Genomic DNA, 138,635 nt, shown 5'->3' with positions numbered 1-138,635 from the left:
TCGCTACTTGCATCACAACAACCCCCACGGTAGATTTGCCCACCCCAAACTGGTTCGAGACTGACCGGTAGCTGTCTGGCGTTGCAAGCTTCCAGAGGGCTATGGCCACTCGTTTCTGGACAGTCAGTGCAGCTCGCAACCGGGTGTCATTGCGCTTCAGGGCAGGGGACAGCAACTCACAAAGTTCCAGGAAAGTTCCCTTCTGCATGCGAAAGTTTCGCAGCCACTGGGATTCATCCCAGACCTGCAGCACTATGCGGTCCCACCACTCAGTGCTTGTTTCCCGTGCCCAGAATCGCCGTTCCACGGCATCAACATGACCCATTGCCACCGTGATGTCCTCGGCGCTGGGTCCCGTGCTTTCTGAGAGGTCTGTGCTACTCTCAGACTTCAGGCCATCACCGCGGTGCCGTAGCCTCCTCGCCTGACTTTTCTGCATCTGCCTCAGGGAAAGGTGTATGATAAGCTGCGAGGCGTTGAGAGTGGCCACAACTGCAGCGATGGTCGCAGCGTGCTCCATGCTCGCAGTGCTGTGGCGTCCGCGCTGTCACTGACTAGAAAAGTGCGCGAACTGATTTCCCGCCGGCACTTTCAGGGAGGGAGGGAGGGAGTGATGGACGTATGACGACAGTTACCCAAAAGCATCCTGGACACATTTTGTTACCCAGAAGGCTTTTGCGGCTACACCCAGAATTCCAATGGGCAGAGGGGACTGCGGGAACTGTGGGATAGCTGACCACAGTGCACCGCTTCGAATGTCGACGCTTTCACCGTTAGTGTGGACTCACAAAGTCGAATTACTGTCCTTTGTGTGGACACACACGTTCGACTTTGCAATATCGATTCCAAAAATTCGATGCAAGTAAAATCGAACTACTCTCGTAGTGTAGACAAGGCCTAAGAGTAGACTTCTTTGAAGCTGGCTAGACAGGTCCATCACTCTTTTCCTCTTCTATCCTATTCCATGTCACTTTCAATTGTTGCAGCATCTGTAGAAGAGCCACTTGTGATCTGCAGTCCCAATCTGCTTGAATTGGCCCTGCCTAGAACTGCTTATAATATATGTATATTATAACTGAATTGAAAGGCATGTTGCATTCTTTATTATCTTTATATTACTAATCCTGTATTTTATCAGGTAGTTTCTGAATGGCACCTAAATTAATGTTATTTCAGAAATACTTTCAGACACACGCACGCAATCACATACTGGTGTTGTAAAGAAAAAGCTCATGCCAACCAAACCAAGGAAGTCAGGGGTGTATGATTAAATTCCAGTGCAAATTCTATGCTGATTTAGACGCTGTCCAGTCCTACTGACATAATGAGGTCAACAGGATTTCCCATGATGCAAATGAGTGGAGAATTTGTCTTTATTGTTAACTCAGCCTGTTTTAACAAAATATTATCACTCAAATGGCCCACTAGCTCTATGTTTGGGGAGACTACAGGGCATTGGGAGATCTTTCATAATATTCCAGATGTACTTAATAACGTAGGCTAATCACAATAGAATGAGTTAAATTAAAGGCTTTCAGGTTTAGAATCATAGAACTGGAAGGGACCTCAAAAGGTTATCTAGTCCAGTCCCCTGCACTGATGGCAGAGCTAAGTATTATCTAGACCATACCTGACAAGTGTTTGTCTAACCTGCTCTTAAAAATTTCCGATGATGGAGATTGCACAACTTCCCTAGGCAATTTATTCCCGTGCTTAACCACCCTGACAGTTAGGAAGTTTTTCCTATTGTCCAACCTGAACCACCCTTACTGCCCATTGCTTCTTGTGCTGTCCTCAGAGGTTAAGGAGAACATTTTTTCCCCTTCTTGTAACAACCTTTTATATACTTGAAAACTGTTATCAAGTCTCCTCTCAGTCTTCTCTTCTCCAGACTGAATAAACCCATTGATTAACCCTCTCTCACAGGTCATGTTTTCTAGACTTTTTATCATTTTTGTTGCTCTTCTCTGGACTTTGTCCAATTTGTCCACATCTTTCCTGAAATGTAGCATCCAGAACTGGACACAATACTCCAGCTGAGGCCTAACCAAAGCAGAGTAGAGCGGAAGAATTACTTCTCATGTTTGCTTACAACACTCCTGATAATACATCCCAGAATGATGATTGCTTGTTTGGCAACAGTGTTACATATTTAGCTTGTGATCTACTATGATCCCCAGATCTGTTTCTGCAGTACTCCTTTCTAGGCAGTCATTTCCCATTTTGTATGTGTGCAACTGATTGTTCCTTTCTAAGTGGAGTACTTTGCATTTGTCCTTATTGAACTTCATCCTATTTACTTCAGACCATTTCTCCAGTTTGTCCAGATCATTTTGAATTTTAACCCCATCCCCCAAAGCACTTGCAATCTCTCCCAGCTTGGTATCATCCACAAACTTTATAATGTACTCTCTACGCCATTATCTAAATCATTGATGAAAACATTAAAGAGAACTTTGCATTTATCAACATTGACTTTGATCTGCCATTTTGTTGCCAGTCATCCAGTTTTGTGAGATTCCTTTGTAACTCTTCGAGTCAACTCTGGACTTAACTAACTTGAGTAAGTTTATATTGTCTGCAAATTTTGCCACCTCACTGTTTACCCCTTTTCCATATCATTTATGAATATGTTGACCCGCACTGGTACCTGTACAGATCCCTGGGGGACACCACTATTTACTTTTCTCTGAAAACTGACCATTTATTCCTACCCTTTGTTTCCTATCTTTTAACCGGTTACTGATCCATGAGAGGACCTTCCCTCTTATCCCATGACTGCTTACTTTGCTTAAGAGCCATGGGTGAGGGAACTTGTAAAGGCTTTCTGAAAGTATAAGTATATTATATCCACTGGATCACCCTTGTTCACATGTTTGTGTATTCCCCCCCCCCACTTCCCATTCAAAGAATTCTAATAGATTGGTGAGGCATGATTTCCCTCATGAAAGGGCTGGCCAAAATTCCAGCTTCTGAACTTAGATGAGCAGATCCTTAGTGAGGTGTAGTCATCACTCCCTGTATTGCGCATCAAGGGAATTGCAGAAATATTCTGTCTGTCAGAGACACGTTGTCTCTGGACAATGCTCCCCAGGTGTGCCTCCACACCATTCCTTGCCCCCGGCTGCGAAACAATATACCAGCACTTTAAAGTATATATTACACAAGCACCTGCGCTGCCAAAATAACACTTGGATAAAGCAAGTACAGTAACAGCCTTTTCCCCATAAATGAGTTTAGCAAAGAGCTGTATTGCCTTTGTATAGCTGTTAGAATGAGTCCACATTTCAGGGGCATCTGGCAGCATTTTGTAGCACTTGGAACCCTACAGTGTACTTATATGTGAGAGGAAAATCTATGTTGTTAAAACCAATGAACTGTATATATTATAAAGCTGAATCAGTCACGAGGGATTCTGTATGCTAAGATTTCTGAATTTTGTCTTGTTAGTCGATGAAAAACTGGAAAATGTTGAACTTTCAACCCAGCTTTAAAAGCCCAGTGTATATGGTGATGAGTCAACAAGCAGGACAAAGGTGAGCAATTTAAGGAAGGGAACTCTAACCAATAAGAACAAACTGGAAAATGTCATTTTTTATCTGAACCTATATGAAGTAAACATGGAAAGAGGCTTTCTCTAACAAGCCAGTCAAACGAGAGGATTAATTAGGGGGAGAAAGACAAGCCCTCAAGGATAATGTGTTATTGTTATCGCTTATTATTTTGTGAGTGCCCAAAAATATGCAAGTAAAACAAAATAAACAAACAAATGTAAACCATGGTCCCAGTCCAGAAGAACATAAAATCTAAATTCAGCATGACAATAAAGGAGACTCAGAACTGGACAAAGGTTATAGACCGGTTAATAAGGAGAAGAGAGATGGTAGCATTATCCTGTGGCTACTGTGTGAGATGTATACAAAACTTGATTTTAAAATATTATGAGTCTATGCATTTAATATCCCTCTCCTCCCTCACTTTACACAGGTGTGATGGCAGAAGTGAATCATTTAAGGAAGGATTTGTATGAGGCAAGGGAGATAGTTTGTTCAATAGATTTAGGGAACACATTCCCAGTGCAAGGGGCAGCACGAAAGAAAGCACGGAGACATTTGTCGATGTCAAGGCTGAATCCCCACTCTGTCACTTTGAGTACAGAAGTGGGGGCCCACAAGGATTTTAAAAATTAATACTTGACAGTCCAGGCTTGCATTAAATTCCCAAGGTTACAGCTTTTCTCTGACCTTGGCTTGGTAAACACTGCCACAATCCAGATGCAAAGAAATACCCTTGAACCCAGGAAGGAGCACTTGGGAATTACTCCCTGTGGGGTACCCTCAAGCCCTTTCAGCTCCTCGCCCCTCTCCGGGGAAGAGCTGAGAAAGAAAACAAAGGAAATTAGCTGTTGCTACCAGGTAATCAAACAACATGCACAAACCTCTTAGGACACCAAAAATCCAATCCTGTTCTTATAAAAAGTAAATTTTATTAAAAACAAAAAGGAAGAAAATACATCTGGAACTTAGGCTTTTTTGGCTAGATCTTAAAAGAAACAATTACAAAAATTAAGCATCAAGATAGCTCTCTTGAGGTTCAGCTTAAAGGTTACAAGCAAAACAAAAGCCATCTGGGGTTAGCACAGAGGAGATCCACAAGCCAAAATAAAGAAATAAACCTAATTGCATCTGTTTAAACATGCCCTGTCCAATGATTTCTTCTTCTAGGTATGGAAGATGAATTTTTAGACCTGGTTCAAGCCTTGCACAGCATTCCTGCTTATAGCATTGCTGCTCTGTCTCTCCTTCTCCAGAGAACAACAGGAAAAAGGGAAAGTTTCTTTCCCAATTTTAAAAAGTTCTACCTTCCCATTGGTTCTTTTGGTCAGGTGCCCACTTTTTTTTTTTTTTTTATTAAACTTGGGGACTTTTTAACCCTTTACAGGTAAAGCAAGTAGAGAACAGCTACCAAGAGGGATTTTACAGTTAACTGGCTGTAACACTCTCACTCACTCTCTCTCTCTCTCTTCATTTATCACAGTCGAGGAGGAGATAAAAGAAGCATGGAGGCTGTCATGACTGCTGGAGAAGAGAGGGTGGCAGGAATGCAAAAGGGGACAAGATAAGTGCTGTAGGCAGGGGCTGTGTGGTGTGGGACCATGGACGCTAGGACAAGAAGTTTGAAATTGATATATAGTATGATAGTGAGCTAGAGTAAGATGTCAAAGAGATGGAGGACATGGCTGAATCAATGGATGAGAAAGATGATAATGGCAGCATCATTTTTGGATGGACTAGAGCAGCAAGTTTAGTATATAAATATAAGAAAAGAGATTTTAACTCTCTTTAGTAGAGTATGGGGATGGAGGGGATTAAATCTGTAATACTTTTACATGTTCTAAATAGTTGTTGTTTAGATGGTGATAAGAATAGTGTAAAGGCTTTGAGAGATTATGGAGGCATCCATAGTAGCTATTAGCCTCTCCCTAGTTAGCATTGTGTTGCAATTTAATGTTAAGAGGTAGAAAGAGAGAAAAATCTAATGCTACTTGAAAGTTTAATCCCTTGTGATACTCTAAAATGTCTATTGTGTCATACAAATGTTTGACTTTGTGAATATCTCTAAATAGTAAATATTATATATCATTTCAATCCTTTGCCCTCCTTCTCTGCTCACACTGATGCCAAATCCTGTATTTAAAAAAATTAAAAAAAAAAGTCCCCATCATCTCCAAAAATCCTCCTCTTCCTCCCCATTCTTACTGCACAAACCCTTGTCCAAACCCTGATCATCTCTTTTTTTATATCATTACAATTGTTTCAGCTCCGGCCTTCCTGATTCCTACCTTGTTCCATTCCACTCCTCCCAAAATGCTATTGCAAAACTATCCACCTTGTCTACCACTGTCACCCTGGTTAGCCCCTCTTAAATCACTGTCTAACCAACTCCTTAGTTTTTCCTTCCACACATGCTTTCTTCCAAGCAGCACGATACACCTGAAACTCCTTCTTTCACATAGTCTCTCACACTCTCTCCTTCAGATCCCTGCTCAACATCCACCTATTCTATATGGCCTATGAATTCTAACCTGGTTTTCTAGGACCGGTACCAAAGGGGAAATATACAAAACAAAATAATGGAACTACCAAAAATAGAGGCTTAACATAAGTTCTCTCCTCCCTTCTGCTTTTGCCCTCTGGGTGCCACGTGAATTACTATGGTGATTTATCACTCATGATTTTTATTTCACCTGATAGTTTTAAGTGATGTATCCTGTGGTTTGACCATTGGTGATTTTTTTAAATGCCTGATTCTAACCATTCCTCATGGAGACAAGATTGCATGTAATGATCTCATGACTGTTATGCCATTCTGCTTCTGCTCTAGTTTCTCACCACTGTGAAGAATCTTCCAATCACACTGATCACATAGGCTATGAACTTCTTGTTTTAATGGAAATAACCAAACATGTAATGCCACAATTAATGCAGCTTATCCTGCAATATAATTCCATCTTCTCCCATGCAGTTCTTTCATGGAGATCCATTTCATTGATTAGACTTTATATGAGCAGTATAGTACTCAAAGAAAACACTGTCAAGTAATCCTAGTCTTTATTAGGGGTAGACTCTTTAAAATACCTATATATCATTTAACTCATTTTGCAGACAACACTAAGCACCAACAGAGAAGTGTGTGTGTGTGGGGGGGACAGATGTAGTTCCTTCAGTTCCACTTTAAACCTCTGTTCTGGATGTCTGACACCACAGCTGCATCCATTTCCAAATTATCTCATAGTGATGATAACATTAATTGTCTTTGGGTTAACACTTCAAGCATAGCTTGGGACCAGAAACACAGAGAAAGTTCCCAATAGCCTATGTCTTCTGTCAATACTTTTTCTGTCCTAGATTCTACATTTCTGTAACAGCTGCATTTCTCCCTCATGAAAACAATACCTGCATCCTCTTGAGTTTTCATTTATTTCTCTCTTCCTCATGGGGGAAAGATTTCCTCCCTACTTGGTGCACCAGGCTTCCAGCACTATCTTGATGTATCACTTGCAGTTTCACTAATTCAGACTGACATGCCATCTGCACCATCTATTTAAGGGTCAGCTCAGACATTACTTGTAATTCTGTAACTTCCAGGAGTGCTGCTTGTCCCTACTATGAACCAATCCCTGTGTACTCTGTTGAAGCTGTTGTAATGTTGTAAGGTCCAATTAAAAGCACCTAGGTCTCTGCAGTTTGAGGTGATAGCACGTGTATCAGTGAATTTGATGGGTGTATCTCAAAACTTTAGGTACTTATCCAAAGCTCACTTCTTTTTCTTTGATCCTGACATGGAACTGGAAGTCCCAGGAGTGGAAACTGTCTCACAGCATTTCTACTATATTACGGTATGTCCTGGTCAGAGAATTCCACAGGGATGCCCTTTCACTGTATTCCATTACTTCTGCTTCCAGCCTTGGCCCAAACCAGAGAGGGTAGTGGCACATGAAAATGAGAAAACAAATGTGAGCTGCACTTGTTCAAACTACAGTAAAGGTTTGATCTGAACTCTGAGGAAAGGTGCAGTTCAATTCTTATTACATCCAAACTGGTTTGGCTATCCCTCGTTTTTATGTCGCAAAATTTGTATCAAACAGTTTAAGTTCAGAATTGATTCTCTTTCACAGCAGTTAAATAGTATGAAACTGTCTTCAGCTTCATTTCCTACTGCATAGTTACTGATAACCTACCTAGCTGAGATGTATAGATGATGTTTCCTTATGATTCTAAGGGCCAGATCCTCAACTGCTGCAAACCAATGTTGCACCATTGACTTCAAAGGAAGGGCATCGATTTACACCAGCTGAGCATCTGGCCTTAAGTGTGGTTAAACATGGTTTCGATACAATCTAGTCTGTTGGCTTGTTGTTGAGGATTTAAATGGCATTTTCATTATCTAAAAATTATTATTTTCTCTGCTTTGCAAGATGACTCAAAATCTGACATTGCAGAACATGCCAAAGACACAGAATGAATACTATCCCATTAATGCTCTCCTATAAATGATTATTAACAGTATCGAGGAAAAAGATGAATCACTGGGTGACAGAACATCTTTCTCTTCCTCTCCAATGCTATGTCTACACTACAGACTTGCAGCTGCACGGCTGTACTGCTGCAGCTGCACTATTGTAAGATTCCCATGTAGCCGCTCTATGCTGACAGGAGAGAGCTCTCCTGCTGGCATAATTAAACCACCCCCAACAAGCGGTGGTTGGGGAGAGCGTCTCCTGCTGACATAGCACTGTCCACTCCAGCACTTTTGTCGGTGAAACTTATGTTGGTCAGGGGTGTGGGGGGTTTCCACACTCCTGATGGACAAAAGTGCTAGTGTAGACAAAACCTTAGATTTGCTCAATCCTTCTCTTGCTCTTTCTGCTTCACTTGCTGAATAGGGCTATGGGAAAATTCTCAGTGCAGAAAAACCAATGGAATAAAAGGGTAATGTTTTATTTTTTTTCTTCCTAGAACATGTATATATGTCTCTTTATAAATACTCAGAAGAGATGGTCTGTATATTCCAAACTCAAACTTAAGTCCTTCAGCTTCAAAAATGCAGCCCTTTGTTCAGTGTGGTAGAGTAGCTGCTCCAGCATATACGGAGGTCTCCTGGTTTTCCTTCTTAGGCTTCTTTTAATAGCTGCTTCAGCATATACGACACAAGTCAGTACATCACATGAGACTTCAGTATTGAAAACTCTTGCAATATTTTCCTAAATCCATGAAATTTGGTGTTTTTCTTAAAGCCCTGGTCCCTGGAGTCAGGTGAATGCATGAGAATCTCAGTTCCTGTGGTTTTTTTTTTTTTTTTTTTAGTACATTTCTAACCCTCATGGCAACAAAGAAAAGTTTGAAAAAGTAAAAGGCTAAAAACCCAGAAGGCAAATACAAAGAACCCCAAAATTATTATTTTCTAAAAACTAATTTTTAAACCAGAGTGTGGGGGTGATTATGGATGCTGTGATCCTTGAACAGTTTCTACAGATCCTCCCTCAAAACACTCAAGTATGGGTCAGGACACATCAGCTTGCCACACTGGAGGGGGTGTTAAACTGATAGAATCTATAGGGGCAGTCCTCCCCAGGAAACAGGGATGACCATTTAGGGGGGGTTAGACCAGGGGAGTAGAGCGGGGAACTTGCCCTCAGAAAAGGCCTGGGGAAAAAAAGGAAGAGCCCAGCAGAACCCCCAGTGGGGGCTTGAGCCATCGTGCTACTGGTGTGGGCATCAGGGATATGTAAAAAGAGACTGCTCATACATGCAATGTTGCTGGGCTGAGTTATGTGATTGTGCTGGGACCATTGGACAGGGAAAGAAAAAAACTAAACCACACCGCTAATGGTGGGGAAGAGGAAACTAAGAGGCCTAGTGGACACAGATTTGAGCTGTTTACTAATCCAGCAAAAGCTGACGAAACCCCACTGGATGATTCCAGGAGTGGGGTTAGAACTGGAATGGATCTATGGGGAGAAGTACTATCCTATGGCCCAGCTACCCCGGGAGATCCAAGGAAGGTTTGGGTGGAAAAGGCTTGGGGTAGTAGACAGGTTGCTCATCCTATTGTATTGGGCATAGATTGGATCCCATTCCCATTTAGGATGCAGTATGGAACCAGGGAGCCCAAGCAGTGGAAAATGAAATGCAGGTGGGAGGAAATAAAACTGAGGGGAAGAAGTACCAAAACTGAAAGTAGATGGACTGGCAAACAATGGACTTAGGAAAACAGGCCATCAGGAAGGGAATGAAAGCATTGTCCCCTGAGAAACAGAGAGGAAAGAGAAGATATTTGAGGCAGTGGTAATAAATAGCCCAAGCCTGGTAGCTGGGCTTGAGTGGTCATCAGAACCTCCCCCACCCCACATGGCAGAAACCAAGGAGACAGAGCCCAGACAGTTTGGAGGGGTGGGAGAAACAGGGACCCTGAGCGACCAGGTGGAGGAGAAGAGGCCACAGGCCCCACAAAGTCAATGGTTCAAGAGTAGGGAGGTTAGTCCCCTAGGTTGCCCCCGGGTGTGAGAACCTGTTGGCAGAAACTGTTGTGGTGGTGACCTCCACCCACCAAATGGGATTTCTGTGGGTTAGACCTGCACAAGGGGACCCCAGATGACCATCCTGGGGGTGAGAAGAGACTTAGGTGGAGTAACACCTATGGCAGGGGAGGAAGAGCCCAAAGAAAGAAAGAAATAGGACCACCAGGCAAGAAGGGGTGGTGTGTTATGGAGTGCTGGGAACTAAAAGCTGAGACAGCATTCTGGTCACTTAAACACCAATTAATTCCCCCTAGGGTGACTTGATGGAGCCTAATTAATGTATCAGAATGGGCTGGGGAAGGACTAATGAGCAAATTAGTCTATTAACACAGGAGCTATAAGAAGGCACAGGAAGGCAGTATAATCTCCCAGGGCTAGACTATGAAGGATCTCTGGGAAGAGAGTGTTCTTCCCTCTTTGGCAGAGAACTGAGGAGAAAGTGAAAGTGGAAATAGTTAAGAATGAGTTAAGAATAACCAAAGGTCTCTGAGTCTGTGAAGACAAGCAGGATGTCACCCTGTTGCAAGCCCCATGATTTTGCAGCCATAATATTGGCTTCTTGTGCTTTCACAAGAAGTTCCTGGCAGGTCAGGATTTCTGCATCAGCTGAAAGAGATGTTGCAATTCTGGCTGCAGGGACTAGAGGCTGCTGTTGGGAGCAAGAGGGTAGGCATTAGGCTGTAGTTCTGGCTGCTGCCTGCAAAGAATGCTGCTGCACTTGCTGCCTCCTGTGTAAAGCATGGGAGCAGAAGCCTCTGGGGATAGAGACAGCACTGGGGCGTCAGTTAGTGGGAGCAAGCAGAAGGGGCACATGAACAAAGGGGGGGGGGGTTGGGGAATCCCAGGAGTGTCTGCCCCCTTCCTCTCTGGCCTGCAAGGACTCCTCTTTAGCCCATCTGCACTCTCCCCTGTGTATCCCACTGCTACTGAGCTGCTATATGGAAGGGACATAGCCAGAAGGTGGGAACAAGGGGGACAGTTGGTCAGGGAAGTAACCAAGGGGAGAAAGCTGGGTGAGAGCCAGGGGTAGTGTCTGGGCAGGGATCAGCAGTCACTGTGCCTGGGTGGGTATGAAGGAAACAGGGGGCGATGTTGGGAAGATCCAATGTCCATATTTGGGGGGGGGGGAAGGATGTTGGTTGGCAGGGGAGTGTATCCATAGGTGGGAGCTAAAGCGGGAAATATCCATGTAAGAAGAGAGTGCTGGGGGAAGAGTGGCAGGGGAGAGGGAGTCATTCCTAGAGCTGAATTTGGAAATTTTCAACAAAAAAGGAATAGGGTTTTTTTGTGCGTGAAAAGTTGAAAAAAATGTTCCCATTTATTTTAATCAGCCCTACTAGTGTCCATTGAAGGGAAAGTGCTACAGGCCTAGGGTATAGCTGAGAGAGGAGGGGGATCGAGGAAAGATATTGGGAAAGTATAAGGGAATCCTCTCCCTGCATTTAAATGTGTGTTGTTTTGTACATTTTAGACTGAGTTTTTGAAATACAACCAGAAAAATCAGAAAATAGACCAAAAAATGGGAATTTAAAATAAAAAATAAATCTCATCATTTGTAAGCCAATTTCACGATTGGCCTATGATTTTTGAGTGGGGAGGGGTTGGCAACATTGCTTGTTGCTCTTGCCTGCTGTCCTGAAATTGCTAGTCCTTCACTTTCCTGGACTGTAAAATGCACATAATTGAAATACAAATGCAAGAAGAATGAGAGTGGACCAAATTCTGCCCAGGTGTAGTTCCACTGGCAGTCAAAGAGTTGCACCTGGAATGGATTTGGCTCTGTCTATCTAGATAGAGTGAGAAATTTCCCTGAGTGCTAAATAAGTTTCTCTAAATAAAAGCTGACAATTAATGGTGTTTGGAATTGACACTTTTGAGAAGTGTTTGGAAATAAGCAACTTCAGACCTTAATTCTTCTATAATATGTTCCTGCCTTGGTATTCAGACTATGCAGACTCAAGACCTGTGGCTCTGGATAATGAGCTTCAGACTGTAGCGTCTGACACTATCTTTAGTTATGCTGTCAATCTGTGCAATAAAGTTGTAGCCTTAGAGATGAGTGGAGTGGGAGAAAGAATAGGGGTTTACTAGAGCTGATATTCCTGGCAGAGCAAAAAGGCTTGAAATTACAATTAAAGCTTTGCTATAAATAGCTAACCTTTTTAAAAAATGTGGCACTAACAAGGGAGGTGCCAAACATGAAGAAAGTCATTATTTCTAATTTAGATGCTAAGCTTCTTGAGGGGAGGGTCTGTTACTGGGGTGTCTTGTTGGTTTTGATAACCAGGAAAGTGAGGGCAGCTTTATGTTATGGGACCTTGCAAGGCTGTTGGCATTTGGCTAGTGTGGCTATGAGATATGCAGCAGTGTGGCTGGAGAACTGTGTCAGGAAGGTAAGCAACAGGAAGGGAATTTGGGCAAATGCAAGAGTACTCTTCCCTGCGGTTCTTGCAGCTGGTATGTGGGCACCTTGGGGTGTCTGGCCATGAATGGCTGGTGGGTTTTGGCAGCTGGGAGGAAGTTCAATTAAGAGGAGCTTAGCACTGGAAGTTGCCATAAAGTCAGTGTTTAAGGCCAGAAGGGACCACCAGGTCATCTAAGTCTGACCTGTATATCACAGACCACCACTACCACCCAGTACCCACATAGGTTTTAGAATGGATTTTGGCGATAAGGGGGTGTAGGAATTTGGAAGCTAGAAAGGAGGTCACATCAGGTCATGGGATAGCTTTGGGAGCTACAAGAGCTGTTGGTCTGAGTGGTTGGCATTTCAAGTAGCAGGATAATTTTGGCATTTGGTTGAGGGTATTTGTCACAGGGTAGAGGTCTGAGGATTTGGAGGCTAAGATTGATGTATGTGGCTCTTCCTGAACAAGAAAAGGTTTACTAAAGTGATGATTGGCTGAGCGGTGTTGGGTCAAGCAAAGGGCAGAATGATGAATCTGTTAATGGTGATTCTGTGGCTGCTCTTTTCCTCCTGTGGGGGGTGGGGAAGGATAAGTCTCTGACAGTTAGGAGCATGGTGTTTGGGGCCCTGGAAGGAGCATGGTGTTGAAGAATGTTGGAAGGTGGTATTGGAACACACCAGGTTCTAGAGGCAAAAAAAGTTAGCTGCTAAAGCATGTACGATACTTGCCTCAGCTGTGGTGCACCTGGCACTAGGGACTGACTAATTGAGGTTTGGAAGCCTGTCAGCTGGGGAATCCACAAGAGACCTACAGTTATGCTAGATGTTGGGAAAGCTGGATGGTCTGAAATTGCTGCTTGACAATAGGAGAAGCAGTTGATGTGCAGGTTGATGGTCAGGCTCTTTGTCACTGTGTCTAATTGCAGTGGTGGTACAAGAACCTGCAAACTTCAAGGTTGGCACTTGGTGAAAAAGTCCCACTGACATTGATCCCAAACTACTGAACCTATTTCCTGCTTTGGTTATCCTGAAGTATTTGTTCCCTTTATACCTGAATGTATATTTTGAACATAATTACTCCCAGAAAAATTTCAAAGACACCATGAGGAACACACATGAAAATTCAAGCATCTGCAAACATCTGAGTAGCTCTTCACAGTGGTGAATTATTTATCTAGGTGCCTGAGTACTTATCTGAAAAGCTGTTAACATGCCCGTTGGCTTTTCCTTCTCATGTTGCAATGTTTCTAGGAATGATCACAGGGCCAGTTGTCAAGTACTGTAAGCAGAGGACACATTATTTCATGTAATTTCACTAGATGGAGAAATAAAAGTATTCAGCCAAGTCACTGGTAACCTATATTCATCCTGGAGTGGCAGTGAAGCTTGTACAGTACACCCACGCAGTGTGAGCTGAGGGGGAAAAGATGTGAACGCAGCAATACCTGCTTGTAATACCAACACAAATAGGGACCAAGGAGAGGATGCTGTGGGAATTCCTTGTACTCAGAAGCTGCACATCAGAGTGAGCAGCTCAAGAATCTGTATTTTTTTCCTCACCAAAAAAAATCATTAAAGTCGCTGTTAAGTACTTAATAACATAAAACCGCCCTAATGGGTCAGACCAAGGGTCTATCTAGTGGTAGTCTGTCTCCTGATAGTGGCCAGTGCCAGATGCTTCAGAGGGAATGATCAAAACACGGCAATTTTGAGTGATCCATCCCCTGCTGTCCAGTTCCAGCATCTGGCAGTTGGAGGAGGTTTAGAGATACCCAGAGCATGGGGTTGTGTCCCTGACCATCTTGGCTAATGGCCATTGGCTAATGGACCTATCTGCCATGAACTTAACTAATTCTTTTTTGAACCCAGTTATACTTTTGACTTCACAACATCCTTTGGCAGTGAGTTCCAGAGGCTGACTGTGCATTGTGTGAAATGAGTACCTCCTTGTGTTTGTTTTAAACCTGCTGCCTATCAATTTTGTCAATTGACCCCTAGTTTCTTGTATTATGTGAAGGGGTAAATAACACTTCACTGTTCCTTCTCCATACCATTCATGATTTTATACACCTCTATCATATCCCCCCTTGGTCATCTTTTTTCTAATCTGAACAGTTCCAGTCCTTTTAATCTCTCCTCATATGGAAGCTGTTCCATACCCCTAATCACTTTTGTTGCCCTTCTCTGTACCTTTTCCAATTCTAATATCTTTTTTTGACATGGGGCAACCAGAACTGCCTAGAATATTCAAGGTGTGTGGGTACTATAGGTTTGTATAGTGGCATTTTCTGTTTTATCTATCCATTTCCTAGAATTTCCTAACATTTAATTAGCTTTTTTGACTGCTGCTGCACATTGGGCAGATTGTTTCAGAGAACTTCCATAATGACTCCAAAATCTTTCTTGAATGGTAACAGCTAATTTAGAGTAGCAGCCGTGTTAGTCTGTATCTGCAAAAAGAACAGGAGTACTTGTGGCACCTTAGGTACTAACAAATTTATTAGAGCATAAGCTTTTGTGGGCTACAGCCCACTTCTTCGGATGCATATAGAGTGGAACATATATTGAGGAGATATATATACACACATACAGAGAGCATGAACAGGTGGGAGTTGTCTTACCAACTCTGAGAGGCCAATTAAGTAAGAGAAAAAAACTTTTGAAGTGATAATCAAGCTAGCCCAGTACAGACAGTTTGATAAGTGTGAGAATACTTACAAGGGGAGATAGATTCAATGTTTGTAATGGCTCAGCCATTCCCAGTCCTTATTCAATCCTGAGTTGATTGTATCTAGTTTGCATATCAATTCCAGCTCAGCAGTCTCTTGTTGGAGTCTGTTTTTGAAGTTTTTCTGTTGTAAGTTGGCATTGGGCTTTGTTACAAGGACAGGTTCCTGGGTCAGTGTTTTTGTTCAGTGATGTGTGGTTGCTGGTGAGTATTTGCTTTAGGTTGGGGGGGTTGTCTGTAAGCGAGGACAGGTCTGTCTCCCAAGATCTGTGAGAGTAAAGGATCATCTTTCAGGATAGGTTGTAGATCTCTGATGATGCGCTGGAGCGGTTTTAGTTGGGAGCTGAAGGTGACAGCTAGTGGTGTTCTGTTATTTTTTTTGTTGGGCCTGTCTTGTAGGAGGTGACTTCTGGGTACTCGTCTGGCTCTGTCAATCTGTTTTTTCACTTCAGCAGGTGGGTATTGTAGTTTTAAGAATGCTTGATAGATATCTTGTAGGTGCTTGTCTCTATCTGAGGGATTGGAGTAAATGCGGTTATATCTTAGAACTTGGCTGTAGACAATGGATCGTGTGGTGTGTCCTGGATGGAAGCTGGAGGCATGTAGGTAAGTGTAGCGGTCAGTAGGTTTCCGGTATAGGGTGGTATTTATGTGACCATCGCTTATTAGCACAGTAGTCTGTCCACATATCTATTCAAGTGACATCATCTTAGGACCTAATCACATCAGCCATAACATCAGGGACTCATTCACCTGCACATCTACCAATGTGATATATGCCATCATGTGTCAGCAATGCCCCTCTGCCATGTACATTGGCCAAACCGGACAGTCTCTACGCAAAAGAATTAATGGACACAAATCTGACATCAGGAATCATAATACTGAAAAACCAGTGGGAGAACACTTTAACCTGTCTGGCCATTCAATGACAGACCTGCGGGTGGCTATCTTACATTTGTTAGTCTCTAAGGTGCCACAAGTACTCCTGTTCTTTTAGCTAATTTAGATCCCATCATTCTGTATTTATAGTTGGACTTATTTTTTCCTGATGAACATTACTTTGCACTTATCAACATTGAGTTTCATCTGCCATTTTGTTTTCTAGTCACCCAGTTTAATGAGATCCCTTTGTAACTCTTCACAGTCAATTAAGACCAAAGCACTTTTTATGATCCTGCAAGTTTTGAAATCCTTATTTGTACCTTAATCATTTTGCACTTTGACAATTGTAATTCCTTCTTTAAAATAACATCATGTCGGTTATTTCAGAGTTAAGAAAATTTTAATATTTTAATTTAATTTTAATTTTATTTTATTATTTAAATTTTTTACTTTAAAGATGTATTTTCTGGTAAGGATTGATAATCAGATCCTCAGCTCATGTCAATCAAAACAGCTCCACTAAAATAAATTTACATCACAATATGTACATAATTATGATTGAGGGACTAACTGTAACTGGTCCAAATGCTGCTGCACAAGGGATCAAAGGGGGCATAATAATGTATAAGGACAGACCCTGCTAAACACTGAACTTCTAGGGGAGGCACACTTCTTTTCCAAAACAGAATATCAAGTCTGAAACAGAATTTAGATTTCTGTAGCTCAACCTGGGTTAAATTATAACTAAAATCCATAGGTTACCACTCTCAATTATTCTCCAAGGGCTTCACTCTCTTATTTAAGTTTTCATTTTCTTTCTCGAATGTTAGTGACTTTGAAGTGAATTTTAAATAGATTCTCTCATCTGGTACTCACTATAGTGACTGTGAGATTCTGATATATTGACTGTGCCTCTGACTTCAATGAGACCAGGATTAGGCAATTGCTTCATTAGAGACAGAAGGAGATCCAGTGTCCAATTTCCACAACTTAGAGGTAAGAGTAGCTATCAGTCTCTGTGGACAAATTCTCTGATGTCTATTACTCCTGGGGGAATTCTGCATTGCTGCACGTGTGCAGAATTTGTCCCCTGCAGATTTCTTTGTTTCCCCGCAGAAAAATGAATTCTGATGGGGAAGCAAAGGGAAGCCACAAGAGTGGTCACGTGCCCCTTCCCGGCATCGCAGGCAGGTTGGTTCGGGCACCTGGAGCAGCCGGTAAAGATGTAAATCACTGCTGGGGGTGGGGAGGGCTGGGCAGTTGTGTGTGAGAGACACACTTTGTCCTTCTCACTTGCTATTGCAGCATGCTCATCATGGAGGAGCAGGGCATTGGGGTGTTTCTGAGGAGGTAGGTGTGGAGCAGACACTTTCCCCTCAAGCAGAGCAGAATGTGCCTGCCTGCTTAGTAAATTGTTCCCATTGTCTTTGTGAATTACCTCAGGAGTATAAAACAGGTGTAAAAGTTTTAAGACTCCTTTACATAGCCAGAGTGGTGAAAAGGACAGCATGGCCTTACAAATGCTTGTGATGCTTTATTGATTAGAACTGAAACTAAATTTTTGGATTGAAAAAATTTCCTATCAAACTCTGCTACATGAACTGTTTGCTACTGACTTTTCTGGGGGTGGTCAGCAGCCAGTATAAATTGTGAGTTTGATTCCCAAGCCCTCACTTGCTCTTTCAATTTCTGTGATGTAACACTGAGCATATGGCTGCATATATTTGTTGACTAATAACTAGAAATAAAGGGTCAAACCTAGCTACATTACTAGTAGACAATGGGGCTTGGATTTTCTCCAATGCTCCCCACTCCCATTCTCCATCCATTGTATTGTAGTTTAAATAAATTATCAAAATAATTGAAACCAGCATGATTATATAGCATTATTTTGATAAATAAAATATGCAGAATTTTAAAATATTGTGTGTAGATTTTTTAGGTACAGAATTTTTTTATTTTTTGGCACACAATTCGCCCAGGAGTAGTCTATGCACCATACAACTTCTAAGTCAGTAGGAATGAACAGTGTAAATCAGTAAAGAATTTGGGCCCCAGAACTCTACATATGGGGGAAGGGGGAGATTGCAGGATGATCTCAGGCCCCAAATAGATTAAGTGTTCTCTCAGGGTCCCTCATCTTGTTTAACTGGAGTGAGTGAGCTCTAAAGGAGATCTGTTTGGTGGACACTCCTTCCCCAGCACTGAGACACATTAAGTTCAGGTACCAGTTAATCACCTGAAGAGTTTTTGTGCTCTTGGATATAACTTTCCACTTTCTCTCTCTCTCTCTCACTCACACACACACACACACACACTTTTTTTAAGGTAGTCACAATTCCTTACAAAGACAAATTGGGCTAAATAAATCATTATCAGGTATAGATGGGGAAAGAAAACCATGGGAGGCTGAAAAAAGCAAGAAAGCACTTGGGGTGAGAAATGTTTAGCAGTAGATAGTAGAGTAACTGTACAGTTCAAATGGTGGCAGCCATCTTAAATTTCCATGCACCTAACATTTAGAGTAAGAGAAGCATAATGAAACAAATAACAGGAGTGCAAACTCCAGCATTCATTACTTCCTTAAACTCAAAAGTACCACTTGCATATCATGCATGCTGGAGGGGAAAACAAGAAATAAAAAAGGGAATCCTACTGCAAAAGAAGCTAATTGTGCATTTTGTGAGACTTGGATTTAAATGTCTCCTCTTTGCTATGTTACAGCACGGCCAGGCATATAGATAGAAGGGAGTATGGGTGGGTGTTTGGTTTGTTTGAAATTTTTACTGTAACTGGAAAAACTTTGATATCTGAAAAAGCCAGAAATGATATCAGTTTACATGTTTGTTTTAGGTACTTTTTTGTCATTGTAAGGGAGTGAATCCTTGTTGCTCTGTTAATTTCAACTTGACTTCTTTCATGGAGTACAAAATAATTGGTGTTGGTCTATGCGATTTCAAGAGCTCTAAAGATTTCTGAGAGCTGTAAATAGAAGCATTTTGCCATATTAGGTGAAGAGGAGTTTTAATTCTGTAAATCGATTTATTTAAATAACAGTATAAGAACTCAATCCCGCAAACACTTACACATGTGAGTAATCTTACTTATGAGAGTATTCCCAAGTATTTTCAGGATCAGGGCCTCTGAGTACAGTATTCTTCTGTAAACAACTTGAAATTAACCTTCATGTGAACAATACCCAGTGCTAATTGGATCAAATTATTCAAAATTAATTTGGAATCTGTGGGGTTTTTGTTGCATTATTTGTTTTCACTGTTGCTTTTTGCTGTTTGCATTTCATAATTAATTCCTTTGTTTTAAAAAGTTAAGAAGTATAAAGAATACAGAAATGTGAACTTTAAGCACAAGGATTGCTTCGGATATGTTCCTTGTAAAACCTCTAATCTATTAAACATCATTGGCCTATGCTTAATGATGATTGTATTCATTGTGAGTGGTAGTTAATGACTGATTAGTTGTCTTTACACTTCTTCTGTGTTGGTTTTAATGTATCATCTCTTCTGCACAGATTCTAGTGGACTGTTTGCTGACAGTCTGGGGGGGCTAACATGAAAAGATAGCTTATGGAGGACTAGAGAGCCCAAGATAATCAGTGATAATACTTGGCATTTATATAGCACTTTACATCTTCAGTGTATTGCCAAAACATTAATCTAGTTTCTTAAAACATGCCCATTACCAAATCCTCACAAACCTGTGTGGTAGGTAAAAAAGTATTTTATTGCCACTTTGCACATAGGGGACATGAAACTGAGGTTACATGACTTGGCTAAAGCCACCCTGCAAATCATTGGCATAGCTAGAATTAAAACTCAGGAGTCCTAATTCCCTGTCCCATGTGAAGACTTTCACCTCTAGTTCACCTTTTCAAATTTAACATAGGTCAACACTGTCCAAAAATCTCATAGCTGATTGATGGCTAGTGTGAACTGAGAGAACTAGGTATTCTGATCTCAGGTTATCAGCATGGTCTAAGAACCTGAACAGAATAAAATAGACTTATCTCCTGGCAGATCCTAGCATAACACTGTTCATATCAATATAACCACTATCACAATTTGCAGTTTCAGCAGAGATGCCAATGGCCGAATCAGCATGGAGACAGAACTACCCTCTCATCCTTATAAATTGTTCCTTTAGTAGAAGTTCAGGCACATTGACAATGGAGTCTGTACTACTACCCACTGTGTATACTGTATCTTTTCTATGTACAGAAGACTTCAGTCTTCAGAACTGTCAGTGAGGTACCTTTAAAGAGCTTGGAATTCACTTTAAAAAGAAAAGTATCCTTTGATTACTGAGCACTGCAAGATGCGGTGCTTCCATTCTGAAGTCATTCAGGTGTGTTATTTGTATGGTCACTTGGTGAGATGCAAAGATTTTTGACACTGAGCCACTAAAAGATTTAATAACTATTTCAATGTTTTGGTCAGCTGATGAGCAGAGCCTACTTTGTGGTGGTGCCTTACATTGTCTCATGGACTGCTAACTAGCAGAAGGGGTATTACACAAGAATAATGATAAAAACCAATGCATTGTATTGAGGAGGAGGTGATGAATAGGTTACTGAAAGAATGGTCATTAAGCCTGGATTTATTTAGCATCTATATTAGTGATCTGGAAATAGCAGTAACTATCACGAAAATGAAATGCGTTAACAGAGACATTAGGTAAAATATGTGGAATAAATTACCAAAGGCAGCAAGAAAGTTGTCAGGAGATGATCAAGTACTTGGAAAAAAAAAACTCTGAGGGGCACAATTGGTATCTTTAGAAAACTGACCTACTTGGGTTTCCAAGCTTCCATCTGTTCTTACAGATTTTTTGTTCTCCTAGGGAAAAGTTTAGAAAATGCTCACAGTAGTATACCATTTGTCTGAATCTGTAGAAATTGTGTGCTATGCATATGGTTATTTTCACAGGCGCAGGGTGAAAGGCAAAACCACCCATGTGAAGCTTTAAACCCATTTGCAAAACTTATCCTGGCCATATGGTATGTGTTTGTTTTAAAGCCAGTAGTGTCTACTGTAATAATAGGTTCTGTCCGTGCTAAAATCTAAGGTACACTGTAGACAAGAAAGATATTATTAATGCTCCCTTTATTGATGATGATATTCTAAATCATGCAAATTGCTCAGCATATGTTTTGCGGGATGAAATTTAAAAAAGCAGTCATGGCACTGTTCCTTTTTTTTTGCTGAGGTCTGTCAAAGATTGGTTAATGCATGATGCAACCTCAGATTATTTTAATTCATATTTTCAAAACCTTTTAGTGATTTTTCCACTAACACATTTGTTTACATATTTCTTGTCTCAGTAATGTCCAATGCTAGATATTCTAGAAATTTATTTCCAAATAAACCATATGGGCCTGATTCACCACAGTTTACTCCAATTTTATGCCAATGTAATTCCACTGATCTCAATAGTGTATCAGAGGCATAAAACTTAAATAATGTGGTGGTAACTTAGGCCCTTCACATCTCATCCCAGTCTTAAATACTACTACTTCCTTCTCTTTTCCTGATGACTGATATTTTCATCAAACTTGGTTTAAGTCTTATCCTCCCAGGTCTTCCTATTCTCCCTCACTACCTTCATATTTTCTTCCCCATTCACTTTACTCTGAGCCAATATCTAATTTTCCACCTTTCACCATTGGATGGGAAATTGAACTGGCTGAATTTCGATAACTAGTACCAGTTGCATTAGCAATCTTTTTCCATTTCAGTAGCCTTCAATTCTAAACATGGTCCCCTGGTTCTTCTGCAAAAGCATAAAACTGAGAAACTAGTAACTTAATTGAGTAAACAGCTTCCATGGAAAACAATTCAAGGAAAAACAAGATGATGCTGCAGTTTCTGAGGAGAAAAAATACTACCACTTAAAGGAAAATAAAAAGGCAAGGAGTAAAGAGAAAACTTGCTGTTGTTGAATTCAATAAAATTACTTAGCATGTTTCTCCTATTATGAGGGAATGGTTCTGGTCCTAAATATGTCATTGGGTATAGCAGCCTCTTGCCCCAAATCACTTACTCCTCCCCAGGAGCAGTAAGCACCCTGCATCTGGTCAGACACAGGGAGGAAACTAGACAATAAATGTGTGAGTAGGAGGCAGGGTTTGTAAGGTAGCAAAGCTAGATGCTCATAGGCAGGCAGTAAAGCATCATGATAGGTTGATGGGAGAGTTAATAACCTAGGAGTGTTGGGACAGATACAGTATCAGTTAGACTTAGCAGATGGTTAAGCTGTTGAATCAGTACCTTAGCTTCCACAGTTTGTAAAAGTGGATTCTATGTGTTAGAGTTGCACAACAAGCACCCAGAACTGCCACTATAAAGACCAAATCTGGCCACCAAAGGACATGTCATGACATCAAAAAGATACCAAGTCACCTGAAACTCCCATTGTTATCCTTGTAGGATGTCAAATGGAGAATGCAGGAGGTGGCCAAAAGATCACAGCAGCATTACTGTAGGGTTCCACCAACTATTTCTGACTATAAGCACTATAGCACACAGTGATACATGCTACCAGGTATCCAGGACCCTTGGTTCATCTGGACTACATAACAAGCTTATAAATACCAGTAAATTACAATCCACTCCTAAGGGTGGACAACAGGAACCAGTAATGTGTAGGAACACAATACACAGATATACACAGGGCAGGCTCACAACTCCATGTATCACACAAGTTGGTTATTTAGGTGTGTAATGAAATAAATGCACTTGGTTTATTTAAATCTTGTGTCAAATAGAATCATATAAGTCCTACCCTTGACATAGACCATTGAAGCAGTAAAATTGGGAATAATGCTGTTAGTCTTTCAACAGCAAAAGAAAAGCATTATATAAGGAAAGTTTTGTTGTTTTTTAAGAACTCCACCAAAATCAATGGAAACAAGTGCTGAACATTTCTGAAAATCAGGCACACTTCATCCTCATGAGTAGGCTTTTCAGTGTAAGCAACTATACTAGAACAGAGTCTGGAATCATCCACCTGAAATGAAAGATCAAATCTCAGAAAAGACCATATTACTGTAAATCTAGAACTGTGCAGATTTTTTTCAGTGAAAAATACTGATTCAGCAACACCAAAACATTTCATGAATTCATGTAGGTTTTGCTGAATAGTTTCAGTCAAAAGAAACATTACAAAAATCAAAATATCTTGGTTTAACACCTTTGAAACAAAACATTTATTTTTTTTTAATTTGAAACTACTTTTTATTTAACAATTTCCTTTAATTTTATTTAAAACACCAAATATTAAAAATGCTCAAAATGAAACATTTTGTTTGGCTGGAAACAATTTTTTTTTGTAATTACCAAATACTAAAAAATCCATTATTCACACAGAACTACATAATACTTTCATCCAGTTATCATGCCCTCTACCCCAGTGAGCGTCAGGATGAATCAATAGTTCTCTGTTTTACATGATCAATTTTAAGCTTAAAAATATTCCAGATTCTATACCACCTCTATGTTGATCGTGTTCTAGAGTACTCACATTGTGTTATAAAATGATGTGGCGGAGCCCTCGGGGTTATAAAAGATACTTCCTCTTTCACCTTAAGTGAAGTTTTGTATGGTGCACTGCTTAGAAGACTGTGATTCAATATTTCAGAAAATTTGTTTTAAAAAAAGATAAGTTTTGTTCTGAAACACAATTTTCACTTCAAAATATTTTACATTTATTTACTTACTTTTATGTTGAACATTATTTCATGACATATCAGGAGTAGTGGTAATTGTTATACTACTACTACTGATGTGACATGGTGTGACACTGTAATCAAAACATTTTATTTTTAAGGTGGTTAAGGCGTTTCAATCTGTACTTCATACTGTACTCCTTAACTTATTTCCTAGATCAAAGTGTCTCCTGTTTGTATCATAATGAAACAGTTTGATACTTTGATCTAGGAAATAAATTAAGTACTGTGTTCTAGTTAGAGGAGCAGCTGTTTTCAATATCTGTATTAGCCTGGAATCATTTGTCTATTTACTGTTCACTTTCATTCTACCATTGTACAGTAACTGGAAAAATATTTGGTTTTGTTCTGACTTGGAATGAAAACAAATTTCCTGCAAAATAAAATGTGGAATTTCCTTTCAGCATCTCTGAAAGTAGGGCCTTACGAGTTCAATCTTGCAAGGTGCTAACACCTGTGAGAATTGTTGAAGGCACTCAATCTCACAGGATGTGTTCAGTGCCTTGCGGGAGGGAGTATTTATTAATGGACACTATGCTTTTCATAAAAGCAGGTACAGAATCACTTATTTGCTATACAAAAGGCAGAACAGCCCCTAACTACTACTGTATAGTATTATAGACCTAAGCATAATTCCTTGTCCACTTTACGGGCCCAATCCTGCAAGCCTTACTTGCATTTAACTTGGTACTGCATAACATAGTGGTAAAAAAATTAGAACAAAATAAAATTAACCTGGCACACATTTAAAATGGGGTATGAGGTCTCAATATGTAACTGTAAACAGGGACTCATCATTGAGAGAGTGTTTCCAGTATGGTTCCACAAGGATCAGTTCTTGGCTCTATGCTGTTTAACACTTTTTATCAGAGTTTGAAGAAGACATTAAATCATCACTGATAAAGTTTGCAGTGGCAAATAATGAAGAGGACAGGTCATTGATTCAGAGCAAACTAGATCGCTTAGTAAATTGAGTGCAAGCAAACAATATGTGTTTTAATATGGCTAAATGTATACATCTAGGAACAAAGCATGTAGGCCCAACTTATGGGACTCTATCCTGGGAAGCAGGGACTCTGAAAATAATTTGGGGCTTGTGGTGGATAATCAGTTGAACATGAGCTCCTAGTGTGATGCTGTGGCTAAAAGAGTTAATGCCCTCCTGGGATGCCTAAACAAGGGAATCTTGAGTAGGAATAGAGTGGTTATTTTACCTCTGTATTTGGCACTGGTGTGACTGCTGCAGGAATAGTGTCCAGTTCTGGTGCCCACAATTCAAGAAGGATGTTGATGAATGGGAGAGGAGTCAGAGAAGAGCCAGATGAATGATTAAAGGATTAGAAAACATTCCTTAAGTGATAGACTCAAAGAGTTCACTCTATTTATCCTAACAAAGAAAAGGTTAAAGGGGTGACTTGATTACAGCCTATAAGTATCTACAGCAGGATTGAATATTTTTTAATGGGCTCTTCAGTCTAGCAGAGAAAAGTATAACATGATCCGATGGCTGGAAGCTGAAGCTTGACTAATTCAGTCTGGAAATGAATTTTTTTTTTTTTTACAGAGTAATTACTATTGGAACAATTTACCAAGGGTGGATTCTCCATCACTGACAATTTTTAAATCAAAATTGATGTTTTTCCTAAAAGATATGTCCTAGGAAATATTCTGCAGAAGTTTTATGGTCTGTGTTATACAGGAGGTCAGACTAGATGATCACGATGATCCCTTCTGACCTCATCCTGTGTGTAGTCTTGCTGTAATGAGAGGAATTAGTCACATGACTGATCCTTAATCAAATAGATCTATTCATGTCAACAGGGCTAGTGATGTAAGGCTGGCAGAATCAGGCCCTATAGTAGTACCTGCAGTGCATCAGAATCAAGCCCTATCTGTCAACCTGCAATGAAAACATGGACTCACTCCTTCAACCCTTAGCCATATGAGTAATCATTAACATGCATGTGCAGGATTGGGCCATTTAGTTACTCAAATTCAGACATATCAGCCTTCATCCCAAGAACACCTATTCAAAAGCCTGTTTGGATTTTTGATTAAATACAGTACACGTTCTCAATTTTTTAGAGAGGCTCCTCAGTTAAGCGAAACAGATGTTCTAGGTGAGTATCTCTTTGCCATCAAATATGTCATGTGTACAGTACTTTTGTTATGTATTTCCTAATAATTAATACTGTTTGGTCTGACTAAACCAGACTGAAATAAATGAACAAAAAGAAAACCAGTGTTAATTAAAATAAGACCTTTTACCTCTCCTTGCCCATTATATCCAAAAACATTCCTCCAGTTCAGCTCCCACAATCAGTAGCTGTCCAGGATTAAGAATTCTTGGGTATAGCAGGAATGAGAAAGTGTTCAGAGAACTGAATTGTTATGTTGACTATGCACCAGCACTTGGAATAAGCAGAAGGGACCACAAAGCGAGGTACTCAAAGTAAGGTTGAAGGATTGTGTGACTGGCAGGTATCCCTGAGGTACATCACCTGCCAGGGGTACTCGGGCAGCTTCATCGACCTACTTTCCATATACAAACAAGTCAAATCAGTGATATTTATGACATTGTGTTATTTAATTCATTAAAACAAAATTGCCAAAGGCTTGGTTCTGACCTCACACCTATTAAATGCATTGATCGCAGTGTAGTTTGTCCTGATTTACACAAATATAAGTGGAAGAATCAGGCTACAAGTAAAAATCTCAAATCTGATTTTCTCAATTACCTACTTTCACCAACCATTACTGTGTCACTTGTTACTCATTTCAAGTCTGTCTGTACTTCATTAGGTCACATTTTGGAAAATCACAAATCCAAAATGCACAACTGATTTAGGGGTGGTAAAACAGACAGTTTCAGTTTTCCAAGGCACTAACTAGAGAGGTTATAAAAGGAAGAGCAATGCACATGATGTGGTTTGTTTGGCAGCAGCAATCATGATATCACATGCACTGTCCATGATACTGCCTGACTTGTGTTTTCCAAATCTTGTGAATTAGAGTTTTTATTTTATTTTATTCCTGACATTTTCATATACTGCTTATCAGGTGGCATCTAAATGATTTGTCTGTCTACAATCCTCCAAGAGTAGCAGTAACAACTTCTGAAGGGTGAGATGTCCTTCTCAAAAACTGCCACCTCACAACAACAGGGATGAAAACAAGTGTGAATAGCAATTTCTGAGATAAGCCAAAGAAACCTCCGAAATTGCTTTCTGTTGAGATCAAAGGGGATTCCGGGGCAGTCACTGGAAGATTAGAATTTGCAGAGATTTTCCAATGCAAATGCTTGAATATATATGTTCAAAGCCCACTCTGAAGCGAAGTCGAATCTAACACTAAGTCCCATCCTGCTCTTTTTGGAAGGCAAGGAAGTCAGCACCCAGCAGTCTCCTGTAAGGATCTGCAGCTTCTGGCATATAAAGCTGCCTCTCTGAAGATACCTACTGCAGTAGAGCATGCAGGCACCTGCCATTTCAACAGCCCTTCAATCTCTCAATTTAATCTTTTCAGTGGTGTTTACTGGCCAAGAAGCTCAGATCCTTAAGTGCTGAAGCATAGTAAGACAAGGACATCTTTAGTTCTCTTTTTGGATGTTGTCCTCTGAGCAACTATCTCATCAACTATTGGATTTAATACTGCACTTGCATTTGGTAAGCAGGAGTAGAATGCTCCCTTCACTTTTTCAGTGCAAACTACATGCAAGCATTTGGCCAGGCCTAAAGTGCTATCACCTGTGTTGAATCTAGAAAAATCTTTCAGTGCTCAGTGTCTGGGATCCACTTTTTTTCTTTAGTTAAAACCAGGTCAGTCCTAACCACAGCCTAACATCCAGTGCAGACTTAACTCAGGCTCAACTGCCAGTTTTTTCTCCTTAATACGTTCTGCGTTCATACATCCACATGCCTCCATGCTCCATCAGTGCTACATTCTGATGTAGCCAGTGCTGCCTATCCTGTGGGGCAGATCCCAAAGCAGCTACAGTAAAGAAGTGCAACTAAGGGCAATCACAACACAAACATGATGGTCCTCCAATCCCTTCCTATAAGCCCTCTGATCAGAAGTGGACTACAAGTGGCTCCTGTTAGCCAGGATGGCTTTTTGGGCTCTCCTCACCCTGCCCCCTCCCACCATGCATGACAGAGCTATGGGTGATGGGCAGGGATATTTGCAGGGTTTGGAAACTAAGGGGTCTATCCTAGTGTCTGGAAACTAAGGGGTAGTGAAGCCACCCTACTGGCACCCTTCTGGCCATGTATTGTTTGGGCAGCAGCCAACAGAGTGGGGGTATCTGCTACAGGCAGAATGTTACTGATCGAACAGCTTGGATCTAACTTGGAGAAGAAATGCAGGGCCAAAGGCCAGTGACTGCAGCCCCTGCATGGAGAAGGTATATGGTGTGGCGAGTGCCCCAGCAGGTAGCAGTCTCAGGCTCCAGTGGGGCAGGTTTAAAGAGGAGTGGTGCTTCACACAGATGATGCAGGGAAGGTGTGAGGAAGCCTATCCAAATCCCAATAAGAGGTAAGACAACTGCCTTCCTTTACCAGGGAAACTGAGGCACAGTTAAGTAGTGCAATGGAAGACCCCAGTCAAAAGGAGGGAAGTCGAGGCAGATACAGACTACTGCATAAGATGTGATATCTATTGCTTCACATTCTGGGTCGTGCCCTCAGGATGGGTATTTTGCACTTGGCAGTCAGCTGCTTCCTCAGTTGTAGCCAGACTCAGTGTACTAAGGGCAAATTAAGAGATGGAGGATTTATTGAGGGTTGGACAGTCCCTTCATCAGTGCAACAGGATACTTGAAACGGATGATTAGATGCCAAGAGTCAGACTTAAAACTTGAATCGAATGCAGTGGGTGGCATCAGGTCTGGTACAAAACAAACAAATGAAAGTTGCCTTCAAGTAAGGCCAGCAGGATTTTAGCCTTAAACTCAATCCACCACAGAATTGTCTCTATGGCTTGCTCCTCTCAAGTGTTGAGCACCCTCAGCTCATAGGAACTTCAATGGGAGACAAGGGTTCCCTGGCTGGGATTGAGCTCTAACAGCGTTTGCAGCTCTGGTAGAAAGGATCCCAATCTTACTCCAAAGGAAGTCAGTGGGAATTTTGCTATCAGACTTCGGTGTAAGCAGGAAAAGGTGCCTGTAGCTTTATTGTTGAGGTTTTTAATGTGAATATCTGTCAACATTATCATCAAATCATTTTGAAAAACAACTCTGGCAGGGAGTGAATTTTCTACTATTGGATTTTATTTGTATTCCTTCATAAATGACAGGTCAAAATCTGGCAAACAAAAGCTACCTACATTTCTTAAACTTTGCTTATTTTAATGTTACTTAGTTTCCTAGTAAAATGTATGACTTTTTGTGACTTAACTGGTTTATGGATCCATACTTATGTTGTTACTGTTCATCATTATGGTTTTAATTATTCATGAGCAAGGACTTCAAAATGTGTAAATTCCATTATAATAAAATCATAACCAGCAACATGCAGACCATTTTATACAATTTGAAAACAGTAGTTTCCCAAATTACATAAATTGAACGAACGAGAGTTTTCATTCTTCCCAATGTAACTTATTTCTTCTTGTACAGAAGACATTAGGTTTCCATCATCCCTTTCCCCCCTAGCTTTCAAGTCCACGAGACAGCTCCCTGCTGAAGGTTTCAAGCATAATTTCAGGGGCTGGAGCTCGTTCATGGCTGTTTGAATAGCGCAAATACTTTCTCTGGGTTAGATCCACTACTGTGGCATTTAGCAAAACACAACGTGAATTACCATTTGAAATCACAACTGGCAGGTCCCGAATAGAAGTGTGATTTCTAGGACATTTGGTGCAGATCAGTTTTCTCGGGTTACATCTTTTAGTCTCATGCGACATATCATCACATAAACGAGGTATTTCAATATAGCGATTGACATTCAGCAGAAAACACTTTCTGGGGGATGAGAAGTTCCTATTATAGAATCCAGTGTAACTACGCACGAGAAATAACACGTTCACTAAAATCAGATCGTTGCTATCTTTTTAGCAATGGCACCTCATTTTGTCTCTCATGCTTTTGGGGAGCGGCGAAAGCAGACTGTGTGTCAGAATCGTACATTTGCACATGCATCCTCCCCCCGAATCACGTTCTGGAAAGGAGATGAGGCTGCATTGCAAAGGAAGAAATGTCTCCACTGTGTATTTTCATGCAAAGATGAGACAGTCGGTCGGTGCTATCTCTCGCTCTGTCTCGCTTTCAGTGAAGTAATGGCATGTGCTGCTCTGGGGATTCGGGTCCTGAGGTTCCCCTCCTCCCCCCCGCGAGCAGCTTCGCAAAGAGCTTTTTATAGCACACAGAGCAGATCCAAGCTTGGGGCTTTCTCACTCTCCTCGTCGGCTTCACTTTAGTGGCTGAGTCCGCCTGTCCGTCAGTAAAGGGCAAATTTAGTACGGGTACAATTAACAAGAGATATTAACCCAACCGGTAAAAAACAAGTAAATAAAAAAGCCGCCCCAAATCCTGTGACACAGAGCTCGAAGGGCACCGATCTCGGCTTACAGCGGCAGGGGAGGAAGGACGGGTGCCTACGCTTGCACTGCACGCGGTGTGGTCCAGAGGAATGAATGACTGAATGAATGAACGAACGCGTGAATGGGGAGAGCCGGGAAAAGAATGAATGGGGCCCCGCTGCGTAGCCACACGCCGCCCGCTCGCAATGAATGAACCGCTCGCCCGCCGCTGCGCCTCAGCGCCGCACCGGGGCGCTGTTGCCCTGCAGTGGCGGAGGCGGCGGCTGGAATCCCCCGGCCGCTCACGTGTCCGGGGCTGAGGAGGCCGAGCGCCGCCAACGCTAGATGTCACCTGGAGGCAGCGGTGGCGGAGGCTGCTGCTGTGGCTGGTGGGGGAGGGGGCGAGGGGAGGCTATAAAAGTAACTCTCCGCGGCACGTGCACACTTCAGGGAAACTTCGGAGCCCGGCCGTGGCCGTGAAAGGCGCTGGGGCACCCTGCACCGCGCTGGGCACCTTCCGTCTGAGCCGGGCGGATCCCCGAGGGCTGCAGGCGAGCCCCCTCCTTGTCCCCCCTCCCGCCCCAACGTGGCCCTGGGATGTTGGGATAGTGAGGCTGGGGCGAGGAGGAGCAGCATGAGAGGCAATGGGAGCGGGCTGAACGCCTCCCACCCGCCCGCGGAGCTCAGCCTGGACCGGCCCGCCTGGGTGGCTTCCACTTTGGCCGCCATCCTCATCTTCACCATCGTGGTGGACGTCCTGGGCAACCTGCTGGTCATCCTGTCCGTGTACAGGAATAAGAAGCTGCGGAACGCTGGTAAGGGCGGGGTGGAAGTGCACGGGGGAGGGGGCTTGGCTTGGCGGGAGGGCAGAGGGGGCCTTGCCTTCCTTCTGCACCCCAGCCTCCCCGCTTCATTCAGGCATCGGGCGCTGCTAGCCAACAGCTGTCTCCCGCGCCAACCCGATGGGCACAGAAAGTTGGGACCCCGAGAGGGCTGGTCCTCATTGCCTTGGCGCTGAGGCGTGGGAAGTTTGTAGCAAACGCGATGCCTTAGAACCCGAGCCTCCGGCCAACCCCCTTCTACAGAGCTATTTTTAACCGGCCACAACTGGAGGTTTTCTCGCTGTTGTATCCTGCTTGTTTGTAGATAAAACTGGGGATCGGGGTTTAAAATTCACTGCCAGACCGCGGATACAGTATGTGACAGATGCCCAAAGCGGCGTGTTTCACTGCAAATCAGCGCTCAAGCTCTCTGATGTGTATTTTTAGCAACTGCAACCAAACCGTGGTGCTATTTAAAGCTTTCGTTCAGTAAAAGTGTGAGCCGGTATAAAAACAAACAAACAAGCTGTGTTTTTGCAATGGAATGAAATATGGAGGGAGGGAGGATGCCATGGCATGTAGTAGTATGTGAACCGTCCAGATGTCACGCTGCTGATCTCTACGTTTAATATTATTTAATACATCTCTCTGCATAAAATAACAGGGTTGTGACATCAGACAAAGTCAAAAGGTTCAGTTATGGCTGGTGCATAATTCAGAATAAATGAAGGGACAATGTTGATGAGCATCTCTCTTTGTTCACCAGTTACTTGCTGTTTACTTCTTTTAAAGGCTGAAACCATTTGTCAGAAAACCAGATTTAGGCACGCCTCAGAAAAGTGGATTTTTGACAGGATAGGATCTGTGACGGGCTATTGAGTAAATCCCTCTTAGTTTACTGATTATTGGTCCGACAGACAGGAACTTCTCCTTCAGAGGCGTTCTGCTTTATCACGTCAGACCAGCTGCTGTGCACGTGTACCAAATCTGTGCACTCAAAACCCTTTTGAAACTTTCATTGGAGAAAAAAAAAAGGAATATACGCAGGGAGCTGCGGTGCTAAACAAAACAGGACTGTGTGTTGCTATTTTTTCCACCCCCTAAACTATTATAAAGGATTGGCTCCTATTATTGATGAATGGCCTGCAGAATTTCAGTGTTAACTCCACAGAAGTCAGCTGAGAGATTATTAGACTGACTTGAGACTGGTGTGAGAGAGGAAGCTTGGTTTTGAATCTAGACAACTGCTATGTAACTGTTCTCTGTTTGTATTATAAATCTAACTGACATGGAATAAAAGGTTTCATGGTCACTTTCTAAGTAAGGTAATTAAAATGGTTTATAGTTTTAATTTCAAGGAATGTCAATAAGCATGATTAAAATGAAGGCAAACTGGTTTTCTTATGTAGTTATCGCTGATCTAAAATGTAGATACTGGAGCTTTCTGTCACTTGCCTTGATGTAAATAAAGAGTACTTCCATCAAAACCAAAGGTGGTGTGAGATCAGCATCAGAGTCTAGAATTCCAAGTCAAGCTGAACTTTGTCTTGCCATTTTTTTCTCATGTAGACCTTTCTTTTTATCCTAGGGATTTTTGTTGTTGAAGTAGGTGTATATTTGTAATGGGTCTATGGGTGAGAGTTAATGGATTTAGATAAACCCCAATGTTAATTCACATGCCTCAGTTCTTCTCTTGGGAATCTGAAGTCTCGAGATCCATAGTAACAGAACCACACAAAATATAGTGATGTGTACCCAAGAGTAGAATTGAATCCTTAGACACTTATATCTATATTTGTTCTGCTTTAGCTCTCAGCACATCCCACTCACATTCTCACAAGTGCTCACTTGTCACATTTTTCACTCTCTGCCTTTTTCCTTCTCAGTGGCTATTGAGAACTGCAGCAAATTATAACATAGAGCCAAGGCCAGAGAACGTTCTTGAGATATTGAATTGTATTAGGTTGGGTGGTGGGACAGATACTGCTGCAATTTAACTAAGAAACCGGCTTCATAGCAGGAAATAATTCATATTCTGTTTTAGGATAGAATTTAATAGTAAAACAAAGTAGTTTCCTAGGAGATAGATTAAAACTTCTGTCCTGTAAGAAAAACTTTGAATACTTTGATGAAAGAAAATGTATGGACTTCAGGATCTTGGGAAACACAGAAAATGGTTAACAAACAAATCTTATAATCCTCATACAACTAATTTGTAACTTTGTAGGCCCCACCCAGCGAAAATTTAAGCAGGTGCATAACTTCAAAGATGCGTGTAGCCCCACTGAACATTACATTCAGTTCAGTGGGACCACTCATGAGTAAAGTTATGAATGTGTGTAGGTATTTTCAGGATCCAGGCCTTATATTATTTTGAGCGGGGGAAGGAGGATTTTCTTTAATTTTTTTGCTGTTAAATCAGGATATTTTGGAACAGGCTAAATTTTAAATGTCATACATCTTATTTGTAATTTGTTAATTATAAGGAAAGTTGCAACTATTTGCAGAGCCATAATGAGAAAGAAACTTCTGATTTTGCAGCATCACATATTAATAAGTCATTTGCTGACGCAGTCATTGAGGAAAAAAGGACACAGGCTGAAAATTCCACCTGAAACAGGTCAGGGAGGAGCAGAAGATGCCTCCTGAAGAATATATATTTCAATGAAGATTTCTCTTCCTTCTCTGAAAAAGAGGACAAACTGAACTATGGAATATTTAACATTGTACCAAAACAGGTGGATGTGGTAGGGAAAAATATCTTGCGTCTCCATCTCTCTATTTTATTTATATCTATATCTATAAATAGATACAGATATATATATACACATATTTTTTTGGGAAGATAACTACAGAGTCGATCCGGGGACTTCTTTTATTGCTAAAATTTGCCCTGGGGAATAGTAGAAAACCTAGAAAAACCTTCACAAGAAGTGGTATCACCTGCCTGCCAGTCAGAAGGTTAGTGAGGTACTGTGATGAAAGCAAAGGAGTCAGTATCTCAAAGAAGCTTTGTCTCAGCAAGCGAGGAGTGTCTTATACACCAGACTCCTTCATAGTCACAGACGTGGCTTCAGTAGATGCTCTTCTAGACACAGAAGCCGATGATGCAACTGGTAGGAGCCTCTTTTATTTAATGTACTTGACTGTATGAGTTTCATAGTTCTGACTTATTGTTATAGTGATTTTTATGATCCAACATGCTACTAGGCCAAGTTCAGACGTGGTGCAAGCAGCTGTGACCCAAGTCGCATTGGCTTACATCAGGGCTGAATTTGACTCCTGATGTCTTTTAACTTTGACACAGATTTAATGGGAAACATTCAAGGCATAAGGATTTTGATGTTTTAAGTCTTGACCTGATGTCTAGATAGGTGAAACTTTAGTAAACCATTCACGTGCTTGCTTCTCATTTTTTTATAAATAGGTTCAGTATAAATCATGGAATGTGTTTCATGATTCTTTGTTAATGCTTATAAATTCTTATAATTCTTATCCGCTTATGCTGATAAATTCTTTAAATAAAAGTCCTGAATTGAAAAATTAAAGACACAGATTTTTGCTCTGTTGCTCTGCTCAATGTTGCAAAGTCTAAAGTGACTTAGGCTCTTAAGTGCCTAAGGCCCAGATTCTCAAAGGTATTTAAATTCTGAAATCAGGGGGGGAGTTAGGTGCCTAAATAGCTTTTGAGGCTCTGGGGCTAAATCACTTGTGAATGAGACTTCGACTCCTGAGTCATTTAAGGCCTTTCAGCGCTGAATAGAGCAATGCTTAAATAGTTTAAAAATCTGGGCCAAAGTGACTAGCCTCAGGGAAGGTAAGTGGGGAAATACAGATAGTTTTCACAACATCGCATAATGTTATTACTAAAAAAGCAAAATATTAGAGCACCTCAGTGAATTTAGAAAGCAGGTAACTTAAAGAAGTTTATAAAATGTTATAAGTAAGAATTCATACAATTGACTGTCCTTATGCCTTCCTTGTTCTCCTTGTCAAGAAAACAATGCATCAAGAACAAGGCGATGAAGCAGTTGTAAAAATTAGCTTATCACGTGGTAAGTTAAAAATTATTTCTCCCCTATTAGGACCTCATTCTGCACTCTTTGCATACGCACAAAACAACCATTGTAATCACTGGGAGCTTTTCATACACAAGGACGAGGTTTGGGACCTTATTAGTTAATAAAGGGAGCTGCTTTCAGTCTTATTATCCCTCTTGAGCTTCTTCCTCTTTCCCTTCTAAACTGTATTATTCGGGCCAAGTTCATTGGTTTTAGCATGGCTACTTGGCAGAGCCAGCATAAAGGAGTCATAAAGTGGTCTTAAGAGCCACCCACTGAATTTCTGGGGAGCCTCCACTCTTCACCCTCTTCCACAAGCCAGAAGTGTGACCAGGCCTTTCCTACCCCTAGCCTATTTCTGGCGGTTGGAATGACTCATCCTGGCCATTGATGGCTGTGCACTCAGCTTCTGCTCAGAGATGAATTTGGTCTTTTATACACGTTTGTTCAGTTTTCCAAATCAGCGGTTGAATCTATTACCAGCATGTCTATTACCAACAAACACTATTGTCACTAGCTAGGAGTGCAGAAAAGAGGTTCTGATATTGATACAGCTCCAAAGCCCTGAGACAGCAAGGTAACAGGCTTATTCACATGCTTAAACTTCAGCATGTGCATAACAACCTTCCTGAATCAAGACTCAAGACAGCAGCAAAGAAGGGAGAAGGCAATTTTTGTATTCTAAATTCATTTCTTCACTAAATTGGGTTCAGGGAGCATAGTTTGTAAAGACAGGACCAAGAATGTCACGAGAGCAGTGCATAAGGTTGAGAGCAGCCCCAAATTAAATTTGTATGTTCATTGGGGACATCTAGGAAAAAAATGAAGGAAGATAGCTACTTATGTGAAATGTCTTTTTAAAAAGTCCCTTTAAATAAAAAATAACCTGAAGTATTTTTATTAATATTGTTGTATTTTTAGAATCAGGATCAGTCAGTTGGAATCCTGTATGTGGAGGGCTTACAGAATTGGGCCCTTTAAAAAAATTAAATATGTTGCATAGCAGCATATTAATCTGGTTGCTGAAGAGACTTTAGTTTCAATATTTATATTTATTGGAAATATTATACATGGGGTTTTCAGATGATCAGACTGCAGCTTTCATTCAACCTTTTCATTATGGTAATTGTTCTTGATGATCTGTTTTTTAATGTCAAGACGTTCTTCAACAGAATATTTGTCATTTATCTGCTTACAAAAAGAAACCAAACTTCTTCTGTTGTGAAACATAAAGGAATTATTGTCTTTATTACAGATTTCCCTGGATGACTTTTGCATACCCAGGGAGAAAATGGGTAGCCCAAGAAATGTTTGGATCATCGGAGAGAGAGAACAGCTGTAGAAGACCAAATAATAACACGCGAAATAAGGGTCTGAAGAAAATTGACTGACATATTGATGGCAATGAACATTGGTATTTCAGACTTGAGTTACTTCAGGTAGCAAAAATGGTAAGCCAATTGGGGGTGGAGGGGGAAATGTCTAGCTGAGTTGTTGAACTTGTCCACCTGATGGACAAAATTACAAAGCAAGATGTACAGTTTTGAACAAAACAATTCCTTTAGAGTAGTAAATGGTGATTTTGGTTAATAATTTGTTCAAGCTTAGGGTTCACTTCAGAAACTTGTTGAAGTGGACCTTGTCTTTTCAGTAACCAAAAATGAGGGGTAAGCATTTAAAATTTTTTTTTTTTTTTTTTTTTTAGTTTGTCAAATGATAGTCTTTCCTTACTCTTCCTGACAGTTTTCAATTTTCTGAACTTGCTTACCTTTTTGGCGGCAATGCTTCTTGTCTCTTGCTGTCATGAAACACTGTTTCTGGTTGGAAACACTTTTCTTTGTCTCCTAGATTTTGGTTCACCCCTTTTCTGTTTTCTCTTCAGTTTTTTTTTCTCTTCTTAGTCTGTTGTCTCTAGTCTCTTTTCTCTTCCTCCCCTGTCACCCAGTACTCTGCTACTGTTTCTTTTACTCTTATCTCTTTGCTGTTTTTTCTTCTCCACCACCACTATATACGTTTCTAGATACTAACAACAATTTTAGTTTCTAATGATAGAAATGCTACCAGCAATAGATATCTGATACCAGTAGCATGACTAACAAACCTCTCTTAGACATTGTGGCTTGCTTTCATAGGGGAATAAAAATTCTGCAATGTCAGACCAGGTTTGCGCATCCAGAGTGCAATTTTGCAGTCTGAAAAAACACCTTGTACCCTTTCTGTTGGCAATCTTTTTTTCTTATGCACTTGCTTCAAAACTGCCTGAAATATCACATTAATGTTCCCCTTTTGAGTAATGTGTGCCAACATCTTCTCCAGGAGGACGTGATTAGAAAAGGAATTCTTTTTTGGAATGAGACAAATATGTGGTGTGGTGTGTTTTTTTTTTTTTTTTTAATTATTTTATGGGTCTTTTGTAAACAAATAAACATGTATTTTAATATGTATGTAAATTAATGCTTGAGCCTTTATTATATAAATACTACCAAGAGAGAAATACCCTTCCAGCAGGGTAGCCCTTCCAAAGTCCACCAGCATTGGGGGCAATGATTGAGCTGAATAGGGTTGTAAAGGTGTATCTTTCATGCTGAAATGAGTCTCACCATTCTTTTGACCCATGTCATTTTAAGGATGGAAAATACAATGAAACAAATGAAATAAGAATCCTATGGTATGCCAGAGAACAGATTTGTCAACACTGTGGGTATGCTGCAAACCCCATCTTCCTCTCCTATGTTAGGCTTTTGAGGAGGGTGTGGGTTGGAAAAAATATATTTGGGGCAATCTTTGGTTTATGTTGTGATTTGTAACTTATGGGATGGGTTACTTAGAGCACTGGATGGACACCTTTCGTTGTTCAGTAATAAATAATACAAAAGGTCTAAGTTCAGTATTTTTTTAAAAAGTGCAAAGTCATGTGAATTTCCATTTAAAGGCAGTTTTGCACCAGAAATGTCTTCAACCAACTCACCCCAATAGCTAGAGGACCGAAACAACAACAAAAAAATCATACCTGAATATCACTGCTTCTGATTCCACACTCTTTCAGGCAGGGTTAGCACCTGCTCAGGAACTCTGTTCTTGATTCTTCTGTGCCTATTGCCTTGTCTGGCATACCTTGTAAAGCCACAGTTACAGAAATATGGAGATATGCATTACTTTGTTTGCATACGGCTACCTTCTTTTCCCTCCAGCCCCAAAGATTTCCCATCATCCTCCCTTTCTCGGTCTCCCTCCGCTTCCCCTCTTCAAGTTTCTTCTTCCCCAACACCCATGGCTTGTTTTTCCCCATTGAGACTCTCCTGTTTCCCTCCATAACATACTGAGTATATAGACTCTTTCTAAGGCATGGTCCCTAACCTACACATGATTACAGAGATGTGGCGTTAGTAATTACTTCACACTATGCAGTGCTACAGCTATGTGATTAGATTAGGGACCATTCTCCAAACTCCTGGAGCACTCCTAGCAGTCTTTATAGCGAGTCCTAGGATAGACCTAAAGGACTCAAACCATAGAGATTACAGTTTAGAATACCTCTCACTCATACCCCCGCTCTTCCAGCGAAAACAGGAGATAGAAGCATATGCTCACGATTCCAGTAGGGAGTGTCCTAACAAGGTCAGGAAATTGACCTCTGGTTTGGTAGTTTTCACCAATATAAATAAAGTGAGATATTAAAATGCTGTCACTTTAGAATAAGGGTGTTTCCCCACACTTTGCATGTGTGTAACTAATTAATTGTACATGTTACATGACAGTGGAGAAATAGATCTTCCTCCTGTTGGTTTAGAAGTTGAAGTCTGGGTACTGGGATTCCATCTGATTATAATACTTCAATACTGTAATACTGTGAATCTAACTTCAGGTTCATATGATTGATTTATTAACAATCCGTGTTGATGTTTTAGTAATGCAGTGGTTAATAGGGCATTTAGATGAATCATATTAAAAACTGTAATTAATTTGCAAATTGTTTTTATTTACTGATACATTTATAGGCTGGAAGTGTAATATTTTTGTAACTGTGGGATTCCAGGATGGCTTTTTCTACAGTCAAAACATTACCAACCCATTTTGTTGTTACCATGTGAATGGTTTTAAAGAAACAAAATAAATGTTTTTCCATATTCCAATTGAGCATGGGATGTTCATTAATCTGTTTCTTTAAATGCAAATGATTTTTTTTAAGATCATGAAATTTGAATATTTTTGGCTCTGAGCTAAGTGAAGCTAAAACTGCAAGGCAAGGAGCAGAGTAAACCTCATCTAATCACGAAAATTATGCTGCAAAGCAGGGGAGTGGAGTCTTGTAGTGTGCTTTCCCTGGCACCTGAGCTGTGAAGCCCTCCACATGAAGAAAACCTGTTTGGGGCTCTACCGTTTTGGGAGGTAGTGTGACTGGCGGAAATATCATGGGGCTGGGGAACAGTTTCTCGACACAGCATGCTCCCCTTCAGAACCTGTAGATTTTCCCACAGAAAGCTCAGAAGAAGCTCGTGTTGTTCATTGTAGCATTGAATTCCATTGTTTCTACCTTAAATAGAGGGACCAAAGCAACATGGCTGCTCAGAGATGCCAGTATGTCTAAAAATTATCCTGACAACAAACGGGTAATCTGGATTCTGCTCAGGGGGAGTTGGGAGGGAAAGGGTATGTGCATGATTTCTGAAGAGATTTTGAAGTTATTTGTAACATGAATATTTTAATTCTCAAGGCCTCAACTGGCTTTGAGTTCAGCTAAGCAGCCAGAACCCATTTCTCCCTAAAAAAAAAAAAATTCTGACCCATAACTGGTGCCCCTCCACCTACAGTGATTAGCTTCTTGTGGGGAGGCCCAGTCACCTTCAATTCCCTCCTCACCTGGCATCAGCAACCAGTTTCTCACTTTGATATCTAATTAATCTATCTTCTGCATTCTTTTTCTCCAGTGGAGGGCTGTATGCATGATGTCTGATACTCTGGTCGTCTTTTTCTAGGGATTGGAAAGGTTTGGGGTTCCCCTATTCTTGTTTTATTCTGACTTCTCTCCCTCCCCCCAGTATGTGCCCATCTGCCCAGCTCTGTGTCCCATGAGTATACTGGGAAATAAGTACTCCCTGGGAAATACTTTCTTTACAAATTCCCCCATCCCTCCTCACCAATCCCAGCAAACTCAGGATGAAATCCTGGCTACAGTGAAGTCAATGGGAAAACTGAGTTCAAGATTTCCCATTCAACATTTATATAGGGCAACAATTGGGCTATGAAAGGCAGGAATCCTGATCTGCCATAATCAGGATCCAAATACTTACCAGGCACTGGGGGACCCTGCCATAGCTACCCTTTTTATGCATGAATAGTAACTGCAGTAAGGGACCAAGACATAACATCTTTCTCCCCATCCTGTGTGTGCCCTGGGACCATCTTTAAAAACCTAGAACTGTCCTGGCTAGACTATGACCACCAAGCCAGCTGTGCTCTCTGGTCCCCCTCTTCTCCTTATACAGCTCACAGTGGGGCTCATGTTCAGTGCAGATGCCCAGAGAACTATATAGTTGGGACCAGTACACTTAGTGGAAGTATGTGGCTACATAGGTAGCCGTATGTACTGAATCTGTCTACTAACCCTTCTCCAATCCCTGTATCCTTTGGGGAGTATGTATTGGAAAGTCAGTTGAAATTCCATAGATGTTAGACGAACAAATTATGACTCAGATGTTGATGATTCAGGATTCTCTGTGGGGAGGGGAAAGGTGGCGGGCGGGGAGAAGACCACAGACTATTGCAATACCTCTCTTGTCTAAACATTTCAGTAAATGGATTTTGTGTTCAGTGGACCAAGTTTGCCTGGATCCATGTTGTCTGGATGGATAACATCAATCTGTTCTTGATGTTCTTTGCCCCCCTCTGCCTTCTAGTCAAAAGCAAATGCTCCAGATTATCAAATTTTGCAAATTTATGAGCTGTTTGCATAAAATTGCTGGTCTGAGTGTTTATGTACATTATTTGCATATATGTATTTGTGTCTGCATGTATGTGTGCACACAGAATATATCAGGGATGGGCTCAAGAATGGGTACTGTAGAGCCAACAAGGATAATCTCCAGCTGGCTGGTTAAGCCATTTTCCCATCCTCTGTGCACAGCTTGGATAGGAACAATGGGAGTGGAGCAGGGCCGAGGATGTGTCCCAGTATGTGGTGGTAACTAATGTAAAGCTCATAAGATTCTCGCGCTTGCTGTTTCCTACAAAAAAAATGCAACATTTTAAACATTATTTTTAGCAAATGTGTTAGCATTTCTTTGGTTACTTCCATTATAAGTCTGCCTACCCTTTCAGCTCACTTCTTGATTGCCTTGTCTCTTCCACAGTCAGTGAATCCTACTACTGGGAATCTCTGCAGTGTCTGAAAATAATGTTGACTATAGGTGCTTTGATGGCTGCTGGAACACTTACAGTGACTTTCATTCCTTTCTTTGCACAGAACTTGCATTATTTAAAGATTACCTTTTCTCAGTCCATATAGCATTATATGCGTCTCATATATCCAGTTTTTTCCAGTAGTTTCTGGAAGCTCCTAGGAATTTCTCCTGGTTCTATCTGTTGTACATTTGAAGGCTTTCAATGGATACTTCATAGGTTTAATATGCAAGTATGAAGACAGCTCCCTGATATATCTGGATTCCTGTAGCTTCTTTGACCACTCTCATATTGCAGGATTACTCTTCTCATAGCAAGGTTTAAATTTGCACTGTCTTTCTTAAGTTGCTTTCTGTGTTTAATTGAATAATACTTTTCTCTCTTGTTTTTTTGATGATAGATATTTCAGTTTTCCTCTGAAATCTTGTGGAATTACAAGCTGGTTTTGACAGTGGGTTCTCCTTTAAGGCTCATGTTAAATATTTTCTGAAATTGTTTTATTAGTGTCTGGAATGTTAGGATATTGAAATGTTCTCAGGGTATAGCACACTGCCATTTTAAAAGGGACCGCTATTCTTCCCCGGTAATTTTTCCTTGTAAGCCTCGCTGTAACATAATAAAGACAATCTAGAGATGATTGTCAAATTGAACAGAGCTCTTTGTGTGCTTCTCTGATATAAAGCCTGAAACCTTGAATAATTTTAGTCTCCACAAGCAATGTGAGGCCCTAAAAAAAGATGTTGGACCTGATTAATGTAGGCACATTGGTTGAAGTTAAGGTAATGGTAAGTAAGCTGTGATCAGGGATCTCAGGAAAGGGTGAATTGGCAATCCAATTGCCTATATGCATTTGCTTTCTATTTGGGATATCACCCATTTGTCACAACCCTTTTATATGACTTAATTGTAAGTTTTTGTTTGTGGGTCTCTCTCTTACTTCGCTCAAGCAGTAGCAGTTACAGAACTTGGCTGACACCATGCTGACTAGAATCAGTGTCTGAGCATGTTGCTCTTGTGTTGAGAGAATGTCATAGATTACCAGAAGAGCTCATATTAGATTTGCTTAAATTCAGAACTCTGAATGATCTCTTCCTACCATATTTCCTCATAAAAACTTCTTAATCATCATTCCATGAGGTTCACCTGTCTGTGTATTGAATTGCTGACAATTCCTTGTGATAGGAGAACAATATTTGTGTCTACATCTTTTGCTTACCTTATTTAAAAACATCAATCTTGCTTCCTTTGCAAATTGATCTTCAAATCATTAACTCCTTCATAGCTGTTCTTTCCTGCTATATTCTTAATGGAAATTCAGGAGCTACTGAATACACAAGAGTAACATATGGCAGCCGTTACATCATGAGGTTAAGTTTAAACATGGCTTTTAAATTTTTTTCTTTTTTTGTTAGTGCCTGTATGAAAGGTGCTTTTGAAGTATGTGACTGATCATTTCTTCTATAAACTCTCAGAAATGTGTATGCTTTAGCACAGTGGGCTGTTACTAAAAATAAAGAACTCTCAAACACAAATATCTTAAACATATAAGCACTGCAGGCATTTCATACTTGTTAAATAGCAAAAAATCTGAATTTACAGAGAAAACTTCAAGATTGACATTACACTCCCAATTTAGTTAATTAGTAAGGGCTAAATTGTGGTTTAGATTATATGGCCACATAAAGGACTAAGGCCTAGATCCTCAAAGGTCCAGATCCATTGACTTCAATGGGAGCTAGGTGCCTAAATACCTTGGAGGGTCTGGGCCTAAGTGAACTAGGAATTCTGTTTACATCATTTTGTGATTACCTGGACCTTGGGACTTGATGCCTATATGTAAGTGCACGCCTGCATGCTCCCTTCCTGGAACAGGTGGTCAGGGAATGGGTAAGCGTTGATTCCACCTCAACCCTCACTGGGTAGAGAAGTTGACCTAGCATGAGTAGAGGTGTGGGAGGGAGTAATCATTTAGTGCTGGGATAGGCCAATAGTAAGTTACTACTCCCATGGAACAAGGAGGAAACCAGAGAAGAATTGTGGCTCAGTGGTGTGTCTGAAGAAATACTGGACACTCTTTTCTTAGGTTCTTGTTTTCACACTTGTAAGATTTTGGGTAGATGGGTATGGCGGGTTGCGATGCAACTTTAAATGTACATAAGAACGGCCATACTTGGTCAGACCAAAGATCCATCAAGCCCAGTATCCTGTCCTCTAACAGTGGCCAATGGCAGGTGCCCCAAAGGGAATGAACAGACAGGTTATCATCAAGTGATCCATGCCCTGTCACCCAATCCCAGTTTCTGGCAAACAGAGGCTAGGGACACCATTCCTGCCCATCCTGGCTAATAGCCATTGATGGACTTATCTTCCATGAATCTAGCTAGCTCCCTTTTGAACCATTATAGTATTGGCCTTCACAACACCCTCTGGCAAGGAGTTCCAGAGGTTGACAGTGTGTTGCATGAAAAAAATACTTTCTTGTGTTTGTTTTAAACCTGCTACCTATTAATTTCATTTGGCCGCCCCTTGTTCTTGTATTATGAGAAGGAGTAAATAACACTTCCTTAATACAAGAACAAGGGGCCGCCAAATGAAATTAATAGGTAGCAGGTTTAAAACAAACACAAGAAAGTATTTTTTTCATGCAACACACTGTCAACCTCTGGAACTCCTTGCCAGAGGGTGTTGTGAAGGCCAATACTATAATGGTTCAAAAGGGAGCTAGCTAGATTCATGGAAGATAAGTCCATCAATGGCTATTAGCCAGGATGGGCAGGAATGGTGTCCCTAGCCTCTGTTTGCCAGAAACTGGGATTGGGTGACAGGGCATGGATCACTTGATGATAACCTGTCTGTTCATTCCCTTTGGGGCACCTGCCATTGGCCACTGTTAGAGGACAGGATACTGGGCTTGATGGATCTTTGGTCTGACCCAGTATGGCCGTTCTTATGTTCTTTTATAGTTATATGGCTCACATATCATGGTTTGAGCACATCATTGAAGAAGTCAGTTTATCCAGCATTCTCCTATCCTGGCTTTAATCCTACTTACATAATCCCTTCCACTTCTAGTGGAGATTTTAAATTGTTCCCCATCTGTTCTCCTATGGAATGCCTCAGACTCTCTCTGGGATGTCTAATTTTTTTGGTGGTTTCCCATTTGACATTCAGCTCTATTCTCTGTCAACTCATTCCCCCATCCCTTTGTCTCCCATCTACAGCGTTTACATATATTGTTTTAAACATTTGACATCCTTTCTTTAGGTAAAAAAGTTCTCCTTATTGCATGTTTCTGCCTTTGTTAGTTTCCTTAACTCCAAAAACATAGCTCCCAAGGCTAGAAATCTCAGGATTTTTTTATCTAGAAAATTATCTACTCCGTTTTCTGCCACACCTCCTTGTCATCACCTCTGGTTCAGTACCATAATTTCTTTTTACTCAGTTGTGCTTCTTGAAAAAATTCTCATTCGTGCCTTAATGATTTTCTATTATGATTTCTTCAGTTAACTCTTCTATGGTCTTGCTGCAACCTTACTCTCTGATTCATAGAGTCCAGAATTTTACAGTGTGGTTTCCTGCTCCCTCCAGGAAATGGGACCATATCAGCATATCCTTTATAATCTTTACTGACTTGACTATACATTCATCTCCAAACTGAGATCAAAACTATCCTCTTGTATTTCTGGCTTCTTTGTGGACCTGTTGCATCTTACAATTCTGACCTCCCACACATCTGGAAACTCAACTTCTCTCTCTCCCCCTGTGACTTTTGATTTTCGGGATGGTTCTTTCATTTTTGCTGTTCCATCTGTCTCTATTACCTTTACATTTTCCTTCTCAACCAATGCTCTCGAATAATTCCTTTTCTTTAAATCTCACCTTTAAACCTTTTTCCTTTTTTTGTTATAATTTTCACTCTCTGTACAGCATTTTGTGATACTCTGCATGAAAAATGCTGTATTAAAATACATTATATTGTAATTTTCGATTGAATAAAGTTACTTAGACAGAATTTTGTGCACTGGATAAGGTTCATTTCTTATAAATATAGTTTTCTGCTGCTGTACTTAAATTAGCTCAGTATAGAAAATAGCTAAAAATCACTGGCTTTTTTTGTTTTCTGCATTTCTCAATCCATTACTTCTCTATGCAGTACCCAGCACTACACAGTTTTAAAGTGTGACTACAGTTAGAAAAAAGTGACTTTAAAAATTACAGCTTTGACATTCCATATTTATTCTCCTTCAGTAATTTCCATATCAAATCTCTTCAGTTTACAATTTAGTGTAAAGCACCCACAGATGTCAGATTCTGATCAGTCTTTTCTATGTAGATAATATTTTTATTATTTCAAAAGAATGTCAGAAAAAATACACTTTGTTTCTTTCTCAATTTACTACCAATCTCTTAAATACAGTATTATTGTAGAAGGCTCTTGAAGAGATTTAATTAATAGTGTTCTTTGCTTCTTGCTACTTTAAATTCTTTGGATTAAGGATTCTTCAACCCTCTGAAAAAAAAATCTGCTGCAGCTAAGCTGTTTAATGCAGTAACTAATGCTCTGTTAATTGTCCGAACAGATTACTTACTTTAATGACTTAATTTGGCCTTTAAGAGTTCCCAAGATAATGGCAATGTGGAAAGGGAAAAATATGAATCTTGAAAATGAGTTTGAGTTAAGTGATTCAACTAAAGATATTACAGATATTAACTTGTAGTCCCTGTGCACCTAAATTTTCCATTTACTACTTCTATGAATCCTTCCAAAAATGATCATTGCAAGTTTCCTATGCCACCTCTGACTCATATATTTACAAACTATGCACTATTCGGGTCTGTATTTTCTCTTCATCTTAGACTGTACATTCCTTTGGGCAAGGGCAATTTAAGTGCCAGGCATACTTTTGGTACTCAAAACCAGATATCTTCAATAATGAATATAAAGGGCCATAGGACTAGAAGACATTTTTATCTTTGGACATGAATCTAAATGATCCAGCCTTGTCAGATTTCCCCCCTTCCCCACCCCCCCAGGGGCCACTGTGACTTATAGGAAACCTGTCAGATGTGGGTTAAAGATACTGAAGCTCTTCTAAGGGATTTGATATAAATTATAATTGATTCAAGATGGGAGGGGATAGGGAGGCTACAAACTCCTCTGGGAAATATGAGTATGGTGGAGGTCTTTCTGACTGGCTCATCAGACCCATCTACATTCAATCTCTATTATTGACCTCTGTCAGGGCTGTATCCCCACTTTGAACTTTAGGGTACAAATGTAGGGGCCTGCATGAAAACTTCTAAGCTTAACTACCAGCTTAGCTCTGGTCCGCTGCCACCATCCCAAGAATTCCCATCCCTGGGAAGCCTTGAGAAACCTTCACCAATTCCCTGGTGAATACAGTTCCAACCCCCCGGGATCTAAAACAAGGAGAAATTAACCATTCCCCCTCCTTCCTCCCACCAACTCCTGGTGAATACAGATCCAACCCCCTTGGATCTAAAACAAGGAAAAATCAATCAGGTTCTTAAAAAGAAGGCTTTTAATTAAAGAAAAAGGTAAAAATCATCTCTGTAAAATCAGTATGGAAATTAACCTTACAGAGTAATCAAACTTAAAGAGCTCAGAGGACTCCCCTCTAGTCTTAGGTTCAAAGTATAGCAAACAAAGATAAACACTCTAGTAAAAGGTACATTTACAAGTTGAGAAAACAAAGGAAAACTAACACGCCTTGCCTGGCTATTTACTTACAAGTTTGAAATAGGAGAGACTTGTTTAGAAAGATGTGGAGAACCTGGATTGATGTCTGGTCCCTCTCAGTCCCGAGAGTGAACGCAAAACCCAAAACAAAGAGCACAAACAAAAGCCTTCCCCTCTCCCCCCCCCCCCCAAGATTTGAAAGTATCTTGTCCCCTTATTGGTCCTTTGGTCAGATGCCAGCCAGGTTACCTGAGCTTCTTAACCCTTTACAGGGAAAAGGATTTTGGAGTCTCTGGCCAGGAGGGATTTTATAGTACTGTACACAGGACAGCTGTTACCCTTCCCTTTATAGTTATGACAACCTCTGAGTCTAAACAAAGAGTTGTGGGGTGGCTGAGTTGGCAGCAACAGGAGGACTGATAGATCTTACTTCCTGAGGTGGAGATTTTCAGGAAGGAGACATCTGTCTAGCCTATTTGGAGATCTGTCCTTTGGTTCTGACTCTAAATATTGCAGTACCACAAAAGCCAAAGGAACCCATGGCTCCATGATGATGAAGAGGTCCAGAAAGCCTCCATGAATCTGTATTACCTGGGGGTTTAGGGCCTGGATAAAGTAGATGCTGGATTAGGAAAAGGAAGTAAGAGGATAAGACTTAATTTAATCAAAACACTCATGAACTCTGGCACTGGCCTTGAGCTACATTCCTGATGGCAGTCCAAAGACCTAATGGCTCCCAAGAGAGGCACCTAGAGCAGATTAACAAAAGGATCTCTGCTCGAATCAACCAAGGAGAAGAAAACGGAACCACTCTTACTGGTACTAAAGGAGGTATGGCTGGCATTCGTTCTTCCCAATGTTGGAAGGAGTATCATGGACATTGATGCTTGATGTCCATGGTCACAAACTGGAGTATGACTTCAATTGAGGACTAAACTGCAGGAGCAGATGAAAACTTAAATAATAAACTTTTAATTCAAATTTGTCTAGCAGTAATAAACCTAACAAAACAAATAGGAAGAGAGGACAGAAAATATGATAAAATGTTATCTAAATCAAATATTTTCTGATGAGTCATTAACAGATCTTTAGTGTATGTTATTATAGCAAATGAGACCGTTGTTGAGGTAAATAAATTCTAAGGCCCCAAACCTTGAAAGTGTCTTTTTAAAATGTACAGGAATCTTAGTGGATTATAATGTTCTGGAATGAAACATTACTAAAATGCTTTTGTACCTTATGTGAAAACAAACCAAGGGATATATAGGACCTGGTTCAGAAAAGCACTTAGTCATATGCTTACCTTTAACCATAAGTGTTGTCTCACTGACTTCACTGGAACTAGTTTTAAGTTAGATGTGTCATTAAGTACCTTACTGAATCATAGTGTAAGAGTGCAACATGGAAAATAGAGACATGAGCGCACACTCAAATTGGATTCCAAAAATGTTGTGAAATCCAGTGAAAGAAAGTTGGATCCATCCTAATGACATAATTTAGGGAAATATCTGAGAAATAGCACCCAGCACTTTTTTAAAGTTTATTTTGTTTAAGTTCTACCTTGTAGAAAGTCAGCAAAGCAGTTTGAATAGGATGCTATTATGGAGTATGACATAGAAATCAAGAAGAAGAAAGGTATCACTGAGCAAAGAGTTCCGTTATTACAGCTGTTTAACACTTATTGTATCTCATGTGTGGCTAACCTACTGATGAGAGTATTAACTTGAAAGACAATAATGAAGTTTTACAGGGGATGTTAGTATATTGTCCAGCATGAAGTATAGAAAATGTTTCATCCAGTTATATTTAATCTCCTGCCTTCCAGAAATCATTATGTATACTTTCTAACAAAGTGAGCATTTTTTTGTTAGTAAATGATAAACCCCATGATTTATAGAATTGCATAGATTATTCTCAAGAGTTTTTATGCATAAGGATTGAAGTATAGGCATTTAGCTAGAAAATTATGCCTAGGAGACAAGATGGGTGACAATTAGGAGACATGTTTGTCTGTCTGTCTTAGGAGATAGTAAGTGATCTTTGAGGAACCATATCTGTTGGGCTGTCTACTTAAATTTAACAATCTGTGAAGCTATATAGTATGCTTTCCAGAGACCTAATGTAAAGAATTTTTGCGTCCTGGATGCCTGGTGGTACAGCAGGATAATGCATTTGCCTTTCATGTCTGGAAACCTCAGAGCTGAATTAGATTACAGGTAAAATGAGTTTACAGTGTGTGTGTAGTTCCTCAAGGATGGTCAGAAACAACATGGCAAGACTGTCTGTGCCTTAGGTAACCCAACAGAGGCCAAAGCTGAGCTATGTAGGTACCTTAGAAATTGGCAATGCCTGTTATTAAAGATTCCACAGCACTTTAACGCTCTGTGGCTGGTTACAGTGTGTGCTGAAGTTCTTGCTCAGGTACTGAAGTTCAGCAATGTATATTAAGTAATGCTTAGTTCAACCACTTTTTTTCTTCCATCAAACAATTGGCAAGTGAAACACAGTAGCAACGCTTCTTTCCTTTTAAAGTGTGTGTGTGTGTGTGTGTGTAATATTAGAGTAAATGTGTTCAGTCCCATTACTATTGCATTTGCTAGGGTTGATTTGTTATGTTAATCAGCACTCCTTTGTTTAGATGACATCATAAACTTCTCTGGAAAACCTTCATATTATCAGACGGTATTTAAAAATATTTCGTAGTGTAGTGGGCCAAAGAAAAATGATTTGAATGAGGGACGTGCAAATACTGCAAAGTATCTGCATAGAAGAGCAAAGGTGACAGCAAAGTGGTTCAGTAATAATCTGATAAGCTGTCATCATTACTTATTTTTATGACTACAGTGTACATACAACAGAAGTTTCTACATGTTAGAAACTTTAAAAAATGCTATAATTAGTAGGTGCTTAGGGAACAGAACAGCTTGGAACTGCATATCAGCTTCTCTATCAAAACGGCTTATGGTTTTTCTTCTCCTAACTTTTTAACCTTTCATTCTATTTTAACTTTCAGAGACTTAATGAAGCCGAAAGTGAACATTTAAATTAGGGAGCACTAGAGTCTTTTATTGGTAAAATAGGGCCAAATTGTACTAAATAGCACATGTAAACTTGCTTCTGAGGACTGCTTCCCTCCCCTCCTGCATTCTTGGGAAAATAAGTCTGGACGAATGGTCAGAGTGCCTAATGTGAGACCCAGGTTTGCGTTGCTGTGTAAAATGTGATATTGTGTGGACAAGATACTGACCTCAAGAATACCTTGGGCAGGGATTATAAACTCACTCCTCAATGAGTAATTGTGTCTCCAGAAACCAAAGAGAGTGCTGTTCTAAGTGACTCTGGTAGGCAATTAGCACAATGTAAGGGGACAGAGAATTGATTGGTGTGTTTAGAATTCTGCTGTGTCTGACATTCTGCTTTAATCACTGTTTTAATCATACCCCAAACCTTTTAACCCTTTGAGATTCACCTACCAAGACAAGAAGTCTAAAAATACTTAAAGCAATTTTGCTTATACTTTTATCTTCCTTCCCTGGGGTTGTGTTGTGGTTTTTTTTAGTCGGCTATGGACATGTGTGGGACAAAAGGATCATTCCACTCTGATGGTTCAGCTGTTCCTACTGCTTAGGCTTCATCTGACATGTTAATTCATTGTTTCACATTCTAGGCATGTTTACAACAATATAGTGATGTCAAATCAGAGGGAGCAAATATTTATTTTTAAACATCCATAAACTGAAATTAAACTGACCTGTGAAAGTCAGGTGGATTAACTCATAGGAGTTTTAAAACATCATCTTCCTTTGAACAGCTTCAAAAGTGAATATTGTCCTTGATTTGTCCTTCAGATGTTCCCACTGAAAGATTTCCATGAGACCTATTTATAGTGAGACATACAGGGATTCTTTAGTTTAAGAATCATTTTAAGCATTTGATGAAATTGTTTATATTCTTGTGAGCAGGATAAAATGCCAGTTTAGGGTCAATTACTGCCCTCAATCTTTGTGTGACAATCCCATTGACAACAAGGGACAACATGGATCAAGGACATAGCCTGGCACTAAAATTGTAGCAGATAATGCTAGTAATGCATATTACTATAATTCTAGTCCTACTTCTTCACACCAAAGACATCAAGCAGTTCATTATACTATGCTGTTACTGTTACTTTGCTAATTTGATGCTAATTGTAACAGACAATGAATATTCTGATTTAAAGGAAATCACTGAAGAATTTTCACTCTTCTGAGGTTACAGTGTGGATACAAAATTAGTGTCAGAATACTCTCCTAAATTAAACCGCCTCCGTCACATTAAAAACAATATACAATTCCCCTGCCTATTGAAATTACTGACCTGAGAGCAAAATTGATGCCGCATTTGGGGGGATTGGAGATGCACAGAAAATGTTGTTCTTGGTTTACAACTTTATTTAGCAATGCCTGCAAATTAGTTTCAGCAGACATTTACTAGTGGCTACTATTTTAAAAATAAAGGGCTTGTTCCTCAGCTGTTGTACATTGGCTTAATTAATGATACTGTTCTGATTTTCACCAGCTAAGTGTCTGGTCCCAAATCTGGAAGAGAAGATTGTTTAAAAAAACAAAAATCCATAACCCTAAAAGCAGAAAAGTTTGTTTTAGGTTTTGTCATGTTTGTGTTTGTTTTTTCTACTCAGCTGTTTTTGTTATATTCTGATTTTTAATGCCTGAGCTAAATTCAAAACTCTTTTTGTACTGATTTTATGTCATGCAATCCCATTGGTTTAAATGGAGTTTAACAGAGTGTGAATAAGTGTAGAGTTTGGCCCTAAATCCCAAAGTAAGAATCTGCTCCTAAACTGACATTCTTCGCTTCATCCACACATAGAACTCAGATTGATGCTAATGAGATTTCCGTATGTGGAACGTATAAAATATTCCTCTTAGTTTATCAACTTTATCTTCAAGGCTGCTTTATTTCCTTTCTGTCATTCATCTACTTGAAATAGCTATTATGGTGTTCCCTTACAAATTTGTCTGTTCGGGGGTGTCCATTGCTTGTAGTTAAGAAACTAACAACTCTTCCTGTCCTCCTCCCCTCCCCTCCCTTGCCAAATTCAGCACCTAAAAATGTTAGCTATGTTGGAGTTCTCTCTCTCTTTCATATGTGGCTTCACTTAAATGTAAAAAATCACCTTATTACAGGTTTTTTAAGACTCTTGTCTGAAGATCTTCGTTAAAAAAGTAAAAAACACAGCATTTAATATTGAGTCTCTCTCTCTCTCTCTCTCTCTCTCTCTCTCTCTCTCTCTCTCCTATTTTGTCCTCCTATGCATTTGGCTATTTAAGAGTGTGCAAAGAACCGGTGCAGGCAGGAAATGAGTTGGATAATATGGCAGTGATGCCAGAACCACCAATATAGTAAAGGTCAAACAGAGAGAGCCAGATTCACTCTTTGTTGGATAGGAAGGAAGTGAGGGCATTGTCTGGAGTGCAACTGTAAAATGCCCCTGTCTAAGAAATGCTGCTTAGTACTCATTTAGCTATATTATGAGCAAGCTGAAGGTTCTTGGAATATGTTTACACTGCAATGTAAACTAGGATTCAAACTCAGGCTCAAGGCTAACCCTGCCCTCTTCCATCTACACACAAATCACGCTAACCAAGGTCTCATACTCCAGGTCCCAGGACCCAACTGGGGATGGAGGATCTAAGCCTGAGTCAAGTTGGAGTCCAAGCCCTATTGCCTTGCAGGGAAAATGGAGCCCCACCTGACTCATGCACTGGACATCCGCCAAAAGTATCCCATAAGCTCATGGGCTGATTTTCTTTGTCCTCTGGACAGTCAAGTTTGGTGGACAGTCATGTTTCTCCACGCTGTACCATGAACAGAGGGCTAGAGTGGCCACATTTTGGGAGGGCACTAGGAAATCTGGGATATGGGTGGTTGGACTCGGGCCTGCATAATGCAGTATGGTCATTGGAGCTCCAGGTTAGGACCCAGAGTTTAACTATTCCTAACTTGAGGTTACAAAGAATGTAGATGCTCAAGCCCCACGTTAACAAACATAGAATCTGCTAACTCAAGCTCTACTAACCCTGGGCTCACATTGCAGTGTGGACATACCTTAGTGGTCTTCAAGCATACTTCATGCATGCTCATTGCAGTCATTGTAAATGTGATGACTACAATCCTGAAAAAGCATATACATGTACTTAACTTTAAGCATGCAAGGAGACCTCCAGTAAATAAAAAATAAACACTCTGATGATTTGGGGGAATCTGTTTTGTACAATTCATGAATTTTGAGAGAGGTTGTGAACTCACTGTTTGTGTCTTGACCAAGCTGCAAACTCCATTTTAAAGGTGCAGCCTTTTGTCTTCTCTTGCATTATGTTGTCCTTTTACCTCCATGTTGACTAATGTTTCAAATGGTTGTGATACAGGGCTGACAAAAGAGGGTTATTAAATCTCGATGGCCCTTCATTCAAATATAAACATGCTAAACAATAGACTGGCTTCCATCCAAGAGCACTGGTTCATCATAAAAGAGGTCACCTGGCAAAGAAGTCACATGGTAAAGGTCTGGGATCACCTGAGCAGGTTTACCCTGTAGACAGAGGGACTGGAAAGTTACAAAAGGCAGGCGCTGATCTGTTCATGGTCTTCAGCCATTTTCACCAGCTCAAGCAGATGGAAGCTGCTGCAGGAATCTGATGTGGCAGGGAGGAACCCTGCCTTGAATTCAGATGGTCCCTCAAAGGAAGAAGAGTGAGCTAGAGTCAGGGGCATTACATTCAGAATGTTTGTTGTTGTCTTTATATATACTCTGTGTATTTCTTGTGCTTAAATAAAGAGCAATGGTGTTTTAGAATCCTGTGCAAAGTCTATCATATGCATTTTATGTCTCCTGCTTACTGCGTGCAGTTTGAAGAGCTAACCTGCAGACCCAGAACACGCACATGACTGGAATTCTTGGAGCTGGTGTGTTTGAGCTAAGAAGGAGTCTGAGTGGGTCAGCCCTGGTAATGGGCAAGACTGAGGTTTCTGCTTTCAGAAGGGGGTGCTCAGTAGAGGATCTGCACCCTGAGAGTGTACCCTGAGACAGGGTTCAGACTCCAGAAGTTTAAAACTGTTTGATCCACTCCCAGCACTCTGGTGAGTGGCCAAAATGGGGTACTTGACTGGATCTGTGACAGACTCTGTTTAGGTGTGGAGGAAAAATATAATGTAAAATGTGTTTCATGATATCTGTAAAAACTCCCATTGACTTAATTTCATTTTGGATCAGGCCCCAAGTCAACAAAATATGTTTCTCAATTTCCTATAGTTTAAGATTAACATTTCTTTCTTGTGTGTCTTGTTTCCAACTAATTCTTCCTCATCAGTGTCATCACAGAGTATGAGACATTCATAATGGTGGGTTACCGTGAGAATGTCATTTAATTCTTTAGCTTGTACTTACTTGGTAAAAGTTCATTTTGTCATAACTGCAGTTGTTTCAAGTTTCTTCTTAATTTCCTTCTTAGAAACTTAAATCTATATTAAAAAGTAGAGAGATTTGTTACTCTTGACATACTACTTTTTGTTTTCCTTCTCTGTGTATAAAATTCTGCATCTAAAGACAATGACCTTAAGAAGCCTTTAGGCTAATTCTGTGGTTTAAGTTCTTCGCTTGCCCTTCATTTGCTTTTTAACCTTCTTCGGCTATCTCTGGGAGGCCAAAATGAGCTGTCTCTTCTGTTATGAATGCCAAAGATGTTCCAGGCACTTGTCAATAGTATTTAATGCAATTCATTAATCCCTATGTTCTTTGTGCATGAGTAGAAACCTAGCAGTTACAAACAAGGTGTGTGCCGCTCCACAAGGGAATCCTATTGAAAGGCCAGAGAAGCAGTCAGTGTCTTGTAGCATATAAAGTACTATAAACCAAATAATCCTTTTCCAAGCAGCAACGTGCAGAAGGGGGAAAACTAAGTTGGACTCTTTTTTTACCTCGGTTAGTGGTGGGTTGGGGCAACAGAGTCACAGACACAAACTTGGAGCAAAGAATGGTCCCTGTCATTTTTGTAGAGCTCAGATATTTACAAGGAATCCTTGAACTAGCCCTGACGATCCCAGGGCTGCTTTCCCTTTCTCATGATATTGTGGAGCCTCCTCCTGCCTCTTGCAGCACAGCTTGCTCAGTCTCCCCTCCAGTGTCTCCTTGGCTGTGCATTAACCCCCACAGGGATACAAAGTGCATAGAGTTAATGATGCTCTGAGCAACATAAACTTCAGAGGTGATTTCTGTGGGATTCAAAGAGGAGCATGCACTCTAGAGCAGCTGCTCTCTGGCTCCACTGCCTTACATGTAGCAGTGCCATCTCAAAATCCCATAGCTTGCCAAATGAATGTTGTAACTCTCTTTGCTAGAGGCAAGGATCAGCATTTGGCCAGAAGTCAGAGTTCAGAATAGAGTAATTGGCATTGTTTGTTGAGTCCAGTCCTCACCTCCCCAACTTTCAGTGCTTTGTCTCTGTGGGAGCTAAAGTACAAAGGAAGATTACCACTAAATAGAATCCTCCATAACCCCACAATGTAGGGATGTCTTACCACCTTATCAGCTGCTGAGGGGGGGGCTTATGCAGAAGTAAACAATGTGCAAACAAGGTTTTGGCCTTGTTTGTGTTTTTATTTTTTGTGAGGCATTTCAAATATGTTCCAGCTGCTTTTTGTGACATTTAAAAGTGCGGAAGCTTTACTATCCTCTTTAATACAGACTATTGGTTACACTTCAGAACATCCTTAACCTGACTTTTGCTTTTGTGTGGCCTTGGTTCAGGTCTATGGCAAACTGAAGGCGTAAGGCAACAAAAGTTGTAGTTGTAAACTCACTTATTGCCCATGGGTAGTCACAAGATCCCCGTCAGATAATTCCACTCATACATTTCCTCCCCCCACCTGCTGCCAACTCATAATTGGAGGCTGTTACAGAATCTCACTCAGAAGGTTTATAATCATCAAACTTCCATCCTGAATTTGTTCAGGGCCAGTTTATACTCATTTCTTCTGGTGCCAATGTTATTCCTTAGCTTAAATAGCTCTTCAGCCTCTCTAGTATTTACTCCCCTAATATATTTATACAGAGCAATCATATCCCCCCTCAGCCTTCTTTTTGTTTAGGCTAAACAAGCCAAGCTCTTCCATTCTCCTCTCATAAGATAGGCCCTCCATTCCTCTGATCATCCTAGTAGCTCTTCTCTGCACCTGTTCCAGTTTGGATTCACCTTTCTAGAGCATAGATGACCAGAATTGTATGCAATATTCCAGATGCGGTTTTACCTGTGCCATTTACAGTGGCATTAATACTTGTCTGTCACTACTGGAAATGCCTTGCCTGATACGTCCTAGGACTGCATTTGCCTTTTTCACAGCTGCACCACTCTGGTGGCTCACAATCATCCTGTGATCAACAAGCTCACCCAGGTCTTCCTCCTCCTTGTCACTTTCAACTGATGAGACCCCAGTTTGTAGCAGAAATTCTTATTAAAGCAGAAGTGCATGGCCTTGCACTTTGTACTATTGAATTTCATCCCATTTCTGTTACTCCAGTCTTCAAGGTCATACAGCTCTTCCTGTATAATATTCTGATGATCCTCTGCATTGAAAATGCCTCCTAACTTTGTATCCTCAGCAAGTTTCACTAAACACTCCTACTTTTTGTTCCAAGGCCATTAATAAAAATATTAAATAATATGGGTCTCAAGACTGATCCTTGAGGAATTCCACTAGTAACTTCCCTCCAGTCCCATAGTTCACCTTTCAGCACAACACATAGCCTTTTCCAGTTCTTAGTCAGTTCTTCAGCCACCTTATAATTCTTATATTAATCTCCATCTTCTCTAGTTTAACTAATAATTTCTGATGTGGTATGATGTCAAATGCTTTACTGAAGTCCAAGTATATTAGATCTACAGTGTTTCCCTTATCTAAAAGATCAGTTATCTGGCATGATCTATTTTGGTTGCATTACTTCCCCTTTACCATTTACCTTCCTTAATTTAATTATTCTTTTCTTCAGAATTTGTTCTAAAGCCTTGCATGTTACTGAGGTCAGATTGTAATGGTCCAGATCACTTCCCCACCCCCACTTTCTTAAATATAGGTCTGATGTTCTCTATTCTTTATCCCCCCCCTTCACCCCCCTGATAGATACATGGATTCATGAAACATACTTGCTATCAGACTAGCAATCTCATGTGTGAATTTTTTCAGCATTCTGTGATGGGAAATTATTCACTTATGCCGAGTTGAGTTCGTTAAGGTCTCTAAGTCTCAGATGTGGTAATTTCCATTTCTATACATTCATTCTTCTGTGAAGCCAGGCATGGAGATTTCTAGAGTGTCTCCCAATCTTCACCCCTCATCTCCTAGTTTTAATGCTCTTCTTATCAATCACAGTTGTTCATTATTAAATTCCCTAATATAAAACATCTTGTTGCCTATGCACAACTGAAACAATGTAATACCCATGACAGTGGAAAGATAAATTAATATAAATTATTCCTCTCCTGTTGCCTTGTCAGTGATGTTAATTTGGAAATCTTTCTTACTTATTTTTCTTTTAAGGTGAAATGGTATAATGATGCTCTACTGGGTAGTCGGTAAGAACCTGATTAGCAGACTCTGAATTCCCCTTATGTGAAACTTAAGTTTTAAACTTTAACATTTCCATGTACAGATGACAGACTTTTTTTCTTACAAGTCCCAGTGGGTTTTGTGTGCGGAAATTTCAGAGTAATTCCGAGTGCTGTGACATCAGGTGCAGGTTGGTGTAGTGCTTCCCCATTTACAACACTGCAGGGTTAAGGATCTAGAATGTCATATTCTTGTGCGTATTGTGATAGACCCAGGCCAATTGGGTATAACAGAGTAGTAGAAGGCAGATATACTGGCCACTGGATTAGCAGTTTTCTGTCCCCTGAGTGACCAGAGCAGGGGCTGCTCCAGGCTAATGAGAACACCTGATTCCAATTAACCTGCAAAGAGTCAGGTGAGGCCATTAAAGTAATGTGAACACCTGACTCTAAGGCACTTTTGATACTATAAAAAGGCGGGGACAGGAAGTGCGGCTGAAGGGCTGGCTATTGAAGACACCCTCAAGCCATCGGTAAGGGAGCCCTAAGGTAAGGGTGAAGAAGAGAGAAGCGGGAGAGCTGTGGGGAAGTGGCCCAGAGAAATGTAGCAATTCTGGCAGTGAAAGGATGGCTGCCAACAGCTGATACCATTAGGGTCCCTGGGCCGGAACCCGGGGTAGAGGGCAGGTCCAGGTTCCCCCCAACCTGCCATTACAGAAACACCACCTGGGAGGGAAAGACAGGCAGGACAGGAGGCTAAACTGTTCTGAAATAAGCCCCTAGGGACAACAGAGACTGTGGGAGTCTCTCACCAACCTCCATGCTGGCTTATGATGAAAAGGGCTCAGTAGACTGTAACCCTGGCCCTAGAGAGAGAAGGGCTACGTGGAGGGTCGCAGTGAGCCACTGAAGTTAGTATAAGCCACCTAGAAGCGCAGGACCCATGGAGACAAGGTCGGAGCTCTGCCACAATATATTTATTTGCTGTACAGCCGTTATAAACACATACAAAACTCATCAGGATCAAAAGCTCACTAGATCCAGACCTCTCCACTTTCCCAAAATAAAACTACTTCCCTTCTCTCCAACCCCACTTATGTGAGTATTTAGAAGGAAGAATTTCTTGTTTTTCTACACACTCTTTGTTTGTTTTTGTTTTTCATGAGACTGTAATATACTGTAGTGTTCAGAAAAAGGTGGAGGGGAAAAGGACTGTGCTTACCAGGATAGCATGGCCATTACTGTTGTTTATTTGTATTGCACTAATGTGTAGGAGCCCCAGTCATGGACCTGGGTCCCATTGTGGCAGGCACTGTATAAACACAGAACAAAATGATGGTCCCTGTCCCAGAGGACTTACAATCAATTAATTAGAAATTAGCTAAATGAGTATTTTGGGTCTGTCCTACATTCTAAGTATGTATTGTAGCCTTAAATTGTATTTTACTTATGTTAGAGGATGGCAGACCACAAGTGAGCAGGTTCATAAAAACATCTATATATTAATCATCAGAATATCATTTGATCTTAATTAACACATTCACACCTTTAATTGCAGGTTTTTGGAATGGCTGTCCTCACAATACATGCAACTCTATTGGTATATTTATCTTCAAATAGGTTTTAAGAGATTCCTGCTGAGTCTCTCAATCAGTTCTTTCACTTCAGTGTATTATTTCATCTGTATGATGGAAGTTCAGTGCAGTCTACCAAACTATGTTCAAGCCTGCTGAATTTTTACACTTAACTGTATCAGTAGTGCCTGCATTGCCCATAGTTTGTTGTGTGATGATGGAGTTTCATGTGTCATGACAGAGTTAGGCAGTTCTTCTCTTTAACCAGTTGATTAGTATCTTGGGGGCAGATCCTTAGCTGGTGTACATTGACATAGCTCAATTATCTATGACAAATTACACCATTTGAAGATATGCCCCCTCGTTATTACCTTTGCATATTTTTAATCCAGGGGGTTTCTTCTGCTACTCCTTGTCTCCCTTATCATGCATAGTTTTGGGGCTGAATAGTAAAATATGATGTGTTTTAAAAGAAGATCTAGCCATCAATAGTCCAAAGGGCATAGAGTATTTAACGGTACCAGTGTGGGATTTCCTACAGATGGGAGTAGGGCTCTTATAGCTGCTTGATTTTTCACAACAGTTGATTAAATGCAGCTGCAACTATTAACATAAAATTTGTGATACCTTTGTTTGCATGCTGGATGGTCAAAACTGACTTTTTCCATCTCATTCAATCTGAGTTCAGGATGGTCTCTGGAGGTTAGATTACCTGGTTTGTAAAGTCAATTTCTGGATGATTTTAGTCCATCTGTCTCAGAATACATTTCATTCTATCTTAGAATATTTGTTATTTTAAGAACTCTATTTGACACTGTTAATAGGCATCTTTTTCCATTTTCAGAAAGTATTACTAAGGTTCATGTAACAATAGGTCAGATTTGATCACTTCGACCAGATAAACTGCTTCACTACTGCATCTGATGACTTAATGCTTTGATTGTGTCTCCTGTGCTAGTTCAAACAGCAACTTTTTTTCCTAATTGTTTCTAACAGGTTGGCCATCGTGATCAAGTAGTATCTGTCTAGTGCTCATTCATTTTTGGACTTCTGAGCTAAGCTTTCAAGCAAGGAATGCCTCTTCCAGACATGGATAAACTGTCTATTACTGTGAATGGCACTTGCACTGAATGGGAACCAGGGTCGGCACCAGCACACCAAGCAGGTGCTTGGGGTGGCACATCCGGCTCTTTGGCAGCAATTTGGTGGTGGGTCCCTCAGCCTCTCTCGGAGGGAAGGACCCGCTGCCGAATTGCTGCCGAAGAATAAAGCAGCGGCAGTAAAGCTGCCGAAGATCGCCCCCCCTCCCCCCCCCCCCCGCTGCTTGGGGTGGCAAAAACGCTGGAGCCGGCCCTGATGGGAACTCTTCTTACATTCCATCTGTCATTATACTTCACATCAGCATATTTGAAGAGGCTGGAAACTAAGTGTACATATGAGTTGTTCTCTGGTTTCTAGCTGATAGAGTGTAATGTGCTTTTCTGATTGCAAACAGTGCTCGTTGAAGCCTGTGGGCACAACTGTAATACAAATAATAAATAATAATAATGAAGAATGGATGAATTGCGTAATTAAAGGCACTTGTCAGGCCCTAAGGCATATTAGTTATGGCATCTGCTTTTGGCAAGAAATTCTGATTTGCCACATCCTCCTGTGCTGCATCTTGTTAATCTTTGCATTCTTTCAGGATAAAACATGAAGGACCCTCTTACAGACTTCAGGCTGGATATATCTCCTACTTCGTTCCAGTCCAACACTTTCTCTCACAACCTGTTAAATTAATTCTGTGTAAACTGTGGAGTTTATGAATAGCAGAGATCAGCTTTAAGCTCTGAACATGGTACCCATTTTCTCACTCTCACTAGGAAATTGGCGGTTATTTGCCTAGTCTCCTTACTTCCTATTTCTAGTGCAGTGCTTACAGTGATCATAATCTGGAAGCAGCAACTTTGAGTGGTACACTGCAAATGCTGTATTGCCAATTAACCTGCTCTGTTTTTTAATTTTTGTTTTCCTGGCTGGAGTTGCTAACCTTCACCTCCACCAACCCACACTTTAAGAAATGCTCTAGTGACAGCAGTTCAGAGGATGCTGGATTGGTCTTCATACTTCAGTAAAACCTATTCTAATCTATCCCTGGTGTGCCTTGCATCTAGGAGTCTCATACAAGGATTTTTAAAAAAAGCATCATTGATTTCTTATTAATAGAATTGATAGAAAAATATGAAGAATGTATCACCAAAATGTATGTCATTTCCCTCTACTTTCACCCATAAACATTTAATGAGAATTGCCCAACAGTTCTACCAGTTCAACAAAATAGACTTGATCCTGCCAAATTTAAGTGAGCTCATAACTTAACTCACATGAGTAGTCCCATTTAAACCTATGCAAGTAAAGGTATACACATTTAAGTGTTTGCAGGATCGGGTCCCAAATTCTCTGCTCCTTTTAAAGCTATGTTGTATTTATATGGGGTGTGCTTGGTGAGAGATTTCTCTCTGCAAAGGGAAAAATGTCATTGACCTATTTTACAGTACTCCTTATTGAGAGAAAGAAGCAAGTTTTGTGTTGTGTTTTGAGTGTGGCAAGTCACAACCCAAGCTGATTGCTGGCAAGGTAGTGTTTCAAACTTGAAAGCTTTCTATTGAGAACATCCTATCCATGTGTTCTGTACCCTGAGAGCTCTCACTGGGCTTTGTCAATTGCATCTTACTGATATAAGCATTTAATACATCTTGTGGTAAAAAGCACTTTTATCAGCACTTTCTTAGTCTCCTGTGATTAGGTCAACTTGGCAAAATTATGTGGTCCCCTTAATCTATTCAGATTCTATCTTTGGCTTTTGTATGACCCTGTGGAGCTTTCGAATCTTTTCTGTGATGTGGATAAGGAGAACTCCTTGCATTAGCTGGCACCTGAGTTGTGGTTATGGGGAGATAGCTTTTGTTGATTATACAGCTCACTATGACTTTTGGCTGACCCGGAAGTGGACAAAAAATCACCATTCTCACATATCTTTTTTTTATTTTTTTATTTTTTCTTACATATAGTCTTGCTGACAGCAGCTGATTTTAAAAGCACCAAATTGTATTTTTTCTGCTATAAGTTAAATTGCTCAACAATTCTTTGAACTGGTGGATTGATCTTATTATTGTAACTCTTCAACTTCTGCAGTCTGATTCCGGACGTATCTGTGTTTTTGAACATTTATTCTAAGGAATGGTCGTGTTCTGATGCAGTGATGATAGAATCTCTATGCTGAATTGAATGAGAATATTTCTGGTATTATGTTAGAATGCCTAAATATAACTATATTTGTGTGCTCACACTTAGAATGGAGAGGTGAATGATACCATGAGAATCGAGGCAATGGTGAATTACACAGTGATAATATAAACATAAACTAGAGAGTGCTATTCTTCTTGAATTCAATTTAATACTTTAGTAAGAAAATTGAACCTTTGCAATTGAACCCTTAAACTGAACACAGAGTTCCTTTCAACCCAATTCTAGGGTTTGGGTTTTGGTTTTTTTTTTTCAAAATCTTAACCTTAATCAGCTTCTGCTTTACAGTCAGTGGACAGCTCAGCCCATTATCTTTGCACCATTCAACCTGTCAGATTTCATTAGCTTGCTATGTACAGAGAACTCCCTCTACAACCAATTGCTTGTTAATTCATCTACAGCAAACTCTGAGGGATTTTCTTAAAAAGCCATTTTAGGCAAAGTAGTTGATTTATACTTCCTTTGGCACCACTTAGCCAAAGGTTCAACAAACATCAGATTTTTACAGCTCACCAGAGCTTTATAAGATTATTTTCAAAATCTCAAGCAGCAAAAAAAAAAAAATCTGTTGGCGGTGCTTTTGGCAGTAGTTCCCATGTTAAAAATCTGTTCACTTTAATAGTATTGAATGGAACACTCCTTGGAACTTTTTTTTCCCCAGAGGGCAGTTGTCTTCATTAAAGTACATTAGAAATAATATGATGCAGCTTCTTTTAGTTTCAACATCTAGTGACAGAAGTTTTTGGTGCACATAGAGTATATTTATGTTGGATTGTCACAAGGCATTGAAACTTGCTTCTACAGGTATATAATCTTTTTTGGGTAAGTTTTACATATCACTGCGAGACTGTCTATATTGCAATTATTGAGTATCTCAAGGAGAAAACTAGCTGTCAGGCTGAAAAGCTGATCATATCCATTCCCTCATTAGAATTATGAATGTTTCAAGTAGGTGTTACTGTAGTACAAATAATGAATAGTAATGACAACTGGCTGAATATGTTGATTATCTTTCCCAACATGCTCTTCTGATGGTTGGCTCTTTCCAAGTTGCAAAGATAGTATCCACTTGGCAGCGCTCTACTGCATTTCTGTTCCTTCCAGCTGGTAAATATTCCTGTTAAGTTTTCTTATCACAGAGGTAATGGCAAATCCTCATAACAGTGCATGCTTGAGTGACTGCGTAGATAATGAAGGGATTGTCAGTGGTGATGGAGAAGGAGGCAGAGGAGAGAATTTAGCAGGAAAAATGAGGTGTTCCCGCCCCCCCCCCCCGACTGATTTTTATGGACCTGTAAGAAATCCTTGAAGGTGATATAAGAGCAACAAGTAGAGATGGGAGTCTGCCCAGAGGGCAAAGCGGTAATGAGGAGAGAAAGATTTGAGCATAATTAACGCAGAGCTGATGAGTGGGAGTGGATTAGGCCACCAGAGAGCTAATGTAGAAGGGAAAAAAGGAGGGAGCTAAGGATAGACTGACTGGGAAAGTCAAGTGCAGAGTAAGAGGAAGGAGGAATATAAAGGTAATGATGGAGCAGTCACCAAGGTAGGTGGAGAGCTAGTAAAGAACAGTCACAGATGCCTAAGGAAAAGAGGGTTCTCCACAACATCAAATACAGGAGAGTGATTGTGAAGAATGAATATGGAGAGGAGATTTTGAAAGGAAGAGTTATGAGTAACTTCAAGGGCAGTTTAGGCTGCATGGAGAGAATCAAGGAGAGCACTAGAGGAGATTATGCTGAGACTCTGGAAGTAGGCATCTTATTCATAGAGCTTGGAGAAAAGGGAAGTAGGGGTAGGTTGAGTAAGGGTTTTATTAGGATAGGAATAATAACCGCATATGTAAGTGCAGAAAGGAAGAAACAAAAAAAAAGAGATAATTTTAGAAGCCATGGAATGAATAACAGAGTGCAAGGGAAGACAGGGAACTTGGGCAGAGAGAGAAGGAAAAGAAATGGAAAGGGAACAGGATTTAAGGTGCTAAATGCATGAGTGTAGATAAGAGAAGCACAATCAAAGGAATGAGACTGCACCAGAGAAGAGTTGGAATGCTTGTCCAGTGGTACTGAATGAAGAAAGGACAACTGTATGCTGGGAGAAAGTATATGGTGGAGGACTTACTCCAGTAGACGCTTTTGTGAAAGCAGTCAGAAAGTGAGAGAGATGGATTCTGTTATTAGCAACCCCAGGTGGTTCTCTTCTACAAAATTCTGAATGCAAATTTAGGTTGTGGCCCTTTTCAAAACTTAACCCATTAAAATCAAATATTTTCCATACTTTACTCCATATTTTTTTAATAAAATACAGTACTTTACCCTTTCAAATATGTTAGTCCGCATTAAAGCCTACGTCAAATTTAGTCTTCCTTCTTGCATACTTTAGAACACAAAGGTAACAGGAAGAAAAGAGGAAAGGGTAAGGTTTATGATAATCTAGTTGGGAGGGTGATATCATTCTTTTATTCATTCATACTGAAAATGATCTCTCCCACTGCTGGTGTTACTTGAAGCCCTGCAGAGCTAATTCAAGTCTTTTAGTTACAAAACAGGTGTTGGGCAGGGATGGTGTCCCTAGCATCTGGTTGCCAGAAGCTGGGAGTGGTTGACAGAGGATGGATCACTTGATTACCTGTTCATTCCCTCTGGGGCACCTGACATTGTCCACTATCAGAAGATAGGATACTTGGTAGATGGACCTTTGATCTGATCCAGTATGGCCACTTTTATGTCCGTATGTTCTTATGAACTAAGAAGCTAGGTTTTTAATTTTCATTTGATGGCACTTTTCCTAAATCCCTTGCTTCTTTACGTTTGCTCCATATGATACATTCAATCTGGGATCAGTAAAAATGTTTGTTTTTGAAGTAACACACAATGGTTTGGATGTATTCAGCAGGAAAATAAAATAAAAGTAACATTCATTAGTCTCCTTTCTAGTAAATAGTCCATGTGTACCTGATTTGCTGTTTGCGTTTGTTGTTCCTTGGGGTCAGGTGGGAAAACAAGTCTTAACTGTAGTAGAAACAGTGATGCACACTCTTCGTCATACAAAGCAGATAATATTGTATATACTGAAAACAATTCTCCCATCAGCTGTGAAGGTTAATAGAAATTATAATTAACCATTGCCAGTTTTAGAATGCAGGCATAAATATTCTAACAAATTTTTCAATTTGTTTTGCATTTTCAGAAAGAATTATTTAAGCCTTTGTTAGCGGATGGTATTCCATGATCCCAGTAAAGTAAATATTTTGATGGAAAGGTTGAGTTACTAATTTTTTTTCTTGTTTTCAATACCAACAAAAACCCATGTTTGTATGGTTTGGTTTGTATTTTTTTTCCCCTAGAGGAGGTAAATATCTTCAGGGTACAGATGTAGACATATACCTAAACAGATTGTATTGTGACTATGTGCACTACTAAAGAGCAAAGGTTTCTTTCTGCTTATTTTGGTTCAGTGAAATGAAGTACGTCATCTTGCTCGCTCTTTTTGACTATCGTGCATGAATGGTTACTTGCTTGAGAATAAAAAGAAACCTTAATATGATTTCCACTTCATCTAGAGGCTTGCCTTTTTTAGTCCAGTGCATCTTTTCTTACCTAGGGGACAGCAAAATCATATTTATAATACTACAGATCCAATAAAAAAGTTGGAATAATGGTATTTGTGATTTTGGAAAAGAGAGATGAAAAGTTGATCGAAGTAAATAGTAGAGATGACAAAAAGCATGGTATTTGATTCCGGAACTAGATGAGGTTCAGAGTAGGGTTCAGGTTTGAGACTGAATCAGAGTCTGGGAATAGATTCAAAGTCAAATCAGGACTAGGGGATGAGTTCAGAATCAATGGAACATATGTCTTGTGAGCTGTTTTCATGAGATTTAACCTGAGCTGGCCGAAACTCAGAATTTCTGGTGCACAGAAGATATGGCTTAGAAAATTCCATGAACTGAAAATAAAAAAAATAAATTCATTTCTGAAACACCAACATACATTGTTTCTAAATGACATATCAGGGTTGGAAGGGACCTCAGGAGGTCAGCTAGTCCAACCCCCTGCTCAAAGCAGGATCAATCCTGGACAGATTTTTACCCCAGTTCCCTAAATGGCCCACTCAAGGATTGAACTCACAGCCCTGGGTTTAGCAGGCCAATGCTCAAACCACTGATCTATCCCTCCCCCCTATGCTCCATGAAACCCTGGAACCTTACTGAAACTGACATGATTCTAAACTAAATTGGAAAATCAGTTGGAATTAGTAAGTAAGCTTTTCATTTCTAGGAAAGTGGTTCAAATCAGGGAGCTGAGATTTTCATGCAATGTCTGATTTTATTGAGGCTTGCAATGCTATTGTGAGAGTAGCAACACTGGGGCTAACACCTAACGACTTGATTGTGACTCAGTCCTACACAGCTCTTCCACTCTCCCCATCTGTGTGATCGTTCAAGTCTTATTCAGAGCATGAGTGTGGGTAGAGGGAGAGCAGGAAAGTTCTGTGCCCTCCCCCACTCCGAACCTTCAAGAGCAAGAGAGCAGGGAATGGTGAGGAATAGGAGGAACCATAGCCCTGTTCTTTTCTCCACCTTCCTCCACACGCAAGGAAGTGAGGATGGGAGTATGCTGCTTCTGGAAATGGGCAGACCCTTCATCGAAGAAAAAAAAAATAGGAGTTTGGTATGAAAAAAATGTGTGAGGAGTCAGGACCAGCAAAGTGCTGCAAATGCTACTTTGGCAAGTAAGTTACAGAAAATGGACTGTCCTGAGTGGCAAAATTTATAGCCAAAAATAAGCAGAATCTTGTGGTAAAGTTTAACAGAAGTGAATATCTTAAGCCTGTAAGGCCCATTGATAAATAGTGGGGCTCAGTGGCAGGCTTAATCTAAGATTGCAAGGGGCTTGGAAAAGTATGTTGGCCATGTCTGAAAGCTATGGCCTTTTCTTACAGATTATACCGATATATGTAGCAGTGCATTGTTCCACATCTTCCCCTATTAAAGTATCCACATTTTCCTGTGCAACAGGAATTTCTTGCCATGTTCACTGCCATTTACTAAAATTTTATTTTCTTATGACTCAGTGGTATGATATAAATTAACTTACACAGTTAATTTTTGTAGTAGCTCCCTCCTCCCCTCCCATTTTTATTATAATGGGGGATGTAGTGTCTGATGAAGTTAATAGAAAGTCTCTCCTTGACTTCAGTGGGAGGAGGATTGGGCCCACAAACTATAGTTAATTAATTGGAAAATAAAGTCTAATAAATTTAAATTGTATCTAAACATGCCGTTGACCTATAGCAAAGTTTCATAATCTTTAAATATGCATTAAAATACTGAAATTGCTCAAAAATCCATTCAAGCAATTGTAGTTTCACCTATCAGACACCAGAGGGAAAAATATTCCACATTTTTGGAGCCTAGAGATACAATCCAAATGTAGAACTTTTCACCTTACCCACCAATTTTCATAAATAGAAGACTGTTACTTAAATAGCATTTGTTACTCATATTCTAGCACTAGTAACAATTGATTGACTATACAGCAGTCATTTTGTAATAGCTTCTTGAATCAGCACTGTGCACCATAATAATGTATTTCTTTACTGAGCAGTAATTTGCAATCAACCTATGATAATCCCGATCGTGCAGTCCTTACTTTGGTAAACCCCTACTGAATTCAGTGGGAATTTTGCCTGACTAAGGACTGCTGGATCAGTCTCCTATTCTACAATGTGCCTGAATTTCCCAGAAGCTCTGGTCCTTTAAGGTACAGAATCAGAATGTCTCCTGTACAGTGCTGAGGTCCCTCAACTCTAGCTCTCTTCAACAGTTGAGGGACTTCAGCACCCTGTAGGATTAGGCCAAAAGAGAACCAGTTTTAATGTTTTCCTTTCTCCCCTTCTCAGTACAAAAGACACACTTGACTATAAGTGCTGCATTTTTTTTCTGAAAATGTCTACTAATCATTACTACGTAGTTATGGCCATTCTTGCAGATAACTGAAAGCAGTTTTAAAGCTAACAATCATCAGTCAGTTAAAATGAAGGAGCAGCCTACTGTTGTTCCTACCAGAATATTGTGACCTCAATGTGTGTCAGTTCTGATATTTTGGCACTCGCTTTCTCAGAGAGATTTAGGGTTTTTTTTAACATTCTTTCATTTAACAATGAATTATCCAAATTTCTACTTTCTTTTTTTATATATCTGCAGGGAACAATTTTTGTAAACTTGTTAATGAAATAGCACAGTCTTTCACCTCCACTACCTGGCATAGTAATAACAAGTAAGGGAAGAAGACAGGGCCAAAAGTCTACTGCTTCAGGAGACACTACTTCTTCCTTTTGTTTTGTATTCAGCAGAAAGTATGTCCCCAGAAGAAGCTACAGAGATTTTTCAGAATCCAGCAAAGATCCTCCACAAGAGGCTGTTTTGTTTTTGTTGTTTTTCCGATAAGAAAAGTGTTAGTACTTCTTGTTTTGGTAACAAGGACTTTGACTTGGATTCTTAGGACAAACTTTCTCCATCTGACTGTTTTCTTCTAAAATTAATTTAGAAATTGAAGTTTAATCTAGCTATCAATAGAACACACTTCCCCATACTGCCAATATGCTGCCTCCTTTGACTGAGGATCTTTACAGGTGAGCGTGCAGTTCAGATCCATTCACTACTTGGCCTCTCTGCTGAGATTGCCAATCAGGGTCATCATCTGGTGGTGGTTTTTGTGATCTGCAAACATCTCGTTGCTAGGAAATGAACAGAGGCCACTGACTCTTTTCTAATCACCAAACAACCAAGAGACCGAATGTTAGGATACCTATCCTCTAGACACCGGTAGTCACCACAGGGATAGTTACAATCCAGCTGACAATGAGCCTTCCTGCCCAGGTAGACAGACTCTCTCCCTGATTACAAATAGTACCCCTAAAGAGGAGAGTCTTCTGACTTATCCAGTTTTGCTATGTGATTATTTTCAAGGGCAAGAGAGTAATCCAAACCTGGGACAAAGAATGGCATTTACAACCTCTTCTCTTCAGTATGGCTCTCCCATGATGAACTTAATCTTTCATTTAGGAAAGTTACTGTACTTCTGTTCTTCACAGAGAAGACCCTACCAGCAGCCCCTTCCCCCATTATCATTATTATCAGAGTCCATCAAAAAAGAGAGAGAGAAAACAGCTATGTTATTTTAATAACCAAGTGGCTGTGATGCTTGAGTTTTTAAATAACTGATCGGCCAATATCTTCTCTGCTGCTCTTGGTGTTCTTATTTACATTGTGCCATCAGTGCTTTACAATAGGAAGAGTATGCTGAATAAAGAACCAAATCTCTAACCTGAAGAGGAGTGGGTATAGAGTATACTACAAAGTGTGCACATGTACTGTATAGGCAAACAGTGACGTGCTCATATCTGGAAAGCGTTGCAGAACAGGATATGCAGCACCTGAATGTCTTAAAACTCAGCCTGAGCAGTGGCATACCGTAACACTTTCAGTAAGGCATGCCACAACTTTTTTGCATACAAGGCGTAATCTACAAAATGGTGTCCTCCATGGGGATGCAAGGTCATGCTGGGGGAGGACACCATTTTGTTCTACAAAATTGGGTTATTAAGAGAAAAATCCAGAATAAGGAAGATATGAACACCACACGGTCTCATTTTATTGCTATCTAGAAGCGAATCTATTTCCTGAGAACCCTCAAAGATTTGGAACAGGTTTGAATGCTGATGTGAAAAGAAATAAGTAAAATAAGCAAGCAAAGGAAAAGAAAACTCAAAGCCAAAATTACACCGTGAATAATGAGCTTGAGGCCTTAACCTTCCCCTCCAGAAAATCCTTCTTGTGACAACAGAACTCATTTCACGGGAATGACACAGCAATTGCTTCATTTTATTCACCAGCTCATGACTAATAGCTCTAGAGCCTCTCTGCACAGAGAATACAATTCCATTGGAAGGACTGATGGTCATGTTCTGTAAAAGAAAAAAACATCTAAGTAAAATTGTCCTCCCTGTTAATATGGAGTCGTGTTTTGTGTTCGTTTTTGAATACTTGGAAAGGATTGTTCCATTTGTGCATGAGGTGTTTCTACTTTTAGTTTCCACCAATATCAACAGAACCACCGGCTATCCTTTTATATTGATTCTTATTTAGTCCTTATGAAGTCCAAGAAAGTATGAAGGGAATGGAGTTCTTCTATAGATAATTTAAGACTATTTGAATAAAGTCACTGTTCACGGGCCTGATGAAAAATATATTGAACATGTTGCTAAATTACTCTTCATGGCTATCCCAGTACAAATTATAGCCTGTGGTTTTCTTCAGCAATTTCAGTTTGTCCTGCTTGCCTTTATTTTGTATTGTTCTATGCTATTCAGTTTTCTGTGGAGGAAACAGTTTTACAGGAAAAAGTATATTTATTGAAAATGCAATTGGAAATGGCATTGTTAACTATTAATTATTCCATAATAATATACCAGTGTAAAAATAAGAGTCTGGATTTTGTTACATGATTGCCTTAATTACTATTTGCTGTAAAACGATTTTCAAGGTATTACGTTTTTTATTGTGGTTAATCTATATAGGACCTATTCATGAATATTCTTACTATTACCTACCTTGTCTTCTCTCACTGCCAGGTTGGCAGCCATTCAAAATGAAAAGTACATGCTTCTTCCATGCTAGCCCTTCTTTATTTTATATCCATCTCTCCACAAGAAATGGTTACTCACCTTCTTGTAACTAATGTTCTTTGAGATGTGTTGCACATATCTATTATACTGTAGGCAGTGCGTGTCTCGTGCACCAGCGTGGGAAAGTTTTCTCAAGCGGTATCCATAGGGGCAGCCACATATGTACCATCACGTCCCTCGTGCTCTGAGCTGAGAGTATCAAAGGTGGAGCGTAAGCACTTATGTCCTGATAGTCAAAAGCAGCCAAATATTAATGAAAGGAGTTCTACAAGTTGATCAATTTCCATAAGAAAGTGGATTGTTTTGTATATATTTAACCAGATTAGAAGTGGTATGTTTGAAGCTTATTTACAGTTAGTTTAAATTTCTGAAAAGTTATTACCAGACTCTAATTTTCCTTTAATCGCTTAGGAATGTGACTGCATGATGACTTTGAAACTTTCTTTCCTACCAATCACTTGCCAGTGCCTGGCTCTCTCGTAGTATAACGACTTGACTAATAAGGGATGTATATGCCTAATGAGAAGAACTTTTCAGGGGTGCTAAATAAGTTAGAAGTGATATATTTAATACAGTTTAAAGTATATCAAGGAGATGTTTAAAGTACACATTTTGAAAGGCATTGTAAGTAACGGACTGCAAATATTTACAAAGACAGCAAACAGCCTACTTAGCATGATTGAAAAGTTTCAGATAATGACTTCCACAAGTACATAGAAGTAAGTGATAGGCTTGTTTGAGCACGTATCCATGCAGTTGCTAATGCGGTTGCTAAATGTCCTCTTCACCTCCTAGTATTCATAAATCAGTCCAAGTAATATTAATGAGACTGGTGTATGTTCAACAAGGGGAAAATATATCCCTAATGCATGAGTCTTTGTTGAAAAGATTTATGAATAATATTAAACAATCAAGTTGCATACTATTGTTTCCTACTGTTTTCTAATACTATTTATTTAACAATTTCTATATTAAATTACCAGGTTGGATCAGATGAATGCATCTTTAAAAAAAACACAAAAAACAAAAAACACAGGCTGATCTGTGTTCATAACCGAGATGGGCTTGAGCCATAACATAAGAATGGCCATACTGGGTCAGACCAAGGGTTCATCCAGCCCAGTATTCTGTCTACTGACAGTGACTAATGCCAGGTGTTCCAGAGGGAGTGAACCTAACAGGTAATGATCAAGTGATCTCTTTTCTCCATCCATCTCCACCCTCTCACAAACAGAGGCTAGGGACACCATTTCTTACCCATCCTGCCTAATAACCATTAATGGACTTAATCTCCATGAATTAATCTAGTTCTCTTTTAAACCCTGTTATAGTCTTAGCCTTCACAACCTCCTCAGGCAAGCAGTTCCACAAATTGACTGTGGGCTGTGTGAAGAAGAACTTCCTTTTATTTGTTTTAAACCTGCTGCCCATTAATTTCATTTGGTGGCCCCTAGTTCTTATATTATGGGAGCAAGTAAATAACTTTTCCTTATTCACTTTCTCCACACCACTCATGATTTTATATACCTCTATCATATCCCCCCTTAGTCTCCTCTTTTCCAAGCTGAAAAGTCCTAGCCTCTTTAATCTCTCCTCATTGGGACCCGTTCCAAACCCCTAATCATTTTAGTTGACCTTCTCTGAACCTTTTCTATTGCCAGTATATCTTTTTTGAGATGAGGAGACCACATCTGTATGCAGTATTCAAGATGTGGGCGTACCATGGATTTATATGAGGGCAATAAGATATTCTCTCCACGATGACTCCAAGATCTTTTTCCTGATTAGTTGTAGCTAAATTAGCCCCCATCATATTGTATGTATAGTTAGGGTTATTTTAATGTGGATAAATGTAAAGTAATGCACATGGGGGAAAAATAACCCTAACTATACATATGATATGATGGGGGCTAATTTAGCTACAACTAATCAGGAAAGAGATCATAGAATCATAGAATATCAGGGTTGGAAGGGACCTCAGGAGGTCATCTAGTCCAACCCCCTGCTCAAAGCAGGACCAATTCCCAACTAAATCATCCCAGCCAGGGCTTTGTCAATCCGGGCCTTAAAAACCTCCAAGGAAGGAGATTCCACCACCTCCCTAGGTAAAGCATTCCAGTGCTTCACCACCCTCCTAGTGAAATAGTGTTTCCTAATATCCATCCTAGACCTCCCCCACTGCAACTTGAGACCATTGCTCCTTGTTCTGTCATCTGCCACTACTGAGAACAGCCGAGCTCCATCCTCTTTGGAACCCCCCCCCTCAGGTAGTTGAAAGCAGCTATCAAATCCCCCCTCATTCTTCTCTTCTGGGGACTAAACAATCCCAGTTCCCTCAGCCTCTCCTCATAAGTCATGTGCTCCAGACCCCTAATCATTTTTGTTGCCCTCCGTTGGACTCTTTCCAATATTTCCACATCCTTCTTGTAGTGTGGGGCCCAAAACTGGACACAGTACTCCAGATGAGGCCTCACCAATGTCCCATAAAGGGGAACGATCATGTCCCTCGATCTGCTGGCAATGCCCCTACTTATACAGCCCAAAATGCCATTAGCCTTCTTGGCAACAAGAGCACACTGTTGACTCATATCCAGCTTCTCGTCCACTGTGACCCATAGGTCCTTTTCTGCAGAACTGCTACCTAGCCATTCGGTCCCTAGTCTGTAGCAGTGCATAGGATTCTTCCGTCCTAAGTGCAGGACTCTGCACTTGTCCTTGTTGAACCTCATCAGGTTTCTTTTGGCCCAATCCTCCAATTTGTCTAGGTCCCTCTGTATCCGATCCCTACCCTCCAGCGTATCTACCATGCCTCCCAGTTTAGTGTCATCTGCAAACTTGCTGAGAGTGCAGTCCACATCATCCTCCAGATCATTAATAAAGATATTAAACAAAACCGGCCCCAGGACCGACCCTTGGGGCACTCCGCTTGAAACCGGCTGCCAACTAGACATGGAGCCACTGATGACAGTTGAGCCCAACGATCTAGCCAGCTTTCTATCCACCTTACAGTCCATTCATCCAGCCCATTCTTCTTTAACTTGGAGGCAAGAATACTGTGGGAGATGTAGCAAAAGCTTTGCTAAAGTCAAGGAATAACACATCCATTGCTTTCCCCTCATCCACAGAGCCAGTTATCTCCTCATAGAAGGCAATTAGGTTAGTCAGGCATGACTTCCCCTTGGTGAATCCATGCTGACTGTTCCTGATCACTTTCCTCTCCTCTAAGTGTTTCATAATTGATTCCTTGAGGACCTGCTCCATGATTTTTCCAGGGACTGAGGTGAGGCTGACTGGCCTGTAGTTCCCCGGATCCTCCTTCTTCCCTTTTTTTAAAGATGGGCACTACATTAGCCTTTTTCCAGTCATCCGGGACCTCCCCCGATCGCCATGAGTTTTCAGAGATGATGGCCAATGGCTCCGCAATCACATCCGCCAACTCCTTTAGCACCCTCGGATGCAGCGCATCTGGCCCCATGGATTTGTGCTCATCCAGTTTTTCTAAATAGGTCCTGAACCACTTCTTTCTCCACGGAGGGCTGGTCACCTCCTCCCCATACTGTGCTGCCCAGTCCAGCAGTCTGGGAGCTGACCTTGTTTGTGAAGACAGAGGCAAAAAAAGCATTGAGTACATTAGCTTTTTCCACATCCTCTGTCACTAGGTTGCCTCCCTCATTCAGTAAGGGGCCCACACTTTCCTTGACTTTCTTCTTGTTGCTAACATACCTGAAGAAACCCTTCTTGTTACTCTTAACATCTCTTGCTAGCTGCAACTCCAAGTGCGATTTGGCCTTCCTGATTTCACTCCACAGATCTTGAAGTCTGTTTTGGTCTTAACTATCTTGAGCAGTTTAGTATCATCCGCAAACTTTGCCACCTCACTGTTTACCCCTTTCTCCAGATTGTTTATGAATAAGTTGACTAGCTAGGACTGACCCTTGGGGAACACCACTAGTTACCCCTCTCCATTCTGAAAACTTACCATTTATTCCTACTCTTTATTCCCTGTATTTTAACCAGTTCTCAATCCAAGAAAGGATCTTTCCTCTTATCCCATGACAACTTAATTTATGTAAGAGCCTTTGGTGAGAGACCTTGTCAAAGACTTTCTGGAAATCTAAGTACACGATGTCCACTGGCTCCCCCTTGTCCACATGTTTGTTGACCCCTTCAAAGAACTCTAATAGATTAGTAAGACATGATTTCCTTTTACAGAGACCATGTTGACTTTTGCCCAACAATTTGTTCTTCTATGTGTCTGACAATTTTATTCTTTACTATTGTTTCAACTAATTTGCCCGGTACTGATGTTAGACTTACCAGGCTGTAATTGCCGGGATCATCTCTAGAGCACTTTTTAAATATTGGCGTTACATTAGCTATCTTCCAGTCATTGGGTACAGAAGCTGTTTTAAAGGACAGGTTACAAACCATAGTTAATAGTTCTGAAATTTCACATTGAGTTCTTTCAGAACTCTTGGGTGAATGCCATCTGGTCCCGGTGACTTGTTACTGTTAAGTTTATCAATTAATTTCAAAACCTCCTCCAATGACACTTCAATCTGTGACAGTTCCTCAGATTTGTCACCTACAAAGGACAGCTCAGTTTTGGGAATTTGGATATGAATCTGAACTTAACTAAAATTCAAGTTAGGGTTCAGTACCTCCTGTGGTATATAGTTACATTGTCACCATTCATATGTCTACCAACATTCTGTGTGCCAAATTTATCATGGGTTACTCCATGTCACTGTAATTATGCCAATGATGAATTTGACCCTATGTATATAATTCTTTTAAAAGCGCACTAAGGGCCCCATTAACTTAATTGGGAACAGGAGGAGACCTTAAGAGAAGAATTTCTTGATACATCAAGAAGCTCCTTTATATAAATATTATTTTTTTGATTTGGCTGTGTATTCATATTTCATAAACAGTTTGCCAATGACAGTTAATGGTTTTTGTTCTAGCCATAACTATGGAAGATTTGGATCTTGAGCTCCAATCTATGTTTACAGCAAGCATTTCTATGTAATCTGCAAGAAACAGGAACATATATTTTGTTAATCTAAACAAAGATTAAGTGCAATTCAAGATGGATTAACCTGCAGTCCACAAAATTGAACTCTGCTGTACTCAGTACCAAGCTTGTTGTTCCATAGCATTGCAATTAATCCTCAATGAAAGAAATTCTCATTGAGAAAATCAGTCATAATGTAGCTGAAAACTAGTACAACAATATAAATGAAAAGTACAGTATTGATTTAGTTTCTCTATATTAGTGGAAGCAGAGTCAAGATGAGCTCTACCCTGACATCTAGTGCTGAATTGTGGCAAGTTGTGGAAAAGAACTTCAGGGGCTGATCATCTTTGTATAGGCACACCCATCCCACCTAGCATGAGCTCACAGCAGCCCAAATGGTCACATGGGCTGCTGTGGAATCCCCCGTTTCTGTTGTTGGGGCAGGAAGAATAAAGTCGTGTTACCCTGATTATGTGAATCAAGGACAGTGGAAATGTTTTATGACAGAGGGACTCGCCATCAACTAAGTAGCACCCGCTAGACAAGGGACATGGGTTCCAAAACCCAGTGAATTGAGAGAGGCTGAGGACAGGCATTTATACTTGATGGTATGGGCCCCTTTTGAGGGCCTGAAACACCAATTGCACCACCTCTTCTCTCCACTGTGGAATATCAGCGCTAATTTTGATTCCATTAGGAGTCTAGTTACAGGCTGCTGAGCTGAATTCACTTTGAGCCAATGATACACCAGCACTGAGGCTCCCCTACTACAAGCTGAAATCACTAAAGAGCTAAAATTACTAAGAGCTGAAATCATTGAGTGCTGGGGGGTGGAGGTGGGGGGGGTGGGGAGCTGAAGATATGTTGCTGAGAGGCTGGCGGAGCAGAGCAGTTCGCGGGACGGCTGGTGGAGTGGAGCGGCTGGCGGAGCAGAGCAGTTTGTGGGATGGCTGGAACGGCTCATGGGGTGGCTGGTGGAGTGGCTCGCGGTGAAGGCTGCAGCAGAGCCCCACAGCCTCGGACCACGTAAGGTGCCCCTGAACACCCCCATGGTTCCCCCCTCCCCCCTCCTCTGGGAGGTAACTCTGCAGATAAACTTTTGAACTCTGGTGCTGCACTGACCAGGGACAGAGACTTTTGGGTTGTTGGACTTTTGGGACTTTGGGTGATTTTTTTGGTTTTTGGACTTAAGACCCTGAGGGGAAAAGGACACTGCCAAACTTACCTGGGGGTGGGTCTTTTGTTCATGGGTTGTGTTATGAATCCTGTTTGTGGTGTTTCCCTAACATAATGCCACATTGTTTCCCTCCTTTATTAAAAGGATTTTGCTACACTCAGACTCCGTGCTTGCAAGAGGCGCTGGGGGGTGGTGGTAGTATGTAATTGTCCCAGGTCACTGGGTGGGGGCTCGAGCCAGTTTTGCATAGTGTTATTGAAATGAAACCCCTAGATACTGAACCCGGCCCTTGTTGCTGCCAACTCAGACAGGCAGAAGGATTACATTAGCACAATAATATCCAGTGGTTTTTCTGCTGTGGTTGTCATTTTTATGGCATGTATTTTCTATTTAAAATACTTTATAAATTTTCAGCTAAACAATGATACTTATTTCAAGAAGATATGATTTTATAACTGTTTGAATGGGAGAGAACTTTTTGTATTTAAAAAAAAAATAGTGCCAGTCAGTGGGTTGACATTATTTGTTTGGTTGTACCTTAAGTTCGGATGACTTCTTTCAGAAGAAGAAATGGCTCTATAATAAGGCTTGGCATTCCGTCTTTAACTTAAGATACTATAAAAGACGTATGGGGAAACTGAAATTTTTATGGAAAATTGCAGATTCTTAACAATACCAATGTTAATTTTTTTCCTAAAAAAGCACAAGGTGGAAAGATGATTTTCATTCGTGATGGTTTGGAAAAACCTGTTTGCATCTAATAAATTTAATGGTTCAAGAATTACTCATCTGTGAGATAACATACTACTGCTGGATTACCAAGGTCTTGGAAGCTCATGTTGACTCACTGAGTAAGTGTTAGTCATGCTTGTTAAAGCTGATTCAGGACTGTTTCAGTTTATTGTAGAATCATAGGACTGGAAGGGACCTCAAGAGCTCATCTAGTTCAGTCCCCTGCACTCATGTTGAGTATTAGCAAGACCATTTCTGACAGGTGTTTGTCTAACTTGCTCTTAAAATCTCCAATGATGGAGATTCCACAACCTCCCTAGACATTCTATTCCAGTGCTTAACTATCCTGACAGGGAGTTTTTCCTAATGTTTTTCCAACCTCAACCTCCCTTGCTGCAATTTAAGCCCATTGCTTATGGGCCTATCCTCAGAGGTTAAGGAAAACAATTTTTCTCCCTCCTCCTTGTAATAGCCTTTTATGTACTTGAAAACTGTTATCATATCCCCTCTGTCTCCTCTTCTCCAGGCTAAACAAACCCAGTCTTTCCAATCTTCCCTCATAGGTAAGGCTGTGAGTCTGTCATGGAGATCATGAAAGTCACAGATGCCGTGACTTTCTCGGACCTCCACGACTTCTGCAGTGGCCGGTGCAGCTGGCCTGGGGGCCGCCTGAGCCACTGCGCCCCCTCCCCTCCCCAGCAGCAGAGGGCTCAAGGTTGAGGCAAGAAATTGGGGTGCAGGAGGGGGTTTGGGCTCTGGGTGGTGCTGATCTCTGGGGGGGAGGAGGGGCGGGAGACTGGAAGCAGCAACATGTCCCTCCCTCGGCTCCTAGGCGGAGGTGCGGCCAGGCAGCTCTGCGCATTGCCTCTGCCTGCACGTACCAGAGCAGGCACTGTGGTGGGAGCACCATGGAGACCCCCCTGACCACATCTCTGCCTAGGGGCTGCAGGGTCATACCAGCCACTTCTGGGAGCCACGCGGAGCCAGGTAGGAAGCCTGCCAGCCTGCCTCCAGTGGCAGCGGGGGTTCCGGGCCACACACCGTCACCCCGTCCCCCAGCGGCAGCGGGGGTTCCAGACTGCGTGCTGCCACCTGCTGCCCCCAGCACCAGTAGGGGTCCCCAGCTGCACCTCCCCAAAACACCCACAGAGCTCCTGGGCTGCCCGCTATCCCAGAGCACCCCCTGGACCCCTTCCCGCCTCAGAGCACCCAAGTTTTAGTCAGGGGTATATAGTACAAGTCATGGCTGCCTTTGACTTGTCCATGACTTTTACTAAAAATACTTGTGACTAAAATGTAGCCTTACTCATGTTTTCTAGACCTTTAATCATTCTTGTTGCTCTACTCTGGACTTTCTCCAATTTGTCCACATCCTTTCTGAAATGTGGCATCCAGAACTGGCTACAACACTGCCAGTTGAGGCCTAATCAGCGCAGAATAGAGTGAAATAATTATTTCTCATGTCTTGCTTACAACACTCCTGCTACTGCTGTTGTGGGGTGTTTTTTGGCAGCAGTGTTACACTGTTGACTAATATTTAGCTTGTGGTCCACTGACCCCCAGATCCCTTTCTGCAATACTTCTTCCTAGACAGTCATTTCTCTTTTTTGTATGTGTGCAACTCATTGTTCCATTTGTCCTTATTGAATTTCTTATGTCCTTATGCAACTAGTTTTTCAAGAATTAAAAACAGACTAGACATATATACATCTATATATACTTGTGTAAGTTAATTCCTCATTTTTCTCTACTGTCTCCATGACTTTCTTGGACATTCATCTTTCTTTTAATGTACTTATCAAGTTCCCTGAGATGCACTATGAGGAAAAAGAAAACAAAATATTGTTTAGATTAGCTGAAATTATAGGCTATATGGAGGCATATGTGAAATCAAACGAAGTCATATCCTTTCTGTGTCACAATGTGTGTTGTGTAGATAGCTATACAGTTGGGAATAGTTGTAGTATAAAATACTTTTGTCCAAATCACTACTTGAACAGTAATTTTCACAGCAACTAAAACTATTTTCCAAATCCAATAAAATCAAACCACTAGGACATAGTTAATCTCCCAGCAAACTTTCAAAAGCATGAATTACATAATGTTCAGTATCCGAGGGGTAGCCGTGTTAGTCTGGATCTGTAAAAAGCAACAAAGAGTCCTTGTGGCACCTTATAGGCTAACAGATGTATTGGCGCATAAGCGCCATTATATGTTCAGTATAATTTCTCATATTACATATTAAAAAGAAAATGTACATGGCCCAGCACGTATTTATTCTATGAATTTCACAAACGTCTGCCACTTAAAATTATGCTCATGACTCTGAAATTATTCTAAAAATACAGCCCATCAAATTCCATCAAACATGATTTCAAATGGTTGATCCTGTGTGGTGTTTGAGTGCCCTCAATTCCTATTGTCTTCATAGTTATGAAGTTGTAGATGTCCAACATACAGCCACATAAATGGAATACAAAATCTGAAAAGAAAGAGCTAGAAAAAAACTCTTCAGTGTTCCACTCCAGCTTCACCTCTCAAGATTTATGTAGTCCTAATCCTTATTTATGCACCCAGTGATTTAAAAGCTTGTTCTCTCATTGCATACAACATGGCATGTTGATAGTTACATATGAATAATCTTCTTAATTAATAAGTGTGATGTAACAGTTAATTCTTTGTAAAACTAGTCTACATTCTATGTGCGTGGTTCTTTCATTGATTTCTCAAAGACTGTAACATAAATGGCCATTGAGAAACCTCAAAAAGTGTCTTTACATATTTCTGATAATCTTCTAAAAGTTTTATGCTCCCAAACTTTATAGACTGCAATTTTAATACCTCAGGACATGATCAGATCATATTTCATAGTTATGAATGGTCAAACCCAAATAACCTCCCTAGACTTTCCCCAAGACTGATGGGCTTTCAGCCTCTGGTGGCCCCCTTCGTGGGGTCTGTGTGGACACTATTGTGAATCTGGCCTTTGAAGCATTAAATGCACCTACTTTTGAATCGTGTCCTTTTGGGGAGATTCAACATCAGAACATAAAGACCAGTTATGTTGTCTGCAAGAATAAAAAGGATTAACTCTTTGTTCTCCAGGTTGCTTGTAGCCCATTAACATGTAAACGGTTCAAAATTTTGGAACTCTGCATTGAAATTCTACAGGGGAAAAAAGCCCTTTCTAAAGTAACGCTGATTTTAATGAAACCATAAATGTGTGTAGTGTGCAGTGAACTGGGAGGTGTATGTTCTTTAAACTGCAGATTTTATGCCAATTCTAACGTATCTGTCAATGTTCGTAGAAGAGATTCTATTGCAGATTATTTTCCACTCATGTTTGGAAACTCTAGTTTGTGTGTGGGGGAGAAGACCAAGAGTGATGAGGGGCGGAAAAGGTGGGTAATAATTCCAATTGTCTTGAGCTTTTAAATGGTTAATCCTTTTCTAATTTGCCATGTTCTGTAGATACCTCACTTTTGTATGCTTGACATACTCTCTGATCTTTTCTAGATATACAGTATATAGCTAGATGGTCAAAAGAGTGGCAACTTAGTTCAATCATGAGACTGATCCATACAGTATATCTAAATGTTCTGATAGACATGAAGTGAGTTTGTGAGCTGGGAGAAAGGGTCTCTCCTGAACTCTCAGACCGTTTGGAGTGCAGTTTTTCATTCTGTTTCTTGACTCTTCCGTTAAGAATGTGGCACAAGAACATTTTTCCTTATTTGAATGATATTGCAGAGATGTGTTGCCCAAGGATGAAGTGCCACTAGTGGAGTAATTGAAATGGAGGGGGATGTTAGGAGGGTTTTCTCCCACACAGAGACATACACAGATTCTGCTTTAATGTAGGAAGTATCAGAAAGGGGAGGGAGAAAAAAGCCTCTTGCAAACTGCCAGGTAATTTTTTTTTTTTTTTTTTTTTTATTCAGAGTCACAGCTGTCACAGTTCTAACCAGATAATTAAGAGGCTAGAATGACTCGCCCTGAAAATCTGGCATATTGCTAGTGTAACCAATTGCAGGATCTGGGTTCAGTATGGTAATTGTTGTTTTTGTTTCCTGTCTTTTGCTGCGTCTCTTATTCTTATAAGTTGCATGGGGAGAGAAGACATGAAGTGGTGGACATTTATGATATGTCCTTTTGGCAGCAAATCTCTAAAGCACAGAGCAACAGTGCCAATAACACTAAACTTTATCTGGGTACCCTAAACTTGAATGCCAGGCTGGTCATCATGCATTGGCATTCAGATTCTATGGCCATGGATATTCTTGAAATAGCCATCTATGACATGGTCATGATCTATTTATCACTGAGACATATGTGTAGGCCTTGTAATAGCACAATTCTTGTTAGCTATCCACATAGTGTAACACAAATCGTGGGAAGGGGAAAGAGGGGGTGTTGGGATGGTTAGTGTCTGATCTCAGATATAAAATGTCTGATTCCAGAGATGAAATCCTGTGAGAGCATTCACTTAGTAGTTTGAGTCCTAAGATAAAGCTAACATGGAAATATGTCTTACATCAGCCAGTTGAAAGGCAGTCTTGGTACTAGAGTCACCAGAAATTATCTCTGGTGGAGAATGGGGAGAAGGTCTGCAGTGTACACATGCAGATGACAACTTTAGCCTTTGGCCTGAGATATTTGGCTTTCATATCAATCAGATTTATTCCAAATGAGCTTTGGCTCTATACTTGCAAGTGAACACACTGTGGATCCTGTATGTGATCTTAAGTGAAGAGAGAGATGTTTGGAGTATAGTGACAAACCTCTATCATGGGTCTTACCAGTTTGCTGTCAATGTGGAGGGCATGCAGAGATGATCTGCCCTCTGAGGATGCTGCTGCACACTTTGAGGGATTACATTGGCCTGGTGGGACATTATAGCCAGTGCATAATTTGTGCCAAGGCTTGCCATGGCTGAGTCCTGGCACCTCTGGGCTTGGTAGTTCATAGCCCCAGCACCTCTGGGCTTGCTGTGTCAGTTATTAAAGTAAAAATATTGCTTGAGCCCTGGCACCTAATTGCTTGAGCCTCAGCGCCTCTTTCATTACAAATTAAGCACTGATTACCGCATTATGTTGACTGTGAGCATCAATGTTCTGTTCTAGCTTCTGGACCATCTCTGTCCTCCATGCTATCTTCCCAGATCACCAGTACTTACCAATGTTCTTCCAAACATTAATTTAGAGGACATGAGAACAGAGTGCCATTTACTGAAGGACAATCTCTGAAACTAACCACCTCTGTCTTGAATAGTTTTTGTGAAACTACGCTATGGCTCTGGAGGGGCTCTGGGTCAAATTCAGATTCGGTGTAAGCTGGTACAACTCTGGAAAGATCAAGCAATTGCACTTATTTATACCAGAATTGCATTTGGCCCCAAGAAATTTCTTCTCCAACATAGCATCTGTGAAATTCCTGTTAATTAAATTGTTCTGGGTGATGGGCAATCTAATTACACTGGAATGGCTTTTGCTTTTATTTATTTTTAAATTAGTAGGCCCATAATATATCTAATTCTGGTGATAGTACCAGCACATTCTGCCTGCAGTTAGAGTGACTGCTATTGCTGCTTCAAAAGGCAAAATAGCTCCTGGAATTTTAAATTCCTTCAGAGCGCTCTCAAATGATTATTTTGTACATTCCTGGAATAAGGCATTAGAATTACTTAACTGGTGCAAAATTCATAGTTAGAATGTTAAAGAGCTGCTGACAATGCACACATCTGTAATATGATAACTAAATTAATTCTGCCTTAAATTGAATGCTTTTTAAAAAGTTTTTCCATGTGGTGTGAACTGTTCTTTAAATATAATAGTATGTCTAATTGATCAATAATGACATAATAAATATAACTTCTGTTCTAGTTTTTATTGGTAGTTGCCATAATAATTTATGAACCCAGCACAACATACTCAAATTCCAGTTGAAACCAGTAGTGTAATATTTATTATAGTGAATAATTCCACATCCCTACCTAGGGCTGGCTCCAGCGTTTTTGCTGCCCGAAGCGGCAAAAAAATAAATAAAAGCCGCGATCGGCGGCACTTCAGAGGCAGCTCTACCGCCGCCATTTTATTCTTTGGTGGCAATTCAGCAGCGGGTCCTTCCCTCCGAGAGGACGGAGAGACCCGTCGCCGAAGAGCCAGACATGTGCTGCCCCTTGTCATTGGCCTCCCCAAGCACCTGCTTGGTGTTCTGGTTCCTGGAGCTGGCCCTGTCCCTACCCATGCTTCCAGACCAACTCACTCTCCCACCCACACACACACACACAATGTTGGAAGGCATCATCAATATAGAGGAGGATCAGAGTATTGTAGGAAGAATTGAATGACCTTGAAGACTAGAATGAGAAATAAGATGAAATTTGATAGTGCAAAATGCAAGGCCATGTACCTAGGGACTAATCTGAATTTCTGCTGTAAATTGGGGTCTTATCAGTTGGAAATGACCAGAGGAGGAGAAGAAAGACCTTTTGTGTATTAGTCAGTCCTGGGATGACTATGAGCCATCAGTGGGATGCAGCTGTGAAAAAGGCAAATGCAATCCTAGGACATATAAACGGAGGTATTTCCATTAGAGAGAGGGAAATATTAATGCTATTGTACAAAGCACTGCCAACACTTCATCTGGAATATTGTGTGCAATTCTGGTCACCTGTGTTCAAGAAAGACAAATTCAAACTGGAACAGGTGTGGAGCAGAACTACTAGGATGATCGGGGAATGGAGAGCCTATTTTATGAGATGAGACTAAAACAGCTTGACCGGTTTAGCCTAACAAAACAAAGGCTGAGAGGGGATATGCTTGCTCTCTATAAATAAATCAAAGGGGTAGCCACTAAGGAGGAATAAGAGCTATATTACGGTAAAGGACAATATTGATACAAAAAACAAATGGGTATAAACGGGTCATGAAAAAGTTTAGGCTAGAACTTAGAACATTTCTAACCATCAGAGGAGTGAGGTTCTGGAACACCTTTCCAGAGGTCCAAAGAGGCCCGGGCCATTTCCAGCTTTTGAAACCCCTAGCTATAATAAAAATAAAAAATGATGATACATGAAAACAAAATAAGGCACCACAAAAAGAGTGAGACATAATTTGAATATCTTTTTATTTAAAAAATGCTTTTCTAACCTTTTTCTGTGCAAAAAAAAGTCTTTTACCAAATCACATCTTATTTGCTTAAATTTGCAGCTTTAAGCTGAGAGTGTGTGTCACATTTTGGTCCGATAGGGATGTGCATAAAAACAAGTTGTGAAACATCTAAAATGCCAAAAAATTAACAAGTGTCTTAAATTTGAGGCCCTCTTTGAGCTTGAGGCCCAGGCCAAATGGTCCTCCTGGCCCCATCTCTGATAGGTTGTTTGCTCCCGCTATTCCCAGGACCAAACTAATTTTAAGATGGAGTTTGACAAATTTATGAATAGGATTACATGATGGGGTTGCTTGCAATAGCAGATGACTGGATTCAATGATCCAGGAGGTTCCTTTCAGTCTTGCATCGCATGTTCCTATGAAATCAGAAGTGTTATGAACATGACAAATGAAGTCACTCAGAAGGTGGGTATGGTGCTAAGATGAGAGGAAAGTGATGCAATTGTGCGTGAGGGGGAAGGAAGAAGGGCAGACACAGGAGAGGTGGTTAGTGGCCACAGGGAAAGAGAAGAGAGGATAAGGACTGAATGGAATGATAATGGTATAAGATAGAGATGACAAAGAGGCACTAGGTACCCAAATGCTGCTAACATAACTATTGAGATGAGGGATCAAAAAAGAGAGGCTGGCAAAATGAAACAGGTATTTTGAAGAAATATATTTTCTTTGTTAAAATCCATTTCAGAAAAAGTCCCTTATTGCAACAGGAGTATCATGATTAATATTGTAGTGGTGTCTTTTTTTTTTTATTCTATTATTTTTACTGTATATCCTTTGTGTTCTCACCCTTATACAAAGTGCATTTGTTTCTGTATATGATTTATCTAAAAACATGTACAGTTTTCCTTAAGCTTAGAAATCAAATTGAATCCTGCTGCCAGGATCTATATTTGTCACTAAAAATCACTTCACCCTGACTGAAATCCTTCACCACAGCTTGTACAGCAGAGAACTGTGAAATAGACATACAATGTGACAAGTTTACAGAAATCTGTTTTCATCTTCTCTTCATAGCATCTTGGATTTTAGACAAAAATGTCTTCCCCTCCCTCTCCATCTCTTTATTTTGGTCTTGGCTCTGGCATCTCTATTCATGGTGGGTAATACCATACTCTGCAAGTGGCCTGATTAAAATCAGTAGGGATACCAATGGAGTAAGGTAGAACTTGGTAGATGAGATTTTCAAAACTGCCTAGAGGAGCTGGATGGCCAGTTTCCAATTACAATTAATGTAAAATGTGAATGCAAATACGCACGGTGGCTTTGAAAGTATCATTCAATGAGATTGAGGGGACCAGGGCCCTTTCTGGAGGAGGTTAACCTTCCTCCTGACACTCACCAGTTGGTGCTATGTCACTGGGGAACAGGTTAATGCTTCATTTGCAGTATATAACTCACCAGGGAAGAGCTTTTTCTTGTCACTGGAGAAATACATCTCATTGACTGCTTTTTATATTTCATTGCTGCATCAGCCATTGGCACCAAATAGATAACTGATTGGTTGATATTGCTGTAATAGAATTCAGATTGACTTGCTTGATAAGCTGCTTGCCACGTCCATTAGCTGTACAGGAGTGAAGAAGGCCATGATATACTCTGCTACTTGTGACTGTTTCATATGGAGACAAACATGTGGCCTTTTGTAGCTAATTTTAATGCTGTTATATCTTTTTCATCTAGTGAATCTTTATGGCTCTTCCTGAGCATTTATCTTGGCCTCATTAAAAGGGGTCTCAAAGCATATTCCTTCCTTGCAACCCAGTTTGCTCCAGTGGGTACTTGTTTACTGGCCCCATATCAATACAGTATTTTTACTCCTCCTTGCTGTCTCAGCTGAGTTAGCTGGAAGATTGGAGGTCAGAGCCTAGTCTCTGTGTACTCTATGGCCCACCCCACCCACCTGTTCAAAAGAGAAAGTTGCATGTGCTCAGAATCTGCTTACCCTTCTGCTCCCAGACCCAAGGTCCAGTGATGCTACACGGAAGCAGAGAGAGGGGTTTAACTCTCTCTTATGCCACTGCATAGCCATGCAGCTTTGACCATGATTCAGAGCTAAATATTCATTAAAAATGCTGAGAATGATTCGCCTCTCCAAATAATGTTACATTGGCCAAACTCTATTGCCTTTAGTTGAATTACTCCTAATTTACACTGGGGTGTGTGAGAAGGGACTCAGACCATTACCTGATTTGGCTATGACTTTTACTGCCTAGAAAATGCAGCTAAACCAACTTTTAATTCATTAGAAGTACCTGTCAGTGGGTATGCTTTTCACATGCTTTATACCCGTGGAGGATCACTGGCAGCATAATTCAGTCTCCTCCTTATTACTTCAAGCAATTATATACCACATTACAATATTTTTTCATCATGCGTCCAGCTAGTAGGAAAATACTAGTCCTTAAATTACTGTGTTTAAGTCCTTTACTATTGTGCAGACCTTAATTTGTTATGGTTTAGATATTATGTTTGCATTACTGTAACTGGGAGTACAGGCCTGTAATTAGATGCTGAAAAGCTCATCCATTGGAGCTGAATCTAGTTTCTTCAAAGCATCTCCGTTTCTTGTAATGTAGATGTACGTCTCTAAAGATAATACACGTCCACGTATTACACTTTGTTGGCTTTCAGTTTGGTGGCTGTAGGTCCTTCATTTTATTACAAAACTGTCAGTCAATCTTTTGTCTAAAATGACCATTTAAAACTGCTGTTTACGGTGCCAAATCCTCCAATGGCCTGGAATGGCTTTTCCTGTTTATAAAATTCATGCATCAATACCTTAGAGCTTAGGAAAAAACTCATTTACATGTTTGCCATTGGATTCAGTATAGTCTATTATAATTCTTTTTTTACAGGAAAGTTGGAATGAGTTGGCAGTTCTATTTCAACATCCATCCCAGAGCAGACAACGAAAAACAGTATTGAATCTCATATTAGAATGTATGCCTTATGATACAGATATTTATCTTGTTTCAGATTAATCGACTAGAATTACAAATTTAACTCTTTTAAATCAGTGATTACTAATTACACTCTATTTAAACTGTTAACAGTGGCTTTGTGTGTACAAGACTAAAGGCTAGATTGTGCCTAGTCTTAACACACCTGCACAGGTCCTGCATTGGGGCTACCTAAAGTGCAGCTCCAGTATTCGAGGGAGCATAATGGGCTGCATGCCCCGTTACCCCCTCCCCCTCAACATGAGAACAGGTGGGTAACCATAATGCTGCTTCCCTATGCACTAGCTTGAAGATGCAGGGGAAGAGTATGCTGCCTCCTGAATAGGAGGTTTGCAAATTACTTTCCTGCTCCAGCACAGCAGAGAGCCTCAGGGAGTATGTGTATTTTCTACTTATGGTGGTATGCCTACCACTGTCCCTTACTACTGGCAGCATTCAACCTACCCCCAGCTTTAAAAGGAATTAAGATACAGTGCAAACATCCATTGAGTTAATTATCACATGCCAATTGACCATGGATTCTGGAATATCATGGAAGATTTTTGCATAGGTGGTAATTTTTGTAGAAAAAGTATAAAAATATTCAAAATATTAAAAATCGTCTTAATAAACAAAAACTAAAAGATAATGTATCCAAAACTAGTGTCCATAATATCCTTTGCCTTGTCAATAGCTACAAGTACCTTCTAGATTTATTTTCCACTTTATATTTACTTATGAACCTATCCACCACCTCTTTTATCTGTAATCCCACCCAAAGGGAAGAGACTAACTCAATACCCAAACATTAAGAGGTGAGAGCAACCTCACGGTACAATTTTCAGGTCACTTAGTTCTAGTTTTTAAAACAGATCTTTGGTTGTATTCATAGCAGGTATATTTAAAATGGCTCAATTTCCTGAATATTTGCCTAGAATAGATCCACCACTGCAATTTGGATACTCAACTGTTGCTCTAACAAAGCTTCTTTTTTAGGTATGTCAACATTGCTTTATACATAACTTGTTCTTTGAGCAAATGAATTTTGAATGCTTGCCAGCTATTAGTCTCACTTCAAATGAGTGGAGCTTGGCAGGTACATAAATACTGTGCATAATTTATTGCATGAGCAAACAAGTGCCTGGAAGAAGATCTTTCCATGTCTTTTAACTCACAGCTCAGAGCTGTTTAGGATTTTTAAAATATATTACAAATGTAAATTAAAACTTTATGAAGCAGCAGGAATCTTCTTTAGGGGAAAATTATTCATTTAATTAATAAAACCTTTGAATTAACGGAGTGTATTCCTAATGGTGGCTGTGGTTGGCTTTATGCAGAACTTTTCCCAAGTAAATCTATTCTCTCCAAAACTCACTGGGCAAAATTTTGCTGTCAGATAGGAAGTCACATATCTCTAAAAAATGACTCTTTGGAACATTTTCACTAACCATAAGCCTTACTTAACTGACTATCTTTGGGATTCTGCTAATTCATTCCAGAGGCATGTCTCCTGCATAGCAGATTATACATGGGCCTGAACCAACACCTTCCCCCCCCAGCCTAAGCTTGTGGGTAGGGGGTTAGAAGTCCAGGTCCAAATTCTCTGGGTTGGGCCCATTTATATTTCAGATAGAGCTAGTAGAAACTTGGAATTTCTGTTCTGCAGGAACTTATGACATTTCAAAAATGTTGAGTTCCAAATTGGAATAAAACCTAGACATTTTCTGTGAAAATACCAAATAATTTTCATTTTGGAAAAACTGAGCTATCTGTTTGTTCTTTTTTTTCCTGAAAGAACCAGAGCAGCCAGCTGCCCCAATTCAGGGATTCCTCACACTGCCCCTATGGTACTCTCTGTGCTGCTCCCAGAGATCAGAGAACAGCCCAGGGAGTTCCCTGGAAGCCCTGTGAGGCAAGGGAGTGGGGGAGCCTAGAAGTCCACTCAGTATTTCCAGGGCTGCCAGCCTCCATGCCATAGACCAGGAAGCCCTGGGGTCCCCAACTCTGCGGCGGCAGCATGATGGGTCTGCTCCAGAACCACCACTGAAACTTTGGGCTCCTCAGCAGCTCACTAGGCGAGGCAGCAGGCAGGGCCGGCTCTAGGATTTTTGCTGCCCAAAGCAAAAACAATTTTGGCCGCCCCCCCGTTCTTTAATTACCCCAACCCCGGCCCCGTCTCAACTCCGCCCCTTCCCCAAATCCCCAGCCCTGCCTCCCCCCCCAGGCTCTCAAGCCTAGGAGGGAGGGAGGGGGAGAAGCGGCGCCCACGCCGTGGCCACTCGGAGTCTCCCCCCCTCCCAGGTTTGAGAGCCTGGGGTGTGGGGCGGGGAGACTCTGAGTGGCCGCGGCGCGGGCACCGCTTCTCCCTCCCAGGTTTGAGAGCCTGGGAGGGAGGGCGAGTAGCAGTGCGCGAATCAGCTGTTTCGCGCGCCGTGGCAGCAGCAGTGGAGGTGAGCTAGGGCGGCCGGGGCACATTTTTAGGGGCGGCATTCTGGCGCCGGCCATGCTGCCCCTAAAAATGTGCCGTCCCAAGCACCAGCTTGTCTCGCTAGTGCCTAGAGCCGGCCCTGGCGGCAGGAAACCAGGCAGGGTTCAGGCAGGACCCTGCCTGACTGTATTTCAGCAAAAGTTCATCAAAACTGAAACATTTCTGCCAAACATTTTGGTTTTGATGAATCTGCTTATCCTGACAAAAACCTGCTTCATCAAAAAATTCCCATCCAGCTCTAAGTTCACATATTGACCCTCCAAAAGCAGGCACGCTGTGGCCAAATGTAAATGCTTTTCGGACACTGCACCACTTATTTCTTTTCTTTTATCCTTCTCCCCTCTGGTAAAGTTTCTTACACTGAACCATTCAGATTCAGCCAGGTAAGAAGCAGAAGAGTACCAAGATTGTTGATCACCGTATTAATCCGTTACTCTCCTTGACCCCTCTACTCCCCTAGGCGTAATCATTGTAGATTAGCAGTAACAGCTGTGTAGTTCAAGTTGTGACTGAGCTGCCATGATAAGCCCTTTCTGTTTCTTTCAAATAATATCAGTCTCAAAATTGTAGGTTAACACTGGGGCCAAAAGAGAGTTTATCTAACATACATAAGTATTCAGAGTTCAAAAATTCTTCTAACACTGATTTTGCTGATTTGTAGCAAGAGAACGACAGTAACCAGAAATATAAATCGTTTTATGATTTATAACCATCAGCCAGTGCCAAAGATTAGCAAATTAAACTTTTATTTTTACAGTTAACATTTCAAATAGAAAATTGAGCAGATGTCAGTTCTGGCTGTGGAACAGAAGTCTGGAATCCCTGAAATTGTACCTACTAGATCCAGTATGTTATGCTGGAAGAGGGCTATGAAGTCATTGCTGACCTGTTCTTAGGTGCTTAATTGTTTGAGTTCTGTTTCCTGCTTGTGTTAATAAATGGCCATTTGTAATGGCAAACTTCTCTTATCCAGTTTATCCATCCTGGAGCAGGACCCTTTGGATATCTCACAGCATGATTGATAGGGTGATTTGAAGAGCATTCATACTCATTGTCATGACATCCACTGAGTAATGTGATTGAGGAATAGGTCCTAGAACAAATAAATTGTTCAAATGCTCTTGTTTTCTTATGAATTGAATGTTCATATCTCTAGCAATATTCCTAACAGACTGTTTTAGAATAGAATAACCGACAGGGTTTGGATGTTAATTTTTAATAAGAATTGTGTATCTATCCTTCTTTGCATAGTGTTGATGATTTAAGGCTAAAAGTATTGGTTTGATTCTCCACTATGCTGTAATTATTAATTATTATTTATTATTTGTAGTACCACAGTGTCTAGGAGCCCTCGTCAAGCACCAAGACCCCTTTGTCTAGGTGCTGTACAAACAGAAAGATTGTTCCTGTCCCAAAAAGCTTACAGGCGGACCAACCTGGACCACCTCCTTAGAAGTAATATAATAGGAAGTACAAGGAAATAATGAGACCATATTGGTCAGCAGGGTAGACATTGGTCTCAACGCACCAGTGAGCTTACCGTCGTCAAGTTTTTTTGTAGTTATCATAGCAAAGGAGAATTTGAAGAAGGATAGTGAAGTAGCTTTGTGAATGTTTATGGGGAGCTCAGCCCAACCAGAAGAGGCATCATGGGAGAAAGTATGAAGGTGTTTTAATGCTAGTGTAATGCCATAGACTTCAAAGATATTACATTACAGTGCAGAGTTTAGGAACTTTTTGACTTTTATTTTCTGGCAGGTCTGCAGGCCATCAATAGAGACTGGCTTTATCTTTTGTTACTAGAATATTGTCAAGGTTGTTTGGCTTAAAATTTGACTAAACTTAAACCACCCAAATTCTCAGCTGTTGAAAATCTGCATAGCTTCATTGGAGTCAATGGAATTACATTGATTTACACTAGCTGAGAATAGTTTGCAGCCAGTAATGGTTATAAAGCCTCAGTCTGAATTGATTATTGCCATGTGTTTAAAAAAATCAAGAGCCCAAGTAAAGGACACTTACACTATAGTTTGTATAAGACTCTCAGTGCAGCTTTACATGAGGATATCAGGAGTACAATCAAATCCCCTTTAGCATGATGTAGGCCATTGGAAAAAGTAGTGTTCCCTCTTAACTGCCTGCATGATCTACAAAAACTTCATGATAAAAATTAATTTGGGACATTGTATAATGTTTTGTGTCTGCCTAGTTGAAATGCGAATATGATATATTGTTATGGAGAGGGTCTCCTTTAACTATCTACAGCCCATCAGAGCAGAGCAGTATGCCATTACCTACCAAGAAGGAAGATCAAAATAACTGTCACTGATGGTAGGTACATATTCTCAGTTGCCTTCTGTCTTTTTGTCTGTCTTTGCTCCAGAATCATGGAGTATATGCTGCTGGACATGTGCTATTTTTTTAAATTTAATTTCCACAGCCTCTACGTGAAGGAAATGTCAAAAAGATGCAATAAGAACTGAAGAAGAAAAAATAGCAGCTCTAAATGTTGATCAGTGTCAGATCTTGATCTATGAGGCATTCACTGGACCTGGAACATGCCACCTCCTCAATTCTCCCCTCTATCATCCCCAGAAGGACAGAAATCCTTCCCCCATGTGCCTCATGTAATGTCCATTCTGGCTGCAAACCCTTCAACTGAATGTTATTAATACGGGAATTAGTTCTAGTTTCTTCTGCTGTCGTACATCTAGCTTCAGACTCTGGCTCGTGGAGATGTGCAGTAAGAAGCTTTGCAGCTCTCTGATAGCCCTAGGGTTGGGGAGTTTCTCATTTCTCTACCCCTGAAAATGCCACGGGTAGCAGCTTTTGCTGCTGCTTCCTCTGACCTTTTAGCAGAACCTACATTTCAGGCAGGTGTCTTAGCTCAGTGCTACCGCTTCACACCAAGTTCTCAACCCAGTCCAGTGTTCCTGCTGCTTTAAAAAAACAAACAAAAATCCAGTTCCTCTGCCTGGAGAACGAGCAGTGAAAAGCAGGGAAAGTTCTACAGCCAACACCTACCTCAAGATATGGGAAATATTCACAGCCAAGTCTGTTAGCTAAGAGCATTGAGCAACTAGTGACACAATCATGTACTAGAATTCATTTTAAAGGGTTTTAAAAAAGACTTCAAATTAGTACCTTAGAGGTTTCACTATCAATTATTTCTGTGAGCCATTATTTGATTCACCTTCTAGACTGGAGGACTTGGGGACTCAGCTATATGTATTTTTCAGAACTCTGAAAATCCATTTTCCAGCATTCTGTGCTTTCTGCCTTTTACCTCGAATTTGTTCCAAAAGTGAACGCAGAATTACATTTTAATGACCCTCCTGTGTTGCATTTATTCCTAATCTAAATACAGTGCAGGTAAGTGAGCTCCGGTCACAGAATAACTAACTTTTATGAGAATACAACAGAGAATGTCAGACTTGACAGGTATATTAATCTGGTGACTGGTCCAATATTGATTACAGCATTGGAACTTGCAAAGATCAATATCTTACCATTAAAATGTAGTTATTTATTCACGCTCCATTTCAATTCAATAAAAAATAAACCTGCTCTTTATTTTCTGAACTGCATAAAAAAGAATAACCCAGAGCTACTGTCCACAAAGGCATTTCAAGTAGCTCTCAAGAAGAATGACATAGATGAGCAAAAGCTAACATTTTAATTCTGTTGCTTCCAGGCATAGTATTCTAACAATAGAGCAGTATTCTGAAAGCCGTGAACTCCAGTCTTTGAACTACTGCCTCTTGGTAATAGGGATAAAGAATCAAGAGTGAAAGGGCAACTACAAACAAACATAACCAATGGAAATGTACATGTGTTCTGATCTGCTGACAGGACTTGGTTTGTGGGAGAGGAGTGGATAAGCACAGATATTTTACTAGTGGCATAAGGCATCTATGGGTAATGTCTACACTGCCATTAAAAACCTGTTCCAGCTGACTCAGGGTATGTCTACACTATGAAATTAGGTGGCTCAGGAGCTGTTTAATTGTGGCGTAGATGTTCAGGCTTATGCTGGAGTCCAGGCACTAGGACCCTGTGAGGTTGGGAGGGTCCCAGAGCTCAGGCTGCAGCCCGAGCTGGAATGTCTACATGGCAATTAAACATGGCATGCTTCCTTTGTTATGCATTTTGATTTCTGTGTGAGAATAGCATTATGTAAGAACTGAGTAGTAGTAGTCATAAAGGATAAAGTTTGTATTTTTTTTATTTATTGGTTCAAAATGTGATTGTTAGTTTCCAGAGTCCCTCACCCAACTGGCCAACAGGAGAACACAGTCTACTGCAAGAGTCCTGTGGTTGGTCAGTAAAGATATACTCAGACTGTTAATGAGATAAAAGGTGGCATCAGGTCCGCCCACTGAACTAGATATCTTATAATAACATCACCACATAAACACATTCTTGAACATAAATGCAACACTATAAATAATAATGCAAAATACTGTGTATTGTAAAATACAGTTGAGTTGATGTTGCTTTGGGAACTTATTTGAATTATCTGACGTCTAGCCATTTTAAATTCTCGACATTACTGTTGTATTAGCATAGTGTATTGCATTTAATATTCAAAATTTCACTTATGAGACAGCAGTGATTTCATTCAACGTCCTGATTCATTTACTATCCAAAAAAATATTTTGTGCTTCATTCTTCTGGTCTTTAGAATTTAGATATAATTATTTCCAGGCATTTAAGGGTCATATTCAAAATATTCTTTTCCGTGTGCATGAATATGAATATGCCATTTATAATGCAGCTGACACATTTATTTATGTTCACATAGAGTTTAGAATACACACTCGTACAGGCAAATTTGTATATGTATGGAAACCTCTGAATAGGTCTACATCAGGGGTCGGCAACCTTTCAGAAGTGGTGTGCCGAGTCTTCATGTATTCACTCTAATTTAAGGTTTCGCGTGCCGGTAATACATTTTAACGTTTTTAGAAGGTCTCTTTCTAGAAGTTTATAATATAACTAAACTATTGTATGTAAAGTAAACAAGGTTTTCAAAATGTTTAAAAGGCGTCATTTAAAATTAAATTAAAATGCTGATCTTACGCCACCAGCTGCTCAGCTTGCTGCCAGCCTGGGGTTCTGTTCATCTAGGCCGGCGGAGGGCTGATCAGGGCCTGCGGCCGGGACCCCAGACCTTGGGGGGAGGGTTCAGGGGTCAGGACAGAGGGCTGGGGGAGGGGGTTCAGGGCAGAAGGCTGGGGTGTGTGTGTGGGGGGGGGTCAGATCAGGGCAGAGGGCTGGGGTCTGTAGGGAGGTGCAGGGCAGAAGGCTGGGTGTGTGTTGGGGTGTGCAGGGTTCAGGGCAGGAGGCTGGGGAAATGGGGGGTTGAGGGCAGAAGGCTGTGTGTGGGGGTTCAGGGCAGAAGGCTGGGGCTGTGGGGGTGCAGGGCAGAGGGATGAATGTGTGTTTGGGTGGGGGGGGGTCAGGGCAGAGGGGTGGGAGGTGCAGGGCAGAAGGCTGGGGTGCTCAGCTCGTGGGGGTGCTCCCAGCACCCTGCCCTGAGCGGCTCATGGCAGGGGGCTGGAAGGGATATGCCCTGTTCCATCCCCTTCCCCCAGGCTCCGTCCCTACCTCTCTCCGCGTCCTCTACGAAGCTGTGTGCACGCTGCCACTCTTCCCCCTCCTCCTACTCGCTAGGGCCATTAGCTGATTGGCCAGGGACGGAGAGGAGGTGGGGCAGGAAAGCACCACTGGGGGAAGAAGCAAGGGAGAGGGGAAGCTTGGCTGCCACAGAACCAGGCTTCTGCCTCCTGCCCCCACAGGGGAGAGCAGTGAGCGGGGGGGCTGAGTGAGGCCGGGGGCCGGGACCATGGCAGGGAGCTGCGTGCCACTCAAAATCGGCCCGCGTGCCATGTTTGGCACACGTGCCTTAGGTTGCCGACCCCTGGTCTACATATTCATAGGGAAAGATAAGACCCATATGTGTAATGTATGTTAAAATGGCCAACTTAAATACCTGAAAGCATGGAAATTCAAAGCAAAGGATATCAGTATTGAAAATGCTCTTAAAGGATTGCAGTATTCCTGAACCTCACTTTGCAGAAATGTGCGGGTCAGGAAGAGCTAGATTCCAATCTGACCTAAATTAACAATAAATCAGTTTTGGTCAATATTTAGGACTGCTAGGAACCCCTGCCTCATGACAGGAATATGCCTGTCCCCTGTTGATGACATCTGACGTGAAACCTAGATTTTCCTCATAGCAGAAGCAAGCAACTAAGTAAGTAGAATCATAGAATATTAGAGTTGGAAGGGACCTCAGGAGGTCATCTAGTTCAACCCCCTGGTCAAAGCAGGGCCAATCCCCAACTAAATCATCCCAGCCAGGGCTTTGTCAAGCCTGACCTTAAAGTAGGGAGACGAACTAGCAGCTCTTTGGGGAAAGAGGGTGTAGGATCAACTCCTCCCACACCCATGAAAAAGACCATCAGTAATGGAGGCAATGGAACAGGACAGGCACATGTTACCCAATGCCCTCTTTTCCCATCTACATACAGGAGGTGGGTTGGTGAAGGGAAAAGAAACCTCTCCATTTACCAAAAGAACTATTTCTATGGGGAGATGGGGCCATATTTATCCTCCCACCTCCACAAAAGAGGAAGGATAGACCAGCTTAATTGTCAGTGGAAGCTGATTGTGCTTGGATCCTCTCAGTTCTCTTTTGAAACTATCTTTACTGTATCTGTACAGCACCCAGTACACTAGTGCTCCAACTTTGAAGTATAGTAGTACAAATAATAAAAGCAAGAGCAAGGTGATAAGCAAAAGTGGCTGTGATATCATCTCTCTGATACACAGGCAGTGGTATAACTGAGCAGGGTTTGGTCTTTATTAGGGCTGTCAAGCGATTTAAAAATGTATAAAGTGATTAATTGCACTGTTAACAATAGAATACCATTTCTTTTAAATATTTTTGGATGCTTACTACATTTTCAAATATATTAATTTAATTTACAACACCGAATACAAAGTGTACAGTGCTCACTTTATATTTATTTTTTATTACAAATATTTGCACTGTAAACAAAAATTTGTATTTTTCAATTCACCTCATAAAAGTACTGTAGTGCAATCTTTTTCATGAAAAAGTTGAACTTAGAAATATAGAATTATGTACAAAAAACTGCATTCAAAAATAAAACAATGTAAAACTTTAGAGCCTACCAGCCCATTCAGTCCTACTTCTTGTTCAGCCAATCACTTAAACAAACAAGGTTGGTTACGCTTTGCAGGAGATAATGCTGCCTGCTTCTTGTTTACAATGTCACCTGAAAGTGAGAACAGGCATTTGCATGGCACTGTTGTAGCTGGCGTTGCAAAATATTTACGTGCCAGATGCACTAAAGATTCATATGTCCCTTCATGCTTCAACAACCATTCCAGAGGACGTTCTTCCATGCTGATGATGGGTTCTGCTTGATAACAATCCAAAGCAGTGCGGACCGACGCATGTTCATTTTCATCATCTGAGTCCGATGCCACCAGCAGAAGATTGATTTTCTTTTTTGGTGGTTTGGGTTCTGTAGTTTCTGCACCAGAGTGTTACTCTTTTAAGACTTCTGAAAGCATGTTCCACACCTTGTCCCTCTCAGATTTTGGATGGCACTTCAGATTCTAAAACCTTGGGTCAAGTGCTGTAGCTATTTTTAGAAATCTCACATCGGTACCTTCTTTGCGTTTTGTCAAATCTGCTGTGAAAGTGTTCTTAAAACAAACATGTGCTGGGTCATCAGCCGAGACTGCTATAACATGAAATATATGCATTATGCAAGTAAAACAGAGCAGGAGACACAATTCTCCCTCCATCCATCTCCATCCTCTGACAAACAGAGGCTAGGGACACCATTCCTTACTCATCCTGGCTAGTAGCCATTGATGGACCTATCCTCCATGAATTTATTTAGTTCTTTTTTGATCCCTGTTATGGTCTTGGCCTTCACAACATCCTCTGGCAAGGAGTTCCACAGGTTGACTGTGCATTGTGTGAAGAAATACTTCCTTTTATTTGTTTTAAACCTGATGCCTATTAATTTCATTTGGTGATCCCTAGTTCTTGTGTTTTGAGAAGAAGTAAACAACACTTACTTATCTACTGTCTCTACACCAGTCATGATTTTATAGACCTCAATCATATCTCCCCTTAGCCGTCTCTTTTCCAAGCTGTAAAGTCCCAGTCTTATTAATCTCCCCTCATACCGAAGCCGTTCCATACCCCTAATCATTTCTGTTGCCCTTTTTTGAACCTTTTCCAATTCCAATATATCTTTTTTTTTGAGATGGGGTGACCACATCTTCACACAAAATCAAAAATAATCACATAATTGAAAATAATAATATAAAGTGAGCACTGTGCACTTTGTATTCTGTGTTGTAATGGAAATCAATATTGAAAATGTAGGAAAAAATCCACAAATATTTAATGAATTTCAATTGGTATTCTATTGTTATAAGTGCAATTAATTGTGATTAATTTTTTTTGAGTTAATCACATGAGTTAACTGCGATTAATTGACAGCCCTAGTCTTTATCATAACAAATAAGAGTAATTACAGTTAAGATAAAAGGTCAATCAGTAAAGAAATGGCTTGACCTAACTCATATGTTGCAGGGCAAAACAAGACCTGCAACACTTAGAATTTTGCTATCATTCACTGAAGGGGTTGGAATTGTACGTTTGTAATGAACACTAGCCTATGGAGAAGAATATATAGAGATATAGCAAATAGCGCTCTCTCTTTTCATGGCTGGCATTAAGATCCCCAAGTTTTATAAGATAGATTTGAAGGAGCCACCTCTCCAGATTATCAAAAAGCCCTTTCCCTTTACCACCCCTGTAGCATCCTGGGGGCAGAGCAATTCCACGAAGTGTGCTGGTGGGGATAAGTGATTCTGTTTCTTGTTTACAAGATTAAAGAACTAAACATTCTCATTTATTTAGGGGCAACCTTTCTATTAAACATTCTGTTACTATCAAAGGCATTCATCTTCTTCTGTCTACCTGCAGACAGAATAGGGTCTTGTGTTCACCTGGGAAAATACCCACTATTGCATTTAAGTGGCTTTCCAAGAGGCCAAAACTGTCTTTCACGTCCCACTTTGTGCCAGGGACCCCACTTCACCTAAAAATCTGGATAAAGGGATGTTTCTATAAACAAGGAAAGCTAGAAGGCCCTAGTAGGGATGCAAAAGGAAGTGAAAAGAGGATGGATTCGCCAAGGGCTTACTGCCAAGTTTTAATCTACAGCCCTCTTTAGAAGAGCTCAGCCAGTTTACGTGGACGTTGTAAAGACTTAAAGGTGATTGTCCCTACTGAAATGAGATTTCTCAAAGAAAACCAAATGGATGAATTTAAAGCTGGTCACTTTGGTTGGCCATTGGGGCCAGGAACTAAGATTGTAGTATAACTTGGACACAATGCACTATTTAAATAATAAACTTAATGTTATAATGCATTTGTAGCACAGTGGTGCCATTATACTAGACCTTAAAAGTACATATAATGGTTAGGCAGTACCTCTCCATTTTCTCAGCATTTTGCCATCCTTTCAAGATTTGATAATGGAATTTTTGATTGTTATCCGTTGAGATAATTATCCCATCTTCTGTCAGCGCCCTTTTTTATTTTTAGCTTCCTAAGTGAAGAATTTCCTTGTTGTTTTCTGGTTTGTTAAATCTTGTTAAATAATAAAGTAGGTTTGCATATAGATGTGTAGCTAAAAAAAGAATGGAGAACTCAAGAGTAAGGTTCAGAGGGAGAACAGGCTGAGTTCTCATTGAATATTTAAAAGGAAACTATCTTTAGCTGTCTATATTTAGCTGTTCAGTTTCCTTAAAAGCTTTTTTTGGTGTGAGATTTATTCTTACATGTTTAAACAGATGAAAAAAACTGCATAAAACAAATAAAAAAGCAGAAAAGGCTCTATCAACAAAGTTATAACAGACACAATATTATGAGTCTAAAATGAGACAGGATTATATTGTAGGTATGATTTGCCATATTTTCATTTTGCATAGGGAGCTATGTTCACATTCATTTGACAAGCTCTGAACTTGTGATTTTGTAGTGAATATTTTGGATTCTTGCAATGAGCAGATATCATTTCTGTAGCCTGAAAAAGAAGTCAATGATTACAAATATTTCAGCTGAGATATTAAACAGAGGTCCCTCTTTCTATTCCTTAGAAACTATCCAGGTGGGATTTACACTAATAAAAATTCCAACAGCTATGGCTCCTTTGTTTATTGCATTGCACCTGCCAGAATTGCTTGTGCACCACAGCAGGTAAGAACCGAGGGTAATTGAATTATACTCATCAAACATTAGATAAATAGAAGCTTCTAAAAAAAATTAACTCCACTACACATGGAGGAAAAGCCTAGATAAATGTGCAAGATTAAAATTACCAAATCCAGGCTCAGGTGTACCAAAATAATATCCTCAATAATCACATTAGGAGGGGCATTCAGTACATTGGGTTAGTTCAATTTGTTTGAAGTCAGTGGAGTTAGTTGCATTACTATAACAGAGGATAGAATTTAGTCCTAATTTCCCAGCCTATTCTAGTCATAAACTGCCATATTTGCCAATGCACTCATTGCACTGGTGATGTATAACTTCGTATATTGTAAAGTACTTTGTTCAGTGCTGATAGGAGGAACGGTGCACTTTCTAACCACATTCTAATGTTACTAAATACATAAGTGCAACAAAGCCATGTATTATTTAATTAATCAAATTACATTGAAAAAATGTTAAGATTGTGTGACAGAAGGTATTAAAAAGGAGGTTTCTTTATGAGACTAAGGCTTTATCTATGCTGGAACTTCGTCATTTAAAAAAACACCTCCCCAAAGGACAAAAGTTTTACCAAGGAAAAGTGCCAGTGTGAACAGCACTTTGTTGGCAGGAGAGTCCTCCTGCCGACAAAGCTTCTGCCGCTTGTTGGGATTGGAAGGTTTTTGTTATCAGTAGAGCTCTCTCCTGATAAACAGCAGCTACACTGCGTGCCTTTTAACAGCATGGCTGCAGTGGCACAGGCATGTCGCTAAAAGCTGGGTAGTGTAGACAAAGCCTGACTTCAAATGACCTAAGTACAACGGGGTGCATTATGGAAATAGCCAAGGAGTCACCCTATTAGGGCTAGGTACAGAAGGTCAGTTAGCTTCTGTCACATTTTGAATGTTCTTTGAGTATATTCATTGCTCGGTAAATTTCTTTTAAGTAGAGTAAAAAATCCCCTCGGGTAGGAAAAAACAGAACTCTATATGAGCTTCTCCCGTGAGCGTAAATACTTCATCTCCCTGAGAGGCGGTAGCAGTGCAGTGAAGCACTCCCATCGACATAACACTGTCTACACCATGAGTTAGGTTGATATAACTGTGTGGTTATACGGATATCAGTTTGTAGAGTATACCAGTGCTCAGGGCCTGATTCTCTTCCCACCAAAGTCTAAGGAAGTTTTATCATTCACTCTAATGGGGGAAAGATTATATTGGGAAAGGATATAATCACAAGCATTAATGCATATTTCACATTTCCCCAAATAATAGTGCAGTTCTAATTTCCTATCATGAGCTCAAAAATGATGAGTCCACTGGCACCTTAAAGACTAACAGATTTATTTGGGCATAAGCTATCATGGGTAAAAAAACCCCACTTGTTCAGATGCATGAAGTGAAAATTACAGATACAGGCATAGATATACTGACACATGAAGATAAGGGAGTTACCTTATGAGTGGAGAACCAGTGTTGACAAGGCCAATTCAGTCAGGGTGGATGTGGTCCACTCCCAATAATTGATGAGGTGTCAATACCAAGAAAGGGGAAATTGTTTTTGTAGTGAGCCAGACACTCCTGGTCCCTCTTCAAGCCCAAATTGATCGTGTTAAGTTTGCAAATGAATTGTAGCTCTGCAGTTTTTCTTTGAAGTCTGTTTTTGAAGTTTTCTTTTGTTGAAGGATAGCTACTTTTAAATCTGTTACTGAATGTCCAGGGAGATTGAAGTGTTCTCCTACTGGCTTTTGTATGTTACCATTCCTGATGTCTGATTTGTGTCCATTTATCCTTTTACATAGAGACTGTCCAGTTTGTCCAATGTACATGGCAGAGGGACATTGCTGGTACATGATGGCATATATCACATTAGTAGATGTGCAGGTGAATGAGCCCCTGATGGTGTGGCTGATGTGGTTGGGTCCTCTGATGGTGTCGCTAGAGTAGATATGGGGACAGAGTAGGCAACGGGGTTTGTTACAGGCAGCTATTGTGAGCAGTCGCTAGTCATATTGTATAAAGACAAGACACTCCAAATTCATATATCGGTTATCAGTGAAGCTCTGATGGAACTATCCACACTGTTATAACTACAATATCCCAGCCAACTGGCATTCTTTTAATTTATGAAAAGACCTAGTGAATACACTACAATGGTGACCGATGGATTAATACATGTGCATTTGTAAAATTGTACATTATGATGTGATGTGGCATGAAGGTATTGATAGTGCGTCCAAGACCAAATAACTTTTTAAAAAAACTTTTAATTTAAAAAAACCCCTTCTGAATAGAGATTTTCCCAAACTTTATTAAATAAATTACAATACATATTGGATTGAAAGTCATATTCTACCTTCCCCACTGCAAAATGTTGATTGCAGATATGTTACTTTTCTATGCCCTTATTCAGCAAGCTACTTAAGCACTTGCCTAATTTCAAGCTAATGAACGTTGCCTTTGGAGTCAGTGACACTACTCACATGCTGAAAATTAGGGACATGCTAATTTTAGTACTTTGCTGAACCAACGCCATGAAAAACTGCATTCTTCCCAAAATACCTTTATAAAACAGTTCTGCTATATCATACCTTTGAATCTAGTGTTCTTGTAAGTGAGATCTAAGAAGTAAAGTTATACAACTGCTGCTAAGCTTTTGACATTACCATATTTGTCATTGCAATTACTTGATTTGCTTGCTGTAGCAGGAGTACTGCTTTCTTACACAGATTTTATAGACTGTTATTTATTAGCTTACATGCTATTCCTAAACCAGGTATCTGAAACATAAATTGTAGCCTTGACACATTTAAGTTTTGATCGGCACTCTGTGTATGTAGTTCAGATTAAACATTTTGTTCTGACAATTGTTAAAATAGTAAGGGGCAAAGCTAGAATCTAGTTGCTAGGGTGAGTATTGGGCAGGGGCATGTTGGGTGGTATTCCCCATCCCTGCGCATGCATGGAATGACTGCAGAGTTGTTTTGGAAAGGTTACTGCAGCCCAATCTCTGAAGTAGATTCCTCGGCCCTTATGCAAGCTCCTCACAAGGAAGAAGATCCATATAGTAGTGGAGCATCTGATCCTAGCTCCTCCTTCCACTGGCCCAGCCATGCAGCCTCCTGTCTCCCCTCTCCACTTAATGAACTGATGAGCAATGAGCTGTTCTGGAGAAGGACTAACATCGCCTCCCTCTTCCCCCCCCCCCCCGCCCATGCACACAATTAGTTTTCCCCCTTTGCACATGAGCAGTGTTCCATTGCCAAAAAGCCCTCTTTAAAGTTACCCACACAAACAAATCCTACTAATTAATTTATTAAAACAACTCTATTTAGTTATCTAGGGATACCAACTGCCTTGCAGGTAGACAAAGAGGCAGCTGCAGGCCACTACACCAACTCATCAACTCCCCTCAGTAACAGCAGAGCTGAGTGCTCCTATCTAAGGCATCATAAACTTTTTTTCTGGGGGGAGAAATAAGGACTCTTTCTTTCTGCTCCTCCCCACCTCTTTCAGGGACTCAGGGCAGTAAGAGGAACAAGGAGACAAAAGGAGAAAAAAGATTTGAATGGAGAGGTGAGGGAACTCACAGGAAAGGCAGATAGGAGAGAAGGAGCTGTGGGGAAAGATAGAGGGGAGTGAGGAGATAGAATAAGTCCAAGAAGGAAAGCAAGGGATAAAGAAATGAAAGGGGACTGGGTTGGGGGGAACAAGAGTAAACACACCACCACCCCTGCTCAGTTGATTTTTACTGTAATGTTATTTTGTATTTCCCTGGTGGATGTCCTACATATCTGCGTTGAGGAGAAAGCAGTGGGGTGGCTATTTTAAGAACTCATGTTTAATTAACATTGCTGGCTCTCTACCCTGGATCCCGTAGTTAAATGTTGGGATTGCTTTGATGGCTAGCTATGCTTCTGATTTGTGTGTAGGGCTGTGGGAGGGATGTTGTTTTGTTCTTTGTTTTTTAATCTTTTCCTCCCCTGGGATAATACCATGGACAAATTCAATCCATAAACCCTGTGTGACACCACTCACTTCAATGTAACTGCATGGAGAGCTAAATCAGTGTATGGTCTGGTCCTCCATGTTATTGGGCTGAGTTTTATACACTGGGTCAAATGCTGCTGTCAGTTACATGGATGTAACTGCACATAGCAATCTCGGTAACTATATGACTTTTATTTATTTACCATCACCCTTCCTACCCCCCTATTGTCTGTTAACTTTTGTCATGCTGCAAATTAGATTGTAAGGTCTCAGGGAAAGAGGCAATCTCTTCCTACTTTTTGTACAGCTTTTTTGGGCATGATCCTGACTGGGCTCTCTGACAATACAAATATAATAATGTGGGGGGTCTCTCTCTCTGTATGTCATACCCTGCTTTTTCCTTTTGCTTCCTTTTAGTCCAGGGATCGGCAACCTTTGGCATGGGGCCCATTAGGGAAATCCGCTGATGGGCCAGGACGGTTTGTTTACCTGCAGCGTCTGCAGGTTCGACCATCGCAGCTCTCACTAGCCGCGGTTCGCTGTTCCAGGGTAACGGGGGCTGCAGGAAGTGGCGCGGGCCAAGGAATGTGCTGGCCACTGCTTCCCGCAGCTCCCGTTAGCCTGGAACAGCGAACTGTGGGATCGGTCAAACCTGCGGAAGCTGCAGGAAAACAAGCCATCTCAGCCTGTCAGCGGATTTCCCTGTTGGGCCCCGTGCCAAAGGTTGCTGATTCCTGTTTTAGTCTGTGGCCCCACTCTCATCTCCTTTCCCTCCCTTTGCTTGGACTTTACTCTAGCCTCATCACCTTACACTTCATTTTCAGTCTCCACAGTGCTTGCAGCTGAGGAAGAAAATGTTCTGCAGTGGTCCAGTGCTGCTGTGTGTGGCACTAAGTAGTATTGTTATTCTAAGCAATTGCATACAGTTTCTACAATTGTGATAACAACCTTAGTGTTTTGAAACATCTAGGCAAAGAAATAGCACTGGAGCACCGGCTGGTTTGTAGGAATTGTTTTGTAAATGAATGATAGAAATTAAAGGTGGAAATTATCAATATAAATCCATTTTGTGAAAGTGGATAAGTTACTCAGGTAAATCCATTCAGTTTCTGATGCATTTCTCTCTCAGGAGGAGGGGCTAGTGGACATTTGAAGAGAACAGACGGTGGTACCTCCAAACCACTCTGTGCCCATGGATCCGTAGAGAATTCCCATCCTTGCAGATGCCCTGAGAGCCAAAACCAGTATCTCAGAGCTCAGGCAAACTGCACACATGCCATTGTGTTTGCTTTGGACTCCAGTTCCCACCCCCATGACAACATGGCTCATACACATGCTGTGCTGCTATTGGTAGCCTGTCTGTGGTTCACCCTACCCCTCAAACCCCAGTGTGGGGGAGGGGGTGGAAGCCACAGAATGCAACAACAGCATTAATCCTGAACACAATATTGGATTGATGCCAGACACTCCACAGGTTCACCCACTGATAATGCTGCGTAACGATTAGGTCCTTTGATCCAAGAGTGAGATGTATATGTGCTTTCACCCCCTCAGGTAGACAGCAGTTAATACTGCTTCCCACACTGTTTTACTGGCCACGTTTGGCTTATTATTTGAGCTTGTTTGATCTCTTCCATACCATGCACCAAAGGAGATAATACGACCTTGGGAGAGGGCTAAAACATAGGAACACCTCGGTAACGCAGGATTTTTACAATTTATTGACAAACCTGAAACTTCTGTTAATCTGTACAGCTGTGAAATTCTCTACCCATTTTATAAAATGAATGGTTCAGGTGATCATTGTGATACAATAAATGATATTGATTTTGATTATCATAGAAGATATTAAGTTTTGTTTAGCGTACAGTACTTCAAATATTTGTAAGATAGTGATTAAATAGCAAATCAGTTTTTTCAATGTTATTGCAGAAATGCAAACAACGGTAATGGATTGTTAGCAAATCTCAATTGTTGGCATCAGAAGATTTTGTTTAGTTAATCAGTGTGACTTTCTTCAATAGCTTCCAATGCATTAAAAATCTATTGATTTATATACCTCAGTTTTAATTTAATGCAAGAGATTTCCCACCTCAAGATAAAAATGCTAGAGAATATTTCTCCTATGGATTTGATGCTGCTTTTTTAAGCAAAAATCTTGTACACCGACATCAAGCCACGTCTATTGGACGATCAAGCCAAAATATTTGTGTTAAACTATTTATAAAAATATAAATTTAAAAAACAGAACGATTATGTCCACATAGGTTTTGTTTATTTTCAGAAGCCCAGATAACCTACCTATCTTCTCCTTCAAATCCTTCCCGAAAATGCATTTCTACAAAGCCTATAAAACTGACCACTACTAGATACTTTAACCCTTCCAAAATCATTTGGTACACTACCTACTATTTGGGTTTGATCTGTTTTGTCTACAAGTGAAGTAGACTGTAAGCTACTTAGGGTAGACTGTGTCTTATTTTTTTTATAAAGCATCACCTGCGTTATATTGTTGCCCTATAAATACATTCAAAATAATAAGCGTACATTGTTAGACTAAAATACACCCTATGTCAACTCAGGCATGGAAAAGGTTAAGTAAGCAAGCATTTATTTCCAATTGTTTTTTGCCTAGGTTCCCCATTGGGTTTTTTCCATGTTCTCCCAACTCAAATACAGTTTGATCATTTTGACCAAGTGTGGTCTTTGTTAGAAGCACAATACAAACGTCAGAATGGGAGGTGTCCTTAAGCATACGTTACCCGGGAATCTAAAATTGGGTGATAGTTTTCAGTTCTCTGCAGCTCTCAAGAACCTAGAATATTAATATAATAGGAACTCTGTTTATACAGGTTTTAGTATTGAGAGTAGAGCTAGTCAAAAAAATTGAATTTTGTAAATGTTGATGAAAAATAGAAACAAATTTTTGCAAAATTGTTTGCAGAAATCTTCCCTTTTGTTCACTAGCTCTAATTCAGAGATACTGTCGACATGATAAGCATTTCACGTGTGTTTGTGCAAGTCAAAGGGAGCTGCTGGCTGCTCAGCACTTTTGGAAATTAGGCAACTTATTTAAGAACCTAAATATGGACGTTTGATCCTAACTTCTGGCACCATTGTTTTAAACATTATCCTTTATTTGCAAACTTGTTTTATTAGTCACTCTTCTTCATATGCACAACCTATTTGGCCAAGGCCAACCTGGAACTGATCCCTAATATTTTATTCCATGTATTGTGGGAGTCCCTACTGTTGCTGTCCTCCAACCACTCTAATTTGCATATAATTTCCTTGGATAGAGGATGAGCAGGCATTTCAAATCAATTTGTTGCTGTTGCTTCTTTGGATGATTCTGTATAATAACTCTGTTCTGCAGTATACAATTAAGTATAATCTAAACACAGTATTATGATCTTTCTTATATGCAACACTAGCTATGTATCTATTCTTTCTCATCTCTCACATATAGTATATTGTTCCTGCGCTCCTGGGGTCCAATCCTGAGCACCCTGAGTTCCCATTGACTTCAATAGGAGCTGAAGATACTCAGCTCCTTACAGAATCTGAGCTGTACTGTGGTATTCAAAATTTTTGCCTTACCAGGCTTGTTATAAATGAGTGGGAGTGTAAATATGGGAGTGCAAACTGTCTACTGAGTGCTAACAAGCTTCCCGCCTGACATTATGGATGTGTCAAATTCTATGGTTGTAATAATTACACACTAGGCTTGGTTAGCCCTCACTAGATGATATTCCTATGGCAAGAGGGCACATGCCTGCAAGGTCAAGGATCACAATACTGGATTTTTCGTGCCCTTCTGAACATTGTTTCCATTATGAGAAATTGTCTAACAATTATAACAATAAAGCCCTAATGTAATGTAAGGCCTCTTTTCAGATTAAAAAGAAAATTAGAGTGAGATGTTTTCATGCACATGTTTGATGCTGAAATGTACACACTGGGCTTAAAGCCATTCACATCCTCTTGCATGACCACCTGCAGTACCAGATTTAATTTGTTAATCAGGAGTAAACCCCAAAGGCCTCCATCACGCAATTAAAATTTAATATGCACGTGGAATTTTTGATACAAGCCAGGTTTAGAAATAGAGCTTTGATTTTAAAAATAGGCATTTCACATCTAAGGGAGTTGATATTATGATCTGTAAAATGAATGAAGTTCCCAAGAGTAACTGGAGTTTATACAATATTTATTTCTGCATTTCTTTTCAATGGTTTTGTACCATTTTGATGCAGAGTTGTATAGACCATTAGTTTCTTAATCCTCTAGGACCTGTGCTTCAGTGAAACTGGGACTGTCTGAGCAAACTTACTTATCTAAGCAAACTTATTTGGCTTTGAAATGATGGCTGAGAAGTAACCCTGAAGGGAAGAAATTGTAATTGACTCAACTTGCAGGGTACAGTATTCCTCTCCATATAATACTTTTGGGGCACTTAACCCTTGTGGAATTCCAAATGAGATACTTAAGTGAAGCAGTTTTCACATTGTGCATTGCCACCAGGAAGATACTGGACTAGAGCCTGATCCTGCTTTCCTTGAACACTCAATATCTCAATTTATTTTGGGGGGATATCAGTGTGCACATGGAATGCAGGATCATCCCCCTACTGTGTAGTAAATAACAGAGACTGTAGCTGATTTCTAACAGACCTAGGCCCATCACAGTTGTACCAAGTAACGAACATATTGATATCTTGAATGTAAATGGAGCATTTTTAAAATTACTTGTTTACAGGACCAGGAATGCAAAGAAAAGTAGGTTATTTAAATAGCACTGGACACTTAAAAAACCACTGGAGAGCAGTTAACAATGAACAAATTTTAAAATCGAAGGAATGTTTATGGCATCCCTTGTCACACAGTATGAAGGTAGCCTGTTCATGATTGGTCTAATCTTTTTGAATGCCATTATGTGCAAACCAAAGTGGACACTGATCTCACAAAACAGTGTGGTCACAGGGGAAATGGCAGCATGATATGCTTCCTGAGGGTACACACCATTCTATTCTACAAAACAGAAATGGCATCCAAAGGAAAGTAGCTCATGGCCTTTTCTGCAAAGTAAAGGTAAATTCACTTTGTACTGTTTTTAGCTTTCTAGTCTTGTTTTCCATAAAATCTAGACCAGTACTTTCTGGTTTGCCTGTGAAGTACTGTAATCTGGAACTGTGGTCACTCCTAGCATTGTGTTGCTCTGGAGTAGGATTGCTAGTTAATAAAGTGTTTGTAGTTTTACAGGAGAATATCACCTTGTTTGGATGTTTGGTTTTATGACTATGGAGCACACTGTTTGACTCTTTCCCTTCTTTCTGCACATGTGAATTAGCTGTTTGTCTATCTAATAATGCACAACTTTGGATTTATCTTTTGAGCCTGTCCATTTTATAGAACTAAATGAGAAAATATCTAGACTAAAGGGAAAATATAGTTTCATGATTAAATAAAATACAATGAGAGACCCCTAGACATAACCAGTAAAAATCTTAGCAATTATCAGAAATCTTATAAGATGTCACTAGAAGAATTCAAGGTGCTTTACTGTGAAGATCTGGTGATAAGGGTACCAAATCCTAAGAATCCTGGCAGTGAAGCATTTTGAACAAGTTATACCTCCAGAGAATTTGACCTACATTTATAGAAAAAAAATCCCAATAATTAAGCCTAGCCTATAATTAGTCATATCAAGATCAGAAACTAATGCTTCTACATTCACATCTGGGCATATTTGAGAGGTGATTAAAAAAAGCAGTTAGGAACTGCATAGACATTCTAATCAGAAACTAAATTTGATTTCATAATTGACCCTAGATTGTAAATGTTGCATACCAGTATCATTAGGGAGTGGGGAATTAATAAGTAAACATTAAGGGCCTGATCCAGCTCCTATTAAAGTCAATTGAAAGACTCCCATTGACTTCAGTGACCATAGGATCAGGTCCTGCCTCAAAATAAACTCTTATGGTAAAAAAGGAAAGGCTGAAAAATGTCTCAAAGTTAGAAAAATCTAAAAACATGCTTGTGTCCCATCAGACTAGGTGAATATGAAATGTGAACAGTCCACTAAAAGAAAGAGAAGGCATTGTTCACCTGAACGCAGTACAGTCTGTATTTGTGGCTCCTGGATACCCAATACACAACAGATGGCACATCGCAATAGCAATGAGCTTGGGTGTGGAAGGTCCCTAAGCAAGAAGCTAGAATAAGGTTGCAGATAATATGTTAAACATGCATACACATCATACAGGTTTAGAAGATATTGGGAATGGAGTCTTGTATCTCTTTAGAGCTGGGGCCTCTAGCTATTAATACAATACAAATACTGAATATGTAATTTAATGATGCAAATTGATCTTTTTTCAGGAAAATATTTTTTTTCCAATGTATGACTGAATTTTTGAAATAATGCTAGGGTAAAAAGCAAAGAGGTTGAGGTGTAAAGAAGATTGAAAGGGAGAAGATCAGTTACAGGTGTTTAATAACGTTTAGGGGGGAATGCAGATGTTTGATTTGATCTATTTATTTAGGTGGAAAATATTTTTCCTATTTCTAGCATAGAATAATCTGTGGCTGTTGACAAAGGGTGAACTCTCTGCTGTTCTATACATGTAAAATAATTATTTGTCTGTTTTTCTTTTCCTATTCATTGAGATGATTCTAGATATTTTTGTTTCTATTCATATTTAAGTTATTGCTGCTTTGATTGTGCTGGTTATTGGTTTGCTTGTTTCTCATAGCCAGATTTCTCAAAGCCAAAATTGTTCCCTGAAAGTCAGAAACCAGATTGCTGTATTCACCAAGGATTAACAACATGGCTAGACCATTAATCCACCTGAAAATAAATTTAGTAATAAAATAATTTTATTCTTTGGGTGAAGAATAAAAAGTTAGCATAAGAAAGTAAGGAGTAGAAACAGCAAACTGGAAAATATTGGTCTAAATAAATGTGTTGAAAAATAATAGCAATCCCTTATCACTGTCGCCACTAAAATAAAATCTCCAGTCCTCCCACTCTACTACTCAATTAAAGTTTTTCCATAATCCCAAAATCTTAAATAGGACTCACTAACCTTATAAAATGTAGTTATTTTGCATCATAGATCTAAAACCTCCAAAATTTCTTATTCTTACCACTCCTTCCAGCGGAGAGAAAATCAACTGTGCCCCTAGTAATACCTCCCCCTTGACATTTGGGGAACTCTGGTCTCCAGGCCAAAGTCTGCTCTCAGTTGTGTCGGCAGAATTTGGGCCTCTTTTCCCTGTTAATGTGGCTGCTTGATGCTGAGTTCCCTCAATTCTAAGTCTGAGGTTCAACATTGGCAATTTTGTCCTTTATTGGTTCTACTCATATTGTGCAAGATCCTGTTCCCATTCAAGTCACAGGCAAAACTCTGATTAACGTCAGTGCTGAAGGATCAAGCCTAAACACAGAGTCTATGGAATCATTACAAGCATACAAATGCTATGTATTACACAGAGATCAATTACTGTCAGTGCAACAGCCTGTGGATCTTCTGTGCTGCTTCTCCATCTATTTTGGCAATGGCATCATGAAAATTAATAGTATTAGTCTTTCCTACAACTTCCCTGTGTCACATTTATTCCATTAATGTTATGTGGTGTTTCCCTTTTGGGAAAGTGGAATTGTGTGGAAGATCATTTTTTTCTTTAGTAAAAATTGTAAGATGGCAGATTGGTCTGATATGGAACATGTACTTTTTAAGACCAGTCTCACGGGTTTCTTCTGCATTCACAGCACTGCCAATATTTTATGGAGCATTTCTTTGGACTATTTAAAAGCAGAGCCTAGTGACTCTAGTCAGCCCAGCGCAACTTTCTCCACACTTCTTTACAAGTTAAAAGAACATTATTAAGTTTGAAAAGTCTAGCACTCAAAAGTTAGGAAACACCAGAATTCAGATGGCATGTGAAACCTTAAATAACTCCCCTTGTGTTTATGCATTACAATACAGTCTTTAATTGCATGATGGCATACTATTTTTTCAGTGCACAGAGTGGAAGGTGCTCAATTAATGAACAGCTATTTAATATTTTGTTTTCTCAGCATTTGTTCGGAGTGTAGCCACAGGGGTTATTTACAGCACAGCGTTCTCTCCTCTCCCACCAGCCTCCTTGCCCGGTCTCCCCTCTGGCTCCTGCCCCCATGAAGTCTAGCTCTTGTGAATTCTGAATTCAAACCAGCACAGGTTGACAAGCTCCTTGCTCTCAGTTCTGTTGCCAGACCTCAGCCCAGCCAACAGGAGGCCAGAGCTGCAATTATAGGCAGAATTCTGCTCAGCCCCTGGCTGGAGCATGCCCAGTGCGGACAGAATTGTTTGGGGATTTAGCGACTAAAAATCTAAGCATGTTCTACTGAGCACGTGAAAACTGATTTTTCAAGAGCCTGTTAATTTGGGCAAATTTGGACTGATTTTCACAAGGAAAGCAAAAGGCAAGACCTTGACCACAAGTCCCCCTGCTGCCAAATTTCAAGGCCCAGCTCCAAAGTCTGGGGATCCTAGCACATTTTTTTTCAAAGAAAAGATCAACGTTTTTCAATATGGGCAAAACAGTCATTTTTCCTTAGTCTTGTTCTTAGAAGTGGCTGAACCATTGTGGCTGAAGGTTTTTGAAAAAAGAAAAAAAAATCAGCCTGCAGAAGAAACCAGCATGGAAAATTTCAGCCCAAATAGTTAGTTTGGCAAAGTTGTGGGCAAATGAAACAGAGCCTTATAATAGGAAGTGACTCAGCCCCACCTGTAATTTATATAGTGTTGTATTTACACACTTACAGTATTCTGCAAACAATCTTCCAATGAGTCATGGACAGATTTTGTGAGCAAAGACCAACAGAGGGAATGGATTTTATATTTCTCTTCTCTTTCTATTCAAACTTCCTCCTTTCATGCTGCTTCTGAAATTAATAGGACCTCTGCCACAGGCTTCATCACAAGCAGACTCTAGGATGGCATTGGATCCTCAGTCAAAAAGAGGAAACAACTTCAGAAATCAACAAGAGAGAGGCATCTAGAAAACTAGGTACAAAACTTATAAAAACAGTATATCTTAATCTTTTAAATAAGGCCATTTATCCCAGCTTCTGTTATTAGGAACAGTTAATGGGCATCATGTGTCTGCACTGAATACAATTAAAATACAAAAAAACGCACTGTTCTGAGCCAAATAATTTCCACATTTCTGCATCTCTACATGTGTTTTGAGATTTAGTATTTCCCTAAGAACATTTAAAGCATGGGATTAACGGGAGAAAATGCTTTTTACAATGTTATAATTAATATAATTATATTAAAAGAAGTGGAGCACAATGGAGAATTGCAGCAGTGCAAAGGACCTGTTACCGCATTGGTATTTTCATTTTAAAGCTGATTTTCAGTTATAGTTTAACAGTATGGTACTTGCTTACATGCTGAAAAACTTGACTAAAATGTTGTCCCAAACACATCTGTGTTAGCAAATTTACTTTGCTTTTGATAATTTTTTAGTAAATTGGCTTTTTTTTTTTAAAAAATATAGAAAGATAAGAGAGCACGTTGGGTTGTTTTGTGCATTACTAGTTCTACCAATTATTAGTATTGCCCATAGTTCTCAGCTTGTTTAAAAAATATCCTTGCCTCATTGAAGTCAATAGCAAATATCCCATTTACTTCCATAATGCCAGGATTTCATCCCTTATAATCAATAATCTGCCACAATTTCTTTTATCTGAATTTAGGTTCCATGTTTTGCTTGTCATTGTTTTTAATTTGCAATGTGGTGTAGAGGTGTTGGTCCCAGAGAGACAAGGTGGGTGAGGTGATATGTTTTATTGGACCAACTTCTGTTCGTGACAATAGGTGTTCTTCTGGACAATGAACACCTATTACTGTAGGTTTTGTAAGTTACTGATTGTGACCTAGGGACCTCTTGATACCAATTATTAGCAGTGCATTAGGGTTACAGGGATCCCCTGGGTCTGGAATTTACATTCTAGTTCACGAAAGAGTGTCACATAAGGTCTCTAATGAAAGCCTGTGTCATACTGGTCATCTTAATGATTGAGAGAGGTGTGTACAGGTGATATGTAAAGAGTTACATATGTATGTACAAAAATTATGTTCTTAAAGCAAGTAAGGTGACCTGTTTTAGAATGGTTCCAACAGACAGGAGGTAAGAAATGTTTAGCTGTCTGGCTACATGAAAGTGAAGTATTGTAAGTTTTACAGTGGCGACACATTTACATACTGAGTCAAATGCTAATGGAGGGATGTGAAATCAATGAAAAAAGCACACAGGAAAAAATGAGCTGTGCAGAATGATATCCTGTTCTCAAACTAAAACAGTGGTTTGAGAGACTATATCTAGAAGGTGCAGAGGAACCTCCAGTGATTACTTCAGTCTGTGAAGACAAGCTGCCAGCGGGCTTGATCTCAGAAGCAAGGGTCTCAACTAAATTGGTTGAAAATGCTGGGGAAAGGACTTAGGGTAAGCTGTCTTGTAGGAAATGGGGGAATACCCTGTTAGTCACTAGAAAACAAGTTGATTTTGTTTTATATTTAACCATTTGTTACCAATATTCTGACTCTCTATCACTTGAATTTCTGTTAGATATAGTGAAAACAATAAGTTTATTATCAAAGTGTTGTGTGTGAAGTAAAGTGGTGATACCGAGTGGAGTTTTACAACCTGGTGGACACTATTCCTTTGGGATTAGCAGAACTAAGAGTTCTGTGTGTGCTCAGTAGACCAGGGATTGAGCACTTTAGAGGGAAGATAGTCTCTATATTTGCAATAAGACCTCACATGTGACCTACAGTGTGTGACGTAAATATCTCATGAGAATAATAATCTTCATACTTGCAATATAGAAGGAAATAAACATGTAGATTGACTAGTTTTAAAAATGCATGAGGATAAACTAGTTCAATATAAACTCATACATTTGTAAAATACTTGAAGGATTATGAGGTGCTCAGATGCTACAGCAATGGATGCTGTTTAAGTACTTAAAATAGATTGATTCTGATTTACCTGCTTGATTGTGGGCCCTATCCAAAGCCCATTAAAAAGTCAACAGTATCTTTTCAGCGACTTCTCTTTGCTGCTGCATCTGCTTTTTTTACCTTTAGATTGATGCCACATACTCTTACTCCTGATTGCTCTGTGTTCATGTGGAAGATCTTTAAACTATATTTGTCAGGATGAAAAATTGGATTTGGATTTTTTTAGTTTTTTAGAAACTCTTTACTTGAGAAATACCAGAAGGATGACTTCTCTAAATATTAATACAATTACAATATTGTAGCTGGAGTCTTTAAAATTTATTAAGGTAATATCATCCAAGAAAGGCTTGAGATACAAACAGGAAAACAGATTTAAGTTTCAGAAGTAGAAAAGTTTGGGGATAATTTAAGGAAAAGCAATGGAGTTAAATGTGAAAAGTGAATGAGAGTTTTAAATGGCACCATATGAGTAATCATATTATTTATGCTCATTTTTCTAGCAAGACTATTTTAATAAGACATGAATTCTGGATCTGTGCGAGTAGGAGAACCCAAGTAAATGACATAATAAACATAGAATTTTTATGGTAACTCAACCCAATAAAATCTTTGTTTTAAAGGTACACCTTAGAATTGAACCATTTCCTCTTTAAAGAAAAATAAGTGTCTTATTTCTGATACATGAAAATAAAGTTTGGTGTTAATAGAAATTATAGTTTTCCTCTGAGACTGGCTGTTAAAAATAGGGAGAGACACAAAGGAAGAAAGAACAAAAGAAAAAAAAGAGAAATAAATATTTTTTTCCATATTTATTTTGCAGGAAATATATTTGTTGTAAGCCTGGCCATTGCAGACTTGGTAGTGGCGATCTACCCATACCCACTGGTCCTGACATCTGTATTTCATAATGGATGGAATCTGGGCTACCTCCATTGCCAAATTAGTGGTTTCCTGATGGGCCTAAGTGTTATTGGATCAATATTCAACATTACAGGCATTGCTATTAATCGATATTGCTACATCTGCCACAGCCTCAAGTATGACAAGCTGTATAGTGACAAGAATGCTCTGTGCTACGTCATTCTCATCTGGATCCTGACATTTGTTGCTATTGTTCCCAATCTGTTTGTTGGATCGCTACAATATGATCCGCGGATCTACTCGTGCACATTTGCACAATCCGTGAGCTCACCGTATACAATAGCAGTGGTGTTTTTCCATTTCATGCTTCCCATAGCCATAGTTACTTTCTGTTACTTGAGAATATGGATCCTTGTTATTCAGGTAAGGCGAAGGGTTAAACCTGACAACAAGCCCAGGCTGAAGCCACATGACTTTAGGAATTTTGTCACCATGTTTGTGGTATTTGTACTGTTTGCAATCTGCTGGGCTCCTTTGAACTTCATAGGCCTGGCTGTGGCTGTTGACCCAGACACAATAATCCCCAGGATTCCAGAGTGGTTGTTTGTATCCAGTTACTACATGGCATATTTCAACAGCTGCCTTAATGCTATCATATATGGACTCCTGAACCAGAATTTCAGAAGAGAATACAAGAGAATTATTGTCACAATTTGTACAGCAAAAGTTTTCTTTCAGGATAGTTCTAACGATGCAGCAGATAGGATGAAAACCAAACCCTCACCACTGATTACGAACAACAATCAAGTGAAGGTAGACTCTGTGTGAAAATGGGACCCTCACCATTGCCGATCTACAACATTCAAACACTAGCTCTGTTTTATTAGCCACACAGTTGAAGTGCTGTAGTGAAATACTAGTCCTATACGAAAGGTATTTGGACAATGTTCTGTGTACAGTATTTGTGAGCCAAAGTAACACAGCCTTGACATAAAGAGCCTCCTGTTGTACGACATATCTTTCAAATAATGACTCTCATATGCTTAAGGTATTACAGGGTTACAGACATTTTTTTTAATTTTTTGTTTAACATAGATAATTGAAGATGGATTGGAACTGAACTGCCATATAACTAACTGTTTGAAAAAGCATCATCAACCCCCAGCTGGACTCCCTAAATTGCAAGGCAGGTTATGGTACTGATCCTGACACCCTTAACAACTCCTGTTACAGGAAAAATGGGAGCTATTCATTCCAGTGTGAGGGAACGTGAAAAGATGAGGGAGAATACTTGAAATGCTTCACTAAGAATCTCAGTCTATATACTTAAGTTCCTATAGTAGTCATAACTTTGTGGCAAGTAAGCCTCACCACTCCTTTCAGGTTATTACACCGCCCTTTTTGAGTCCTCCTCTTTAAAACTGTTTTTAGGAGGAGAAATATGCATGTCTGATTATCTCAAAAGCTACATGGGCCTATAGAACAACTAGGGGCATGCTGGGGGTGGCAGGGAGCACACATGGGCTCATCAAGAGCTTAAAGCACACAGGGTGATTTTGACTTATGGAACTTACAACTTCCCTAATGTCCAGGAGAAATACAAATGGGAGAAGCCTGGAAGTCACCCAAAAGGAGAGAATGGGGAGATATCCTCTGGAGATAGCAGAGAGACGTTCCTGTTGCTTCTCCATGACCATTCCATAGTATGTTTTAGGAAGTGCCAGACACTGGGCCTCTCCTCAGGAAGCCAAATACACTTAAGAGGGGCATCTGAGAGGAATGGGAGTTTGTTTGGAGAAGGACAGGGCCTCTGTGGGTTCTGAACGCTTAGCTGAACTCTCAACCACATGAAGCCTGGAGGATTGAGAAAATCATATCAAATTCATGTACTGCTTCCCAAAATGAGCATGTGGCCCTGTTTTAACCCCTGGAAGCCTCTAGAACCCTGGCTCCTTCTCAAAATTGTCCAAAAAGGCTTTTTGAAATGTTGGTATCTAAACACCTCATCCATAGTTACCAGTGATGAAAATGGTATAAAAGCCTAGAGAGATTAACAGACCAGAAGAGAAAAGAGAAGGCACCGCTACCCTGTGGTACAGGGACAAAGGAACCGGGGGTAGCTGGTCCAATACTGAGAACCATCTATGTGGCCTAGCCATAGCTGTGTTCCATGCATGGGCAAGAGATGAAGAGGGTGGGGAAGGGAGGAAGTGCAGCTAGGCAGGTCCTGGCCTTCTACAGTGAATCTCGTTTGGTGAAAACTTTTTATTTTATTTTATTAAAACACAAAAATAAGTTTCAGCTTTTTCAGTTAATGGGCTGAGATCCTTTCAAACACTATGCAAGGACTGTTCTCTCCCTAACTCGTACTATCATTAAAAGGAATGATCCACTGAATTAGATCTATAAAGATTTCAGCTATCATAGCTTTCTAATCATTAGCCATCCTCTCCTGGCATATATTTACTTCCCACAATCACTGATGCTTGAGCTTTTCCAAGACAGTTCCAGCCATCTCCACAGGACTAAGAGGTTTTAATAGCTTATCAGAATGTTGTTGTTGTTATATGTTAAAATATACACTATGTTGAAACTGGTTCATTAAAATAATTACATGAAACTCTAGAAAAATATTTGGTTTTCAACAGCTTAGATGTCTTTGAAAACATTAAATACTCACTGTATTCTATAATTCCTTAACTGTGGACAACCTTAAAAGCATCTCATATCTTTTGGGCATATATTATTGTACAGTTGACTTAATATAAATTATGAGCTAAACAGAACATATTCATACATACTTGAAACCACACTGACATTTTGGCAACTGAATAATTTCTTACCTTAAAAACAGGTGCCTCATGTTGTCCTTCACTCACTTCAGGCTTATAATGAACTAACAGTGATGAAACATTTTCCAGATGAACAAGCTGGTCAATGCATTATCAAGGTGCTTGACTCATCTTTGTTTACATTGAAATCTGTAATGTAAAAACCGCTGTGTAAATAACCAGTTCTCTTCTATTGTAGTATATAATATGATTAACAGTATAAAGTATATCACAGCTTCCTTCAGTGATTTCATCCTTAGAGGATGCTTAGCTGTGTAATGACATTGCTTATAGTGTGTAGTTGTATCACAATGAGGGAGGCAAGACCACCCTATATTAGTCACATAAGAAATTCACTATTTAAATTACTACAAAAAGTCTTGCCTTATTTAAAACAAATATTTTCACTTAAAACAATGTAATATTTTATGATAAATCTGATAAAGTAGCATAAAGATAGTTTCAGTAGCCTGACCATCAGTGAATTTAGTATTGTCAAAGGTTTCTTCACTTGCCTGTTTCAAACTGGAAGCTTACATGTTTATCATTTCTACACACATATAAGCCTTGAAACAGCCATTAGTGTGGGTTATCTGAGGAATTAAAATCCCTTTTAAGTCACAAGTGCTAAAATATATTTTTTGATTATAATAAAAAAAACTCATTTGCTAGACACAATAAATCGTATATTATATGAAAGGTCTATATTTTGGTGAGCAGGTCTGTAATTAAAATTGAGAACATTTTTGAGATCTGGTATTTTGAAATATTTGTATTAATTCTAAAACTACAGAAATTGTTTATGTTGGTGATGATATGAGCTGCTAACTATAGCAATAATTTTTAAAAGATTAATCTCTTGCTCTTTTTGGGGTATTGTTGGTTGTAGCTATTTGTTTGCCCCCAAATTAATGTCCAGCTGGCTGGAAGTTTTAGGAAATTATTTGCTGACCTCTTCAAATTTTTCTGCTTATTTTTTGACCATTCTATAGTATGTTTTTAGGAATGGTTTGCGAAGTCACTCCCAACCAGCAGCACATCCAAATGCAAACTGATTGCAAATTAAAACACCAGTACCAATGTTTAGTTCCCTAGGATGATTTATGTCCTGATCCTGTGAGGGGCTTGCAAGATGCTGAATTGCTGGAAGTTGCTCAGCACCTCACAGAATTGGGCCATCTATAATCAACAGATAATATCTACAGCACATTGGATGCTTCTTTCTCAGTAAAAATAGAACTAAGCTCTGGCAGTTGTGGGTTTATCCAAACAGTCTTGCAATTGAACTGTACAAATGGATGAGCCCTAAGATATAAGTAAAGATATTTTTACCTTCGAAGTGATGAAATTCACCCCGTGTAGAAAACCAGCATAGGGCTGCTACACCACTTAATCCAATTACTCTGTATTTTGGAGGCTTAAGTGGTGCATAGGCCCCCTGAATATGGGTGATTTAAGGCCTTTAAGGCCCCATTGCTGTAACGTGTTACACGTGGATAGACCTCTGCTTTCGAGCTGAGCCTCAGTGAAGCCAATGGACCCCCAGGCATGAGCAGGGATATACCCATGTGCAACACATTGTAGGATCAATGGTTAAATGAGTCTCAATTTGCCCTATGAAAATTCTTTTTTATGTATGATCCCGGCTGTGCTAACAATCCATCTGTCACTGTGTGTCATCATATCCTGAATAACACTATTGCAGTGTTTGGTACAGTCATTTTATTGGTGATGATTTTCATTGAAAGCTTTATATAACACAGAAGTATAGCACTGTTTTCTTATAACTAGCACAGAAATTATTAACACATTAATATAAGTTAGTGTTTATTATATATAAACAGTGATTATTTGCAGCTATGTACATTAATTTTGAATAATTTATTTATAATGCTCGTCACATTATTTCTTTCTCTCCACTCTGCTACTAGTGGAACAACACGGAAAAACAGCAAATGTGTTATTTTATATGGACATCTGAGCAACAACAAAGCTGGTATTTGGCTTGTCTTTACCTTATGTTTCAGAAGATTATCTTTCAATAATCCACAATAATCAATTCTACTGTAATCAGTCTCTATAGTAACAAATAACCCATCCTGCTACGACTAGTCTATACTGCACCTTTGAATTGCTTTTTGAATTACTTTTGCAATGTTGTCGTTGATTAGCTTCAAAAAGAATTATGCCACAAAGGAATTCATTGGTCCATTGAAACTGCACAGCAAACAACATAAATACAATAAGCACACACAGTGTCAATGTAAAAGGCCTAGAACCCTAGCATTCAAAGTAGCTTGTTTCTAAACCAGTAGTAATGTAAAACAACAGATATTCTCTAATCCCTTTCCAATATGTGCACTTTCTGTTTATAATTAATAATTCCTAGCACTTTAAAAGAATTAAGATTGGCTACTGTCTGCCATTTGCTGACTGAGGCTTTAGACTGGATATGTGCCGCTAATATAAACTTGCTTGCCAATTCAGAACCTGTAGAAAAACACAGTAGTCGTGGCTTCATACGCCATGTTCTGTAGCTCAAATTTTTGCCTAATTTAAATGAGAACCACATTATGTGATTCAGTTTTTTTCCAATTAGAAGAAGGAAAAAAAAACCTACCTCAATATCTTGTATGTTTCTGGGAAGTTCTAATTACATAACAAAGAGTGGAACTTGCCCACAGTATACACCTCTTAGATTTATTCTAGAAGAAAGAAAGGAAAGGTGAAAGGAAGAGGTGCATAGGTTAAAACTAATCTGGGATTACTTTAATATACATTGGCCACCCAAAACAGCCATATTACTGAATACTGACCATAATATTTATGATACATTATGTATAATATGCCTATAAACAAATTATTCCACTACATTAAACAATATTAAAGAGAAAAGACTAGCTCCTCAGCTAATGTAAATCAGCATAGCCCCACTGATTTATAACAGCTGAGGATCTGGCAGTATTTACTTTCATACCTATCATCCCATTACACTAGCTACGTTTCTCTCTTAATTTTAAAGAGTCCATCACTGTCAGCTATCCAAGTCTATACCAAGGTTGTGGAGGAATGTGAAATTGCCTGCCAAATCTCTGCAAAATAAACCTCATCCAATGGAGTTGTCTATGTGATTTATTTTTTAAATAAAGTAAATATATTAACTCAATGGCTTGATTAAACTTCTGTTATCTAGCCATGCTTCAATGTTGCTATATTGGTGAAATCCTACAAGCTTCTGGCAGATATCCAGAAATTATCACCTATATGTAACTCTAGGATGTATGGAAATAGACATTCCACGGACACTTCCCCTTAGTGATGTCCCTATATGGGTGCTCAAGGATTGCATTTAATTACAAACATGTAAATGGGTCCTGATCCTGAGAACTCTTTCTCAGACAAATATTCTCATGAAAATGGAGTAAGCTCATTGACTTCAGCAAGCACTACTTGTTTAAATGCTCCAGGATCAAGCCCTGGAATAGTAACCTAAATTACTGCTAAGAAGCCATAAATTAGAAAGTGTGACAGAACACTGAATACCCGATGAAACATTGGAGAATTTGTTCAAGGATGGACAAGAATCACATCAAAATGTTGTTACAGTGCAACTGCTAATGGTACGCTTGATTTCCCCCCCACCCCCCATCAAATTGTTACATGGCTACACAACTACACTTCTGTGCAATCCTTAGTGATGCATTGTCTGGGTCACACCCTCACAATACACAGAGAAAGTATAACTAGTGGTTATTTTGAGGAAAGAATCAAAATATTTTAAATTACATAGAACTACCCAGCCTATACATTGAAAAGATTTCTTCAAGCCATGCTAAAAGGTATGTTCCGCCGGTTTATATATAGCAAATATTCCAACTATACTATCCTCAGGGGGACATTTGCATCCATGGTCAGGCGATACATTGAAATATGCATGTTTAAATCCAAAAAAACAGTGTACAGCCCTTGGAACAGAAGGATGATGTATATGCTCAACCTGAGCATTTGCCCCAACCCAGTATGTAGCTCATGCCATATTCCAGGATAATTCTTTCCCTCTCCCTTCAGAATTAACCCTTCTCTGATTTCATATTCCAAACTATGGCCCTTTATCCCCCATATCTGAGCAGGCTGCCAGCCTGACTCTCCCCACCCACCTGTTTGCAGCAGCCAATCCACTCTTTAACGAGCAGTGCTCTCGGCTGTGTGCCAGAATACCCCATCCCAATGTAACCACCAATCCTTTATTTTAAGGGATGTCAGATGGTCCTCCACCCATACCTAAAAAGGCTAAGCATTTTATCAGATACAAATATATATAGTTTAAGCAATAATCATGCAAAGGGTTCTACACTGTGATGCCAATGTATATTTTTGTACCATGAATAAACCACCATGAGGTGATGTTCCTTAAAAAGAAGTGTCCTGTATTTTTCATACAGTTTGCTTTTATTTCCAAGAAATGCAGATTGTTACCCTGCTGCGCACCTCCCCCCTTGTTCTGCAGTCACATGACACCCTCCCTGGCTGCTTCCTGGACTGAGGGAGGGAACAGGGCTAATGAGCAGGAGGAAACAAACTCTCACTGAGGACTTGTCTACATGGAAAGTTATTGCCTAGCATGCACTGAAACAGAAGTATTGAAAGCGCACTATGGAATGTTTAGCACACAGTAGCAAGGTCCACACAGCCAGTTAATGTGCAGCAAGCTAGTGCACTGTAGATTCACAGCCTTGGCTTGCCACGTACAAACTCTCTGTGTAGACAAGCCATGAGAAAGCAAGCTGGGAGGTGGTGTTTGGTTCCCAATAGGGAGAAGACTCACATCAGATAGACAACACAACTCAGCCTACTTTCCCAGGGGTCTTCCCTCCTCCCTAGCACAGCTACCTTAATGGCCTCACTAATACTGGTTCCAACCAATGGTCCATCTAGTCAGTATCTTCTCTCTGACATTAGTCACTACAGTCTGAAGAAAATGAACAACCTCTTTAATGACCAACTTCACAATAAAGTAGCTAGGGAAGGAATTTCCATGCAGGGAGTAATTTGCTTACTCTCCTGAAATATGTAGGTTATAAATGGTTGCCCTGCCCAGTTAGTATAAAAAAATGTAGTTATTACAATTATTTTTCATATAAATGTCTACCTGCAAACTGACCAATTTCCTATGGCTGAGTGTTTGGAACTTCCTCACCATACACTGAAATGGGCAGTTTAATGAACTTGATGGTCCTAGTTCTGTTTTCAATTACACTGAATTTCATAACAGCTACATAAATGTATGTGAAACCCAGACTTCACCTGGTATGTGTCATTCTACGAGTACATATCTATTGATCAAGATTCTGTTGAATAACATTTGTCTAATCATTAAATTGGATGAAATTTGTGAAAATTTAAAAATAAATGGACTTGTTTCATAACTTCCTCATGTTGGAGAATGACTCATAATATTTTAATTGAATGTTAATTCATGAATATGTAACATATTGAAGAACAATTTCACATACAGTGTTTTCAATTGCTTTGATTATTCAGCCAACTCTGCTGTCATTACCTGGTTGTATGTAGTTATGGAAGTGTAAAAGTGAATACACAGTTATGCACACAATAGCTTCATAGATTGTAAGCCCAGAACAGACCACTATGATCATCTAGGCTGACTTACTGTATAACACAGGCCACACAACTTCCTTGAATTAATTCCTGTTTGAAGCATACCTTCCAGAAAAAACATCCAATCTGGAATGTAAAATTGCCAGTGCTAGAGAATCCATCACAACCCTTGGTAAGTAGTTCCAATGGTTAATTACTCTCTCTGTTAAAAACATGCACCTTATTTGCAGTCTGAATTTGTCTTGCTCCAGCTTCCAGCCATTGGAAGCTATATCTTTGCTAGATTGAAGAGCTCATTATCAAATATTTGTTCCCCATATAGGTACTTACAGACAGTGATCAAGTCACCCCTTACCATTCTCTATGTTAAACTATATAGTTTGAGCTCCTTGTGTCTATCACAATAAGGCATGTTTTCCAATCCCTTAATTATTCTCATAGCTCTTCTCTGAACCCTCTCCAACTTACCAACATTCTTCCTGAATTGGGGTCAACAGAACAGGACACAATAGTCCAGCAGCAGTTACACCACTGCCAAATACAGCGGTACTGTAACTTGTCTGCTCCTATGCCAGATCCCCCTGTTTATGCATCTAAGGCTATGGCTGCCCTTGGAGCTGGGGGTGTGATTCTTAGCTCAAGTAGACATACTCATGTCTGTCATTAGGCTAGTGCGCTAAAAAATAGTAGTGTAGCTGCGGTAGCACAGGCAGGGTGAGCTGTAGCATGGGCTAGTCACCCTGAGTACACTCCCACAGGGATCTGGGAGTGTTTGTACTCAGGGCAGCTAGCCCATGCTGCCATTTGTTGAGATGGTGCCAAATTATTATGAATTGCTGTGATTGATATGGATAAATGTGGCGAGCATGAGTTTGGTATGGCTTGGTATGTTTGAACCTGCTAGAGGATTTTGGGAGCAGGATTCTCTTAGCATTAGATAAAGGGAGTGGAATACTACTGGAGGTGCTGAAACTGCACTGGAATGGTTAACAATGGCTTGATGGGCATGTGTGTTTTAATCCCGAATTTTTTTGGAATATATCAGCAGAGAACCTGGTCACAAAGTAAAGAACACAGAAGATCATGCGAGCAGTAGGCTTGGGGACATGGCTGACATGGGTCAAAATGACCCTTTTTGGATAACCTCACTCAAAGAGCTTGAGTGAATGATTTATGAGAGGGTAAACTATGGATGAGCTTTGTTCTGTTTGTGTGTTTGCTTTGCAGTCCCCTCCAAAATTATGAAGAAAACCAGTAATAAACACCTACAAGGCATATTTCTGGAACATGTGATTCCTTTGAGAACAAAAGGGTATATAAATGCTAAGCAAAGTGAATGAAATCAGATCAACTCCCCAATTAATATCCAAAGAGGTTTGAGTCTGTGAGACGGAAGTCATCGGGGTAACCGAGACCCTGCCTCGAGGGATCTTAGAATCAGAGGTCGTCTGCTTTGAGGGACAGACCAAGTGCCTTAGAGGGGAAAGAAGAAAGGGAAGTAGTCTCCATCTAGAGCTGGTAGATATATCTGCTTTGTCTGCCAATCAGGATACTGGGTAAGGCAGGCCTGCACAACTCGTAAAGTGGCGAGGGCCATATTACTCCAAAAAAAACAGCTGAGGGCCAAACCCTCCCGGCCCCTGCCAAAACACTCCCCCCCCCCAGCGCCGCCCAGCCCCCCCCCCAAACACCGCCCCCACCCCAGCACCTCCCGGCCCCATGGAAACAACACCTCCCCCAGCGCCGCCCACCCCAGGGAAACAAACCCTCCTTCCCCAGCGCCACCCCGCCGAAACAGTGGTATTGAACCTGGGTAATATGTTAGCGGGCCCCTAAGGGAGTATAATTAAGGTAAAAGAAAAATGTCTTTTTGCTAGAAGTAGAATAAGATCTTCCCCCCACTTTGTAATCAGTTCCCCTGTTAAATGAATGAGGTGTGAATGAGGAAGACGTGGAAGGCAGGCACCTCCAGACAGCTGCAACTTTGGAGAGGGGATGGGAGCCAGACCATGGACAATCAAACTTGTCAAGTGGGCTGACTAGAGAAGAGCAGACATACTGCTGGCCTCTGGGGTTAGAAGCAAGCACCTTCCTTTGGGAACACCCTCTTTGCAGCACTGGGACAACCCCCAGCCCAGAGAAAAGCAGCAAAAAGGACCAATTTTTATGAGAGACAAGATCAGTAGAACAGGTCAGCCAACGACTTGCCGCTCGCCTCCTCACCCACCTCCCAAGTATAAAGATCCCTCCCTCCCCCGCCACCGCCCGCCCGGCTCATCATCCCCCCACCCCCCGGCTCGCCTATTCAGCCCCCGCTGCCCACTTGCCTCCTCAGCCCCCCCGCCGCTGCCGCCGTCGCCAGCTCACCTGCCTGTCCACCGCCGGGTCGCCTGCTCCCCCCGCCGCCAGCTCACCTGCCTGCCTGCCATTAGCCTCTTACCTTCTGCTGCTGCCTCACCCTCACTCCCCAGCCTGCCACTGGCCACTTCAACACCCTGTGGCCAGCGGGCCGTATGTTGTGCAGGCCTGTTGTAAGGCAACATAGTTACTGAGGGTTTAATGCTCAGGAAACTGAGGTTTATGGAAAAGAATGTACACCATGTAACTTTAACTGCCTGTGTGATTCTCTCTCAAATAAATGACTGTGCATTAAGCATACTGGTTTCCAAATTCTCACTGGTACCAGTAAACCCCTGCCCAACTGTGGACCATTAAAAGATCCATTTCAACACCATTCACTGCTGCCCATGCTACCATGGCTAAAACTACTATTTTTAGTGTGTTAGTGCCATGAGAATTAGCGCAAGTATGTCTACTCAAGCTGGGAATCACACCCCCAGGTCCAACTGTAGGTGTAGCCTATGACTCACATTTGCCCATTTGGCCACAGCATTGTACTAGGAGCTCATGTTTAGCTAATTACCTCCACAATTCCCCAAGTCTTAAAAATGAATTTATCAACAGGTTTAACCATCCCTCTCAAACTACCAAACGACTGAATGTAAAACTTTTAGAAATGTAAGATTATGATAAAAATTAGGGGTACAAAAGCAGGTGTTTTCAAATGCAGGGGATGAAATTTCACAAATTCCAGCCTGATCCTACAAGCTGATCCATGTGGTGGACACTTACTACTGTGCCGGGTCCTATAACAGTCAATGGAACTCCATACAGGTGCTCTGGCCAGACTTCAGAGTATCAGGGTCTAAATAAAATTTCTCTCATCCTAGTACAAGGCAATAAGAAAAAAAAAATCAAGAGAACACCAACTCTTTGTGAGGGGAAGGGATTTTGAACCCAAGATGTGCAATTACACCTTCTTATATAATATAGCTGAGGTATTAAAAACATACTTTCCTGCATTTCTATCACTGACATGAAACACCATGTTCCCAACGGTCATGGTTTTATTGGGAATCTGGCAACATTTGTTGTTCTTCAGTCATAGATCCTGAAGTCCAGGGAATAGATGAGCAACTCAGCTTTTATTTAAAACAAAAATTAAGTTTCTAGCCCTCCTTGTTGCAGAGTAAAGCTTGAAAATGTGACCCCAGTGTCACCATTTGGAAACCAGAAGACAAGCAAAAAGAAACCCTCCAATTGTTTTTTAATAATTATTTTGGGGGCCTGACTCATTTTTGAATGCTTGGAGTTGGCAATACTGGAAACCCACCAAGAAACCCAAGGCCTTAATATGTTACATTTATTTTGTTGTTGTGCGCATAAAGATGGAAACAACAGAATCAAGCATTTAGCAATGTTTTAACAGTATTTAAACACTGAAAAAAAACGTTTCCAGTTTGTACGGATGAAGTTGATGAAATTCAGTCAATTTGAATCAATGTAATTTCAGCTACTGAGAATAGCTGTTCTAGCGCCACACAAATCTTGAGGATATATCAGTGGGAGAAACAGGATTAATGAATATAATGGGGAAAGAAATAGCAGGTGCTGATCCTGTATTCTTTATACAAGGAAAAAAGGCTCAAGCCCAATGATTGTCAGTTTTGAAGCATTGGGTTTATAAATATTTTAATAACTACTATAACTTAAAAATATAGTACCAATAAAGTTACACTAATGCAAGCTCCTCCATTGAGACATTTTTCATATCCTATTTTTATACATATATCCACAGCCTCCATTAAAAGAATGTTAAGGCTGCAAAGTCAAACATGCCAAAGTTAGAAAATGCAAGAATTATGGTTGCCCAGGGCAACCTCAATTCATCTCCTTATGTGCATGCAGTATGAGACAATCTTTAATTAAATGACTGCATATTATTTTTTCCATAGACTTCTGCTTTACTTAGGGCATAGAATGTATGGAGCTCACTTAATGAGCAGCTATTCAATATTTTGTGTTCTCCTCATTGTTCGATGTATGACCCTAGGGCTCATTTACTGCACATTAGTCAAACCCCTGCACACAATTCAAACCTCGCTTTGAAGTCAGAATTATTAATGTCCCCATGGGCTTGTCTATGGCACCCATCACTACAGTAGCTCAGTGCTACACAAACATGAATTTATTTCCACAACGCTCTTGTGAAGTGGGGGGAGGGAGGGAAAGGGAGATGAGTCAGAGAGAGATTAAGGTAAAAAAATATCCACCAATGTTGAGACATCTATTATCTGATTTTTTCAGAGCATTTAGTATTATATAGCACTCTGTATATTCAAGAGCCAGCTCCCTTTGATTTCAGTCGCAGAGATGAATGTTCAGTACTTCTGCAAATCAGACTCCCAGGGACCCAGAAAATGAGGAACACAGAATCAGTAATCATCTGTAAAACATTTGGTTTAGGCAACTTGACTAGCATCACAAAGGCTGCAACATAGTCCAGGTCTCATGGGCAGTGCTCAACTGCCTTAAGATTGAGCCCATTCTTTTTTTCCCCCTCAGTCCCCTGCCTCATTCACTAAACACCTTCCAACATCTGCAAAAAAGAAAGCAGAGGTTCTCCAAACAGCCTTCTTCCCTACAAAATCCTGATTCATCCCCAGAGCAAGTCCATCCTATGCTCTGAATCAGGATGGGGTCCAGTTGAAAAAAAAATTGTTTGTGATCCTGTGATTAAAGAGTGTATCATAATGCATATTCATTAGGGGACTAAGGTTGCCCAGGCAACTTTAATTCTAACATTTACTATCTTTTGAGTGCTTGGCTTTGCAATGTATGGTCATTTAAAACAGGTTTTGGTTTTGTGCATAAATTCTTAGGTTTTTTTTAAAAAGTGGAAAAACCCCAGAAGTTCTGTCTTGTGTCATCATATTGGCACCTACATGAGTCATAAGCAGGGCTGATCCACCACACAGACCTCTGCCATGAGAGCTAAGGCAATAACTGATAACTATAGTAGTAGGTCATCCTCTCTGTGAATCGGCACTACAAAAAGATGGTACACTTTAACAAGCATTTGCTGGCAGCAGAGGAATGGTGAGACTCCGGAATCATGAAGTCCATGCCAGACTCTGGAGGGGAGCGTGCTGCAGTGGACACAAACTCCACTGCCTTTTTCCCAGGCATGACCCTTCTGCTCCACCCCTGCAACCTGTCCCTACCCCTGTCTCCTCATCCCAATCCTATTCTCCTTTAGTCAGTTTCAGTCTTGTGACCAGGATCCCAGTGGGAGCCAGCAGAGGTCACTCAATTAAGGTAAACTGCAAAGAATGAGGCAGACAATCCCCAAAGCTGGTGGATATTTCAATACTTAGATTTACCAAACCAGCACAAAGCAGTTTCTTTATTACCTCACTGATTGCCCAGAAGCCAACACCACAATTCCCTTAAAGTAACCAGCCTCAGGCCTCCATCCAGGTACCCTAGTCAAATATGATGAAGATTTCTGAAAATCTTATTTCATCATATAAAAGAAAAGGTTCTACCGATCCCAAAGGATTGGACACATTACCTCCCAGGTTATTGAATATTCCAGATATTACCCAAATACATGCTTACAGCCAATTTTTATTAACTAACATTTATTTAAAAAGAAAATAGCGAGTATAGGTTAAAAATCAATATACATACAGACATGAGTTTAATTCTTGAGGTTCAGATTCATGGCAGAGATGGTGAGCTTTGTAGTTGCATATTCAGGGCGTACCAGCTTACCTGGGATCTCAATATTGCGACTCAAACTTACCCTGATTAAGCTTAACCAGTTCTGAGATGACAGGATCAGGACCCAAGGATCTTTTATACAATTTCAAGCCTTCTTTGACAGGCCGGAGTCCCTTGGCTTACAATAGGTAATGAGAGACTTTGAAGTAGGTCCATCACCGGTAATTCGCTACACAAATTAACATAAGGCACTTGCCTGTTTTTCACCATTTGCAGATTATCGGCTATATACATTTCAAAGAGATAAATACAGCGATAACCCGTGTTTACAGTTCATTTCAATGCTAGGATGTTCTTTTGATCACTGAATTAACAGAATACAGCATAGACAGGGACTGTTGGTTACATTGTTGACCACTACCCATATATATGTAAATACACAAAAACACAAACATTATTTCCCCATATGTCTTTAAGGGGAGAATTGGAGTCATTTATCCTGCAGGACGCTTAGCCCTTTCTGGCCATGCATCACAAGTCTCCACTCCTCAGCTTCTCTTCCTAGTCCCAGTCTCCTTTGTCCAGCAGGTCCTTGTCTTACCACTGCCCACCTCAGCGTTCCCCACCCCTCACAGTCCCAGTCTCCTTGCCCAGCCATGTCCATTCCCCTACCTCACAGCTTCTTCTCTGCAGGCTCTTTGCCCTGCCAGATCCAGTCCTCCACTCCCATCTTCTTATGCTCTCTCTCTCTTTTTGCCAGATTTGCCCATTATTTTGGGGTATGCTCATTTATTAGGGTTACTCTTCTGGGGTGAGGGTTCTGTAATTCTATCAATGTACTGCTTGTGTCACTTGTGTTCTCATATGGAGCTATACTTCTCTCTGCTGCAAGTTCCCACCCATATGGAGCTATCCTGCAGGACCTACGTTCCCCAGGGCTGGGTTCTTCCAGCCCCAGAATCAGATTAACTCACACATTAACAGAGCATGTCTGAGAGGACTGGGTTAATCAGCACTCCCAAGCTGACCCCCTTATATGTCCCTGGACTCAGTAATCTGGGTCGAGCAGCATTTCCAAGCTGTCACCCTCATATACCATGGGCACTGCACCGGAATAGAATACACCTGAGCAGGCTGGGTCAAGCAGCACTTTCAATCTGCCACCCTCATATGCCTCAGGTTCAGCACATCCCTATCCCCACTTTCACGCTACAATTGTTCTCATAGTAACCCACTTGATGAGCAAGCACCACAGGAGTTTTGGAGCACTGCAGGAATCTTTAGCTTAGGTACAAGGAGCATTGCTGCAGAGCGAATGGGGAGCCAAAAAACCACCAAAGAGGGGGAGAAGGAGAGAGAGAGAGAAGCAACCTGCTTAAGCATGAAAGTTATTTATTGCCAGGTAATAACTATGCAAGGGGAGCCAAACAAACAAAACAGTTATAATATCAAATCTAACTTAAATTTGTTTATAAAAATCAAGTTTAGAAAACTATAACTAGGGTGACCAGACATCCCGATATTATCCTGACAGTCCCGATTTTAGGGGACTTGTCCTGCGTCCCGACCTTACATCAGTGGGGACGCACTTTGTCCCAATATCAGGGGACCGTCTGGTGGAGGACGCAAGCTGGCGCTGCCAGCACCGCTCACCTCTTCTTCCTGGGCCCTGGGGCAGCGCAGCTGAACTCCTGGCGCCCGCCTGCCCGCCGGCCGGCAGGAGCCTGCAGAGTGCTGCAGCCCCACTCCCCAGACAGGCACAGAGGCAGCGAGGAGGTCTCCGCTGCGTGCTGCAGGGGCTGGGCTTGTAGGCGCTGGCAGCTGGCAGCGGGCAGAAACACCCCCCATCCCTGCCCTCGCCTCCCCTCGACCTGACCCGCGCGATCTTAGGAACCAGAGGGATGGGACCTGCCTGCTGGATGCTTCCTGGGAGCCGCTCCAGGTAAGGCTAGCACTGCTAGGACTCACCTGGCCCCCTGGCAGGTCGCTCTGGCTGGGGGGGAGTGGCTCTGCGTGCTGCCCCCCTCCCTCCCCGAGGGGGGAGGTGGAGATGGAGCAGAGGCAAGCTGGTGCGGTGGGGGGGGCGGGGCGTGGAGCTGCCAGTGGGTTCTCAGCCCCCACCAATTTTTCCTGTGCTCTGGCGGGTTTTTTTGTTTTGCTCCGCCGCCGGCTTGTTTTTTTTTTTCTTCCTCTGCCCCCCCCGCGTCCTGATATTTCACCTCTGTCATCTGGTCACCCTAACTATAACTGATTACACAAGTCAGGGTGAGAAGGCTATACCGAGACAGAGAGCAAGCGCTGGGTTCTCATCACTCTGTGAAGCTTGAATCAGTCCGGGTTCCTAGGTGGTGGTGGTAGCTGAGAGTCCAGAGTGCCGGAGACAGAGCCCTTAGCACAATCAGTCAGGAGAAGATGAAGTCCCAATGGAACTGATGCAGCTTTTGGATCCAGGCATCAGAACACTTACTTGAGCATGGGTGGGGGGTTTTGTAGGGAAAGAACAATGGTTCAAGGGAGAACACTAGATTTGTTTATGGGTAAACTAATGGCTCAAGGGAGTACACCAAAGTTGTTTTGTTCAGGCTAGACAATAGGAACTGATTATTTCTGGCTATGGGCCGTGTTCCTTTGAGGGAGCTCACAATTCAATTAGGCAGCGTCAGTATTTTGGATACCAATAAAGAATTTATTACTAGAATTGGTCTGATAACTACTGAGCTGGGTGTGTGCAGCTGTGGGTTCATTAACATCTGGAGCAGAGATTCCCCATCATGCAGTGCTTTCCTGGTGCCAGAGTTCTGTGTGGTTCTTGTCTTGGAATCTCTGTTCTCCATTCTGTATGCTAATGGAGATGCTACTCATTTACTGTCATAACTATAAAGGGAAGGGTGTAACAGCTGTCCTGTGTACAGTACTATAAAATCCCTCCTGGCCAGAGACTCCAAAATCCTTTTCCCTGTAAAGGGTTAAGAAGCTCAGGTAACCTGGCTGGCATCTGACCCAAAGGACCAATAAGGGGACAAGATACTTTCAAATCTTGGGGGGGGCGGGGGGGGGGGGGGGAGAAGGCTTTTGTTTGTTCTCTTTGTTTGGGAGTTCGTTCGCTCTTGGGACTGAGAGGGACCAGACATCAATCCAGGTTCTCCCCATCTTTCTAAACAAGTCTCTCATATTTCAAACTTGTAAGTAAAAAGCCAGGCAAGGCGTCTTAGTTTTACTTTGCTTTCTCAACTTGTAAATGTACCTTTTACTAGAGTGTTTATTTTTGTTTGCTATACTTTGAACCTGAGGCTAGAGGGAGGTCCTCTGAGCTCTTTAAGTTTGATTACTCTGTAAAGTTATTTTCCATACTGATTTTACAGAGATGATTTTTACCTTTTTCTTTAATTAAAAACCTTCTTTTTAAGAACCTGATTGATTTTTCCTTGTTTTAGATCCAAGGGGGTTGGATCTGTATTCACCAGGAGTTGGTGGGAGGAAGGAGGGGAATGGTTAATTTCTCCTTGTTTTAAGATCCAAGGGGTTTGGATCTGTATTCACCAGGGAATTGGTGAAAGGTTTCTCAAGGCTACCCAGGGAAGGGAATTAGCTTTTGGGAATGGTGGCAGTGGACCAGAGCTAAGCTGGTAGTTAAGCTTAGAAGTTTTCATGCAGGCCCCCACATTTGTACCCTAAATTTCAGAGTAGGGAAGCAGCCTTGACATGGTGGCAGAGCGGTGGGATTCATTTTAAACCCAAAAGCCAGTAAGATTTTTTTTTTCCTTCTAGCTGCTTGGAAAGCAGAGCTGAAGGTAGATGCATATCTTATCTCTCCTTGCCTGAAGGCAGAGGTGTTAAGTTTTTTTACCAAGGGCCTTTGTTAAGAGAAGTGTTCAATTTATGAGCAAACAGTTGGTAAAAGGAATTTACAAGCTGAATTGTTTTTTTTCTTTCTACCTCCTCGGGAGTACCTAGTTAGAAAGTCTCTGTTAACTCAGCAGCAGCCAGAGCTGAGTACATCCCAGTTTCAGTCAACTGCAGAGGGGTGTGACCCAGCACAAGAAAACAGGAAAATGACTACAAAAGAAGAAAAAGCCAAAGAGGAGGCCCACAAGAGAGAGATGGAGCTGAAAGAAAAAGAGATGGAGGAGAGAGAAAAAGAAAGGAAGCATGAACTGGAAGTAGCAAGGGCTAGGCCGGATACAACAGCCAATCCTAACAACTCCTCTCGAAGTACCACTTCCCATCCCAGAAAATTCCCCACCTACAAGGCAGGCAATGATACTGAGGCCTTCCTAGAAAATTTTGAAAGGGCCTGCCTTGGATACAGCATCACTCCAGACCAGTACATGGTAGAGCTGAGGCCGCAGCTCAGTGGACCCTTAGCAGAGGTGGCGGCTGAAATGCCTAAGGAACACATGAACAGTTATGAACTTTTTAAAAACAAGGCCAGAATCAGAATGGGGCTAACACCTGTGCATGCCCGTCGGCGGTTCAGAGCCCTAAGGTGGAAACCAGATGTGTCATTTACCCGACATGCCTACCACATTGGGAAAAATTGAGATGCCTGGAAATCAGGAGCAAATGTTAAATCTACGGAAGAGTTGCCCTTCCTAATGCAAATGGAGCAGTTTTTAGAGGGTGTTCCTGAGGAAATAGAAAGGTATATCCTAGATAGGAAGCCCAAAACTGTAACCGAGGCGGGGGAGATTGGAGCCAAATGGGTGGAGGTGGCAGAAAAGAAAAAAACTAGTAGCAGTTGGAGCGAATACCAGAAGGGGCAAGCTGAAATAAAACCTTACCACCGGGGACAACCCAAGGCCCCACCCACATCCCAAGGGAAACCCCAGATGCCTTCTCACCCCACCACACCAGTCTCCACCAACCAACATTGCCAACCAACATTGCCCCGGTGATACCTTAGCAGGGCGATGTGTTAAATGTAATGAACTGGGACATATAAAAGCTCACTGCCCCAAGAACCCCAACTATCCACCAATCCCTAGTGGACCCCAAACTCATCAACCTGGAGGCTCCAGTGACAATTCAACCCTTCGTGTCACAGTCTGTAACCTTGCCTACAGCCAAGTTGCATGTCCAGTACAAAGGCTTGTCAGGAGTGTGGACTTTTGCAGTCTATGACAATTATCCCATCCCCATGCTGCTGGGGGAAGACTTGGCCAACCATGTGAAGCTAGCCAAGAGGGTGGGAATAGTCACCTGCAGCCAGGCTAAGCAAGCTTGCACCCCCATCCTTGTTCCTGAGCCGTCCACCAGGGCCCCGTCTGTGTTACCAGAGACCCAAACAAAGGTGGTGGAATCGGATCCCCTGCCAATGACTGCAACAGCCGTAGTGGATCCAATCCCAGAGACCCAGCCAAAGCCAGTCCCAGAACCAGAACTGGCAACGCAACCAGCACCAGAACCATTGCCAGCACTGAGTCCAGCGCTTGCAAACCCATCTACAACTCCAATGCCAGAGGGCACCAGCGAGCCTGAACTGGCGGAAGCAGCAGATAACCCTACCCAAGAGGATCATCCAGAACCTGAAATACCACATAGTGCACCAGCGGACAGCGGTTCACAGTCAATGGAAACAGCCCCAGCACCTGCATCGCTTCCAGAGGGGCCAAGCCCCAGTCCACAGTCCAAGGAGGAACTGATGTCTCCAGCATCAAGGGAACAGTTCCAGGCCGAGCAGGAAGCAGATGACAGCCTTCAGAAAGCTTGGGCGGCGGCACGGAGCACCCCACCGCCTCTCAGCTCTTCTAACCGATCCCGATTTGTTGTAGAACAAGGACTTTTATACAAGGAGACTCTTTCTGGTGGACACCAGGAAGACTGGCATCCTCAAAGACAGTTGGTAGTTCCCACTAAGTATCGGGTAAAGCTCTTGAGCTTAGCCCATGATCATCCAAGTGGCCATTCTGGGGTGAACAGAACCAAAGACCGGTTGGGGAAGTCCTTCCACTGGGAGGGAATGGGCAAGGACGTTGCTAATTATGTCCGGTCTTGTGAGGTGTGCCAATGAGTGGGAAAGCCCCAAGACCAGGTTAAAGCCCCTCTCCAGCCACTACCCATAATTGAGGTCCTATTTCAGCAAGTAGCTGTGGATATTCTGGGTCCTTTCCCAAAGAAGACACCCAGAGGAAAGCAGTACGTACTGACTTTCATGGATTTTGCTACCCGATGTCCGGAAGCAGTACCCTTAAGCAACACCAGGGCTAAAAGTGTGTGCCAGGCATTAGCAGACATTTTTGCCAGGGTAGGGTGGCCCTCCGACATCCTTACAGACTCGGGAACTAATTTCCTGGCAGGGACCATAAAAAACCTGTGGGAAGCTCATGGGGTGAATCACTTGGTTGCCACCCCTTACCACCATCAAACCAATGGCTTGGTGGAGAGGTTTAATGGAACTTTGGGGGTCATTATACGTAAATTCGTAAATGAACACTCCAATGATTGGGATCTAGTGTTGCAGCAGTTGCTTTTCGCCTACAGGGCTGTACCACATCCCAGTTTAGGGTTTTCACCATTTGAACTTGTGTATGGCCGCAAGGTTAAGGGGCCATTACAGTTGGTGAAGCAGCAATGGGAGGAGTTTACGCCTTCTCCAGGAACTAACATTCTAGACTTTGTAAGCAACCTACAAAGCACCCTCCGACACTCTTTAGCCCTTGCTAAAGAAAACCTAAAGGATGCTCAGGAAGAGCAAAAGGCCTGGTATGATAAACATTCCAGAGAACGGTCCTTCGAAGTAGGAGACCAAGTCATGGTCTTAAAGGCACTCCAGACCCATAAAATGGAAGCATCGTGGGAAGGACCATTCACGGTCCAGGAGCGCCTAGGAGCTGTTAACTATCTCATAGCCTCTCCCACCTCCAACATAAAGCCTAAGGTATACCATGTTAATTCTCTTAAACCCTTTTATTC

General features: G+C 40.7%; 1 protein-coding gene across 2 annotated transcripts; it reads left to right on the top strand.

Annotated features, from left to right (window-relative positions):
• Window positions 1-30,541: 30,541 nt before the first annotated feature.
• Window positions 30,542-120,790, top strand: MTNR1A (melatonin receptor 1A). Of its 2 annotated transcripts, none has more exons than XM_065596805.1 (2): window positions 30,542-31,173; window positions 117,167-120,790. In XM_065596805.1, the coding sequence occupies exons 1-2, from the start codon at window positions 30,993-30,995 to the stop codon at window positions 118,033-118,035; spliced, it is 1,050 nt and encodes a 349-aa protein (XP_065452877.1). In that variant the 5' UTR covers window positions 30,542-30,992; the 3' UTR covers window positions 118,036-120,790. The 2 variants fall into 2 exon arrangements, 1 of the variants encoding a protein (XP_065452877.1); XR_010601459.1 differs by lacking the exon at window positions 117,167-120,790 and adding an exon at window positions 36,496-39,210 and having other exon boundaries at window positions 31,034-31,173.
• The last annotated feature ends 17,845 nt before the right edge of the window (window positions 120,791-138,635 follow it).

This window comes from Chrysemys picta, chromosome 5, assembly GCF_011386835.1.
Source record: "Chrysemys picta bellii isolate R12L10 chromosome 5, ASM1138683v2, whole genome shotgun sequence".
NCBI classification, from domain to species: domain Eukaryota; kingdom Metazoa; phylum Chordata; order Testudines; family Emydidae; genus Chrysemys; species Chrysemys picta.
Note: the sequence above shows the minus strand (reverse complement) of the source record. Positions and strands in the feature narration are given on the sequence as shown.

Coding starts and splice junctions, on each gene's coding strand:
- MTNR1A (XM_065596805.1), top strand. CDS start 30,993: ATGAGAGGCAATGGGAGCGGGCTGAACGCCTCCCACCCGCCCGCGGAG. Junction 31,174..117,166: donor TAAGAAGCTGCGGAACGCTG/GTAAGGGCGGGG, acceptor TTTATTTTGCAG/GAAATATATTTGTTGTAAGC.